The sequence below is a fragment of the Leucoraja erinacea genome, chromosome 2 (genome assembly GCF_028641065.1).
Source record: "Leucoraja erinacea ecotype New England chromosome 2, Leri_hhj_1, whole genome shotgun sequence".
NCBI lineage: Eukaryota > Metazoa > Chordata > Chondrichthyes > Rajiformes > Rajidae > Leucoraja > Leucoraja erinaceus.
Window position 1 is genome coordinate 136853899 of NC_073378.1, and position 107039 is coordinate 136960937.

The following is a 107039-nucleotide window of genomic DNA, read 5'->3' on the forward strand; positions in this document are numbered from 1 at the left end:
CGCCACCTACGGCCGTCATTTGTGGCCACCTTGCTCAGAGGGGTGGAGAGGTGTCCCGAGGATTTGTGCCGCCGTATGTGTGCCGAGGATATATCCCGTCGATTAAAAATGACAAAGATATTAATGTTTTTACAACATTCCCCATTCTCTCTGCTGCCCCTCCTGGCGGCAGGGCGGAGGGACGATAAAACAATGAAGTGGTGTGTCTCCCAATCTCTTCAAGATGGAGGAAGGCAGAGGATCACATTTATCTGAGCTGTGAATAACACTGAACACATGTCAACAAATGTCAAGTAAGTGCCTTAGTGGTTCTAAAATGCTTGCAGAATGTGTCTATTGCTTCTAAAACATTTGCAAAAAGTGTCAATTGGTTCTAAAATGTTTGCAAAAAGTGTCAATTGGTTCAAAAATGTTTGCAAAAAGTGTCTCTTTTGGTTCATAAATGCTGGCAGAATGTGTAGTTTGGTTCTAAAATGTTTTTTTAGGTTTTCCCGCCCCCCTTTCCTCCCCCCCTCCCCCCCCTCTCCACCCCCTTCTCCTCTCCCCCACTCTCCTCTCCCCCCGCTCTCCACTCCCCTCTCCTCTCCCCCTCTCTCCACCCCCTCTCCTCTCCCATCTCCCTCCTCCCATCTCTGTCCCCCTCTCCCCTCCCATCTCCCCCTCTCCCTCCCTCCCCCTCCCCCCCTCTCTCCCTCTCACTCTCCTCCCCCTCTCCCCCCCCTCCCCCCCTCTCTCTCTCCCCCGCTCTCTCCCCCTCCCCCCTCTCCCCCCTCCCCCTCTCTCCTCCCTCCCTTCCCCTCCCCCTCACTATGCCCCTCCCCCCTCTCTCCTCCCCTCTCCTCCCCCTACCCTCCCCCGCTCTCCTCCCCTCCCCTCTCTCTCTGTCTCCCGTCCTCCCCTACATACACTCCCCACCCTCCCTCCCTCCCTCCCCTAAACCCCCTCCCCTCCACACCCCCTACCCTCTTCCCTCAACCATCCCACCTACCCCCCCCTCCCCTGCTCCCCACCTCTCCCCCTCAACCCCCTTCAGCACCCCCTCTCTCTCTCCCCTCACTCTCACCCTCTCTCTCTCCTCTCACACCTTTCCACCCCTAACCCACCCTCCCCTCTTCTCCTCCTCTCCACCCCCTCTCCCTCTTGCCCCTCTCTCTGTGTCTCTGCCTCACTCTCTGTCTCCGCCCCTTCTCGCTCTGCCCTCACTCTCTACCCCCCCCCCCCTCTCTAGGTGTGGCTGCAAGTTGGGGCTATGCGTCAGTAAATAGGGTGTTTATGGGGTAAAAGGAGCAAATTAATAATATTAATATAATATCAAGGGTGTGTGTGCGTGTGTGTGCGTGTGTGTGTGTGTGTGTGTGTGTGTGTGTGTGTGTGTGTGTGTGTGTGTGTGTGTGTGTGTGTGTGCGCGCGCGCGCGCGCGTGCGTGCGTGCGTGCGCGTGCGCGTGTGCGTGTGTGTGTGTGTGTGTGTGTGTGTGTGCGTGCGTATTACTAAAAGTCTGTTCTTGGCCAGTTTTGTCCATCTGTGCTGCGATTTCCGAGAGACTGCCGCCACCTACGGCCATTATTTTAGGCCGCCTTGCTCAGAGCCCCCCTCCACCGTATGTGTGCCGAGGATGTTTTCCGTCGATGAAAATTAACGGATATATTAATGATTTTACAAAATTCCCCATTCTCTCTGCTGCCCCTGCTGGCGGCAGGGGGGAGGAACTATAAAACCAGGAAGTGATGTGCCTCAATCAGTGCCTGCAAGCTGGAGGAAGGCAGAGGGTCACGTTTCTCTGAGCTGTGAATAACACTGAACACATGTCAACTCAAATATCCACTCTCACCATCGACGGCACCACTGTCTCCCCATCTCCCCATCTCCCCAGGCCCGCAACCTTGGCGTGATCTTTGATTCCACCCTCTCCCTTGAGCCTCACATCCGCCATGTCATTAAAACCTCCTTCTTTCGCCTCCGCAACATCGCCAAAATCAGACACTCTCTCACACCTCCCGCTGCTGAAAGACTCATCCATGCCTTCATCTCCTCCCGACTGGACTACTGCAACTCACTTCTCCTTGGCATCAGCTCCACCTACATCAACCGACTCCAACTGGTCCCGAACTCAGCCGCCCGACTCATCACCCACACCAAATCCTGGCATCACATCACTCCATTCCTCAAACAACTTCACTGGCTTCCCATCTCCCACCGGATCACCTACAAAATCCTGGTCCTCACCTACAAAGCCCTCCACCATCTGGCCCCCCATATGTCACTGACCTTCTGTCCCCCTACCAACCCTCATGGTCTCTCAGATCCACATCAGCCGGTCTCCTCTCCATCCACAAGTCCAACCTCCGCAGTTTTGGGGACAGAGCCTTCTCCAGGGCAGCTCGCAGGCTCTGGAACTCCCTCCCCCAACTGATACGCAATTCCGTGTCCCTCACCATCGTCCAGTCCCGCCTCAAGACCCATCTCTTCACCTCTGCCTATCCTTAGCCCCACGTCCCCCTCCCTTTTCATCTGTGCTTGAATTGCCTCATATTGTGTTTTGAATTGAATTCTGTCTTTAATTTGTGTACTAGTCATGTCTCTCCTATTTATTTCATTCCGCTTACATGTTTTTCCTCTATTTGCTAAATTTTTGTAAGGTAGCCTTGAGACTCTTGAAAGGCGCCGATAAATAAAATGTATTATTATTATTATTATAATTAAGAGTCCTTAGTGGTTCTAAAACGCTTGCAGAATGTGTCTATTGGTTCTAAAATGTTTGCAAAAAGTGTCTCTTTTGGTTCTCCAATGCTTGCGGAATGTGTCTTTTTTGTTTCTAAAATGTTTTTTTAGATTTTCCCACCCTTTCCTCCCCCCTCTCCTCCTCTCTCCTCTCCTCCCTCTCCTCTGACCCTTTCCTCTCCCTCCTCTCCTCTCCCCCCTCTCCTCCCCCTTTTCCTCTCCTCCCCCTATCCTCTCCCCCCCTCCCCCCCCCTCCCTCTCCTCCTCTCTTCTCCCCTCACCCCTCCCCTCCATCCCCTCCCCACCATTCCTCCCCTAAACCCCCTCCCCTCCACACACCCCTACCCCTTTCACTCCTCCCCTCCCACCCACTCCCTCCCTCCACGCCTCTCCTCTCCCCTCTCAGCAACCCTCTCTCTCTCTCCCCCTCTTTCCCCTCTCTTCGCCCTCTTTCCCTTCTCTCCCCACTCTGTCCCCCCCCCCCTCTCTCTCCCTCTCCCCCCTCTCTCCCCCCTCTCTCTCCCCTCTCCCCCTCACTCGCCCCCTCCCCCCCTCTACCCCCCCCCTCTCCCCCCCTCTTCCCCCCCCTCCCCTCCCCCTCTCTCCCCTCTTCTCCCTCCGCCCTTCCCCCTCTCTCCCCTCCTCCCCCCCACCCTCCCTCCCTCCCCTAAATCCCCTCCCCACCACACCCCCCCCTACCCTCTTCCCCTCCACCCTCACCCTCCCTCCCCCTCCCTGCTCCCCACCTCACCCCCTCTCAGCACCCTCTCTCTCTCCCCATCACTCTCACCCTTTCTCGCTCCTCTCCCACCTTTCCACCCTCACCCATTCTCCCTCTTGTCCTCCTTTCCAACCCCCCTATCCCTCTTGCCCCTCTCTCTGTGTCTCTGTCTCTCTCTCTGCCTCTGCCCCTTCTCTCTCTGCCCTCACGCTCTACCCCCGCCCGCCTCCCCCCTCTCTAGATGTAACTGCAAGTTGGGGGCTATGCGTCAGTAGATAGGGTGGTTATGGGGTAAAAGGAGCAAATTAATAATATTATATAATATCAAGGGGGTGATTAGCGTGAGTGCGGGGGGTGGGGGAAAGTTAGTGTGTGTGACGCTGCATGCCGCCCCCCCCCCCCCCCCCCCCTCCACCCCACAACCGCACGTTGGGAGAACAGACCCAACGGGTCTGCACTCGGTCTAGTATATCTATATATATGTGTGTGTGTATATATATATATATAACTTTGAAGCCTACCACTGTCCTCTTGGCACGCTCAACAATGCCACCTATGTTCGTGAAATCTTCAAATTGACGGCCATGCTTCCTGGTTGCATATTCTAAAAATTATTTCAAAAGCTAACAACTCAGATGGCATTGCCGATCCGAATCGTGCCTAATTTCGCATCGATAAAACAGCCCTCTGGCTTCAGCCTCTGCTTCCTAATGCATATGAGGTATTGGAATCAAATTATTAGCGTATCAGGCACACCCAAGCACTATTATGAACGACGTGTTAGCACATCGGACCCAACATGAGCAGTGGCACCGCCGTGAACCACCCTGGACTACCGCCAAGCCTTCAAGTCCCCCCTCGGTGAGGCATCCGGGAGTGGATATAGAATACATTTGTTTCAAGTCGAGTTATATATCGTAGGTTTATAACCGTCTCCGGGAGTTAGCATGAGTATGTCTGTGCTTTGCGAGCCCATCCCATCATATTTATCGAATTCACAGGAAAATTTTCAGCTTCATCCGTTTTAATGCTACACTTGTTGCAAACACAGTTTCCGGTTTGTTCATCAATATGGAGCTTTGTTCGTTTTCGTTCTTATGAATTATTGCGTTTAGGATTTAAGGGAATCTGACGAAAAGTAATGATGTGAAAAAGTCGTCAAGCTAATCTCTAGTAGTGAACCAGTCAGAGCATGAGAATTCTGCTGGCCAGCATAATTGGCTGCTGGTCCACTTACAAATGTGTCGTCACTGGAAAATAATGAGCGACGGGAACCTGGGCGTAATGTTCTGATTAATGCCAATGGCGCGTATTGTACTTTTGCTTCTGCAACGTGTCTGTGAGATATCTCTCGGTTCTTCAGTGTCTGTGCATCTGCAACAAAATAGTCCACTCATCAACTATATTTTAGGCGGCTGCTTTTCTTGTACGGCTTATGCGAAACTTTCGAATACATTTATTGGTTGAATGCATTATAACAAATCATTTTACAACAAAGGGTTTCTGATTTCGAAGGAATAGTACTTTCCTTTCATAATAACGTTTGGAAATATGCTTTCACTCTGATATTTCAAATTCCTGTTTATTCCACTCCTGGCAGTAATCGTGGTGACGATCGTGGCCCTGTCCCGTGGAAGGTGCGGTCTCTCCGAAGGGGTCACTCATTATCTGGTGGCCATGTCGACGGCGGATCTACTGGTCGTCATTTTCGACCTGATACTGAGGCAGATACCAATTACCTTCCAGGGACTTATTGTTTTCCTATGGAACACCCGCTGGTGTAACATCCATGCCGTTCTGCTTTATGCAGTCACCGATTGTTCTGTTTGGTTCACTGTCGCGTTCACCTTTGATCGATTTGTTGCGATTTGCTATCAAATGCTCAAAACTAGCTATTGCACGCCGAGAATTTCGGTTGTGGTTGTGGGGACAATAACTGTGCTGAGCGGTTTAAAGAACATATTTTGGTATTTCATGCTCTCAGGGGAATATATATCCTTTAACATACCATGGTTTTGTAATCCAAGACGCGGTGTAAGCTCTTCACAAGTCTGGGGATCAATAGAACTCGTTCACCATCTCCTCACCCCCGTAGTCCCATTGATTCTGGTTCTCCTGCTCAATGTCCTAACAATCAGGCGTGTTTTAATCGCTAGCAAGGTTCGCAGGAGACTACGGGGACCCAGCAATGGGGAAAGTCCCAGAGACCAGGTGATGGAGAACCGCAGGCAATCTCTTATTTTACTATTGGTGGTATCAGGGAATTTCATACTGTTATGGGCACTTTTTACAGTATATAATTTGTGGAACCGGTTGTACTATTCTTTCCATATGCCTCTGCACCCACTCGATACTGTACGTGAACTGGGCACCATGCTGCAGCTCCTGAGCTGTTGCACAAACACTGCCATTTACGCCCTCACCCAGAGTAAGTTCAGGACTCAGGCAAAAGAGTTGGTGAAATTTCCACTCAGTCGAATTTTACTCCGCATTCGGCGCTGAGACGATCGGGGAAATCTGCAAATCTGCCACCTCCCTCCCTCCCATCCCACTCGTCATACTGCACCACTCAGTTCGCCGACGCATGTTCACCTCACCTGTTCACCAAGGCATCTGTTTCATATTCAGACCATTGCTCACATCTTCTGAAGTCTGGTCTCAACAAAAAACGTCACTCATTCCTTTTCTCCAAATTAACTGTCTATTCCATTGAGTTACTCAAGCACATATTGTGTGTCTGTAAACCAGCGTCTGCAGTTCCTTCCTAAACAGTTCTCTCTCTCTGCCCTAAATTGAACTGTAACTTGACACGGGTCGGCCAATAATTTGATGATCGAAAGTAATTTCCGTTCTAGGACCTAATATTCATTCAGGCAAGCTCTGCTCACCCGCTGCAGGTAGCAATCAGAGTAGCAAAGTAAATTAGACAAATAACGGAACCCAATGTCACAGAGTTACTCAGTGGCAACGGTGCTCTCAAACTAATACAGCAGTTTATTCTCCACGTAGCTCAGAAACGTCCGGCATGTTAAAACTCCGGCATGATGTCACCGGTCACAGCCATACAAAGAGCTCTAACCCATTTATATTTCCACGCACCCAATGGATGTATAACTAACCGTGCAACTTGGACACAGAGCAACACCGTAAGATCATCCTGAATCTCAGCCCTCAGAAGTGATGAAATGATCCAATCTTTGTCACAAGCTACATGTCAAGAAAGAGTCACCACGCACCTATCCTTACAAACTTACAAAATGCTTAGGGGGTTGGACAGGCTAGATGCAGGAAGATAATTCCCCATGTTGGGGAAGTCCAGAACAAGGGGTCACATTTTAAGGATAAGGGGGAAGTCTTTTAGGACCGAGATGAGAAAATCATTTTTTACACAGTGGTGAATCTGTGGAATTCTCTGCCACAGAAGGTAGTTGAGGCTAGTTCATTGGCTATATTTAAGAGGGAGTTAGATGTGGCCCTTGTGGCTAAAGGGATCAGGGGGTATGGAGAGAAGGCAGGTACAGGGTACTGAGTTGGATGATCAGCCATGATCATATTGAATGGCGGTGCTGGCTCGAAGGGCCGAATGGCCTACTCCTGCACCTATTGTCTATGTTTCTATGTTTCTATTCGACATCCCAAAATAGCACTGCTCTCCTTGTTGAAGACGGTGAGGGAATTAGAAGGAATGCAGTCAGAGCAAACATCGCGAACTGCGGGTCGCTGCCTTGCACGGAGCTGGGGTTGAAGGGGAATCGGGTCGGTGTGGTCGTTCGTGGTGGTATTGATGGTGGATGTAGGTCGGAAGAGAAAAGTCTAAGCGGTAATAAAGGCAGAAGCTCGAGGTCGGGCGGAGAAGTTAGGGAATTCTGCGGCCGTGGAAGGGTGCGTTGCGTCACTGGTTTCAGAATCAATCATGTGACAGAAAAAGTGGATTGCTTTCAAAAGTGATTGGGTGAACAATCATATGATACGGCTCGTATTAGTAATAAATACACAAGTACAAACAATAATGTTCTCCTCTAAAATTAATTGTGCAAAGCCGCAGATTAAAAATAGATTCTCCATTGTTGCAGTCCCTCCATATGTAATCCGCCATATGCCGTATGATAAAAAAACTATCACGATCAAATGATATTTCAGGTGGAACGGTAGATAAAGAGATGGAATCTAAACGAGATATTTCGATTTATGTCTCATTAGGCCATATTTTACAAGGATGGGGCCTAAATGACCGAACGGGTTGCTCCTGTACAAGAACAGCTCAGATTTTCTTGCAAAGGGCGGGGAACTTTCAACCTCACAAAAACAAACCTTATCCCCGCCGGCCCGCCCGAGAGTTAATCCCCACAGCTTCAGCACCATAGCGATATTTTCCTCAGACAATCCTACATCGTCGAATTTTAGCGTCTGCGTCATTTCACCACAATCGACAGCAGCCAAAGCCCTCATGAATTTGCCTAATTCTGCCAACCCTATTATTGCCCTTGAGATTCGTCCGCTCCAACAAATACAGACCCAACCTGTCCAGTCTGTTCTCGTAAGCAAATTATCCTTGTGAATCATCTCGGCACGCCGTCGATTGCAGTCACCTCTTTCCAAAAATGTGACGATCAATAATGCATACCATGATCCAACTGCTGCCTGATAAATGTTTTATAACGTTATGCCTCCCTTGTCTGTTGTTTATTCTACGGTCTGGCTCAGAATACGAGGATTCCATGCAACAAAGGGCAGTACAGCGGTGGAACAAATATTCGGCCCGAATTGTCTAAACATGATCGTGTTGACAGTGTCACTTCTCTCCCTCGCAGTTCTGCTGCACTTCCCTACTCATCTAACCCGAAAAATTATACCCTCGCTTGTATTCGCCACTCGTTCCCTGCCACACGCGTCTTTTTGTCTCTATGTGCACTTTGATATCCCTTAAAAGCCATCGTTTCCAGACTTTTCTGATTCATCATTCATCGTAACATGGTCACTTTGGCCACAAGTTCTCATTCCTCCATATTTCTTAAAGATTATGCATTATTGAATATAAATTCACAAGCAATTGTTTGCCCCCCAATGTACTTTGGCTGAAGATTTACATTATCAACTAAAGTCCAGAGGTCTTTAATGCAGCCTTTATCGAGGCGCCACAGTGTAGATGGAGCGGGAGGACAGGGTATCTGCAATACCCTGCGAGCAAGTATGAAGACCCTTAGCGAGGGGACACCCTTCTCCGCTCCCCTCTCCCCCCTCTCTCCTCTTCCCCCTCTCTCCTCTCCCCCTCTCTCCTCTCCTCTTCTCCTCTTCCCCCCTTCTCCTCTCCCCCCCTCTCTCTTCCCCCTCTCTCCTCCCCCTCCCCCCTCTTCTACCCCCCCCTTCTCCTCTCTCCCCCTCCTCTCTTCAGTAGATATGGTGTGCATGGACCTAGTAAGGCATTTGACAATGTCCCGAATGGTTGACTGATCCAAAGGAGCAAATTAATAATATTAATATAATAACACGGGGGTAATTAGCGTGAGGGGGGAGGGGGGGGCTAGTTAGAGTGTGTGACGCTTCATGCCGCCTCCCCCCCCCCCCCCCCCCCCCCACAGCCGCACGTTGGGGGAACAGACCCAACGGGTCTCCACTTGGTCTAGTAACAAATGTAAAGCACTTTGGCCAACGAGCGTTGTTTTTTTAATGTGCTATATAAATAAAAGTGACTTGACTTGACTTGACTATGCACAGACGATAAGAGGGGTTGATGCCAAAACCCCCACGATCGCTGGTAGAAGCCCGGGTCATGCGAAGTGGCCGACGGAGCCCGCGGCTGGGGACGGGTCGGCAGCACGGAGGCGTGAAGTGGGTCGTCGACAGTGGGGAAGCATGGCGATGATGGGGCCTCGGTGGTGGTGTAACCACGCGGCAGCGTCGCGTGGTCGACGGTCGAGGTGAGCGTACAGCACCACCGTGATGTAGGGGAAGAACAATGGAGGGCCGGCGTGGTGGGAGGTGGGGGGGGGCCGTAGTTAGCTGCTATTTGTTTCCATGGTGTGGCAATGTTACAACATTTTGAGATTTTTAAAATCAAGTCTGCAATTTATCCCATCAGATAAAGCATAAAAAGAAGTTTAATTTGACACCTAATTGACTTTCATATCTTCAGTAGTAAAATGGCTATGGCCATTTTCATACTCGGAAATTAGGATCTTGACATATGAAATTGCTTTTCCATTGGCTTAACACAAAAGCTGTGATCAAGGACAGGCAAAATCCCATAACTTTCTTAAAAATTAAGAGAACTGAAAGAAATGTTCAGTTATTATAGAGTGAAGCATTCTGAAACAAATATGAAACAATCTTACATGGATGGCCTGAAAGTAAAGCATATCATTAGTTAGTTACCCGATTGTAGCTAATTGCAAAATTCAATTACTAGATCCAAACATCTATCCAATACTTATGAAAAGATTAACATATTTAAATAGCCTAATTGTACAAATAACATTCACACAACAATTCACAATATAACATGATTTTTAACTCTGATTGTCATGAATTTATAGGCCAATTTGAAGGAATTTAGTGTTTCACTCCTGTAAATTAATGGCCATTTAAATCATCTTGCGAGTGGGATTTTGTGGAACGCGATCGTTTGGATCGTTGCGGCTGCGGCGAATTTAAACCCCATATCGACAGGAAAAACACTGCCGATTCGTATGGGGGCCTAAATCACCTTTTCGCAACGTAAAATGTGGATTCAGGTCATCCTAAGAAGCACGTCTATATGTAAAATATACGGCTTTCCTTTACCTGTCCCGTACCTGAAATCCGTCCCCGTTGTCGGCGTGCGAAGCGGCTTTTTAGTTTACTCCAGCGTTGAAAGGGTCCAGCGATTAAAAATAGAGAAAATGTCACAGACCGGCAGTCGGAATAAATCTTCAGCTTTACCTAGCTCCCCGAGAAAATGTATACTGGACAGGCGGTAGAGGACCACATTTTAACCCCCCCCCCCTCCCCCCCACACCCTTCAAAGGCGCCAAAGTCGCGCACACGGCCAGTGACAGATCTGCAGCGACGCTGAAGGTAAGTTTTGTAACATACCTACATGGTGTATGCTAGAAAAGAATCTCACCCTGCCATTCACATGTGACAATAAAGTATTCCTATTCCTTATCTGTGGTCCATTCGTATCCCTTTCCAAAGTACTTTGAAATATATAGCCAGCATATCTAAAATGGTCTACAAAGACACTACAAAAGGTCTGTGTTCCACGATATTTGGTCATATGTATCCACCTTCCTGTCTGCTGAAAACCAAAATTGTAGTCATGTGTAGAAGTTAAAAATGATGCCCTCAGTCCTCTACACGAGGTCATCTTGGTTAATGACGGGAAACACAATGATGCTAGTTAACTGTAACAAGCTATAAAACACACTACACTTTAATTTCAATGATATCTTGCAGGTTTAGTCAAACGTCGCATAGATTCTAAAACTCACAATCATTCCCAAATTACATTTATCAGTGATTCGTCAACAGTTAATGAAAGCATGTTCTTTTTCAATGAACCAAACTTTAAACATTGCAGTCTTCGGGGAGGAAGCGGCCGCTTCAGTCCAAGCCGCTGAAGAATGTTCACCCGACGCCGATGATCCAGCTTCGCGGCAAGAGGGCCTGAAAACACTGGGTTGGCTGAGGAGCCCACATATAGACCCCGACCTCGGGTGGACTATGAGGAGGAGAACTGGATATTTTTAGTGCCTTCCCTCACTGAATTCTGCTGTGGGGGGACGTTTCTTGTTGATTTCTATAGTGTACTGTTCTGTGTCTTTTTTCTTTTTTATTTTGTATGGATTTATTGACATTTAATCTATTCAATTAGTTTAATCAATCTCTGTAAAGCACTTTTGTTTAAAAGTGCTATATAAATAAAGTTATTGTTTAAAGAAATATTATAATTTTAAGTCCTGAAGAATGAGGGAACCAAAGTACAATGCAGACGTAATCATTCAACATGCTTCAAGTGTAATGTCACCAAATGTCCTACAGCTTACATCTTAGAATGATGTCTGAGTTTTAGAATGTTTCTGACATTATAAAGTCTGATCGATGAATGTATTTCGAGTCATAGAATCATAGTCATAGAGTGATGCAGTGTCGAAATGGGCCCTTGGGCCAACTTGCACGCGCCGGCCAACATGTCCCAGCTCCACTCGACCTACCTGCCTGCGTTTGGTACATATTCCTGCCGACATTATCTGTCTAACTGTTTCTTAAACGTTGGGATATTCCCAAACTCAACTACTTCCTTTGGCAGCGTGTTCCATACCCCTACCTCCCTTTGTGTGAAAAAGGTACACCTCAGATTCTAAGTTCAAGTTCAAGTTCTAGTTAAAGTTCACATTTATGGTCCCATGCACCGAATGGTACAGTGAAATTTAAGTTACCATACATCCATACTAAGTGGAAATCTACAGTGCCCAAAGTCACATAAAATGAAATTTTGCATAAACATCTACCGGAGCGGAATCCACATTCCTCACTGTGAGGGAAGGTAATACAGATCAGTCATCTTCATCCTTTGCTCACCCATGGTCGGGGCCTTGAACCCTCTGCACTAGATGCTGCCGACGGTACGATATCCAAAGCCCTCGCGTCGGGATGATGGAACATTCGGCGTCGGGCCAGATCGAAGTACTCCGCGGCATGGGGCACCCGAGTCAGCCCCTTCTTACCGGAGAGCGCGGGCTTCCCGGTGTTAAAGTCCAAAGGCCCCGAGGTCGGAGCTCTTCCTCTGGCGATTCTCGGCCAAGGATCCTAGATGATAAGCCCGCGCCGCACCCACGGCTTGAAGCTCCGGGCCGGTCTCCAAGAAAGGTTGCAATTTCCACGTTTTTAGGGAGGAGGGAAATGCGACACGGAGAAAATCGGTTCTCCGTGGAGGTAAGCAATATAAATAAGTTCCCCCTATTCCACACCCCCCCCCCCCTCCAGTATCATGAATGTATCCCTCTGTTCCCATTCCTCTTCTTCTATCACCATGCCTTTCCACTTTAATCCTTTTTTGGTACGCGTTTTTTCTTATTCTAAACCCAATTTCAGATATTGTAGCCTCCTTTGCAAATGAATTCATCTTACTTTTAAAATCCTCTACTGACTCCTCCTGTTGTGTTACTTTCACACCTGTAGTTTCCTACTTTTGTTGCCTCCTCACTGCCTCACTCTTCTTTCTCTCTAAACTGCTTTTTCCTTTTCATTTCCTCTTTTCCCACCTTTCCAACTCATCTGTGGGCATATAATTCATAATTAACACTTCCATCTTGTCACACATTTATCTTGAAAGTGCCTTCCTTGGACCACTTCCTCACAAATGTCCGTTCTTTCTACCTATTCCTCAGAGTGCTTTATAATATCCTGTTTAGATACATGGACCTTTTTTACTTAGCAATTCCAGTGCAGTTACCTTACTTATTGTATTATCTTGTGTTGTGCACTTTATTAATCCAGTCGTTGTCCGTACTGTTATACTTCCCCCCTTCTGTAGTTCCCGATAGCATCCTATACACTGTCTGTTTCTGAATACCTCCGCAAACAATGAGATCAATCCACTTCGAAAGACCTCAGTGTCTCCGTGAAATCTCAGCTGGATTGTCACATGTTACTGTTTGCATTTAAAAAAAACCGGTAAAATACAACAGATCAAAGTAAACCATACAAACTTTAACGTTTTCTGTCAAACGGGAGTGATCAAAGATATTACAATTCTGAAAAATCCAGTGGTTTAGCAAAATAGCACTTCAAGTACTCATGACTAACCATTGTCAGCCAGTACCATTTTTTCCGGGGCTCCATTGATTTATTACCCTTCTCGAACCAGAATGTTGTTCTAAACAAACTAAACAAGCTGGTCGTGTTTTGGCAATTAACTTATTTCCAATTATTTCAATCCATTCTCCCCACTATTCCCAATGTCCAATAGTAACAATTTTCCAAATTAACGTACTGAAAAGAAATATATAAGAAAACGTCAGAAAAACCAAACAACCTACATTTTCCAACTTTCCCCTTTTAAGTTGAGAGGAAACAAAGCATTAAGCGTTACCTTACACCAGAGGGTAGCCGCGCATAGCGTCCCCCACTGCTTACAGTTCCTTAAAGGGACACACACACCTACCCTTACAACATGTGGTTTACAAGATACAAAGGAGTTATCACATAACCATATAACCATATATGAACTTCTGAATTCATTCAAACCCGGTTTTTACACACATATCACATTCGTTCCATTCTTACTTCAAATAAATTATTCAATTTTCTACACATATTAAAGTTTCAAAACACATTTATACATTCTTATCTCCTTTTCTAAAAGTTAAAGTGGGAAGGTCTAATCCCCAATCAGACTGGCTCCTGAGCGCTGTGGTTGGACATTGATTCAGATCGTGACCGTCACTCAAATTCTTACCACACCCCACTAAGATCACTACCAATCAGACGCCTAGTCACTCAACATCTGACCACACACCACTCCCATCAATCTTCAGACAAAGGGGACACATTTCGTCTTGGTCTCTCTACAGAGAGAATGCAGGCAAGTTGTCTCCACAAACAGTTTCTATCTTTTAGCTATCGTGATGTTTACGCTCTTCCTTTCACTGCTCCTGCTGCATTATTTATCTGTTGTTCTGTGCCGTTTAACTCTACCTGACGGATTTAATATTGTTTATCTGTACTTTTCTGCCTCAAACCGCCTTATCTTTTCCATCTATTCTTTTCTCTCCAAAACTGGGAGCACTTCCAGTCCTTATTTCGCTACCGAATTCCTCTTCACTTCCCCATAATATGGTTGAGTTCGTCATTAGGATGGAGGGTGACATTGTTAATTCATAAACAGTGGTTCTGAACTTGAAGAAAGGTAACTTTGAGGGTATGAGACGTGAATTGGCCAAGATTAACTGGCAATTAATTCTAAAAGGGTTGACGGTGGATATGCAATGGAAGACATTTAAAGACTGCATGGATGAACTACAAAAATTGTTCATTCCAGTTTGGCAAAAGAATAAATCAGGGAAGGTAATACATCCGTGGATAACAAGGGAAATCAGGGATAGTATCAAAGCGAAGGATGATGCGTACAAATTAGCCAGAAAAAGCAGCATACCGGAGGACTGGGAGAAATCAGAGACCAACAGAGGAGGACAAGGGGCTTAATTAGGAAAGGAAAAATAGATTATGAAAGAAAACTGGCAGGTAACATAAAAACTGACTGCAAAAGTTTGTATAGATATGTGAAAAGAAAGAGATTAGTTAAAACAAATGTAGGTCCCTTGCAGTCAGAAACAGGTGAGTTGATCATGGGGAACAAGGATATGGCGGACCAATTGAATAACTACTTTGGTTCCGTCTTCACTAAGGAAGACATAAATAATCTGCCGGAAATAGCAGGGGACCGCGGGTCAAAGGAGTTGGAGGAATTGAGTGAAATCCAGGTTAGCCGGGAAGCGGTGTTGGGTAAATTGAATGGATTAAAGGCCGATAAATCCCCAGGGCCAGATAGGCTGCATCCCAGTGTACTCAAGGAAGTAGCTCCAGAAATAGTGGATGCATTAGTAATAATCTTTCAAAACTCTTTAGATTCTGGAGTCGTTCCTGAGGATTGGCGGGTAGCAAACGTAACCCCACTTTTTAAGAAGGGAGGGAGAGAGAAAACGGGGAATTACAGACCAGTTAGTCTAACATCGGTAGTGTGGAAACTGCTAGAGTCAGTTATTAAAGATGAGATAGCAGCACATTTGGAAAGTGGTGAAATCATTGGACAAAGTCAGCATATATTTACAAAACGTAAATCATGTCTGACGAATCTGATAGACTTTTTCGAGGATGTAACTAGTAGCGTCGATAGGGGAGAACCAGTGGATGTGGTGCATCTGGACTTCCAGAAGGCTTTCGACAAGGTCCCACATAAGAGATTAGTATACAAACTTAAAGCACACGGCATTGGGGATTCAGTATTGATGTGGATAGAGAACTGACTGGCACACAGGAAGCAAATATTAGGAGTAAACGAGTCCTTTTCACAATGGCAGGCAGTGACTAGTGGGGTACCGCAAGGCTCAGTGCTGGGACCCCAGCTATTTACAATATATATTAATGATCTGGGTGAGGGAATTGAAGGCAATATCTACAGGTTTGCGGATGACACTAAGCTGGGGGGCAGTGTTAGCTGTGAGGAGGATGCTAGGAGACTGCAAGGTGAATTGGATAGGCTGGGTGAGTGGGCACATGTTTGGCAGATGCAGTATGATGTGGATAAATGTGAGGATATCCATTTTGGTGGCAAAATCAGGAAAGCAGACTATTATCTAAATGGTGGCCGACTAGGAGAAGGGGAGATGCAGCGAGACCTGGGTGTCATGGTACACCGGTCATTGAAAGTAGGCATGCAGGTGCAGCAGGCAGTGAAGAAAGCGAATGGTATGTTAGCTTTCATAGCAAAATGATTTGAGTATAGGAGCCGGGAGGTTGTACTGCAGTTGTACAGGGTCTTGGTGTGACCACAACTGGAGTATTGCGTACTGTTTTGGCCTCCAAATCTGAGGAAGGACATTATTGCCATAGAGGGAGTGCAGAGAAGGTTCACCAGACTGATTCCTGGGATGTCAGGACTGTCTAATGAAGAACGACTGGATAGACTTGGTTTATACTCTCTAGAATTTAGGAGATTGAGAGGGGATCTTATAGAAACTTACAACATTCTTAAGGGGTTGGACAGGCTAGATGCAGGAAGATTGCTCCCGATGTTGGGGAAGTCCGGGGCAAGGGGTCACAGCTTAAGGATAAGGGGGGAAATCCTTTAAAACCGAGATGAGAAAAACTTTTTTCACACAGAGAGTGGTAAATCTCTGGAACTCTCTGCCACAGAGGGTAGTCGAGGCCAGTCCATTGGCTATATTTAAGAGGGAGTTAGATGTGGCCCTTGTGGCTAAGGGGATCAGAGGGTATGGAGATATGGCAGGAACGGGATACTGAGTTGGATGATCAGCCATGATCGTATTGAATGGCCTTGTAGGCTCGAAGGGCCGAATGGCCTACTCCTGCACCTAATTTCTATGTTTCTATGTTTCCCCCTTTCTTTCCTTTTTCACCTTCCTACTTTTTTTTAACAGTTCTTTATTCCATGGTCCTTTCCTTTGTTTCCATTTGCCCCCTACTGGTCAGTTCTACATTCCAAACATTAGGTTAGTTTATAACTTACTATTCTAGTTTAAACTACTCAATGCTTATTTTCTGAGCTCTTCTTATCAGTGCTTTCTTTCTCTGCCATAGCCATTAACATTTTACACTACCTAATTTTCCCCTAATTCCCCTGATTTTACATTATATACATTATATCCTGCCTGATCAGATTCCCTTCTCTTCGCGAAGAATGGTGGCCACAGGATAATACCTCCCATATGGGTACCCCGCACCCCACTCAACGGTCTAATCCACACATTTCTACACGGACCCCGTCCCCTTCTCAACTGTGTAATCCGCAAATGGCTGCACGGGCCCCGCTTCCATCTCAACGGTCTAATCCGCATGTTTTAGGATGCCTTGTCTAAGCAAACCCCGCCCTCTTGTCAACGGGTGGTATCCGCAAGGTCTCATATACATTCTGTACAAAATACTACTCAGCTTCAGTATGTTCTACTTACCCTACTGCGCAAGCTTCTCGAGCAATCCTCCACGTCAGCTAGACAGTTCAGTGTCAAATTCTTGGGTCGGAGAGATCTTCTAACTACCTAGGCACATCCGTGTCCCCACTGGCTTCCCATGTACAACAGGTTATTAGTCCAAATGAAGCGGAAAACCGCATATTTTATTTGGGTTTCCACTTTTTTCCTGTTGTCCCTAGGAGCCACAGAGGGGCTGGGAAGCGCCCTCGGCTGTTTGTCTATTAATTACCGGTCTCTTACCTACCCTGCTCGCTGCGCCAATTATGTCGTGGTTGTCAATGCTCAAAATTTACTCAGGACACGCGGAGAAGGCAATATCTCCAAGTTTGCGGATGGCACTAAGCTGGGGGGCAGTTTAAACTTGTATTTGCAACTAAAGGCTAGATCACCCCCACGTCATCAGTTCACGTGGGGTTATCTGAGTCACAAACAAGGGATCATCTCTTTATATACCATTTTCAACTCTGCATGCCCCACCCCTGTTACATTTCCATATCCAATCATTTGCCGACATTCCCTCATCATCAGCCATTCACTTTCTCCCACGTATCTCCACCTTCCCAGTACATTTCCATATGTGCAATTAATTTAGGTAGTCACGAGACTGCCCCTTGTGGCCCCTCGCCTGCCATGTGTTCTTAACTTCTTTGCGTAGAGTAGTTTCATTTTAACAAAATGAAATCCAAGAAAAGTGGTCAATTCCCAGAACCCACTTCTCAAAATATAACAAATACAGTGGTCACTCAATTTATATAAACAAGACATTGTTGCCATTAAACTCTATATGTCTTGGGGAAGAATGTTACCTCTTAAACTACAGATCTAAACACAGGGGTCTAATGTTTATAATCCTAATTAAAGCACAATATATTTCCCAGATGGTCTCATTATCAATCACATATTTAGACTAACATGACCTTGTATTATAAACCTTAAAAGTATGAATTTGTTCTATCTTTGCAAACACACACTTCCTTTCTCCAAGCACACAGGGGTCGTATAAATGTCACACTTGACAAATGGCAATTGCTTCTTGGCTAGCTCACACACCCTCCCCCTTTCTTGTTATCTCTAGGGGAAAAGGAGCTTCAATCTCAACCGGGGGCCTCATTTTATGGCTTTACTTTCACACTGACAGCATTACTCAAAGGAATGTATAAGCTGTCATCAATCATGACACATGTCTTTACAACACTTCATAAGAATGTGACATCGAGAAAGAGCAAATGACCTGTGACCAAATGGCATGAGAGGCCCACTGCCTAATCAGATTTTTTAAGATATAACTTATTTTCAATACAAGAATATATAAGATACATTTAATATAATATAATATATACTATAATATCTCATAACTATACCTTTTGTGGAATAGCAGGACATTGCATCAATCCACGCAATTTTAAATAATTCTACATCAAAATTCATAAAAAAGGATAATGCGTTTTATATCATTTATGGTAAGATTTACATAATCTATTAGAAACATAGAAACATAGAAATTAGGTGCAGGAGTAGGCCATTCGACCCTTCGAGCTTGCACCGCCATTCAAAATGATCATGGCTGATCATCCAACTCAGTATCCCGTACCTGCCTTCTCTCCATACCCCCTGATCCCCTTAGCCACAAGGGCCACATCTAACTCCCTCTTAAATATAGCCAATGAACTGGCCTCAACTACCCTCTGTGGCAGAGAGTTCCAGAGATTCACCACTCTCTGTGTGAAAAAAGTTTTATGTGTGAGATATACAGGGTGTTCAGAACAAAGGCGGCAGTTATTTGACCAGTAGTTCGGTGTCGGAGAACTTGTTAATGGATATTCTGGACCCACTGTCGACTTCTGAAATTACAGTAAAATATCATATAAGATTAACATAAGAACAAATCTGATTATAACTACATAACCGCAGAATGGATGATATTTCACATAAATTCAATTGTTTTCAGGGACGGGGAGAGACATGCATATTATGATGTATTTTCCCTCTAATAGGTCAATTTATCATAAATGTAGAAGAGCTTGCAATACCATGCATGCCTTACAAGAAGAACAAAACCAAAAATGTACAGCAGTGTAAAAATTGATACCTTTATTACTGTTTAAGAAGAAACTGCAGATGCTGGAAAATCGAAGGGAGACACAAATGCTGGAGAAATTGTGCTAAGTCTAGATCTATAAAAGAAGACTTTCTAATAACTTGCTCATGTACCAAAACATGTATTATATAATATAATACATTGGCGGGATCATAAGATAGAATTATATATGTTACAGTCATCGTACATTGGGAAGGAAATTGAGGCTTACATGCTTGCTCCTCATGGCTTGACGTTGTTCCCTATAACATCATTCATCATGTAATTTAAACACCATTGATCCGTGTACATTGTGTATATTTAATACCATTTATCATGTATTTTTAACACCACTGATCCGTGTACATTGTGTATATTTAACTCAAATTATCCTGTATTTTAAAAAACTATTTCAAACCGGCTTAAATACAAGCCGATTCGGGATCTCCGCGGCTTGGAGGTCCGGAATCGGCCGCCTACTACCGGAGACCGGGGCTTCATGATGTTATAGGCCGCGGGCCGGCGGTCGGAGTTCTACTCCGGCGAGGAATCCCAGACTCCACGAGGGAAAGTGCACGCTGCCCCCGCAACTAGAAGCTCCGCACACCGCGGCTTCAGGGTGTTATAGTCCGCAGGCCAGTGATCAGAGCAATTATTCTGGCGCCCCGGCTCCGCGATCTGAGCTATAGGAAAAGATCGGGCAGGTCACACGACAGAAAGATAATTTTTTCTTACCTTTCGTCTTTAGTGGGGAACCTGAAGACAGACTGTTAGAAAGTGCTCGAGTCGCTTACATTGGCGATTCGAGCACTGTAGCAGAACGGCTCGCTACGATGGTAGATATGCACGCCATGACAGAAGCCCATTCAATAAAACCCCTCATATATTTGAATTCCAAAATAGCGCGCGAAAAAACCCCATGAGCCCATGACCGTACTACGGCTATTTCGTCAAGTGGTCTATCTTGCTCCTCTAATATCTTTGTTCCGGTCTGCAAACCAATTTTTTCTCCATGTCAACACCCTACCCCCAATACCATGTGCTCTAATTTTAGTCACCAGTCTCTCGTGCGGGACCTTATCTGAAAGGCTTTCTGAAAGATGAGATATACCACGCCCACTGGCTCCCCTTCATCCATTTTACTTGTCACATCCTCAAAAAATTCCAGAAGATTACTCAAGCGTGATTTCCCTTTCATAAATCCATGTTGACTTGGACTAATACTTTTACTGCTATCCAAATGCCCCATAATTACGTCTTTAATAATTGACCCCAAGCATCGTTCCCATCACCGAAGTCAGCCTAACTGGTCTATAATTCCCAGTTTTCTCTCTCGCTCCTTTCTTCAAAAGGGGGATAACATTAGCTATCCTCCAATCTGCAGGAACTGATACTGAATCAATTGAACATTGGAAAATGATCACTAATGCGTCCACTATTTGTTGATCCACCTCCCTGAGGACCCTGTGATGCAGACCATCTGGCCCAGGGGATTTATCATTCTTCAGTCCCATTAGCCTACCCAATACTATTTATCGCCTTATGAAAATGTATTCCAGTTCCTCCACCTCCTTAGATCCTCTGTCCTCCAGTACATCTGGGAGATTGTTTGTGGCTTCCTTAGTGAAGACAGGTCCGTTCAAGTACCTGTTCAAGTCATAACAACATACATGAGGGTGTAGCTTTAAGGTGAGATTTGGAATGTTTACAGGGGATGTGTGCAGCAAGATATTTATACAGAGAGCAGTGGGCGCCTGCACTGCACTGTCAGGGGTGATAGTCAAAGCAGATGCGATGGTGGTATTTAAGAGGCTTTTGGATAAACATTTGAAGATGCAGAAATTGAGGGTTTAGGATCACATGCAGACAGAGGAGAATGGTTTAACTTGACATCATGTACGGTAGACATATTGTGGGCTGAAGGGCCTGTTTCTGTGTGGTACTGTTCCATGTCTCTATATTCTATCATGCAGACTGGGGTGTGAATACCACCGCAACCCTCAAACATTATTAATTATTCCATCAAGCTAATGTAGAGATTATTGTCAACACCACATTACAACGTTGTTCTCCTTTTTTCTTCGTTTCATCAATGTTTAAGATTCTGTTCAACAATGGCGTAATTTGCAAACATGTGACTAGAAGAACATAGAAACATTGAAACACAGACAAATAGTTGCAGGAGTGTTTAAGTTTTGGCCCTTGGAGCCAACACTGCCAGTCAATATGATCATCTAAGATCAGTATCCCGTTCCTGCTTCTTCCCCCATATCCCTTGATTCCTTTAGCCCTAAGAGCTAAGTCTAACGCCCTCTTGAAAACATCCAGTGAATTGGCCTTCACTGCCATCTGTGGCAGAATGTTCAATGATTCACAAATCTCAGGGTGAAAACGTTTTTCTTCGTCTGTCTGAAACTGTGGCAACTGGTTCTGGACTTCCCCAACATCGGGGCAAATTTCCTGCATCTAGCCTGTACAATCCCCTAAATGTTTATATAAGAGCGCCTCTCATAGACATAGAAACATAGAAACATAGAAATTAGGTGCAGGAGTAGGCCATTCGGCCCTTCGAGCCTGCACCGCCATTCAATATGATCATGGCTTATCATCCAACTCAGTATACCGTACCTGCCTTCTCTCCATACCCCCTGATCCCCTTAGCCACAAGGGCCACATCTAACTCCCTCTTAAATATAGCCAATTAACTGGCCTCAATTACCCTCTGTGGCAGAGAGTTCCAGAGATTCACCACTCTCTGTGTGAAAAAAGTTCTTCTCATCTCGGTTTTAAAGGATTTCCCCCTTATCCCTCTCATCCTTCTAAAGGTGCTCATCCCTACCTTGTTCCTCAGCTCCACCCATATAGCCTTACTAGACGAAGCATCCGGAATGTCACCTCTAAACACAGCCGTGACTTTTCTGTAAACAACAATACAACACCCCGTCCTCCTGTTCCCTCACCACTGTCTCTTCTGAAACTCCTGTATTGAGCCACCAGTCCTGTCTCTCCCTTAACCAGCTGTCAGTCATGGCGACAACGTCCCCGCCCCTCGTACCTGACTATGTCCTAATCACATCTGTCAGGCCCGTTGTATTAACATACATGCAGTTTAAGCCATCCCTCCTTCCTTGCTCTCCGTCTTTCACCTGCCTATTCTCTTCGCTAACCTTACCCTCACCCACCCCCCTGACCAACTGCTAACCTTTCACATGCCTCTGTCCTGTATCATGTGCGCCGTCATTGATCATGTTCGTACTGTCTGTGGCAGCTTGACATGTACATGGAGGCAATGGTGGGAAGTCTGGTCTGCATGATGAGTTGTGCTACATCTAAATCACGCTGCAATTCAATGTGGTTTTAGGCAGAGCAGTTCTCATATCAAGCTTTAATGCATCCTGACGGAATGTTCTCCATGTTGCATCTGTAGCCCTTTGTAAAAGTAATTGGAAACATGTAGAATTTCTCAACCTCCAAAATAAACAGTTTGTGGCTTCTTGGCTGTCACATCAATATAGTTAGTCCGAGATAAATTGTCGGTGACATTAATGTCAGAATCTTGAAGCTTTCAACCATTTCCACTTCAGTATCTTGATGTTGATTGGGACGTGTATTCCACAATGCTTTCTCAAGTCGGTAACAAGTTATTTCAGTTGCTGAGGAACATATAGATTATCCATTTGGGTTGTTATTCATTAACAAGGGGCATAAACAATAGTCAAGAGTGTTTTATTGTCGCACATCCCAAAGAGGAACAATTAACTTCCTACTTGCAGCAGCATGACAGATATGTAAACATAATACTGTATGAAATCTACAATAAACAATTAATACAAGTTCAGTATATATATGTTACCGACCCAGGACTCGGTGCCACCATTCAATATGCTCTCTATTTTATACCCGAAAGGTTTAAGAGAATATTCAATGAAATACCGGATCTCCTCAATCGTCTCAGGAAGTAGATGCATTGATGGGCTTCCTTTATGATTGCATCAATGTGCTGAGTCCCGGGCAGATCTTCAGAGATTTGCACGCCCAGGATTTGTTGCTTTTGATTCTCTCCTTCACCATCCCGTCGACGAAGAGAGCTTTGTGGATCCTCGTCCTTCCTCAGACCCTTGGGCTTCTTGATGTTGAGAGCAAGGTTATTTTTCTGGCATCATTTAGTCGTTCGATCCCCCTCCGACCCTCTGATTCGTCGTCATCTGTAATTCGTGCAACAGTAGTACTGTCGTCGGGAATCTTGAAAATTGAATTCTCACTGTGTCTGGCTGGCCATGGAAACTATGGTCTGACACAACCATTTCCCCAGTGTAGGAGAGCCTAACACTCGATGGCCTAAGTTTAGAATGAAGGGGACACATGGAGGCAGACATGACAGGCAGAAGGCGATGGGTGTATGGAAGTGCTGCCAAAGGAAGTGCTAGACGTGGGTAAAATGACAACAGGGCACGGACATTTTGAGAGTTTATTGTATAGGAAAGGCCCAATGCTGGCAAATAAAACCAGCTGAGCATGACACCTTTCCTTGCTGTATCGCACTATACCCCCCTCACAGTCCGAACAAGGTCTCGACTGCCCACTACCCTCCGCGGATGTTGCTCAACCTGCTTCAGTTCCACCAGGAGTTTGCTTGTGACAAACAATTGTTGCAATTGCTCCTTGTTGAAAATATGTCCTTATGTGCGTCACAAACTAAATGTCCATGATACTGTTGTCAGTCTCCTTCGACCAACAACACATGCAGATTAAAGTTGCCCATAGAGTCAGAGGGTCATGGGGTGATACAGTGTGGAAACAGGCCCAACTTGCCCACACCGGCCAACATGTCCCTGTTACATTAGTCCACCTGCCTATGTTGGGTCCACATCCCTCCAAGCCTGTCCTGTCCATGTACCTGCCTTACTGTTTCTTAAATGTTGGAATAGTCATTGCCTGAATTACCTCATTTTGCAGCTTGTTCGATACCCCCACCAACCTTTTTTTGAAAAAGATACCCCTCAGATTCCCTTTCATCTTAAATCTATGTTCTCTTGTCCTTGGTTCAATGCACCTCTATAAGGTCACCTTTCATCCTCATACGCTCCAAGGAACAGAGTCGCAGCCTACTCACATTATAGATCAGACCCTCTAGTCCTGGCAACATCTTCAGAAATCTTCGCTGCACCTCTTCCAGCTTGACAACATCTCTCATGTAGCATGGTCCCTAGAACTGAACACAATACTCCAAATGCAGCGTCACCAACATCTGACACAACTTCAACATGACCTCCCAACTATTAAACTCAATATACTGACTGATGAAGCACAATGTGCCAACAGCCTTTTTGACCTCCTTATCCACTTGCGACTCCGACCAAAACATTATGCACCTGGACCCCTCTGCGCTACAACACTCCCTAGAATCCTAACATTCACTGCCTATATCCTGCCCATATTAGGCTTCCCAAAATGTAACACATCACATTTCTCTGTATGAAATGTTATCAACCATTCCCCAGTCCATCCAGATCCTGCTACAATCTTTCACACCAATCTTCATTATCTGCAAAACCACCCATTTTTGTATCATCTTCAAGGTTGCTAATCGTGTCGTGTATGTTCTCATCCAAATCATTGATGAATGACAAACAGTAATGGGCTCAGCACCTAATCTTTAAGTCACTCCACTAGCTACAGGACTCCAGTCTCAGAAACAATATTTTACCAACGTCGTTTGCTTCCTTCCATGATGACAATTTTGAATCCATTGAGTTATCTTTCCTTGGATCTCATGCGATCTAATCTTCCAGAGCAGCCTACCATGCAGAACCTCGTTGAATGCTTTGCTGAAATCCATATGTACAACATCTATAGCCCTGTCCTCTTCAACCTTTTTGGTCACGTCTTCAAAAAACTCAATCAGATATGTGAGACACGACCTCCTACGTACAAAATCATACTGGCCATCCCAGATCAGCCCTTGTTCGGCCAAATGCCTGTATATACCATCCCTCAGGGTAATCCATAGAAACTTGCCAATTACAGATGTTTAGCACACAGGCCTATATTTCCCAGCATTTACCCCTGCAGCCCTTCTTGAATAGCGGCACAACATTTGCCATCTTCCAGTCTTCCGGCACCTATCCTGTACTTGAAGATGACTCGTAAATCGCAACCAGGGCACCCGCAATTTCCTCTCAGGTTTCCCACAATGTTTCCGGATATATCTGATCAGGTCCACCTTCACACACAAAAGTAATGACAATTGCTATTCCTCTGCAACACACCTTCGATATCATCCGTTTTCTACTTGGTCCCATGAAGAAGCTGGATCCTATGAGCCTGTAGGCTATTCCCAGCGGTGTGCAGCCATTTGTTTAGTGTACTCCGTGGTTGCCTTCTTGTTGTGGTGGAGTGCCTATGTGTACCAGAGATATTGCGAGTTGTCCTCTCTGCAGTTGTGCTCCTGGCAGGATATTCCATCGCCTTACGCGCGGGCGAGCTTTTTTGAAGGACCGAGTTGGTGCAATACACGCACAAGTCTCCCACGTTAAAACATGTCACGCACTGAAGTTCACCTTGAGGGACAATCGCTGTGGATCCATCTTCAGCGGTCTGAAGACCCACAGACAGGAGCCGCCATGAGGACAATCATACAAGACCAAGTGATAAATGATCATGGCGATGACAGCGCGGGATTTACCAACAAGTAGCGTGTCGCCTGTGGTATTGGCAAACGAGGCCAACCCCTGCAGCAGATCCGGCTCGCCGCCGCGGAAGAAGGACCCGGTCACCCGGTATTCCCTATTCGCCCGCCGTGCACACGGAATCTGGAGCCGGGCCACCGACGTTGGTGCCCACGGCCAACCGCCAACACACCGAGGAGGTATGTGTCAAGAGTGAGGTAGGTCGTCTAGGATCGATTGGGAAAGTGTCGCCTTTAAACCTTGTGGTCAACACCCTGCCATCAGTAAGTTTTTGATATACAAGATCTTTAATGATCATAATCTCATCCAGCTTGTAAAAAAGACTACCAGAGAGAATAATATTCTCTACTTATGCCTCACCAACACTCCTATTGCTGCAGACTTTGTTAAACTGGTATCAGCCATTACGAAATGGTTGTCGTTGGAGCGGTTGCGAATCCAAAGATCACCAGACCACCAAGACGCAAAGTTCACCAGCATGCAAAAGCCAACTTTGCAGAAGTTGATATTGACATGGAACAGTTTTGTGACAATTTGACTGATAACGATTAAGAGTAGCTCAATTGAAGAATGATATACATCTTTTAAAAGTGTCTCGTTAGTTCAAGCATATTCCTTCTAAGATGAGATCCAGTCGCTGGTCATACCCATGGGTCAACAGCTCCACAAAGAGAGATATTTTTATTAACAGAAAGAAAAGTCTACATAATAGGGCAAAAAAAAAAACATGAATCTGCTTCTTGCTGGGCTAGTTTCATACAACTTCGCAGGCACATTGACAGGAAGATTCGTATTGCTCATAAATCCTACATCAGAGATGGTATTGATGTTATCCTCAAGACCCGGCCATTCTGGATCTTCATAAAATCCAAGCGAAAGGAAGTCTCTGGAGTTTCATCTCTGCACATTAACAATACCATGTTTTCAGCTGCAAAAGATAACCGCGAATCTCTTGGTCGGCTGTTTTGCTCAGTTTGTACCAGAGGAAAAAAAAAAACATCTGATTTTCCTGATCTTGACCCTAGTAGTGTTTCGGATATTGGTGACTTGCTCATCCCCAAAGAGCAAGTTGAAAAGCTTTCGCCTGAAATGAATCCTCATAAAGCCTGTGGCTCAGACGACATGACTGCCAGAGCTTTGAAATCATGTTCTTCAAGCGGTACCCGGACGTGGCGCCGAAGCCGAGGCAAAGAAGTGGAAGCCAAATCACCGAGTGGAAACGAAGCCGAAACGTCAAATAACCGGATGGAAACGAAGCCGAAACGCCAACTAACCGAAAGAGCGGGACGCCTAAAAGCCATCTATCCGAAAGACTGCGCCGTCTAAAAGCAAACTCACCGAATGGCCGCTCTGCCGAAACGCCACCTAACTGAAAGGCGTCGTCGCCTACACGCCAACAAACGAATGTCGCTCAACAGAAAAGTCAAATAACGGATATGACGTTGCCGGGGGGCGGGACTTGTCAGGTTAAGTCCAGACCCCCGCGTCCATCACAACACTGTGGAGTGATGAACATTTCCCCACACCTCCCCTCCACCCGACCCACAGGTCGCCGGTGGAGACGGGAATGTGGGGGTCATTTTCCCACACAAGCGATAGGTCATTTTCCCACACAAGCCAATCTGAACCCGAGCACCATGTTGTAAGCGGCCGAAGGAGCGCAACCCTCAGGACAGCCCCCACTCTCCCGCGGCCGTGGCCGCTATCCGCCTCATTTCACCCGTGCGGCCGCACTGTGAAGGGCTGTAGGTCGGGTGGACAGAGCTGTGGGACAGTGGTCCCTCCGCCCACCCAGAGTCACTGACCACGATGCACCGCCATCGGACCCCAACCCCACACCAGGGCAACCCCACCCCCCGACACCCGGACCCTAGCAAATCGCATTTAAAAATGGGGGGGGGGGGGAGGGGGGCACAAATTCCCTGGCGGGCCGATGACAATTATGCATGACAACGAACGATTTTTATCTACTCCGTTTCTTGCACCCCCCCCCCCCCCCCCCCCCCCCCCCCCCACCCCCGGAGAGATGCGCTCCTTCGTCTGCTTGCCACTTGGTGCTCGGGTTCAGATTGCCCAGTCACCTAAGGGTTGTGTGGGCAAATGACCCCACATTCGTTCACCACCGGCAGGATTTGGGGGTCATTTTCCCACAAAGGCCATAGGTGACTGGGCAATCTGAACCCAAGTACCAAGTTGTAAGCGTCTGAAGGTGCGCATCACTCGTGACAGCCCCCCCCCCCCCCCCCCCCCCCCACTCTCCCACGGCCACCCTCCGCGGGCTGTGGGTCCGGTGGAGGAATGGAACAATGTTCATCCATCCATGGTGATGTGATGGACGCGGGGTTGGGACCAATCGCTGTCAAGTCCCGCCCCCCGGTAAGGTCATGTCCGTTATTTGAATTTTCTGTTGAGCAGCCTTCGGTTCGTTGGCTTGTATGCGACGCCGCCTGTCGGGTAGTTGGCGTTTCGGCAGCGGCCATTCGGTGAGTTTGCTTTTAAGCGGCGCAGCCTTTCGGTTATTTGGCGTTCAGGCGTCCCCCCTTTGGGTTAGTTTGCATTTAGGCGTACCACCCTTTCGGTGAGTTGGCGTTTCGGCTTCGTTTCCATTCGGTTATTTGTCGTTTCGGCTTCTGTTCCATTCGGTTATTTACCTTCCACTTCTTTGCTTCGGAGTGCCAAGTCCTCACACGCTTCAAGCATTGCTGCAATCCTCCAGATTTTATTCCAGAAATCAATTTCTACAGGAGAAGTGTCGAGTGACTGGCTAATGCAAACATCTCTCCAATTTACAAAAAGAACGACTGCCCAAATCTAGCCAACTATCGTCTGGTATCCTAGACTTCAATTGCCTGCAAACTCCTTGAACATTTAATCCATGGCCATGTCATGAAGCATTCTGAAATACACAATATACTAGCTGACCAGCAGCATGGATTCCGCAAAGGCAGGTCATGCGAGACCCATCTCTCTTCCCTGGTTAATGATCTGCACGCCATCCTGGAAAACAGAGGGCCGATCTTATTATAATGGACTTTAGCAAGGCCTTTGACACCGTTCCCCACCGTAGGTTGATGGTGAAGCTTCACCACGTTGGCATCGGTAATAACATCTACTCCTGGATTGATTAATTCCTCATCACACGTCATCAAAAGGTTTTAGTAGACAATGTTATCCCAACAATCTCCAGTCGAGTCCGGCATGCCATAGGGAATGGTGTTGGGGCCCTTGCTGTTCTGGATCAACATGAGCAATCGGCTTGACAACCTGTCTTCGGGAGTCATACTCTTTGCAGACTACTGTATTGTGTGTCGGGAAATCAAATCTGCTGAAGATACCAAGATGTTTTAAAATTAAATACACCATCTTTGCAATTGGGAAACTATTTGGCTAATGGGTTTCAATCACACCACATGTTTTCCCATGAGAGTTTAACTCATAAAACAAAGTTGATCATGAAACGGTACAAGATGGGGCAGCCTACTTAAATAAGTTGATACTCACCCATACCTGGGAGTTGAACTCACATCTGGCCTAGCCTGGAACAGACGCAGATTGCCACAAAAGCAAACAGAACTTTGGGCCTTCGCTGGTAAACCTATCCGGTTGTGACCAACCAATAAAGGAGGTAGCGTAAAAAACACGTCCGCCCATTGTTGGAATATTGCCAGACAATATGGGACTGTCAACAGAAAAATAACATTGACACCCTCAAGTGGCGGGACGGGACGGACTGCTGCCATGTGCGGTATGTATGGCATGTTCTGTAAACTTTTACAACATTGACAGCGTCAAAAAGTGGCGAAAATTATGTATTGTCCAGGTGAGGTCTGCGACATGACTTTACGGGTTGCATGCAAAGCAAATAATTTCACTTTAGTTAGGTACATGTGACAATAAGGATTCATTGAATCATTGACATATTTATTGCCTGTACCCGACCTGAGACCACATCACGATCTGCGACCACATTGATGTTCATTCTTTATTTACTACTACACTAATATGACATTTCCGGTTCTCGTTACAACAGAACGACCTTTCCACACGGAGACACATATTGTGGCAGGCCAGAATTGGAGCGAAATAAATTAAATGCTATTAGAACAACAATTTGAACAGCTTATGTGAAGACAGAGGTACGGACCACATTGCAGCTACAACTGCATCCCCGGATTTCCCTGGAAAAGCGTACTGGTGATAGACTGTTTAGTTAATTTGCCTCTCCTGTACGCATATGTTAAAGACATCCACCTCACATAAGGTCAGGGTTTTCTGAGATCCGGGGATGATAATGTTCACAAAATGTCCGCCCACTCAGTGACAAGCGACGTAGATTCTCTGTTCTGAAGTGTAGTTGTCATCGCCTTTCTGAAAAAGATCAAGTTAACGAGGTCAGAACCAGAGTCTGAAATGGGACCCGACTGAAAACATTGCCTGTCCATTTCCTTCACAGATGTTGCCTGACTCCAGTATTTTGTGTTTTGCTCAAGATTCCAGCACCTGCAGTTTCTTGTACCTCTGGGACTTGCATCTCCTTTGACACGTTGTCAGTTTGGACACTAGGCAGACGGATGTTTATGATCGTTGCTGTTCAGCACGTGCACCACAAACACAGGCACAGATTTATCGGTGACACAGGCGGCTGCAGAGACTGGAATCTTGAGCAGAAACAAAGTCCTGGAGTAATTCCTCTTCTCTCCGACAGGCATTCCGCGAGAGCCTCCCCCATTGCTCCCCCTCTGTGATTCCTGCTTGTCTTCGACCAAAAAGCTTACCGCAGGTTGTATTGCACCTTGTTATGGAAACAGCTCTGCCCAAGACCGCATAGTTGTGGATGTAACCCAACCCATCACACAGACCAGATAACGTACCATCGATTCCATCTACTGTTCAGGCTGTCTAGGAAAAGCAGCCGACATAATCAAATACTGTTTACATCCAGCTCATTCCTTCTTCTCCCTGCTCCCTCAGAAGATACAGACGATTGAAAGTGTGCAACACAAGATTCAGGAACAGCTTCTTTCCCCTCTGTTATCGGGCTTCTGTAGGTCCTTCCGTAAGCTAGAGCGCTGTCGTTTTACCTCAACTCCATTGAGAACATGGCACATTTTCTATGCAACTGATGGGCTTCAATGCCTAGAACTATATGCTGCACTGTACTTGAATTGACTTGATTGTATCGACATATAGTATCATATGATTTGTTTGGAAAGTAAGCAAAACAAAGCATTTCACTCGACCTTAGTTTACGATAAAATACGACAGAACATTAGTCATCTACATCGGTTGGGCGATCGCTTCGTCGAACACCTCCGCTCGGTCCGCAATAACCAAGCTGACCTCCCGGTGGCTCAGCACTTCAACTCCCCCTCCCGTTCCCCATCCGACCTCACTGTCCTGGGTCTCCTCCATGGTCACAGCGAGCAGCACCGGAAATTGGAGGAATAACACCTCACATTCCGCTTGGGGAGTCTGCATCCTGGGGGCATGAACATTGATTCCTCCCAATTTTGTTAGCCCTTGCTGTCTCCTCCCCTTCCCAAGCCCTCGGGCTGTCTCCTCCCATCCCTCAGCCCTCGGGTCCCTCATCCTCCTTGTTCCTTTCTTCTCCCTGCCACCCCCCAAAAGTCTGAAGAAGGGATTCGGCCCGAAACGTTGCCTATTTCCTTACCTCCATAGATGCTGCTGCACCCGCTGAGTTTCTTCAACATGTTTGTGTACCTTCGATTTTCCAGCATCTACAGTTCCTTCTTAAAGAACGTTAGTCATTTCCGGAGGGAGATTTGTCTGCCAACAATGTGCACAGCAACTTGAAATTAACATTAAATTAAAAGTGAAAAAAGTAATATAGATAAATTATAAGTAATATATACTACTTTAGCGGTAAAAACAAGGGGGAATATTATTATCTCAATGGGGTTAAATTAGTTAAGGGGGAGGTGCAGCGAGACCTGGGCATCCTTGTACACCGGTCACTGAAAGTTGGCGAGCAGGTACAGCAGGCAGTGAAGAAAGCTGATGGAATGTTGGCCTTCATAACAAGAGGATTTCAGTATGGGAGTTAAAAGGTTCTTCTGCAGTTGTATAGGGGTCTGGTGACACCACATCTGGAGTATTGTGTACAGTTTCGGTCTCCTACTTTGAGGAAGGACATCCTTGTGGTTTAGCCAGTGCAGCGTAGGTTCACGAGATTGATCCCTGGGATGGCGGGACTGTCAAATGAGGAAAGATTGTAATAACTAGGCTTGTATTCACTCGAGCTTAGAAGGATGATGGGGCTCTTATGGAAACATATAAACTTAAAAAAGAACAGGACAAGCTAAATGCAAGTAAAATGTTCCCAATGTTGGGCGAGTCCAGAACCAGGGGCCACAGTCTTAGAATAAAGGGGAGGTCATTAGAGACTGAGGTGAGAAAAAACGTTTTCACCCAGAGAGTTGTGAATTTATGGAATTCGCTGCCACAGAGGGCAGTGGAGGCCAAATCACTGGATGGATTTAAGAGATAGTTAGAGTTCTAGGGGCTAGTGGAGTCAAGGGATATGGGGAGAAGGCAGGCACTGGTTATTGATAAGGGACGATTGCTGGCTCTAAGGGCCGAAGGCCGAATGACCTCCTCCTGTACCTATTTTCTATGTTTCTATGTTCAATGTGTTTAATAGTAGAAGTGATTGTTCGCTGGCTACCGTGTGCCCAACGCCTTTACCGAAACGAAGAAACATACAAAGCGAAGGCATATCCCCTGGGCAGTGGATTCTAAACCTAGAGTAAACCCCCCCCCCCCCCCCCCCCCCCCCCCATCCACCACTCTTTGTTCTCCCACCGTCCCTCACCATTTTTTTAAATACAAAATGATCTTAATCGGACAGTTATCAAATTAATGTATAGGCAACATTATAATCATAATCATGCTCACAGTTGTAATTTATTAGCCAAGTATGTGTTGCTACATACGAGGAATTTGCGTTTCCCACCAGACATACCGAAAAAAGAAACAAGACACACGACCACATAAAATATTTGACTTGAACATCCACCACAGTGGCTCCTTTACATTCCCCACTATTATGGAAGGCAATAAAGTATTATCATCTTTCCTTCTTTCCTCATGTGGGAATCATGGGAGTCGAACCATCCGCAGCCGGCGAACGAGCTCCCACATCAGGGCGGTGGAACTCCTGCTTCTAGGAGTTGCCGAAGTCGGTCGCTAACCAGGGACCGTGAGTTACGTGATGTTAAAGTCCGCAGCTCCCGCAGGTTGGAGCAAAAAGGCCGACCCCTGGCAAAGGGAACGTCGCTCCCAGATTTTAAAGTCCACAGGCTCCACGGGTTTGGAGCTCCAGAAATCCCAACAAAAGACCGCCAACTCCTCGATGTTATGCCGCATTTCGGACGAGGATACGACATGGAAAAAGTCGCATCTCCGTCGAGGAAAAGTATAAGAATATCCCCCACCATCCCCCACTATAATAAATAAGACGAGGCAACCATGTGCAGCTCCCCCTGGTTATCAACAATACATTCAACCACCTGAGGCGACCAGCGTTTACGGAAGATCTCCAGAGTCCCCGTGGACACTGCGTGTTCCCTCTCCAGGCACGGACGTATGCTGCCTAGACCCGCGAATGGCCATCTTGGTCAGGCCTGGGAACAAACGGACAGGGAGAACTGCCCACCACTCCCGAACCTCCCCCTGCCCCCCCTCTGTACCGGATGACCAAATATCAGGAACGTGGGGCAAAAGTGCAGCCAGAAATTGAGGAACAGCCCCTTTAGATAGTTGAACAGGGGCTGCAACATCTCATACTCCATGTACATATGGAACACGGTCTCTTCCTTGCCGAAGAAGTGACAGGCGGCTGGCGAGTCCGTGAACCCACAATATTTTGCACGCCACAGCTCTGCGCAACACTCTCGACCCCAGGTCCCCGGTGTAGAGGAGGAGGGCTCATTTTATTGATAAACCTCCACTGCGGACCGCTCCCGCCGTCATGTGGTAACACGGATACATCCCTCGGGGTGGTCCCACCACGCCGGTTCCCATTGTTTTTCACGGCGGTCCTCTCACACTGAGCCTTCCTCTCCTTCTCACAATCATCGATCGCTGATCGCGGGTCGATCGCGGGGGATGATGGGGTGGCCTGACTGAAATTTCTTACCGAATTGTGAAAGGCTTGGATAGAGTGTATGTGGAGAGGATGTTTCCACTAGTGAGAGTGTCTGGGACCACAGGTCATACCCTCAGAACACAATGACGTTCCTTAAGGAAGGAGATGAGGGGAATTTATTGATTCAAGAATGGTGAACCTGTGGCATCCATTGCATCAAAAGGCTGCAGCGGCCGTCAGTGGATATTATTGAGCCAGAGAAAGATAGATAGATTCTTGATTTGTACGGGTGTTAGGGGTTATGGGGAGAAGACAAGAGAATGGGGTTGGGAGGGCGAGGTAGTCCAGCAATGATTGTATGGCGCTGTTGATTTGATGGGCCGAATTTCGCTCCTATCACATGAACATGAAGTGATACATGGATACAGGTGAGGCTGGTGACTGATTGACAGATGGCTGGTGTAAGTGACAAAAGGCTCAAGGTGAAAAGGAGAGAAACATATTTCAGATACGAAGAGGAGTGAAAGGTAAACAGAAGGGATATGGGTGGTGAGGGTCAGGCGGGGAAGAGGGCGGTAAAAGGGAAATACGGGATTAGTGCTGCAGACTAGTGCATGGAGGACGGGAAAGGAGCAGGATGACTGCGAAGTGGGAGATGTTGGGGGATTGGTTCATACTGCGTTGCGGTGGAGGCGGAGAAAATATGATATAGTTGTGATCACGGAGACATGGCTCCAGTGTGACCAAGGCTGGGAGCTGAACATCCAGGGATATTCAATATTCAGGAGGGATAGACAGAAAGGGAAAGGAGGAGGGGTAGAATTGCTGGTTAGAGAGCCGTTTAACGTAATAGAAAGGAAGGACATTAGCTTTGATGATGTGGAATCGATATGGGTAGAGCTGCGAAACACTAAGGGGCAGAAGACGCTAGTGGGAGTTGTGTAAAGGCCACCTAACAGTAGTAGTGGAGTTGGGGATGGCATCAAACAGGAAATTAGAAATGTGTGCACCAAAGGTAAAACAGTTATAATGGGTGACTTCAATCTACATATAGATTGGGTGAATCAAATTGGCAAGGGTGCTGAGGAAGAGGATTTATTGGAATGTATGCGGGATAGTTTTCTAAATCAACATGTAGAGGAACCAACGAGAGAGCAGGCTGTTCTAGACTGGGTATTGAGTAACGAGGAAGGGGTAGTTAGCAGTCTTGTTGTGCGTGGCGCCTTGGGCAAGAGTGACCATAATTTGGTTGAGATCTTCATTGAGATGGAGACTGACATCGTTAATTCAGAAACAAGGGTCCTGAACTTAAAGAAAGGTAACTTTGATGGTATGAAATGTGAATTGGCCAAGATAGACTGGCGATTGATTCTTAATGGGTTGACGGTGGATATGCAATGGAAGGCATTTAAAGACTGCATGGATGAACTACATCAATTGTTCATCCCCGTTTGACAAAAAATAAATCAGGGAAGGTAGTGCATACATGGATAACAAGGGGAATCAGGGATAGTATCAAAACAAAAGGTGAAGCGTACAAATTAGCCAGAAAAAGCAGCCTACCAGAGGACTGGGAGAAATTCAGAGACCAGCAGAGGAGGACAAAGGGCTTCATTAGGAAAGGGAAAATAGATTATGAAAGAAAACTGGCAGGGAACATAAAAACTGACTGCAAAAGCTTTTATAGATATGTGAAGAGAAAAAGATTAGTTAAAACAAATGTAGGTTCCTTGCTGTCAGAAACGGGTGACTTGATCATGGGGACCAAGGACATGGCAGACCAATTGAATAACTACTTTGGTTCTGCCTTCACTAAGGAAGACATACATAATCTGCCGGAAATAGCAGGGGACCGGGGGTGAAATGAGATGAAGGAACTGAGTGAAATCCAGGTTAGCCGGGAAGTGGTGTTAGGTAAATTGAATGTATTAAAGGCCGATAAATCCCCAGGGCCAGATAGGCTGCATCCCAGAGTATTTAAGGAAGTAGCCCCAGAAATAGTGGATGCATTAGTGATAATTTTTCAAAACTCTTTAGATTCTGGAGTAGTTCCTGAGGATTGGAGGGTAGCTAATGTTACACCACTTTTTAAAAAGGGAGGGAGAGAGAAAACAGGGAATTACAGACCAGTTAGTCTAACATCGGTAGTGGGGAAACTGCTAGAATCAGTTATTAAAGATGGAATAGCAGCACGTTTGGAAAGTGGTGACATCATTGGACAAAGTCAGCATGGATTTATGAAAGGTAGATCATGTCTGACGAATCTTCTAGAATTTTTCGAGGATGTAACTAGTAGAGTGGATAAGGAAGAACCAGTGGTTGTGTTATATCTGGACTTTCAGAAGGCTTTCGACAAGGTCCCACATAAGAGATTGGTATACAAACTTAAAGCACACGGTATTGGGGGTTCAGTATTGATGTGGATAGAGAACTGGCTGGCAGACAGGAAGCAAAGAGTAGGAGTAAACGGGTCATTTTCACAATGGCAGGGAGTGACTAGTGGGGTATTGCAAGGCTCAGTTCTGAGACCCCAGCTATTTACGATATACGATATATGGCTCAGTAAAACTATAAAGGATAGTATTCGGCTGAAGGCAAGGGCATATAAGGTAGCCAGAGATAGTGGGAGGGTAGAGGATTGGGAAGCATTTAAAGGTCAGCAAAAAATAACTAAGAGATTAATTAAGACGGGGAAAATAGACTATGAAAGGAATTTAGCGAACAACATAAAAACTAATAGTAAGAGTTTTATAGCTATATAAAAAGAAAAAGGGTGGCTAAGGTGAACGTTGGTCCATTGGAGGGTGAGACTGGAGAGTTGTTGGTGGGGAACATGGAAATGGCAAAGGCATTAAACGAGTATTTTGTATCAGTCTTCACCATAGAAGACACAAAAAATATTCCAACGCTGGATAAACAGGGGGCGGTAGGAATGGAGGAGCTAAATACTATTAAGATCACCAAGGAGGTGGTATTAGGGAAATTAATGAGACTGAAGGAGGATAAATCCCCTGGGCCTGATGGATTACATCCAAGGGTCTTGAGGGAGATAGCGGTGGGGATTGTGGATGCATTGGTGATAATTTTCCAAAACTCCCTGGAGGCAGGAACGGTCCCAGTGGATTGGAAAATGGCCAATGTAACACCTATATTTAAAAAGGAAGTAAACAGAAGGCGGGTAACTATAGACCGGTTAGTCTAACATCGGTGGTGGGTAAAATGTTAGAGACAATTATTAAAGAAACACTAACGGGGCACTTGGATAAACATGACTTCATCGGACAGAACCAACATGGTTTTGTGAAGGGGAAGTCCTGTTTAACGAATCTGCTCGAATTCTTTGAGGAAGTAACAACCCGGGTGGATAAAGGGGAACCGGTGGATGTGGTATACTTGGACTTCCAAAAGGCTTTTGACAAGGTGCCACATAAGAGACTATTGCTAAAAAATAAAAAATTATGGGATTGGGGGTAATATATTAGCATGGGTAGAGGATTGGCTAACAAATAGGAAGCAGAGAGTGGGGATAAATGGTTCATACTCGGGATGGCAACCGGTAACTAGCGGGGTTCCGCAAGGGTCGGTGCTGGGACCCCAGTTGTTCACAATTTATATAAATGATTTGGAGGAGGGAACCAAGTGTAATATATCAAAATTTGCGGACGATACAAAAATGGGAGGAAAAGTAGGGGATGAGGAGGATAGGAAGAGTCTGCAAAAGGATATAGATAAGCTAGGTGAGTGGGCAACAACTTGGCAGATGAAATTTAATACTAATAAATGTGAAGTCATTCACTTTGGGAAAAAAAATGATAGGGCAAGTTATTTTCTAAATGAGGAGGAGCTGCGTTGTAATGCAACGCAAAGGGATCTAGGGGTATTAGTACATGAATCACTGAAAGTTAGTATGCAGGTGCAGCAAGCAATCAGGAAGGCCAATGGAGTTTTGGCCTTTATTGCTAGGGGGATTGAGTATAAAAACACGGAGGTCTTGCTGCAGCTGTACACAGTATTAGTGAGACCACATTTGGAATACTGTGTACAGTTCTGGGGTCCATACTTAAGAAAGGATGTACTAGCCCTGGAGGCAGTGCAGCGAAGGTTTACAAGATTAATTCCTGCAATGAGGGGATTGACATATGAGGAAAGGTTAAGTAGGCTGGAACTCTACTCTTTGGAGTTTAGAAGAATGAGAGGCGAACTCATTGAAACATATAAGATCGTGAGGGGCCTTGATCGGGTGGATGCACCGAGGATGTTCCCAATGATCGGGGAAACTAGAACTAGGGGACATAGTTGCAGAATAAGGGGGGGCTCTTTTAAAACTGAGATGAGGAAGAACTTCTTCACCCAGAGGGTGGTTAATTTATGGAATTCACTGCCCCAGGGAGCAGTGGAAGCAGAAACTTTAAATATATTTAAGACTAAAATAGATGTTTTTTTAGCTGCCAAGGGGATAAGGGGCTACGGGGAGAGGGCAGGGATATGGACCTAGGTATGGTTAGTATAGTAAGACCTGAGTGATCTCCTGGACAAGTGTCGATCGCCTAGATTGGGGTCGGAGAGGAATTTCCCGGATTTTTTTCCCGAATTGGACCTGGGTTTTTATCCGGTTTTTTGCCTCCCCCAGGAGATCACGAGGTTCTTGGGGTGGAGAGGGGTGATAGCGGTATAAGGGGAGGGTAGTGTCTTGTGTTCTGTGTCTTGTGTCTACTGTTTGTGGGTAAGTGTGTCTGTTTAGTGTTCAGCCATGAGCGAATGGCGGTGCGGGCTCGATGGACCTGGTGGTCTGCTCTCGCACCTACTTTCTATGTTTCTATGTTTCTATATTAATGATTTGGACGAGGGAATTGAATGCAACATCTCCAAGTTTGCGGATGACACCAAGCTGGGGGGCAGTGTTAGCTGTGAGGAGGATGCTAGGAGGCTGCAAGGCGACTTGGATAGGCTGGGTGAGTGGGCAAATGCATGGCAGATGCAGTATAATGTGGATAAATGTGAGGTTATCCACTTTCGTGGCAAAATAGGAAAGTAGATTATTATCTGAATGGTGGCCGATTAGGAAAGGGGGAGATGCAACGAGACCTGAGTGTCATGGTACACCAGTCATTAAAAATAGGCATGCAGGTACAGCAGGCAGTGACGAAGGCGAATGGTATGTTAGCATTCATAGCAAAAGGATTTGAGTATAGGAGCAGGGAGATTCTACTACAGTTATAAAAATTCTTGATGAGACCACACCTGGAGTATTGCGTGCAGCTTTGGTCTCCTAATCTGAGGAAAGACATTCTTGCCATAGTACTGGGAAGGTTCACCAGACTGATTCCAGGGATGTCAGGACTTTCATATGAAGAAAGACTGGACACATTTGGTATGTACTCGCTAGAATTTAGAAGATTGAGGGGGGATCTTATAGAAACACACAATTCTTAAGGGGTTGGTCAGGCTAGATGCAGGAAGATTGTTCCAGATGTTGGGGAAGTCCAGAACCAGGGGTCACAATGTAAGGATAAGAGGGAAGTCTTTTAGGACCGAGGTGAGAAAATTATGTTTTACACAGTGAGTGGTGAATCTGGGGAATTCTCTGCCGCAGAAGGTAGTTGAGGCCAGTTCATTGGCTATATTTAAGAGGGAGCTGTGGCCCCTGTGGCTAAAGGGATCAGGGGGTATGGAGAGGAGGCAGGTACAGGATACTGAGTTGGTTGATCAGCCATGATCATATTGAATGGCGGTGCAGGTTCGAAGGGCCGAATGGCCTACTCCTGCACCTATTTTCTATGTTTCTATGTTTCTATGTAAAATGACAAGGGGTATGGGGTATTACATGAGTTTGAAGAATTTAATAGAATGTGTCAGTCAAATATATCCACCAGACTAAATGTGTCGTGTCGAGCGAGAGTGAGAACGGATTCCATCGTATCTACAATAGGCGTCTGATAATCCGAATAAAGAATGACTACCCCCAAACAACCAGCAGGGTCTTGAACATTATACAGCAAGAACCTCAACTGTGGATGTGAACTGTGGATAGTCCTATGTTGCACTAAGGCCTGGACTTTTTTTTAAAGTAGTGGGGTTACTGATTCACTGTTTTTGTTGTTTATTATATAATATCTGTGTCTGTTGTGCTTAGTTTAGTTTCAGTTTATTGTCACGTGAACTGAGGTACAGTGAAAAGCTTGTTGCGTCCCAAACATTTAGCAGAAAGACAATACCTGATTATAATCGACACAGTGGGATCCACAGTGTACAGATACATGACAAGGGAATAACGTGACTAGTAAAAAACAGAGCTAGTAAAGTCCGATCAATGATGGTCTGAGGGTCTCCAATGAGATAGTTCAATACTGCTCTCTGGTTGTGGTTATATGGTTCAGTTGCCTGATAACAGCGAGGAAGACACTCTCTCTTAATCTGGAGGTGTACCTTTTCACGCTTAATTCCCCTTTTTCCCCATGGTGGAGGGGTTATACGGCTGTAAATGAGAATTTGATTATTCTGTTATCGGTACACATGACAAAGAAATAACCTGGACACTTACCTGCCTAAACCAGGTGCGGTAACCTCTTTCCAAAGACCTCAACCTGACATAAACTCAGGACTTTTTGAACTCCTGGTACCATGATGTTCACATATCGGCCCGTGAATCCCTTGCAGAATATAGTGTACATATCGGTAACAGTCCGGATTCTCGCACAACTGGATGGAACATAAACATGTAGTTCAAGTTCAAGTTCAAGATCGCATCTATTGTCACATGCCCCAATTAACGTTCAGTGATATTTGAGTTACCATACAGCCATAAAAGTTAAAAAAAAAAGAACGCAATACACAATCATTTTAACATACAATTTAATCACAGTGGAATCAGCATTCCTCATTGTGAAGGAAGGCAATAAAGTTCAGTCCTCTTCCTCCATTGTACGCACGTGATAGTCGGGGCCTTGAGCCCTCAGCACTCCCTCTGCCGAAGGCCCGATGTTGAAGCCATCTCGTCAGGTGATAGAGACGTTGGCATCGGAACGGAACATAAACAGTCCGCGGCATGGTGATCCCTAGCCGGCCTTTTCTTAATGGAGAGTGCGGCTTCACGTTGTGAAAGTCCACAGGCCCCGCGGTCGGAGCACTTCCACAGCGATCCTCGGCAACGGACCGCAGCTCCGCGATGGTCCACGATTGTTTCCAGGAAAGGTCGCACCAATCCAGATGTTAGGCCCCGGGCAGGGGATCGAGACGGACATAGAGAAAGGTCACATCCCCGTCGAGGTAAGTGATTGGAAATAGTTTCCCCCTATTCCAACCCATACTCTCCACATCAAATCATACCGAGAAACATTAAAACATACATTTTAGACACACTGAAAGTAACACATATGTGGAAATAACACGTAGGCTGATGGCCATTTCGGCGCCACCCGATGTCGTTGACATGAAGGTATCGCGACGGATAGGGCACAAAGGCATCAACCAAGCTTCAAACATGTTGACAGGAATGTGGGCACCGACAAAGTGCCTCTCTCACCACGAACATAAGATATTAGTCACTAGGAACACTTGAGCAATGGAAGGCTTTTTTATCAGTCAGGATATTGAGTATGTAAATCGGGACAGATGGCTCAATTTTAATCATGTATTTTGGCGAGCTGAGACAGTGAATGAATTTAAATTGCTTTATTTTGCAATGGTAAAGCAATGAATTAACTCTGGTCGGTAAGACAGCCAACAGTACGGTACTACTTCCACAAGTGAGGCTCTAGACTGGTACAACCCGGTAAAAAGCACGCGAAACTCGCCCCCCGCGCCCACGTGATCTGAGCAGCCAATCCGAGGGTTTTGACTAACTAAAGCCACCACCAGGTGTCGCTACAGAACCACCCCCCCCCCCCCCCCCACACCCCCCGAAACCCGAGGCACGGAACCGAGCAGGTACCCGGACACGACCAGAACACGTGGTAAGAGGAGACGGGGCGGGCGTATCAAGGGTGAATCAAAAGGGGACAGGTCGGGGGAAACAGGCACACCAGGTGCAGCTGGGTCCACCGCTATGTCGGGGTTGCGCGACCACCAATGTCGACATGAGCAGGCTTGAGTCGGGCGATGGAGACGATCTCTTCCCGGAATCCCAAGAACTAGGTGAAGGTGACGACTCCGGAGCGGAACACCCGGAACGGCCCCTCATAGATGTGTTGTAACGGGGTTGCTATCTCCGGTCCAGTGTTGTTATCTCCGGTTTGCTTCCAGTTCCTCGTGCTGGCGAGAACAGGAACAGGGAGGTACGGGACCTGAATGTGTGGCTGAGGAACTGGACGCGGGGCAGGGATTTAGATTCTTAGATCACTGGGATCTTTTTTGGGGTAAGGGGGAACTGTACAAAAGGGACGGATTGCATCTTAACAGGTGGGGGGCCGGCATTCTGGCAGGCAGCCGGCTATGATATAGTTGGAATCACGGAGACATTGCTCCAGGGTGACCAAGGCTGGGAGCTGAACATCCCGGGGTATTCAATATTCAGGAGGGATAGACAGAATGGAAAAGGATGTGGGGTAGCGTTGCTGGTTAGACAGGAGATTAACGCAATAGAAAGGAAGGACATTAGCTTGGAAGTGGAATCGATATGGGTAGAGCTGCAAAACACTAAGGAGCAGAAAACACTAGTGGGAGTTGGGTACAGGCCACCTAACAGTAGTAGTGTAGTTGGGGATGGCATCAAACAGGAACTTAGAAATGCGTGCAACAAAGGTAAAGCAGTTATAATGGGTGACTTCAATCTACATATAGATTGGGTGAATCAAATTGGCAGGGGTGCTGAGGAAGAGGATGTCTTGGAATGTATACGGGATAGTTTTCTAAACCAACATGTAAAGGAACCAACGAGAGAGCAGGCTGTTCTAGATTGGGTATTGAGTAATTAGGAAGGGTTAGTTAGTAGTATTTAAGAGGGAACTGCAGATGCTGGAGAATCGAAGGTTACACAAAAAAGCTGGAGAAACTCAGCGGGTGCAGCAGCATCCATGGAGCGAAGGAAATAGGCAACGTTTCGGGCCGAAACCCTTCTTCAGACTGATCGGGGGCGGGGGTGGGTGGGGACAAGAAAGGGAAGAGGAGGAGTAGCCCGAAGGCTGGGGGATGGGAGGAGACAGCAGGGGCGCTGAGGAAGGGGAGAAGACAGCAAGGACTAACACAATTGGGAGAATTCGATGTTCATGCCCCCGGGATGCAAACTCCCCAAACGGAATATGAGGTGCTGTTCCTCCAATTTCCGGTGCTGCTCGCTGTGGCCATGGAGGAGACCAAGGACAGAGAGGTCGGAGACGGAGTGGGAAGGGGAGTTGAAGTGCTGAGCCACCGGAGGTCAGCTTGGTTATTGCGGACCGAGCGGATGTGTTCGGCGAAACGATCGCCCAACCTCCGCTTGGTCTCACCGATATAGATCTGCTGACATCTAGATGTCAGCAGATCTATATCGGTGAGACCAAGCGGAGGTTGGGCGATCGTTTCGCCGAACACCTCCGCTCGGTCCGCAATAACCAAGCTGACCTCCCGGTGGCTCAGCACTTCAACTCCCCCTCCCACTCCGTCTCCGACCTCTCTGTCCTGGGTCTCCTCCATGGCCACAGCGAGCAGCACCGGAAATTGGAGGAACAGCACCTCATATTCCGTTTGGGGAGTTTGCATCCCGGGGGCATGAACATCGAATTCTCCCAATTGTGTTAGTCCTTGCTGTCTCCTCCCCTTCCTCAGCGCCCCTGCTGTCTCCTCCCATCCCCCAGCCTTCGGGCTACTCCTCCTCTTCCCTTTCTTGTCCCCACCCACCCCCGCCCCCGATCAGTCTGAAGAAGGGTTTCGGCCCGAAACGTCGCCTATTTCCTTCGCTCCATGGATGCTGCTGCACCCGCTGAGTTTCTCCAGCTTTTTTGTGTAACCCTAGTTAGTAGTATTGTTGTGCGCGGCCCCTTGGGCAAGAGTGACCATAATATGGTTGAGTTCTTCATTAGGATGGAGAGTTACATAATTAATTCAGAAACAATGGTTCTGAACTTAAAGAAAGGTCACTTTGAGTGTATGAGACGCGAATTGGCCAAGATAGATAGGCAATTGATTCTTAAAGGGTTGACGGTGGGTATGCAATGGAAGATATTTAAAGACTGCATGGATGAACTTCAAAAATTGTTCATCCCAGTTTGGCAAAACAAATCAGGGAATGTAGTGCATACGTGGTAAACGAGGGAAATCAGGGACAATAACAAAACAAAAGATGATGCGTACAAATTAGCCAGATAAAGCAGCTTACCAGAGGAATGGGAGAAAGTCAGAGTCCAGCAGAGGAGGCCAAAGGGCTTAATTAGGAAAGGGAAAATAGATAATGAAAGAAAACTGGCAGCGAACATAAAAACTGACTGCAAACGTTTTTATAGATTTGTGAAGAGAAAAAGATTGATTAAAACAAATGTAGTTCCCTTGCAGTCAGAACCAGGTGAATTGATCATGGGGAACAAGGACATGACAGACCAATTGAATAACTACTGTGGTTCTGTCTTCACTAAGGAAGACATAAATAGTCTGCCGGAAAAAATCAGTTGTGGGGAAACTACTCGAGTCAGTTATTAAAGATGGGATAGCAGCATATTTGGAAAGTGTTGAAATCATTGCACAAGGTAGGCATAGATTTATGAAAGGTAAATCATGTCTGACGAATCTTATAGCATTTTTCGAGGATGTAACCAGTAGAGTGCATAAGAGAGCACCAGTGGATGTGTTATATCTGGACTTTCAGAAAGCTTTCGACAAGGTCCCACATAAGAGATTAGTATACAAACTTTAAGCACACGGTATTGGATGTTCAGTATTGATGTGGATAGAGAACTGGCTGGCAGACAGGAAGCAAAGAGTAGGAGTAAACGGGTCCTTTTCGTGGTAGGCAGTGACTAGTGGGGTACTGCAAGGCTCGGTGCTGGGACACCAGCTATTTACAATATATATTAATGATTTGGACGAGGGAACTGAATACAAGTTTGCAGATGACACGAAGCTGGGGGGCAGTGAGGAGGATACGAGGAGGCTGCAAGGTGACTTGGATAGGCTGGGTAAGTGGGCAAATGCATGGCAGATGCAGTATCATGTGGATAAAGTTGAGGTTATTCACTTTGGTGGCAAAAACAGGAAAGTGGACTATTATCCGAATGGTGGCCGATGCGGAAAAGGGGAGATGCAACGAGATGCAGGTGCAGCAGGCAGTGAAAACATCCAATGGTATGTTAGCATTCGTAGCAAAATGATTTGAGTATAGGAGCAGGGTGGTTCTAATGCAGTTGTACATGGTCTTGGTGAGACCACACCTGGAGTATTGCGTACAGGTATGGTCTCCTGCTCTGAGGAAATACATTCTTGCCATAGAGAGAGTACATAGAAGGTTCATCAGACTGATTCCTGTGATGTCAGGACGTTCATATGAAGAAAGACTGGATAGACTCGGCTTGTACTCGCTAGAATTTAGAAGATCTTATAGAAACTTACACAATTCTTAAGAGGTTGGATAGGCTAGATGCAGGAAGATTGTTCCCGATGTTGGAGAAGTCTTGAACAACGGGTCACAGCTTAAGGATAAGGGGTAAATCTTTTAGGACTGAGATGTGAAATACATTTTTCGCACAGGGAGAAAGTCCCCAGGCACCCGCATGACTGAGCCGTTCACGAGCTTGGCGGATGAAGTGGGTAGGTCGTCATTGGGGGCGGTGCGGATCCCGAGCAGCACCCACGACAACTGGTGCACCCAGGCCGAGTCCGTGAGTCGAGCCTTCAACGCCGACTAGAGGTGTCGGTGGAAGCGCTCAACGAACCCGTTGGCCTGCGGGTGTGATGAATACCACAGAGATAACATTGATGAAACAGCGTGACTTTAATGAATACTTTTGTATCTTTGTCGGCACCAGAAACCACAGACTCTTTCTGTTCCTGGTGTAATGTGTGCAAAACGGAGAATTGCATTGTACCCAGATACACGAGACAATAAAGCATGATTGAATCATTGAGCTTTAGTCACGGTGAAAGACACTGTTCCTGGATAGAATACAGAAAATATTAATGAGGATGTTGCCAGGGCTCCAAGTCTCTCAATTGAAATTTTGGGAAGGCTGTGGCTTTATTATGTGGCGTTCAGGAGACTGCACACCACAGCCATCTAATAGAAGTGTATGTAATAGATTGCGTGAATGCACACTCTTTTTGCCAAGATAGGGGAATCCAGAACCATGTTTAAGATGAGAGGAGCAAAATGTAATGGGATTTAACGAGGGTCAACAGTCATTAATGAATTTATGAGGGTCAACGTTTTCATACAAAGGGTGGTGTGAAAATTGAACTGGATGCCACAGGCAGTAGTTCAGGTGGGCATGATAATTTAAAAGATATTTGGACTACGTCGGTATGAAAGGTTTGAGGGGTATGGACCAAATGGGACCAGATGGGATATCTTTATCTGCATGGATGAATTGGGCTGAAGGACCTGTTTCCATGTTGTATGACAATATGAGTCTTGCTACCACATGCAGCAATGCAAACATTGTGCAGCATTGCCCTACATTTGGCATGGTTGCCTTCAATACATCAGACATACTGAACCGGGCATGGAATCGCCACAAGACCAGTGGGCAAAGAGGAAATGAAGCCAGTGTTGCCGCGTAATACTCACAGTCTGTTGGAGTTCCCGTCATCCTCCAGCGAGTTCCCAATGCGGACCTCTGCTCCCAGGATCCTTTGCTGGCAGCAGTCCAACCTGTTGCTGATTCTCACTGAAGATATGACATTGTTTCCGCCCAGATCAATCCTCCACCACGGATTAGCACTGTTACCTGTGTGGGTACAGAACCCCCCTTCCGCGTTCCAGCTATTGTGGCCGTCAATGGCATTGCTAGCTTTTCCTCCTCCATGCGTGCCGGATTGTGTTGGCGTTCCCCGCAAAGCCAAGTTTTCTGTTTAGTGAGAAAGTAATTCACGTATCAACAAAGACTCAACCTCACACCACTGCATCTCTCCCTTGCCCTAACATCTTCTTCAACTGGGAGTACAGCTGTGTCATATTGACCCAACTACTCGATACCCTTCCCAATTGAGCAAGGCCGCCAAACGGCGTCTTCATTACCCAGGCTACACAACTCACCACTTTATGCAACCATGCACCTGTACTCCCAGATCTCTCTGTTTTACACATCTCACCAAGTGCTCTAATATTTAGTGTGTAGGTCCTGCCCTCGTTTGACATAGCAAAGTGCAACACCTCACATATGTCAGTGTAAATTCCAATTTCTATACCTTGACCCACCTTATCACATGATGTAGATCTTGTTCTAAATATAGATAGTCATACAGAACAGAAAGAGGCCCTCCACCCCAACTCGCCCATTCCGCCTGAGATGCCCTATCTAAGCTCATCGTATTTGCCCACATTTGCCAAATCTGTCAGGTCTCACGGTTGATCTTGTTTCTGTTTCTTAGAGGTTTGGAATGGGGCTCGTCAAATGTGCTGTTGCGCAGTTCTGCGCGTTACAAGAGGATGGCTGACCGTGGAAGAACGCCGGCTCCAGTAGACTCGCCTGGGCAAAAGGTGTGACTCTCCACTCGAGAGTTACCTCGGAGGGTGGAATCCCGCAAGCTGGCTCCTCGTTTTGTTGGTCCTTCCCCATATCGAAGGTCATCAATCCTGTGGCGGTTCGTCTCCAACTCTCCCGTGGCATGAGGGTCCACCCTACTTTCCATGTCTCCCGACTGAAGCCATTTAAGGAGAGCCCCCTGGTCCCTGCCTCCAAACCCCCTCCGCCTCCCCGGCTCCTTGATGGGGGTCCCGTGTTTACGGTCAGCTGGTTGCTTGGTATGCGCCGGCATCGTCGTGGTCGTCAGTATCTTGTGGATTGGGAGGGTTATGGACCTGAGGAGCGGTCTTGTTGCCGGCTCGCAACATATGCGACCTTGAACTTATCAGGGAATATTGGCGCCAAAATCCTGAAGATCCTGGGCCGTCAGATGCCGGCCGTGGAGGGGGGGGGGGGGGGGGGGGGGGGGGGGGGGGGGGGTGGGTACTGTCAGGTCTCACGTTTGAACTAGTTTCTGTTTCTTATTGTTTTTATTACTATTGTTTGCATTCTTGTTTTATTTTGGTGTCTCACATCTCCTCTCGTTTCAGGTCCCATTTCCTGTCATGTCGTTTCCCCTCGTGTGATTGTTGACCCCGCCCTGATGTGTTTCACCTGTGTCTCGTTATCACCTGTTAGTCTGTGTGTTTAAGCCCTTTGTGTTTTAATTCTAATTGCCAGTTCGTTGTGTATGTTACTTCGTATCACCTCGTGCCAGCTCTAGAAATCGTTTGACCTTGTTATCTCGACCATTGCCTGTTTTCCGACCACTCTTTTTCCCTGCTCCTTGATTGTACTGTTGCCTCCGTTTTTGCTTACCTGTGTACCGACTTGGACCGATTAAATCTGAAAACTGATCTGCCCTGTGTCTGAGCCTGCATTTGAGTCCTTCTCCCCGTTAAGTTCTGATAAAATCTCCCTCTAAATAGAATAGAATAGAATAGAAAAGAATAGAATAGAATAGAATAGAATAGAATAGAATAGAATAGAATAGAATAGAATACCTTTATCGTCATTCAGACCTTACGGTCTGAACGAAATTTCGTGCCTGCAGTCATACATACAATAATACAATAATAAACAACAATAAACACAAATTAACATCCACCACAGTGAGTCCTCCAAGCACCTCCTCACTGTGGTGGAGGCAAATATTTTAGGGCTGCAGTCTCTTCCTTCCTCTTCTCCCTCTGCGCTGAGGCGATACTCCACCGGGCGATGGCACAAACAGTCCCGCGGCTCACCGAACCCCGCAAACGGGCCGGCTCAATCACCGCGGCCCAGAGTGGTTGAAGCTGCCGCCCTCCAGTCCAGCGGACGCAGCCGCCGGCACGCGGCTAAACCCCGGACTCAGGTCACCGCCACCAGAACGCCGTCCCAGCCACCGGAGCACCGTTCCAGCCCCGAGCCGGATCGCCCTCACGTGAGTGCCGTTCCTCCCTCGAGCTGGGCCGCCTTCACGGGAGCGCCATTCCACCTTGAGCTGGGCCACTCCGACGGGAGCGCCATTCCACCTTGAGCTGGGCCGCCCTCACGGGAGCGCCATTCCACCTTGAGTTGTGCCGCTCTCACGGGAGCGAGCCCAGGGCAAGTCCTGACTTGCTCTGCCTCCGGAGTCTCGAGGCCGCCAGCTCCGCCATTAGGCCTCAGCGCAGACGGAGGCAGAGAAGGGGGATACGACAAAAAGTAGTATTCCCCCGAAGGGAGAGACAGCAAGCCCCGTTTCAACACCCCCCCCCCCACCCCCCACCCCCCCCCCCCCCCCCCCCACCACACACACACACATATGCACAACATAAAAACAAAAACTACGTAGACAAAACGAAAAAATATATAAAAATGTAAAGACAAACGGACTGCAGGCGAGCCGCAGCCGTTTACCAGCGCCGCCACTCTCCATAAATCTTGCCGATCCATGCATCTGCCATTGCCTTTTGAATGTAATTATTTTACCTGCTTCAACTACCTCCTCTGACAGCTTATTCCATATATACGTAGCATCCACTCACTATGAGAGGAAGTTACCCCATAGTTTCTTCTTAAATTCTCCTTTCACCTATAAACCCGGATCCACTGGTTCGATTCCTCTACCCTGTGTAAAAATAGTATACATTCACTATTATCCACAGGATTTTATATGCCTGTTGCTGAAGTTGCTCCTCAGGTTAACCAGTACGTCATGGAGGGGATGTGATGCATTGTCCAAGATGCTCAGCAATTTCCCCTCCAAGACCACCTCCAATATGTCCAACTCCACTTCCAGGACTTAGCCAGCCTTAACGACGAGCTTGTTAAGACGTTGAAAGAGTCGAGCCGCCTCAAAAAGTACAGACGTCTCTGTCCCTTCTTATACAGCGCCTCGACGCTCCAAGATCAATGTACCAACTTTACCACTTTATATACCTGTAGTACCTATATATCTATATATCTGCCCACTAATCTCCTGTGTGGGACCTTATCAAAGGCTTTCTGAACGTCCAGATACGTAACATCCTCTGGCTCTCCTTCGTCCATTTTACTTGTCACATCCTCAAAAATTCCTGAAGATTTGTCAAGCAGGATTTCTCCTTCATAAATCCATACTGATTTGGACCAATCCTGTCACTGCTATCCAAATGTGCCGTTATTAATTATCTTTAATAATTGACTCCGCCATCTTCCCCACCACAGGTGTCAGGCTAAATGGTTAATAATTCCCCGGTTTTTCTCGCGCTCCTTTCTCGAAACGTGGGATAACATTAGATACGCTCCAATCCACAGGAACTGATCCAGAATCTATGTATTATTGGAAAATGATCACAAATGCGTCCACAATTTCTAGAGCCACTTCCTTGAGTACTGTGGGATGCTGTTCATCAGGCCCAGGGGATCTATCTGCCTTCAATCCCATTAGTCCACCCAATGCTATTTCTCGCCTGATGCAAATTTCTTTCAGTTCCTCTGTCTCCCCAGATCCACTGTCCTCAAGTACATCTGGAAGATTGTTTGTGTCTTCCTTAGTGAAGACAAAACCAAAGTACCTGTTCAACTCTTCTGCTATTTCCTTGTACCCCATCATATTTACACCTGTTTCTACCTTCAAGTGACCAACATTTGGGTTTACTAATCTTTTTCTCAACATACCGAAATAAGCTTTTACTACCCTTCGTCATATTCTTAGCCAGCTTCCCCTCCGCGTATTTAATCTTTTCACCCCGTATTGCCATTTTTGTTACATTCTTTTGTCCTTTGAAAGGAACCCAACCCCCTGACTTCCCGCAACTCCTTGACATGTTATACACATTTTCTATTAATTTTATTCCATCCCTATCTTCCCTTGACAGCCACGGTTGCCTCTTACTCCCCTTAAAATCTTTCTTCCTCTCTGGAATGAAATGATCCTGCATTCTCTGGATTTGCCCAACTCACGGTATTCAATCTGGAGGCCATCACCCCTTTCCCTACCTATGTAATTTGTGTCAAATTGTAGATAGCGAGGAAGATTTCCTTCCTAACAGTCCGCTATATATGTGTCAACTACAAGTTCATTTACAACATGAGCTGCAGCAATGGGCGGTGGAGTGGCAGATTAACGGCGGTTTAATCCAAACAAGTGTGAGGTGCTGTAACTTGGGAGTCGAACGCAAACGAAAAGTATACAGTTAAATAAATGCAGTAGCATTAATGTTTAGAGGGATCTTGGGGTCGTTATCCATAACCCCCTGAAAGAGCCAACACAAATAGATAGAGGGGTGAAGAAGGCATATGGTATATTAGGCTTCACTGGTTGGGGCACTGGGTATAACAGTCAATACGTTATAATGCAGCTTTATATGACTTTGTTTGTGCCAAATTTGGTATAATACATGTATACTGCACCGGGTGGCGCCAGAAATGGCTGCCTCGCCAATAGTCTGTCTGTCTATTCCTTCTTTGTTGTTTGTTTGTATCTGTTAGATGTATGTTTTAATGTTCTTTCACTTGTTTTATGTTTGGGGTGGGGGGCGCAGATTGGAGGAAACATTTTCTCATCTCTTACCTCATCTGAGATGCAATTTGGTTCTGTATCGTATCACAGTCCGCACTGCGGGCTAGCATCAAGTAGTGGGCGGCCTTTGCTGGAGACCGACTTCAGGAAATCCACCGCGGGAGCCTGCGGACTTACCATCGTGGAGCCCGCGATCCCTTTGCATGGGATCGACCTCTGAGCTCAACTGCGGGAGCCTGTGGACTTTAACACCGTGGAGCTCGCGGCTCTGGTCAGAGACCGACATCGGGAGCTCCAAGCCGCAGGAGCTTCGACCGCCCCAACGCGGGAGCTTCAATCGCCCCGACTGCGGATGGTTCGACTGCCCCTACTGCGGGAGAATGAAGAGGAAGAATATTGTACTTCATTGGCTTCCGTCACAGTGAGGAACGTGGGGAATCTTGCTGGATGTTTATGTTAACTTGTATGTAGCTTTGGAGAGGATGTACAAGAGGTTATCAGAATGATGCCTGGGTTAGTGGAAATTAGCTATAAGGGAAGTTGGACAAACTTGGATTGTGTACTCTGTAACTTCGAAGGTTGGGGGGTGACCAGAGGCAAATAAATGTTGGGCAGTTAGAATCTTTTTGCAGGGTGGAAATATCAAAGATATTCATAGATATGCATAGCTTCAAGGTGAAAGAGTCCAGTGCAAGTAGCCCGGATGTAGGGTGTACGTTGCAGCAGGAGTTAAAACCGGCATGTAACAAAGGCAGTGCCACTGTGATGATGGGGCTTTCAATATGCAGGTAGACTGGGAAAATCAGGTTGGTTCAAGACCCCAAGAAAGAGAGTTTGTAGAATATCTCCGAGATGGATTCTCGGAGCAGCTTGTAATGGAGCCGACCAGAGAAAAGGCAACTCAGGATTTAGTGTTGTCCAAAGAACCAAATTTGATAAGAAAACTCGAGGTAAAGGAACCGCTTCGAGGTAGTGATCATAATATGATTAGCTTTAATCAGCAATTTAAGAAGGAGAAGGTTAAATCGGAAGTGGCAGTGATGGAGTTGAACAAAACGGATTATGAAGGCATGAGAGAGGAGCTGGCCAAGGTAGGCTGGAAAGGGATCCTAGCAGGAATGACAGTGGAACAGCAATGACAAGAATTCCTGGGCATAATCCGGAAGATGCAGGATAATTTTTTTCCAAAAAAGAAGAAAGATGCTAAGGGCAGTAGGAGGCAAACGTGGTTAACAAGAGAAGTTAGGGATAGAATAAAACTGAAAGAAAAGATGTATAACGCAGTAAAGAGTAGCCGGAAACCAAAGGATTGTGAAACTTTCATAGAACAACAGAAGGAAACAAAACAGGCAATACGGGCTGAAAAGATGAATTACGAAGGGAAGCTGGCCAGTAATGTAAAGAATGACAGTAAAAGCTCCTTTAGATATGTTAAGGGAAATAAACACCAAAGTCAAATGTTTGTCCCGTGAAGTCAGACGCGGGTGAAATTATCATGTGGATCAAGGAAATTGCAGAAGAGTTGAACAGGCACTCGGATGGGTAGAGTGGATGTGATGAGGATGTTTCCACTAGTGGTAGAGTCCAGGACTAGCATTAAAGCCTCAGAAGGACATTCTTTCCACAATTCACAATCCTGTGGATTGGAGGATAGCTAATGTTATCCCACTTTTCAAGAAAAGAGCGAGAGAGAAAACGGAGAATAACAGACCAGTTAGCCTGACTTCGGTGGTGGGAAAGATGCTGATATCAATTATTTAAAAGGTAATAATGGGGCATTTGGATAGCAGTAAAATGATTAGTCGAAGTCAGCATGGATTTATGAATGGAAAATCATGCTTGACTAATCTTTTGGAATTTTTTCAGAATGTGACAAGTAAAATGGAAGAAAGGAAGCCAGTGGATATAGTGTATCTAGACTTTCAGAGCCGCGTTTATATGGTCCCGCACGGGAGACTGGTGATCAAAATAGGAGTACATCGTACTGGGGGTAGGGTGTTGACGTGGATAGAAAATTGGTTGACAGACAGGAAGCAAAGAGTAGGAGTGAGCGGGTCCTTTTCAGAATGGCAGGCAGTGGCGAGTGGAGTGCCGCGAGGCTCGGTGTTCGGGCCGCAACGTTTTACCATATATATTAAAGACTTGGAAGGGGGAATTGGGAGCAACACTAGCAAATTTGATAGTGGCATTTAACAGGCTCTTAGATGGACGCATGAATATGCAGGTATGGAGGGATATGGATCACATGTAGGCAGATGAGTTTAGTTTAGCTTGGCATGAGGTTCATCACATACATTGTGGTCAAAAGATAGACAAACATGCTGGAGAAACACAGCTGGCGAAGGAAATGGTCAACGTTTCGGGCCAAAACCCCTCTTCGGACTTATCTGGGGGGGGGGGGGGGGGGGGGGGGGGGGGGGGGGGGGGTAGAAGAAAAGAAGAGGAGGAGCCAGTGGGTTAAGGGAGAGCTGAGATGGGGGAGGAGAAAGTAAGGACTACCTGAAATTTGAGGTAAATGTTCAGACCGCTGAGGCGCTAACTGCCCAAGCGAAATTTCAGATGCTGCTCCTCCAATTTACGGCTGTCCTCACTCTGGCCATGGGAGGAGGCAAAGTAGTTAATCGGGTTGTGGAAAAGTTATTAGGAGGAACGGGAGGCCAGTAGAGAGGCTGCCAGAATGGCAAGTTGGAAGGAAGCAACTTTAAAGCGTGGAATAGAACTGGAGGACACTGAAGTGCACCAACCTCCAGGCACCTCCAGAGAGGGGCATGGATGTATCATAGATAAAGGGAAAAGGAAATCTTGCAAAGGGAAACTGGCACTAATCGGTCTCGATTCTGAGGACCCGATGCTTGGCATTAGTTTTGAAGGGGACGAAGATGAGTATTTAGAGGATTGGGAAAGTGTTGTAATTAGAAATCCACGGCTTCCGCCCTACTCCTCTGGCATTCCAGACACTTCAGACACACGCTGTTCAGCTTGTGAACGGAATAGACAATCAGAAAATCAGATTCTGCAGCACAAGATTCTTTAACCCCGATCGCTCCCTTGACAATAGGCAGTCCGGTAATTCACGCTACCTGAAGCCATACAAACAATACAATTCAAGTAGTTAAGGACAAGGAATGTAGGGGAAAGGTACAGCAACCAGAGTATTCATACAAGCCTAAACCTTGACGAGTTGGACGAGTAGCGAGAGAGGAAAGTGAGTCATTTAAAATGTACCGTGACACCCCTACGGAAGAGGAAGATATATCTGGGAGTGAGACAATAATTGAAGAAACCGAGATAGATCCCGATAAGGCAGAGAGTATAAACGCAAAACAGATAACTCATAGGCATCAGGGAATGACCTAATAATTATTTTGTTCCAGCCGGTGCAGTGGGTGCAAATGATCCCAGCACAATAAAAGTAGGTACCCCATGAAAGCCCAATGACTGAATTGCCTTCTCACTAATGTGGCTGAATACCAGGTTTGAGAAGACACCGAACATCAGGATAATGCCAGTGTTATACGAGTGGAGGAATGGGTCACTTGAGCAGGGAGTGGCCGACTAGAAGAAAGGAACGAAAAGAAGGGGCCGCAGAAGCGATTTTCAAGATCAGGGAGAATGGAGAGTTCCCAGAGATCAACGGGATCATAGAGAGCACGGAGGGAACTGGCAGGAAAACCAAGAACCAAGAGGGCAGATATATTTTCCCCAAACTAACACATTTATCACAATCTCCCCGAATCAAAAGATGTTCAGAACCTGTCCGGTTTTCAAGGACACGTCTGCTAGTATCCCATCTCTGAGCCGGTTTAAGCAGTATATGGATGAAAGGCAATAAAACACAGATTTGTGATAACAACCGGATTGGATTGCAATTTAATGGCTAGAGATTTGCTTTGCGATTTCGAATTGAAGATATAATGTGGCGCTAGAGAAATAGTAGTGACCCCCTGAGCTCCCTTAAGGCAACGTTCCTCCATAGTGACCCCTCAATGGTTGTCCTTAGATCTGGACAGAGAACCCCCACTCCATATTACACTGGCTTACGAAAGGAGTGGAAGAATAAAGAGCTAGAGACCTTCTTTAAACTACATGAGGACAGGACTGGGATGTAAATGTTTTGGTTGAAGGAAGGGGAGGGAGCTGTAGGATACACTGATGTACGAGTAAGAACCAGCAGAGGCTAGAGACCTAGGGCAATAGTGGAGAGAAGCAATTATTCTGGCAGACCCGAACAATTAGAGCAAATAAGTTTAACTGAAATGTTGTTGAGTTTTATCAGGCCTCCAGGACAGTGTTACCTATCTACGTCATAATCAAGAACGGGCAGAATACACAGCTCAAGTAGCATGTGTGGGCATCAATCCCATCCAAGTCGCTCCCCAGAAAGTGGATATACTTTCCAAGAAGAGCATAGGACAACAGCAACACTGATAAATTGATTCGGGATATGCCAGAATAAAACTAAAATAAAACCATCTATGAGACCTATAAGAATTGCTCCTTACTGTAACATTCTTACTCTTGCAGCTCTGAAACTGGAAGAAGAAAATCAACATACATTGATACGAAATTTAACAGCAATTAAACCAGTTGAAAAGTTCCTCCATATATACACTAGTGCCAAACCCTGCTAACATCTTAACTAACCCAACACTTCTTACCAGCAAGGAAGACAAATCGGGTCACAGTAAATTAATACGGTACAGGATACCTCCGGAGAGATCATCAAGGCCGGCTCCAATTTTGGAAAGATCATTGTACAACAATCCCTTCTAGCTCTACTGCACTATTTTGGCTGAACGGGCTATCTCTATAGACATTGCTCTGTAACCAGAGGACACCCACTCTGCACCCAAATATAACTACCCTCTGTCAGGAAATTATTGAAATGATTTTAAAATCTAACACTTAACAATGGCCTATCAAGATGGGATCTATTTCAGAGATAGTTGAACATTTTAATTTGGGAACAATGTATACACTAAACTCGTATTATTTGTTCTTGTCTCACCCCCAGAAGAGCAATAAGAAGCAGGACATGACTGTTTATTTGACATCGAGGAGGAAACATATGTTTCCTCCTCGATGTGGACTTGAGGGACGCACCAAAAGAGGACTCTGAGATAACAATGTACGTAGATGGGAGTGCATCTACTGGACTATGGGGAGAAAATTTGTCAAAATGGCGGCGCACACAGTTGCAGCGGCTCGATGTCCTCCAGGTCAGTGCTTCGTGTTTTTTTGTGTATGTGTGCGTATTGTTTTGTGCTCTGTGTACTTACTGTCGGGCGAACAACGTCTACGGCCGGCAGGGTCTTCTTAGGATCGGAGCCGGTAGCGAACGGGGAGGTACCGCCGAGTGTGTCGGCTCATACAAGATCCCGGCGGACATAGCGAGGAGCCCCGACTCTCCGTGGATCACCATCCCCGCGGGGAGGAAGCGAAGACGGCGCAGAGAGAGAAGGCAAAAGCGAGGCGGCAGGGCCGGCGCGCTAGCGAGGCTACGGGCGCAGGCACAGAACCCACCGCTTCCCAGCCTGTTGCTCACGAACGCCAGATCCCCCGCTAACAAGATGGATGAACTGAGGCTACAGACTGCAGCTAACAACGCCGTGAAGGACAGCTGTATCCTGTTGACCACGGAGACCTGGCTTCATTTTTCATTCCGCACTCTCTATCAAGCTAGCAGGCTACACAGCATAGCGTCATGACAGGACAAGAGACTCTGGTAAGGACAGAGGTGGAGGGCTCCGTGTGTACGTGAACACCAGGTGTACAAACACAGTGATTGTGGACAGTCACTGCTCCCCGAACCTGGAGTATGTGACTGTTAAATGCAGGCCCATTTATCTCCCTAGAGAGTTTACTGTTGTCATGATAACTGCTGTGTACATACCACCGGATGGTAATGCTACTCGGCTATCGGACATTTGTATGGTAGCACTAGCAGTCAACAGAGCATATACCCTGACGGCGTTACATCATAGCAGGGGACTTTAATCACGCGGACTTGAAGAAAATGCTCCCCAAATTCTACCAGCATGTCTACTATCTGAAACTGAAGGAATGTTTGGTTGTAAATTAATTTTATTTTGTGCTACAAGACGAGCTAACACACTGGACAAGGTCTACTCCAAAATTAAGCTGGGCTACAGGGCTAGACCACTACCACACATGGGTCAGTCGGACCATAGGTCCCTGCTTTTAATTCCTGCATATGCCCCCCTCAGGAAAACCGCGCCTACCTTCACAAAGACCATCACAACCTGGCCTGATGGTGCCTCTCAGCAGCTGCAGCACTGCTTCGACAGGGCCAACTGGGATGTGTTTGAACACCGGGACCTGGAGGTGTTCACAGACAGTGTACTATGTTACATTAAAAACTGCAGGGGCACGGTCACAGTGGACAAACGCATCCGGGTCTACCCCAAACAGAAGCCCTGGATGACCCGGGAGGTCCATCGTCTGTTAAAAGAGAGGAACACCGCTTTTAGGTCTGGCGATAGGGCTTTATACAGCACGGCCCGAGCTAACCTGAAGAGAGGCATCAGAGAGGCCAAATCAAACAACAGGAGGAAGATAGAGGACCATCTGGACAGTAACAACAGCAGGCAGGTGTGACAGGGGATCCAGTATCTCACCAACCTTGGAGCTGCTGAAGGTGACGCCTCGTTGGCAGAGGAGCTGAACCTATTCTTTGCTCGCTTTGAAGTGGAGCCACCCGAGACAGCCACATCACACCACATGGTCCACAGCAGCCTAACCCTCAAGATAGAGGAGCATGAGGTGAGGCGCACGCTGCGGGCCATCAATCCACGGAAGGCTACTGGACCCGACGGCGTCTCTGGACGCGTGTTGAAGGACTGCGCAGACCAGCTGGCTGGAGTCTGTACGAGGATTTTCAATCAGTCTCTGGCCCAGTCCACTGTTCCTCCCTGTCTGAAGTCCTCCACCATAGTCCCCTTGACCAAAAAACCTCACATTTCCAGCCTCAACGACTACCGGCCAGTCGCACTCACACCAGTGGTGATGAAGTGTTTTGAAAAACTGGTACGGGGTCATATCACATCACTCCTGCCTCGAAGCTTTGACCCTCACCAGTTTGCGTACAGAGCGAATAGATCTACAGAGGACGCTGTAGCCACAGCTCTCCATGCTGCACTGTCCCACCTGGAGCAGCGGGGGAGCTACCTGTGGATGCTCTTTGTGGACTACAGCTCTGCTTTTAATACCATCCTTCCCCACAAACTGGTGGACAAACTGGGGGACTTGGGACTTCCACACTCCACCTGCATGTGGATAAATAGCTTCCCGTCGGGTCGCAGCCAGAGAGTCAGAGTGGGCCATCATACATCCACGGCCCTCAGCCTCAGTACCGGCTCTCCACAGGGCTGCGTGCTGAGCCCCCTGCTCTACACCATCTACACACATGACTGCACCCCCGCCCACCACAGCAACACCATTCTCAAATTTGCGGATGACACTACGGTGGTGGGACTCATCTCCGGGGGAGACGCCTACGGGATGAGGCGGAGCAGCTGACAGTGTGGTGTGGAGAAAATAACCTGCTCCTCAACACCTTAAAGACAAGGGAAATAATAATAGACTTCAGGAAGACTAACACGGACATGGTACCATTAATTATCAGAGGGGACTGTGTGGAGAGGGTCGGGGATTTCCGTTTCCTGCGAATCCATATTGAGGGGGACCTGACGTGGAGCGTGAACACCTCTGCGTTGCTGAAAAAGGTCCAGCAGAGACTGCACTTCCTGAGGGTGCTCAGGAAGAATAACATCACTCAGAGACTGCAGCTGTCCTTTTATCGGTGCTCCATTGAGAGCATCCTAACATACTGTGTATGCGTATGGTACACCAGCTGCACAGCGGCTCAGAGGAAAGCGCTCCAGAGGGCCATTGACAACGCCCAGAGCATTGTCGGCTGCCCTCTCCTTACCTTGGAGGACTTACACAGTTCCCACTGCATCAAAAAATCCCAGTATTATAAAGAACATTTCCCACCCCGGACACTCCCTGTTTGAACTGTTGCCGTCAGGCAGACGGTACAGATCTACAAGGACAAACAGACTTAAAAACAGTTTTTACCCCACTGCTATAAAGGCACTAAATGTAGCCGCCAATGAACGCAGGGGCGATACATACTAAGGGACTGTGGTACACTGTGAAATCGACAGAAGGATGTAGGGTTGGGTGTTTATGCTTACTATTTTCATGATATTTATTTTAGTTGTTTATCTTTTTTTTAATATTTTACCTTGTATGTATCGTTAGCTTTTAGAAATGTTTGAATGGTGCACTGACTGGCTGACATTTTTTAAATGTCGTTGTACATGGTTAATGTTACAATGACAATAAAGAAACTATTCTATTCTATTATATTCTAATATATATCAATGATTTGGATGGAGGGATTCGAAGTAACATTAGCAAATTTGCAGATGGCACAATGCTGGGTGGCAGTGTGGACAATGAGGAGGATGCTATCAGAATGCAGGGTGACTTGGACAGGATGGATGAGTAGGCAGATGCTTGGCAGATGAAGTTTAATGCGGATAAATGTGAGGTTATCCACTTTGGTAGTAAACCAGGAAGGCTGATTACTATCTGAATGGCGTCAAGTTGGGAAAAGGGGAAGTACAGCGGGATCTGGGAGTCTTTATGTACATCAGTCTATGAAAGTAAGCATGCAGTTACAGCAGCCAGTGAAGAAAGCGAATGGCATGTTAGCCTTTATAACAAGAGGAATCGAATGTAGGAGCAAAGAGGTTTTTCTGTAGTTGTACAGAGCCCTAGTGTGACCACACCTGAAGTATTGTGTGCCGTTTAGGTCCCCTAATTTGAGGAAGGATATTCTTGCTATTGAGGGAGTGCAGCGTAGGTTTACAAGGTTAATTCCCTTGATGGCGGGACTGTCATATGCTGAGAGAATGGAGCAGCTGGGCTTGTACACTCTGGAGTTTAGAAGGATGAGAGGGTATCTCTTTGAAACATATAATTGTTAAAGGTTTGGAAACGCTAGAGGCAGGAAACATGTTCCCGATTTTGGAGGAGACCAGAACCAGGGGGCATTGTTTAAGAATGAGGAGTAAGCCATTTAGAATGGAGAGGAGGAACACTTTTTTTCACAGAGAGTGGTCAGTCTGTGGAATTCACTGCCTCAGAGGGCGGTGGAGGCAGGTTATCTGGATGCTTTCAAGAGGGCTAGATAGGGCTCTTAAGAATAGCGGAGTCAGGGGATATGCGGAGAAGGCAGGGACGGGGTACTGGTTGGGGATGATCAGCCACGATCACATTGAATGGCGGTGCTGGCTCGAAGGGCCGAATGACCTACTCCTGCACATATTGTCTATTGTCTATTGTCTATTGTTATAAATATGTACTTGTCATAGTCGATGTATTTAGCCGGTGAATCGAAGGTTACCCAACCCTTGATAACAAAGCGGCTATTGCTGTCAAGGTATTAATGAAAGAAATTGTCCCTAGATTTGGCATCTCTATTCGACTTAGTTCAGATAACGGTCCACACTCTATTGGACAAATCAATAAAGAATGTTGTGAACAGCTGGAGATCCAGCAGCAATTGAACTGTGCATATCGACCACATGCTGCTGGGCTTGTAGAAAGGAAAACATTATACCATTAAAGCTAAATTGGCTAAATGGAAGGCGGAGACTGGAATTGGTTGGATTAAATCACTTCCCATGGCTGTATTTCAGATGCGAGTCACGCCTGCAGGGAAATCGTGACTGAGCCCAGTTGAAATTGTTTATGGTAGACCCGTAGGAACACCTTGGCTCCAGAATGCAATGAAAGTTATACATTTCCATCATATGACTGCGAAAATGACCGACTACATTCCAGCTTTTACCAGAGCATTGAGGTACTCACACTGTAGAGTAAGAGCAGCCTACAACGAGATGCCTTTGTTGACAGCTTCAACTAAAGTTAAACCTGGAGAGTATGTCCTTATAAAGAATTGTGTAAGGAGAGGTTTAGACGTTCTCTGGGAGGGACCTTACCAGGTTCTCCTAACGACCTCAACAGCAGTGAAAGTAGAAGGACGGAATGAATCTCCACCACTGTAAGCGTATCAGTGGAAATAGTGACTGCTAACTTAATTTATTCCAGGTTCTCTTAGAATCTTCATACTCTACTATGGATCTAACACAGATGAATTATCAAGATGGATGGAGGGGATTTGCGCCCACGAAAACTCGGGAGGTGAAGAATCGTCAGACGGAAATTATGAAGCTACGACCATGAAAACTCAGGAAGCTTGATGACATTCTGGGAAAACACGTCATCACCTTCTTGTTAGAATATCTGTATTGTAAAGCAGCCACTATTATATTTTGGTTATCATTTATGATGGGTTATCATATGATAAAGTGGGGAATGTTAATATTGGCCAAAATGCAGCTATTATAAATGAAGGATCATTGCATTTGCAGGGCCTGCTCGGCCTCTTTCTGTGAAAGTTGCCAGTTGAGAGTCATGGCTCCAAGGAGTCTGGACCCCAGATGCAAGTTGATAATAAGGAAAGGTCCAGATGTCCTTACTCTGTTAAAATATATGACGGTTTTCTGAAAGAGATAAGAAGGTCTGCAAATGCTCAGTGGGGATTGGTTATAGAAGGGTGTGTGTAATAATGGTGCCAGGTGGTTGTACTGCTGCATTATGATTGGCTGAAGTGTGAAGCCTTGTTTGAATTGTTTATCCAACCTGGGAAAATGTTGCATTACTTGGTTAACTGACTTATTTCTAGAAACATCAGTAGAAGCATTGTAATGGGGTACTTTGTGATTGGGTTGAGGGAACTGTCCATAACTGTATCATGTGATCGATATGTGTGATTGGTTTCTAGGGATTGCCTCCCTCAAGTAATGTCACGCCCTTAGTTTGTAAGGGTATAAGAGGGTGGGTAATTCTTTGGGGCGAGTCGATTAAATGTGACTTCTGGACTTTTTGCACGAAATATTGTTGTCTTGCGTGAGTGGATCAGCAGCCGTCCCTGCAAGTTGTTCTTTAATAAAGTAAGGTTTTGGAACCATAGTTTGATTTAGTGTTTGACTAAACCTGACTAAGGGGGTAAGTCTAGATCCGGAATGCACACCGTGAGGCAGGTGTTCTACCAGCCATGCTACAAAAGCTTCTCACAGAGATTAAATTAGATGAGATTAAATTATATTCCTTTATTTTCATTCAGCCCTTTCAGTCTGAACGAAATTTCGTGCCTGCAGTCAGTATGAAATACTCCTGTAGCTGTATGTTAGCACTGCTCCCTCTGACCTGTGCTATCGGGGAATGTAGGTGAGGGTGTCTCCCCAACTGAGGGTGTGGTGTATACCAGAAGGGGCTGAGGACGAATGCTACTGACCTCCAAGTTTAGGGAATACTCCAGACAGGCAGGTCATTGCGAGCAGGAAAAGCAGACCATGCTGTGGGGGTAATAACGAAACGATCAAAATTTGGTTCTGCTGGGTCAGCAATACCTCCAGTCACCTCCAGTTGGAATGACGAGATTCACCAGTATATTACCTGGGCAGTGGGCTTTAGTTCTAGGGAGAGGTTGGAAAGGACGGGACTTTATCGTTTGGAGTGTAGGAGGCTGAGGTGTGACCTTGTTGAGGTGTACAATATCATGATGGGCATGGCTAAAATTAACCTCACATTCTTTCCCCAGGGTAGCGCATTTTAACACGAGAGAGCATAGGTTTAAGATGAGAAAGGAGAGAATTAAGTGGGACGTCAGGGGCAACATTTGCAGTCGATTCATTACTGACTGGATGTTCCCACCCCATATCCAGAAGACGTCCTGATGATGGGTCAATTGATCAATGTATGTTCCCCAGATCAGGGGGGGGGGGGGGATAACAAGTAGAGGAGTGGGAGAGGTGCTTGTTAATTTGTACACCAGAAACAAGAAAACAAACAATACGGGGAAAACCGAGAAGGAGCGGTTGGGTTGATTTTGGGATAGACCGAGTTGTTGGGCCAAATAATCTTGTTCTACTTGATAACATAGAAACGTAGAAATTAGGTGCAGGAGTAGGCCATTCGGCCCTTCGAGCCTGCACCGCCATTCAATATGATCATGGCTGATCATCCAACTCAGTATCCCGTACCTGCCTTCTCTCCATACCCCCTGATCCCCTTAGCCACAAGGGCCACATCTAACTCCCTCTTAAATATAGCCAATGAACTGGCCTCAACTACCCTCTGTGGCAGAGAGTTCCAGATATTCACCACTCTCTGTGTGAAAAAAGTTCTTCTCATCTCGGTTTTAAAGGATTTCCCCCTTATCCTTAAGCTGTGACCCCTTGTCCTGGACTTCCCTAACATCGGGAACAATCTTCCTGCATCTAACCTGTCCAACCCCTTAAGAATGTTGTAAGTTTCTATAAGATCCCCTCTCAATCTCCTAAATTCTAGAGAGTATAAACCAAGTCTATCCAGTCTTTCTTCATAAGACAGTCCTGACATCCCAGGAATCAGTTTGGTGAACCGTCTCTGCACTCCCTCTATGGCAATAATGTCCTTCCTCAGATTTGGAGACCAAAACTGTACGCAATACTCCAGGTGTGGTCTCACCAAGACTCTGTACAACTGCAGTAGAACCTCCCTGCACCTATACTCAAATCCTTTTGCAATGAAAGCTAACATACCATTCGCTTTCTTTACTGCCTGCTGCACCTGCATGCCTACCTTCAATGACTGGTGTACCATGACACCCAGGTCTCGCTGCATCTCCCCCTTTCCCAATCGTCCACCATTGAGATAATAGTCTGCTTTCCAGTTTTTGCCACAAAAATGGATAACCTCACATTTATCCACATTATACTGCATCTGCCAAACATTTGCCCACTCACCCAGCCTATCCAAGTCACCTTGCAGTCTCCTAGCATCCTCCTCTCATAAGTGTGAGGGCTAGAGAGAACTTGAGAATTGAGTGAGAACTCACCGCCATTTCATCGTCCTGGGCTTCGTAGTTCAATAGCAGTGGATGGTTTCACAGACACGTCTACATTTCCAAAGGACAGCACCTCAGCTTAAAAAGGCACCGGATCTGAATCAAGTCCAAATTGCTAACAACGTTTGCTAAAAGTAGACTGGGAATGTTGGGGCTTTATATGATGATTTGCTTAAAACATTCATCGCAATGCGCCTTAACGTCAACAAGTCTGGTACGGTATGTCTCAGAACACAAAATTATCCTCACATGTATGGGGCTTTTATGAGCACATTCATCACAATGGCCCGTGAAAGCCAACAAGGCTGGTACAGAATGTCTCAGAACATGAAAAGATTGCCACGTACGCTTCACATTATTGTAATTGAAGCATAGAGATGCATTTCTGAAACGATAGGAGCAAATACATATCTGTTCTCATGATGTGGCTTTCCGTTCCAACACCCATGATCACGTTTGTCAATGTGCTAATCTGCTGCATTTTCAACAGTCCCCAGTTCACCATTGTCAACGGACCCATGTTCACCATTGTCAATGCAAACATCTTTATCATTTTTAAAGCAAATGTCTTCACCATTGTCAATGGGCTCATCTTCACAACTGTCAAATGACACATCTTTATAATTATTAATTGACCCATGTTCACATTGTCAATGGACCCATGTTCACCATTGGCAATGGGCCTATGTTCATCATATTCAATGGAGCTATGTTTACCATTGTCAATTGATCTATGTTCACCATGGAACATTGAAATATTTTATGATTGGCCATTCCATCGTGGACATCACAGACTCTCACAACTCCCTAGCCATTACCTTCTCCCCTTGTTTATTCTGTGGTCATTCCGCACCACTTGGAGGAGACAATTTGACCTAAGGAAAATACTCCACCTTTGACAAAGATCATACTGGACTTTTATTTGAGCACTCCCAGCCTAAGATTTGAATCTTTTAATAGCCAAAAATCTCCCAAACTCTCTGTGGAATGACATCAGCGAACATCCATCAGGCGAGGATATGCCAAATGCGTCACCTACCCCCAGAGAAAAACATTTTCCATATCAGTCCGAAACAGCCAGCTTCCTAATCCAAAGTCCACCAATGTTGTGTCTGACCGCACCTCTCTCCTTTCAATCGACTTTCTCAGTCACCATTTCAAATCTTAACCATGACATCATAATAAACAAAATTAAGTAGTAAGTCGCCTTGGGGTGAGATCAGACATTTCAGAAACTTGGAAGTTGTAAGATGTTTCCAGTACAGTACACCATACCCTCAGATGTCTCCCCAACTGAGGGTGTGTTGTATACCAGAAGGGGCTGAGGACGAATGCTATTGACCTCCAAGTTTATTGAATACTACAGGCAGGCAGGTCAATGCAAGCAGGAAAAGCAGAGCCATGCTGTGGGGGTAATAACGACACGATCAAAATTTGGTTCTGCTGGGTCAGCAATACCTCCAGTCACCTCCAGTTGGAATGACGAGATTCACCAGTATATTACCTGGGCAGTGGGCCTTAGTTCTAGGGAGAGGTTGGAAAGGCCGGGACTTTATCGTTTGGAGTGTAGGAGGCTGAGGTGTGACCTTGTTGAGGTGTACAATATCATGATGGGCATGGCTAAAATTAACCTCACATTCTTTCCCCAGGGTAGCGCATTTTAACACGAGAGAGCATATGTTTAAGATGAGAAAGGAGATAATTAAGTGGGACGTCAGGGTCAACATTTGCAGTCGATTCATTACTGACTGGATGTTCCCGCCCCATATCCAGAAGACGTCCTGATGATGGGTCAATTGATCACTGTATATTCCCCAGATCAGAGGTGGGGGGGGGGGGGGGGGGGGGGGGGGGGGGGGGGGGGGGGGGGGGGGTGGGGGGGGGGGGGGGGTGGGGGGGGGGGGGGGGGGGGGGGGGGGGGTGGGGGATAACAGTAGAGGAGTGGGAGAGGTGCTTGTTAATTTGTACACCAGAAACAAGAAAACAATCAATACGGGGAAAACCGAGAAGGAGCGGTTGGGTTGATTTTGGGACAAACCGAGCTGTAGGGCCAAATAATCTTGTTCTACTTGATGAGGGCTAGAGAGAACTTGAGCATTGAGTGAGAACTCGCCACCATTTCATCGTCCTGGGCTTCGTAGTTCAATAGCAGTGGATGGTTTCACAGACACATCTACATTTCCAAGGGACAGATAAAATGTACCGGATCTGTACTCAGCTTAAAAATGTACCGGATCTGAATCAACTCCAAATTGCTAACAACGTTTGCTAAAAGTAGACTGGGAATAACATAGAAACATAGAAACATAGAAAGTAGGTGCGAGAGTAGACCACCAGGTCCGTCGAGCCCGCACCGCCATTCGCTCATGGCTGAACACTATACAGACACACTTACCACAAACAGTAGACACAAGACACAGAACACAAGACACTACCCTCCCCTTTATACCTCTATCACCCGTCTCCACCCCAAGAACCTCGTGATCTCCTGGGGGAGGCAAAAAACCGGATAAAAACCCAGGTCCAATTCGGGAAAAAAAAACGGGAAATTCCTCTCCGACCCCAATCCAGGCGATCGACACTTGTCCAGGAGATCACTCAGGTCTTACTATACTAACCATACCTAGGTCCATATCCCTGCCCTCTCCCCGTAGCCCCTTATCCCCTTGGCAGCTAAAAAAACATCTATTTTAGTCTTAAATATATTTAAAGTTTCTGCTTCCACTGCTCCCTGGGGCAGTGAATTCCATAAATTAACCACCCTCTGGGTGAAGAAGTTCTTCCTCATCTCAGTTTTAAAAGAGCCCCCCCTTATTCTGCAACTATGTCCCCTAGTTCTAGTTTCCCCGATCATTGGGAACATCCTCGGTGCATCCACCCGATCAAGGCCCCTCATGATCTTATATGTTTCAATGAGATTCGCCTCTCATTCTTCTAAACTCCAAAGAGTAGAGTTCCAGCCTACTTAACCTTTCCTCATATGTCAATCCCCTCATTGCAGGAATTAATCTTGTAAACCTTCGCTGCACTGCCTCCAGGGCTAGTACATCCTTTCTTAAGTATGGACCCCAGAACTGTACACAGTATTCCAAATGTGGTCTCACTAATACTGTGTACAGCTGCAGCAAGACCTCCGTGTTTTTATACTCAATCCCCCTAGCAATAAAGGCCAAAACTCCATTGGCCTTCCTAATTGCTTGCTGCACCTGCATACTAACTTTCAGTGATTCATGTACTAATACCCCTAGATCCCTTTGCGTTGCATTACAACGCAGCTCCTCCTCATTTAGAAAATAACTTGCCCTATCATTGTTTTTCCCAAAGTGAATGACTTCACATTTATTAGTATTAAATTTCATCTGCCAAGTTGTCGCCCACTCACCTAGCTTATCTATATCCTTTTGCAGACTCTTCCTATCCTCCTCATCCCCCTACTTTTCCTCCCATTTTTTGTATCGTCCGCAAATTTCGATATATTACACTTGGTTCCCTCCTCCAAATCATTTATATAAATTGTGAACAACTGGGGTCCCAGCACCGACCCTTGCGGAACCCCGCTAGTTACCGGTTGCCATCCCGAGTATGAACCATTTATCCCCACTCTCTGCTTCCTATTTGTTAGCCAATCCTCTACCCATGCTAATATATTACCCCCCCCAATCCCATAATTTTTTATTTTTAGCAATAGTCTCTTATGTGGCACCTTGTCAAAAGCCTTTTGGAAGTCCAAGTATACCACATCCACCGGTTCCCCTTTATCCACCCGGGTTGTTACTTCCTCAAAGAATTCGAGCAGATTCGTTAAACAGGACTTCCCCTTCACAAAACCATGCTGGTTCTGTCCGATGAAGTCATGTTTATCCAAGTGCCCCGTTAGTGTTTCTTTAATAATTGTCTCTAACATTTTACCCACCACCGATGTTAAACTAACCGGTCTATAGTTACCCGCCTTCTGTTTACTTCCTTTTTTAAATATAGGTGTTACATTGGCCATTTTCCAATCCACTGGGACCGTTCCTGCCTCCAGGGAGTTTTGGAAAATTATCACCAATGCATCCACAATCCCCACCGCTATCTCCCTCAAGACCCTTGGATGTAATCCATCAGGCCCAGGGGATTTATCCTCCTTCAGTCTCATTAATTTCCCTAATACCACCTCCTTGGTGATCTAATAGTATTTAGCTCCTCCATTCCTACCGCCCCCTGTTTATCCAGCGTTGGAATATTTTTTGTGTCTTCTATGGTGAAGACTGATACAAAATACTCGTTTAATGCCTTTGCCATTTCCATGTTCCCCACCAACAACTCTCCAGTCTCACCCTCCAATGGACCAACGTTCACCTTAGCCACCCTTTTTCTTTTTATATAGCTATAAAAACTCTTACTATTAGTTTTTATGTTGTTCGCTAAATTCCTTTCATAGTCTATTTTCCCCGTCTTAATTAATCTCTTAGTTATTTTTTGCTGACCTTTAAATGCTTCCCAATCCTCTACCCTCCCACTATCTCTGGCTACCTTATATGCCCTTGCCTTCAGCCGAATACTATCCTTTAACTATGCTTCCTGGTTTCATATTCTAAAAATTATTTCAAAAGCTAACAACTCAGATGGCATTGCCGATCCGAATCGTGCCTAATTTCGCATCGATAAAACAGCCCTCTGGCTTCAGCCTCTGCTTCCTAATGCATGTGAGGTATTGCAATCAAATTATTAGCGTATCAGGCACACCCAAGCACTATTATGAACGACGTGTTAGTACATCGGACCCCACATGAGCAGTGGCACCGCCGTGAACCACCCTGGACTACCGCCAAGCCTTCAATTTCCCCCTCGGTGAGGCATCCGGGAGTGGATATAGAATACATTTGTTTCAAGTCGAGTTATATATCGTAGGTTTATGACCGTCTCCGGGAGTTAGCATGAGTATGTCTGTGCTTTGCGAGCCCATCCCATCATATTTATCGAATTCACAGGAAAATTTAAGCTTCATCCGTTTTAATGATACAGTTGTTACAAACACAGTTTCCGGTTTGTTCATCAATATGGAGCTTTGTTCGTTTTCGTTCTTATGAATTATTGCGTTTAGGATTTAAGGGAATCTGACGAAAACTAATGATGTGAAAAAGTCGTCAAGCTAATCTCTAGCAGTGAACCAGTCGGAGTATGAGAATTCTGCTGGCCAGCATAATTGGCTGCTGGTCCACTTACAAATGTATCGTCACTGGAAAATAATGAGCGACAGGAACCTGGGCGTAATGTTCTGATTAATGCCAATGACGCGTATTGTACTTTTGCTTCTGCAACGCGTCTGTGAGATATCTCTCGGTTCTTCAGTGTCTGTGCATCTGCAACAAAATAGTCCACTCATCAACTATATTTTAGGCGGCTGCTTTTCTTGTACAGCTTATGCGAAACGTTCGAATACATTTATTGATTGAATGCATTATAACAAATCATTTTACAACAAAGGGTTTCTGATTTCGAAGGAATAGTACTTTCCTTCCATAATAACGTTTGGAAATATGGTTTCAATCTGATATTTCAAATTCCTGTTTATTCCACTCCTGGCAGTAATCGTGGTGACGATCGTGGCCCTGTCCCGTGGAAGGTGCGGTCTCTCCAGAGGGGTCACTCATTATCTGGTGGCCATGTCGACGGCGGATCTACTGGTCGTCATTTTGGACCTGATACTGAGGCAGATACCAATTACCTTCCAGGGACTTATTGTTTTCCTATGGAACACCCGCAGGTGTAACATCCATGCCGTTCTGCTTTATGCAGTCACCGATTGTTCTGTTTGGTTCACTGTCGCGTTCACCTTTGATCGATTTGTTGCGATTTGCTATCAAAGGCTCAAAACTAGCTATTGCACGCCGAGAATTTCGGTTGTGGTTGTGGGGACAATAACTGTGCTGAGCGGTTTAAAGAACATATTTTGGTATTTCATGCTCTCAGGGGAATATATGCCCTTTAACATACCATGGTTTTGTAATCCAAGACGCGCTGCATACTCTTCACAAGCCTGGAGATCAATAGAACTCGTTCATCATCTCCTCACCCCCGTAGTCCCATTGATTCTGGTTCTCCTGCTCAATGTCCTAACAATCAGGCGTGTTTTAATCGCTAGCAAGGTTCGCAGGAGACTACGGGGACCCAGCAATGGGGAAAGTCCCAGAGACCAGGTGATGGAGAACCGCAGGCAATCTCTTATTTTACTATTGGTGGTATCAGGGAATTTCATACTGTTATGGGCACTTTTTACAGTATATACTTTGTGGAACCGGTTGTACTATTCTTTCCATATGCCTCTGCGCCCACTCGATACTGTACGTGAACTGGGCACCATGCTGCAGCTCCTGAGCTGTTGCACAAACACTGCCCTTTACGCCCTCACCCAGAGTAAGTTCAGGACTCAGGCAAAGGAGTTGGTGAAATTTCCACTCAGTCGAATTTTACTCCGCATTCGGCGCTGAGACGATCGGGGAAATCTGCAAATCTGCCACCTCCCTCCCTCCCATCCCACTCGTCATACTGCACCACTGCGTTCGCCGACCCCTTTTCACCTCACCTGTTCACCAAGGCATCTGTTTCATATTCAGACCATTGCTCACATCTTCTGAAGTCTGGTCTCAACAAAAAACGTCACTCATTCCTTTTCTCCAAATTAACTGTCTATTCCATTGAGTTACTCAAGCACATATTGTGTGTCTGTAAACCAGCGTCTGCAGTTCCTTCCTAAACAGTTCTCTCTCTCTGCCCTAAATTGAACTGTAACTTGACACGGGTCGGTCAATAATTTGATGATCGAAAGTAATTTCCGTTCTAGGACCTAATATTCATTCAGGCAAGCTCTGCTCACCCGCTGCAGGTAGCAATCAGAGTAGCAAAGTAAATTAGACAAATAACGGAACCCAATGTCACAGAGTTACTCAGTGGCAACGGTTCTCTCAAACTAATACAGCAGTTTATTCTCCACGTAGCTCAGAAACGCCCGGCATGTTAAAACTCCGGCATGATGTCACCGGTCAGAGCCATACAAAGTGCTCTAACCCATTTATATTTCCACGCACCCAATGGATGTATAACTAACCGTGCAACTTGGACACAGAGCAACACCGTAAGATCATCCTGAATCTCAGCCCTCAGAAGTGGTGAAATGATCCAATCTTCGCCACAAGCTACATGTCAAGAAAGAGTCACCACGCACCTATCCTTACAAACTTACAAAATTCTTAGGGGGTTGGACAGGCTAGATGCAGGAAGATTATTCCCCATGTTGGGGAAGTCCAGAACAAGGGGCCACATTTTAAGGATAAGGGGGAAGTCTTTTAGGACCGAGATGAGAAAATCATTTTTTACACAGTGGTGAATCTGTGGAATTCTCTGCCACAGAAGGCAGTTGAGGCTAGTTCATTGGCTATATTTAAGAGGGACTTAGATGTGGCCCTTGTGGCTAAAGGGATCAGGGGGTATGGAGAGAAGGCATGTACAGGGTACTGAGTTGGATGATCAGCCATGATCATATTGAATGGCGGTGCTGGCTCGAAGGGCCGAATGGCCTACTCCTGCACCTATTTTTTATGTTTCTATGTTTCTATTCGACATCCCAAAATAACACTGCTCTCCTTGTTGAAGACGGTGAGGGAATTAGAAGGAATGCAGTCAGAGCAAACATCGCGAACTGCGGGTCGCTGCCTTGCACGGAGCTGGGGTTGAAGGGGAATCGGGTCGGTGTGGTCGTTCGTGGTGGTATTGATGGTGGATGTAGGTCGGAAGAGAAAAGTCTAAGCGGTAATAAAGGCAGAAACTCGAGGTCGGGCGGAAAAGTTAGGGAATTCTGCGGCCGTGGAAGGGTGCGTTGCGTCACTGGTTTCAGAATCAATCATGTGACAGAAAAAGTGGATTGCTTTCAAAAGTGATTGGGTAAACAATCATATGATACGGCTCGTATTAGTAATAAATACACAAGTACAAACAATAATGTTCTCCTCTAAAATTAATTGTGCAAAGCCGCAGATTAAAAATAGATTCTCCATTGTTGCAGTCCCTCCATATGTAATCCGCCATATGCCGTATGATAAAAAATATCACGATCAAATGATATTTCAGGTGGAACGGTAGATAAAGAGATGGAATCCAAACGAGATATTTCGATTTATGTCTCATTGGGCCATATTTTACAAGGATGGGGCCTAAATGACCGAACGGGTTGCTCCTGTACAAGAACAGCTCAGATTTTCTTGCAAAGGGCGGGGAACTTTCAACCTCACAAAAACAAACCTTATCTCCGCCCGCCCGCCCGCCCGCCCGAGAGTTAATCCCCACAGCTTCAGCACCATAGCTATATTTTCCTCAGACAATCCTACATCGTCGAATTTTAGCGTCTGCGTCATTTCACCACAATCGACAGCAGCCAAAGCCCTCATGAATTTACCTAATTCTGCCGACCCTATTATTTCCCTTGAGATTCGTCCGCTCCAACAAATACAGACCCAACCTGTCCAGTCTGTTCTCGTAAGCAAATTATCCTTGTGAATCATCTCGGCACGCCGTCGATTGCAGTCACCTCTTTCCAAAAATGTGACCATCAATAATGCACACCATGATCCAACTGTAGCCTGACAAATGTTTTATAACGTTATGCCTCCCTTGTCTGTTGTTTATTCTACGGTCTGGCTCAGAATACGAGGATTCCATGCAACAAAGGGCAGTACAGCGGTGGAACAAATATTCGGCCCAAATTGTCTAAACATGATCGTGTTGACAGTGTCACTTCTCTCCCTCGCAGTTCTGCTGCACTTCCCTATTCATCTAACCCGAAAAAGTATACCCTCGCTTGTATTCGCCACTCGTTCCCTGCCACACGCGTCTTTTTGTCTCTATGTGCACTTTGATATCCCTTAAAAGCCATCGTTTCCAGACTTTTCTGACTCATCATTCATCGTAACATGGTCACTTTGGCCACGTCCTCATTCCTCCATATTTCTTAAAGATTATGCATTATTGAATATAAATTCACAAGCAATTGTTTGTCCCCCAATGTACTTTTGGCTGAAGATTTACATTATCAACTAAAGTCCAGAGGTCTTTAATGCAGCCTTTATCGAGGCGCCACAGTGTAGATGGAGCGGGAGGACAGGGTATCTGCAATACCCTGCGAGTAAGTATGAAGACCCTTAGCGAGGGGACACCCTTCTCACATGACCTATTCGTCAGGAAGGTCTTGCTGGAGGCCTGCAAATTTGTGGCCGAGGACATTTCTGCTTGAAAGGGCCTCAGATTTTGAGCCTTTACAACAGATATTCTTGGTTTGGGGGCCTCTAAAATTAAAATTGGCCTGGGCCTCAGTTCATCGATAAGATGGCCTGGGTACGTGACATCCGCGGGCCAACCCAAGGTGTGCAACAAATGCAATGAACCTGGGCACGTGGTGGCGCTCTGCAGTGCAGTTGTCTGCAAGAACTGCAAGCTGGAGGGCCACGAAACAAACGATCGCCAGTTAACGAGAATTGCAAACCTGTGCGGGGAGGCAGGTTACCACTACAGGGCCTGCCCTAAAAGGGTCTGCACCTAAGAAACACCAGGTCACCTCCAGTTTGATGACCTGGAAAAGATCATCCGCACATTCATCTCCTCCCGCCTAGATTACTGCAACTCCCTTTACACTGGCATCAGCCAATCTTCCCTGTCCCGCCTGCAACTGGTCGAAAACACCGCAGCGAGACTCCTGACGGCCACCCGAAAAAGGGACCACATCACCTCGATCCTGGCCTCTCTCCACTGGCTCCCTGTGCGGTTCCGTATAAACTTCAAGATCCTCCTCCATGTCTACAAAGCCCTCAATGGGCTTGCCCCCACCTGCATAAAAAGTCTCCTCACCCACCACTCCACCTCCAGGCCCCTCAGATCGGCCGACTTGGGTTTGCTGAATATACCACGGTCTAGGCATAAGCTCAGCGGCGACCCCGCCTTTGCTGTTGCAGCCCCTAGACTGTTGAACAACATCCCATTTCCCATCAGAACTGCCCCCTCCATCGACTCTTTTAAGTCAAGACTAAAGACTTATCTACACTCCCAAGCCTTTCCTGACGTCCTCTGAGTGAGGGCCACATGTACATATGTGTGCAGTTTGTTTTGTTGTGCTATTCATATATATATATTACTAAAACTCTGTTCTTGACCGGTTTCGGCTTTCTGTGCTGCGGTTTCCGAGAGTACGCCGCCACCTACGGCCGTCATTTTTGGCCACCTCGCTCAGAGCCCCCCTCCGCCGCATGTGTGCCGTGGATTTTTCCCGTCGATTAAAATTGACAGATATTAATGTTTTTACACCATTCCCCACTCTCTCTGCTGCCCCCGCTGGAGGGAGGGGGTGGGACTATAAAACCAGGAAGTGGTGTGCCTCAATCATTGAGGCACGCCACTTCCACATTTTAGTTTTACTCATTAAATCTGAGTAAAACTAAAATAATGTTATTTGGTAATTGCAGAATAAATAAACTAGTAAGTATACAGATAAATGGGGTAGAAGTTGAACGAGTGCATGAAAATAAATTTCTTGGTGTTATAATTGACGATAAAATAAGCTGGAAATCACATATTAAACATGTAAAATTAAAATTGTCAAAAAGTATCTCTGTATTATACAAAGCCAAGCAGGCTCTGGATTACAAATCACTCCGCATTCTTTATTGTTCATTACTCTTACCCTACTTAAATTATTGTGCAGAAGTCTGGGGCAATAACTATAAAAATTCGATACACTCATTAACCATGATGCAAAAAAGAGCAATTCGTATTATACATAATGCCGAGTATCTGGGTCATACGAATCCATTATGTTTAGTCAAAATTATTAAAATTAGAAGATTTGGTTACATTCAAAACAGCTCAGGGCCAAAAATTTGCCTGGAAACATTCAAACATTAAAAAATGATTTAATGAGCGTTACAATTTAAGAGGAATATTTAATTTTAAGAAACAAAGAGTCCGTACGACTAGAAAAACCTTTTGTATTTCGGTTTGTGTAGGAGTGTGGAACAAATTGAACGAGGAATAAAAGCAATGTACAAACATGAATCATTTAAAAATGATATATAAAAAAATAATTTTCATGGGGTACCGGGATGGAGGGGATGGTTGACAAGTGGGGGTTAATGTTTATCTATTGCTTTACAATTGTTTACTTATGTTTGGTTACTTCATATATGAAGTTTGTATGTGTATAATAGTTGTATGTATATATATGTCTGTAGGTTTTATGGGAAATTGCCTGGGGTAGTATTATTAATTAATTGATTTTTAAATATGGTAGAAGTGTTGGGGAAAAGGGGTGAGATTTAATAAGTTATTCTTCTTCTCACTCCTTTTCGAGCTTGTACAGACACAAAGTTGGACATTGGAAAATTGCTTTTTGTTCTTTTCATTGCTTGTAAATATTGATTGTAATGTCCAATTGTTTGATAATTTCGATGTTGTTACTGTTAATGTCTTTAATGTCTTTACTTGTACGGAATAAATAAAATAAATAAATAAATACAAATAAATAAAATGAGTCTCTGCAAGTGATGTGCCTCACTCAGTCTCTGCAAGTGGTGTGCCTAAATCAGTGTCTGCAAGTGGTGTGCCCCAATCAGTCTCTACAAGATGGAGGCCTGAGCTCTGAAAGACTGAAAAAATGTCTACACAGCTGTGAGTAAGTACCCTTAATTTGGTTTGAAAATGAAAATATGGTTATGGTTAGTTTGAAGGAAAAAAGCACTGCCTGCAAATGGTTGTTTGGGGGGTCTGGGTTGAAGTAACCCCCCCCCCCCTCTCTCCTCTCCCCCCCTCTCTCCTCTCCCCCCCATTCTCATCCCCCCTTCTCCTCTCCCCGTTCTCCTCTCCCCCCTTCTCCTCTCCCCCGTTCTCACCCCCCCTTATCCTCTACCCCCTCTCATCTCTCCCCCTCCTCTCTTCATTCATGTCTGAGTTCAAAGACACTCTCTATCTCTCCCCCTCCCCCCCACTTCACCTCTCCCTGTTCTCCCCCTCTCCTCTCCCCCTTCTCCTCTCCCCCCTCTCCCCCCTCTCCTCTCCCCCCTTTCCCCTCTCCCTCCCCCCTCTCCTCTACGCCCTCCCCTCCCCACCTCTCCCTCCTCTCCTCTCTCCCCCCTTCCCCCCCCTCTCCCCCCTCCCTCCCCTCTCCCTCTCTTTCTCCTTTTCTCTTTTACTCTCTCTTTTTCACTCGCACTCTCTTTTCCTTTCTTTTTTCCTCTCTCTTCTCTTTGTTTCTCTCTCTCTTCTCACTCTCCCTCCCCCCCCCCCCCCCTCCCCCCCTCCCTCCCCCCCTCTCCCCCCCCCCCCCCTCCCCCCCCCCCCCTCCCCCCTCCCCCCCCCCCCCCCCCCCCCCCTCCCACCCCCCTCCCCCCACCTCCCCCCCTCCCTCCCCTCCCACTCCCCTCTCTCTCCCCCCCTCTCCCCCCCTCCCCTCCCTTTCCCCCACCCCCCCTCCCCTCTCTCTGCGCCCCCTCCTTCCCTTCTCTAGTTCCTCCTCTCCACGCCGCCCTCCCCCCTCCGCCTCCTTCTCCCTCTTTCCCTCTCACCGCCCCCCCCCGCGCTCTCCCTCCCCTCGCCCCCCTCTCCTCTCTCCCTCGCTCCCCCCCCCCTCTCCTCCTCTTCCCTCTCTCCCTCCCTCTCTCCCCTCTCTTTCCTCTCTTCCCCCCTCTCCTCTCTTCCCCCCCTCTCTGTCTCCCTCCTCCCCCCTCTTTCTCACCGCCTCCCTCTCCCCTCTCCTCTCCCCCCTTCGCCTCCCTTCTCCCCCTCTCCTCTCGCTTCCCTCCCTCCCCCCCTCTCTTTCTTCCCCCCTCCTCTCCTCTCCCCCCTCCTCGCTCCCCCCCTCCTCCTCTTCCCGCCCCCCCCGATCCCCTCGCTCCCCCCTCCCCCCTCTCCCTTCTCTTCCCGGCGCCCCTCTCGCCCTCCTCACTCCCCCTGCCCCCTCTCCCCTCCTCCCCCCCTCTCCTCCGCCCCCCCTCTTCCCCTCTCCATCTCTCCTCTCCCCCATCCTCCGCTCTCCCTCCCCCTCTCCCTCTCTGGCTCCCCCTCTCCCCTCCTCTTCTCCTCTCCCCTCCCCGCTTTCTCCTCCCCCCCTCTCCTCCCGCCCACCTCTCTCCTTTCCCCTCCTCCACCCCTTTCCTCCTCGCTCCCCCCCCTCCTCTCTTCAGTAGATATGGTGTGCATGGACCTAGTAAGGCATTTGACAATGTCCCGATGGTTGACTGATCCAAAGGAGCAAATTAATAATATTAATATAATAACACGGGGTAATTAGCGTGAGGGGGAAGGGGGGGGGGGCTAGTTAGAGTGTGTGACGCTTCATGCCGCATCCCCCCCCCCCCCCCCCCCCCCCCCCCCCCCCCCCACAGCCGCACGTTTGGGGGAACAGACCCAACGGGTCCTCCCTTGGTCTAGTAACAAATGTAAAGCACTTTGGCCAACGAGCGTTGTTTTTTTAAATGTGCTATATAAATAAAAGTGACTTGACTTGACTTGACTATGCACAGACGATAAGAGGGGTTGATGCCAAAACCCCCACGATCGCTGTGTAGAAGCCCGGGTCGGAGCCTGGCCGGGGCGTCGCTGGTAGAAGCCCGGGTCATGCGAAGTGGCGGACGGAGCCCGCGGCTGGGGACGGGTCGGCAGCACGGAGGCGTGAAGTGGGGCGTCGACAGAAATTAGGCCTTGGCGGCGTCAGTGGGGAAGCATGGCGATGATGGGCCCCTCGGTGGTGGTGTAACCACGCGGCAGCGTCGCGTGGTCGACGGTCGAGGTGAGCGTACAGCACCACCGTGATGTAGGGGAAAGAACAATGGAGGGCCGGCGTGGGTGGGAGGTTGGGGGTGGAGGGGGGGGGGGGGGGGGGGTGCCGTGGTGGTTAGCTGCTATTTGTTTCCATGGTGTGGCAATGTTACAACATTTTGAGATTTTAAAAATCAAGTCTGCAATTTATCCCATCAGATAAAGCATAAGAAGATGTTTAATTTGACACCTAATTGACTTTCATATCTTCAGTACTAAAAAGGTTATGGCCATTTTCATACTCGGAAATTAGGAACTTGAAATATGAAATTGCTTTTCCATTGGCTTAACACAAAAGCTGTGATCAAGGACAGGCAAAAGCCCATAACTTTCTTAAAAATTAAGAGAACTGAAAGAAATGTTCAGTTATTAAAGAGTGAAGCATTCTGAAACAAATATGAAACAATCTTACTTGGATGGCCTGAAAGTAAAGCATATCATTAGTTAGTTACCCGATTGTAGCTAATTACAACATTCAATTACTAGATCCAAACATCTATCCATTACTTATGAAAAGATTAACATATTTAAATAGCCTAAGTGTCCAAATAACATTCACACAACAATTCACAATATAACATGATTTTTAACTCTGATTGTCATGAATTTATAGGCCAATTTGAAGGAATTTAGTGTTTCACTCCTGTAAATTAATGGCCATTTAAATCATCTTGCGAGTGGGATTTTGTGGAACGCGATCGTTTGGATCGTTGCGGCTGCGGCGAATTTAAACCCCATATCGACAGGAAAAACACTGCCGATTCGTATGGGGGCCTAAATCACCCTTTCGCAACGTAAAATGTGGATTAAGGTTATCCTAAGAAGCACGTCTATATGTAAAATATACGGTTTTCCTTTACCTGTCCCGTACCTGAAATCCGTCCCCGTTGTCGGCGTGCGAAGCGGCTTTTTAGTTTACTCCAGCGTTGAAAGGGTCCAGCGATTAAAAAAACAGAAAATGTCACAGACCGGCAGTCGGAATAAATCTTCAGCTTTACCTAGCTCCCCGAGAAAATGTAAACTGGACAGGCGGTAGAGGACCACATTTTAACCCCCCCCCCCTCCCCCCCACACCCTTCAAAGGCGCCAAAGTCGCGCACACGGCCAGTGACAGATCTGCAGCGACGCTGAAGGTAAGTTTTGTAACATACCTACATGGTGTATGCTAGAAAGGAATCTCACCCTGCCATTCACATGTGACAATAAAGTATTCCTATTCCTTATCTGTGGTCCATTCGTATCCCTTTCCAACGTACTTTGAAATATATAGCCAGCATATGTAAAATGGTCTACAGAGACACTACAAAAGGTCTGTGTTCCACGATATTTGGTCATATGTATCCACCTCTCTGTCTGTTGAAAACCAAAATTGTAGTCATGCGTAGAAGTTAAAAATGATGCCCTCAGTCCTCTACACGAGGTCATCTTCGTTAATGACGGGAAACACAATGATGCTAGTTAACCGTAACAAGCTATAAAACACACTACACTTTAATTTCAATGATATCTTGCAGGTTTAGTCAAACGTCGCATAGATTCTAAAACTCACAATCATTCCCAAATTACATTTATCAGTGATTCGTCAACAGTTAATGAAAGCATGTTCTTTTTCAATCAACCAAACTTTAAACATTGCAGTCTTCGAGGAGGAAGCGGCCGCTTCAGTCCAAGCCGCTGAAGAATGTTCACCCGACGCCGATGATCCAGCTTCGCGGCAAGAGGGCCTGAAAACACTGGGTTGGCTGAGGAGGCCCCATATAGACCCTGACCCCGGGTGGACTATGAGGAGGAGAACTGGATATTTTTAGTGCCTTCCCTCACAGTGAATTCTGCTGTGAGGGGACGTTTCTTGTTGATTTCTATAGTGTACTGTTCTGTGTCTTTTTTCTTTTTTATTTTGTATGGATTTATTGACATTTAATCTATTCAATTAGTTTAATCAATCTCTGTAAAGCACTTTTGTTTAAAAGTGCTATATAAATAAAGTTATTATTTAAAGAAATATTATAATTTTAAGTCCTGAAGAATGAGGGAACCAAAGTAAAATGCAGACGTAATCATTCAACATGCTTCAAGTGTAATGTCACCAAATGTCCTACAGCTTACATCTTAGAATTATTTCTGAGTTTTAGAATGTTTCTGACATTATAAAGTCTGATCGATGAATGTATTTCGAGTCATAGAATCATAGAGTCATAGAGTGATGCAGTGTCGAAATGGGCCCTTGGGCCAACTTGCACGCTCCGGCCAACATGTCCCAGCTCCACTCGACCTACCTGCCTGCGTTTGGTACATATTCCTGCCGACATTATCTGTCTAACTGTTTCTTAAACGTTGGGATATTCCCAAACTCAACTACTTCCTTTGGCAGCGTGTTCCATTCCCCTACCTCCCTTTGGCTATAGTTCATTGGCTATATTTAGAGGGAGTTTAAGAGGGAGTTAGATGTGGCCCTTCTGGCTAAGGGGATCAGGGGGTATGGTGAGAAGGCAGGTACAGGATACTGAGTTGGATGATCAGCCATGATCATATTGAATGGCGGTGCAGGCTCCAAGGGACGAATGGCCTACTCCTGCACCTAATTTCTATGTTTCTATGTTTCTATGTTTGTGTGAAAAAGGTACACCTCAGATTCTAAGTTCAAGTTCAAGTTCTAGTTAAAGTTCATATTTATGGTCACATGCACCGAATGGTACAGTGGAATTTTAGTTACCATACATCCATACTAAGTGGAAATCTACAGTGCCCAAAGTCACAGAAAATAAAATTTTGCATAAACATCTACCGGAGCGGAATCCACATTCCTCACTGTGAGGGAAGGTAATAAAGATCAGTCATCTTCATCCTTTGCTCACCCATGGTCGGGGCCTTGAACCCTCTGCACTAGATGCTGCCGACGCTACGATATCCAAAGCCCTCGCGTCGGGATGGTGGGAAATTCGGCGTCGGGCCAGATCGAAGTACTCCGCGGCATGGAGCACCCGAGTTAGCCCCTTCTTACCGGAGAGCGCGGGTTTCCCGGTGTTAAAGTCCAAAGGCCCCGCGGTCGGAGCTCTTCCTCTGGCGATTCTCGGCCAAGGATCCCAGATGATAAGCCCGCGCCGCACCCGCGGCTTGAAGCTCCGGGCCGGTCTCCAAGAAAGGTTGCAATTTCCACGTTTTTAGGGAGGACGGAAATGCGACACGGAGAAAATCGGTTCTCCGTGGAGGTAAGCAATATAAATAAGTTTCCCCCTATTCCCCACCCCCACCCCCTTCTAGTATCATTAATGTATCCCTCTGTTCCCATTCCTCTTCTTCTATCACCATGCCTTTCCACTTTAATCCTTTTTTGGTATGCGTTCTTTCTTATTCTAAACTCAATTTCTTGCTTCTCAGATATTGTAGCCTCCTTTGCAAATGAATTCATCTTACTTTTAAAATCCTCTACTGACACCTCCTGATGTATTACTTTCACACCTGTAGTTTCCTACTTCTGTTGCTTCCTCACTGCCTCACTCTTCTTTCTCTCTAAACTGCTTTTTCCTTTTCCTTTCCTCTTTTCCCACCTTTCCAACTCATCTGTGGGCATATAATTCATAATTAACACTTCCATTTGTCACACATTTATCTTGAAAGTGCCTTCCTTGGACCACTTCCTCACAAATGTCCGTTATTTCTACTCATTCCTCAGAGTGCTTTATAATATCCTGTTTAGATACATGGACCTTTTTTGCTTAGCAATTCCAGTGCAGTTACCTTACTTATTGTATTATCTTGTATTGTGCACTTTATTAATCCAGTCGTTGTCCGTACTGTTATACTTCCCCCCTTCTGTAGTTCCCGATAGCATCCTATACACTGTCTGTTTCTGAATACCTCCGCAAACAATGAGATCAATCCACTTCGAAAGACCTCAGTGTCTCCGTGACATCTCAGCTGGATTGTCACATGTTACTGTTTGCATTTAAAAAAAACCCGGTAAAATACAACAGATCAAAGTAAACCATACAAACTTTAACGTTTTCTGTCAAACGGGAGTGACCAAAGATATTACAATTCTGAAAAATCCAGAGGTTCAGCAAAATAGCACTTCAAGTACTCATGACTAACCATTGTCAGCCAGTACCATTTTTTCCGGGGCTCCATTGATTTATTACCCTTCTCGAACCAGAATGTTGTTCTAAACAAACTAAACAAGCTGGTCGTGTTTTGGCAATTAACTTATTTCCAATTATTTCAATCCATTCTCCCCACTATTCCCAATGTCCAATAATAACAATTTTCCAAATTAACGTACTGAAAATAAATATATAAGAAAACGTCAGAAAAACCAAACAACCTACATTTTCCAACTTTCCCCTTTTAAGTTGAGAGGAAACAAAGCATTAAGCGTTACCTTACACCAGAGGGTAGCCGCGCATAGCGTCCCCCACTGCTTACAGTTCCTTAAAGGGACACACACACCTACCTTTACAACGTGTGGTTTACAAGATACAAACGACTTATCACATAACCATATAACCATATATGAACTTCTGAGTTCATTCAAACCCGGTTTTAACACACATATCACATTCGTTCCATTCTTACTTCAAATAAATTATTCAATTTTCTACACATATTAAAGTTTCAAAACACATTTATACATTCTTATCTCCTTTTCTAAAAGTTAAAGTGGGAAGGTCTAATCCCCAATCAGACTGGCTCCTGAGCGCTGTGATTGGACATTGATTCAGATCGTGACCGTCACTCAAATTCGTACCACACCCCACTAAGATCACTACCAATCAGACGCCTGGTTATTCAACATCTGACCACACACCACTCCCATCAATCTTCAGACAAAGGGGACACATTTCGTCTTGGTCTCTCTGCAGAGCGAATGCAGGCAAGTTGTGTCCACAAACAGTTTCTATCTTTTAGCTATCGTGATGTTTACGCTCTTCCTTTCACTGTTCCTGCTGCATTATTCATCTGTTGTTCTGTGCCGTTTAACTCTACCTGACGGATTTAATATTGTTTATCTGTACTTTTCTGCCTCAAACCGCCTTATCTTTTCCATCTATTCTTTCTCTCCAAAACTGGGAGCATTTCAAGTCCTTATTTCGCTACCGAATTCCTCTTCACTTCCCGATAATATGGTTGAGTTCTTCATTAGGATGGAGAGTGACATTGTTAATTCAGAAACAATGGTTCTGAACTTAAAGAAAGGTAACTTTGAGGGTATGATACGTGAATTGGCCAAGATTGACTGGCAATTAATTCTAAAAGGGTTGACGGTGGATATGCAATGGAAGACATTTAAAGGCTGCATGGATGAACTACAAAAATTGTTCATCCTAGTTTGGCAAAAGAATAAATCAGGGAAGGTAGTGCATCCGTGGATAACAAGGGACATCAGGGATAGTATCAAAGCGAAGGATGATGCGTACAAATTAGCCAGAAAAAGCAGCATACCGGAGGACTGGGAGAAATTCAGAGACCAACAGAGGAGGACAAATGGCTTAATTAGGAAAGGGAAAATAGATTATGAAAGAAAACTGGCAGGGAACATAAAAACTAACTGTAAAAGTTTTTACAGATATGTGAAAAGAAAGAGATTAGTTAAAACAAATGTAGGTCCCTTGCAGTCAGAAACAGGTGAGTTGATCATGGGGAACAAGGTTATGGCGGACCAATTGAATAACTACTTTGGTTCCGTCTTCACTAAGGAAGACATAAATAATTTTCCGGAAATAGCAGGGGACCGCGGGTCAAAGGAGTTGGAGGAATTGAGTGAAATCCAGGTTAGCTGGGAAGCGGTGTTGGGTAAATTGAATGGATTAAAGGCCGATAAATCCCCAGGGCCAGGTAGGCTGCATCCCAGAGTACTCAAGGAAGTAGCTCCAGAAATAGTGGATGCATTAGTAATAATCTTTCAAAACTCTTTAGATTCTGGAGTAGTTCCTGAGGATTGGCGGGTAGCAAACGTAACCCCACTTTTTAAGAAGGGAGCGAGAGAGAAAACGGGGAATTAAAGACCAGTTAGTCTAACATCGGTAGTGTGGAAACTGCTAGAGTCAGTTATTAAAGATGGGATAGCAGCACATTTGGAAAGTGGTGAAATCATTGGACAAAGTCAGTATATATTTACAAAAGGTAAATCATGTCTGCCGAATCTGATAGAATTTTTCGAGGATGTAACTAGTAGCGTGGATAGGGGAGAACCAGTGGATGTGGTGTATCTGGACTTCCAGAAGGCTTTCGACAAGGTCCCACATAAGAGATTAGTATACAAACTTAAAGCACACGGCATTGGGAGTTAAGTATTGATGTGGATAGACAACTGGCTGGCAGACAGGAAGCAAAGAGTAGGAGTAAACGGGTCATTTTCACAATGGCAGGCAGTGACTAGTGGGGTAGCGCAAGGCTCAGTGCTGGGACCCCAGCTATTTACAATATATATTAATGATCTGGATGAGGGAATTGAAGGCAATATCTCCAAGTTTGCGGATGACACTAAGCTGGGGGGCACTGTTAGCTGTGAGGAGGATGCTAGGAGACTGCGAGGTGACTTGGATAGGCTGGGTGAGTGGGCAAATGTTTAGCAGATGCAGTATAATGTGGATATATGTGAGGTTATCCATTTTGGTGGCAAAAACAGGAAAGCAGACTATTATCTAAATGGTGGCCGACTAGGAGAAGGGGAGATGCAGCGAGACCTGGGTGTCATGGTACACCAGTCATTGAAAGTAGGCATGCAGGTGCAGCAGGCAGTGAAGAAAGCGAATGGTATGTTAGCTTTCATCGCAAAATGATTTGAGTATAGGAGCCGGGAGGTTGTACTGCAGTTGTACAGGGTCTTGGTGAGACCACACCTGGAGTATTGCGTACAGTTTTGGCCTCCAAATCTGACAAAGGACATTATTGCCATAGAGGGAGTGCAGAGAAGGTTCACCAGTGATTCCTGGGATGTCAGGACTGTCTTATGAAGAAAGACTGGATAGACTTGGTTTATACTCTCTAGAATTTAGAAGATTGAGAGGGAATCTTATAGAAACTTACAAAATTCTTAAGGGGTTGGACAGGCTAGATGCAGGAAGATTGTTCCCGATGTTAGGGAAGTCCAGGACAAGGGGTCACAGCTTAAGGATAAAGGGGAAACCGAGATGAGAAGAACTTTTTTCACGCAGAAAGTGGTGAATCTCTGGAACTCTCTGCCACAGAGGGTAGTTGAGGCCACTTCATTGGCTATATTTAAGAGGGAGTTAGATGTTGCCCTTGTGGCTAAGGGGATCAGGGGGTATGGAGAGAAGGCAGGTACGGGATACTGAGTTGGATGATCAGCCATGATCATATTGAATGGCGGTGCAGGCTCGAAGGGCCGAATGGCCTACTCCTGCACCTAATTTCTATGTTTCTATGTTTCTATGAGAGAAGGCAGGTACGGGATACTGAGTTGGATGATCAGCTATGATCGCATTGAATGGCCTTGTAGGCTGGAAGGGCCGAATGGCCTACTCCTGCACCTAATTCTATGTTTCTATGTTTCCCCCTTTCTTTCCTTTTTCACCTTCCTACTTTTTTTTAACAGTTCTTTATTCCATGGTCCTTTCATTTGTTTCCATTTGCCCCCTACTGGTCAGTTCTACATTCCAAACAATAGGTTAGTTTATAACTTACTATTCTAGTTTAAACTACTCAATGTTTATTTTCTGATCTCTTCTTATCAGTGCTTTCTTTCTCTGCCATAGCCCTTAACGTTTTACACTACCTAATTTTTCCCTAATTCCCCTGATTTTACATTATATACATTATATCCTGCCTGATCAGATTCCCTTCTCTTCGCGAAGAATGGTGGCCGCAGGATAATACCTCCCATATGGTTACCCCGCACCCCCCTCAACGGTCTAATCCACACATTTCTACACGGACCCCGTCCGCTTCTCAACTGTGTAATCCGCAAATGGCTGCACGGGCCCCGCTTCCATCTCAACGGTCTAATCCGCATGTTTTACGATGCCTTGTCTAAGCAAACCCCGCCCTCTTCTCAACGGGTGGTATCCGCAAGGTCTCATATACATTCTGTACAAAATACTACTCAGCTTAAGTATGTTCTACTTACCCTACTGCGCAAGCTTCTCGAGCAATCCTCCACGTCAACTAGACAATTCACTACCAAATTCTTGGGTCGGAGAGATCTTCTAACTACCTAGGCACATCCGTGTCCCCAATGGCTTCCCATGTACAACAGGTTATTAGTCCAAATGAAGCGGAAAACCGCATATTTTATTTGGGTTGCCACCTTTTTTCCTGTTGTCACCAGGAACCACAGAGGGGCTGGGAAGCGCCCTCGGCTGTTTGTCTATTAATTAACGGTCTCTTACCGACCCTGCTCGCTGCGCCAATTATGTCGTGGTTGTCAATGCTCAAAATTTACTCAGGACACGCGGAGAAGGCAATATCTCCAAGTTTGCGGATGACACTAAGCTGGGGGGCAGTTTAAACTTGTATTTGCAACTAAAGGCTAGATCACGCACACGTCATCAGTTCACGTGGGGTTATCTGAGTCACAAACAAGGGATCATCTCTTTATATACCATTTTCAACTCTGCATGCCCACCCCTGTTACATTTCCATATCCAATCATTTGCCGACATTCCCTCATCATCAGCCATATACTTTCTCCCACGTATCTCCACCTTCCCAGTACATTTCCGTATGTGCAATTAATTTAGGTAGTCACGAGACTGCCCCTTGTGGCCCCTCGCCTGCCATGTGTTCTTATCTTCTTTGCGTAGAGTAGTTTCATTTTAACAAAATGAAATCCAAGAAAAGTGGTCAATTCCCAGAACCCACTTCTCAAAATATAACAAATACAGTGGTCACTCAATTTATATAAACAAGACATTGTTCCCATTAAACTCTATATGTCTTGGGGAAGAATGTTACCTCTTAAACTACAGATCTAAACACTGGGGTCTAATGTTTATAATCCTAATTAAAGCACAATATATTTCCCAGATGGTCTCATTATCAATCACATATTTAGACTGACATGACCTTGTATTATAAACCTTAAAAGTATGAATTTGTTCTATCTTTGCAAACACACCCTTCCTTTCTCCAAGCACACAGGGGTCGTATAAATGTCACACTTGACAAATGGCAATTGCTTCTTGGCTATCTCACACACCCTCCCCCTTTCTTGTTATCTCTAGGGGAAAAGGAGCTTCAATCTCAACCGGGGGCCTCATTTTATGGCTTTACTTTCACACTGACAGCATTACTCAAAGGAATGTATAAGCTGTCATCAATCATGACACATGTCTTTACAACACTTCATAAGAATGTGACATCGAGAAAGAGCAAATGACCTGTGACCAAATGGCCTGAGAGGCCCACTGCCTAATCAGATTTTTTAAGATATAACTTATTTTCAATACAAGAATATATAAGATACATTTAATATAATATAATATATACTATAATATCTCATAACTATACCTTTTGTGGAATAGCAGTACATTGCATCAATCCACGCAATTTAAAATAATTCTACATCAAAATTCATAAAAAAGGATAATGCGTTTTATATCATTTATGGTAAGATTTACATAATCTATTAGAAACATAGAAACATAGAAATTAAGTGCAGGAGTAGGCCATTCGACCCTTCGAGCCTGCGCCGCCATTTAAAATGATCATGGCTGATCATCCAAACTCAGTATCCCGTACCTGCCTTCTCTCCATACCCCCTGATCCCCTTAGCCACAAGGGCCACATCTAACTCCCTCTTAAATATAGCCAATGAACTGGCCTCACCTACCCTCTGTGGCAGAGAGTTCCAGAGATTCACCACTCTCTGTGTGAAAAATGTTTTATGTGTGAGATATACAGGGTGTTCAGAACAAAGGCGGCAGTTATTTGACCAGTAGTTCGGTGTCGGAGAACTTGTTAACGGATATTCTCGACCCACTGTCGACTTCTGAAATTACAGTAAAATATCATATAAGATTAACATAAGAACAAATCTGATTATAACTACATAACCGCAGAATGGATGATATTTCACATAAATTCATTTGTTTTCAGGGACGGGGAGAGACATGCATATTATGATGTATTTTCCCTCTTATAGGTCAATTTATCATAAATGTAGAAGAGCTTGCAATACCATGCATGCCTTACAAGAAGAACAAAACCAAAAATGTACAGCAGTGTAAAAATTGATACCTTTATTACTGTTTAAGAAGAAACTGCAGATGCTGGTAAATCGAAGGGAGACACAAATGCTGGATAAATTGTGCTAAGTCTAGATCTATAAAAGAAGACTTTCTAATAAGTTGCTCATGCACCAAAACATGTATTATATAATAAAATACATTGGCGGGATCATAAGATAGAATTATATATGTTACAGTCATCGTACATTGGGAAGGAAATTGAGGCTTACATGCTTGCTCCTCATGGCTTGACGTTGTTCCCTATAACATAATTCATCATGATCCGTGTACATTGTGTATATTTAATACCATTTATCATGTATTTTTAACACCACTGATCCGTGTACATTGTGTATATTTAACTCAAATTATCCTGTATTTTAAAAACTATTTCAAACCGGCTTAAATACAAGCCGATTCGGGATCTACGCGGCTTGGAGGTCCGGAATCGGTCGCCTCCTACCGGAGACCGGGGCTTCATGATGTTATAGGCCGCGGGCCGGCGGTCGGAGTTCTACTCCGCCGAGGAATCCCAGACTCCACGAGGGAAAGTGCACGCTGCCCCCGCAACTAGAAGCTCCGCACACCGCGGCTTCAGGGTGTTATAGTCCGCAGGCCAGTGATCAGAGCAATTATTCTGGCGCCCCGGCTCTGCGATCTGAGCTATAGGAAAAGATCGGGCAGGTCACACGACAGAAAGATAATTTTTTCTTACCTTTCGTCTTTAGTGGGGAACCTGACGAGTCTGTTAGAAAGTGCTTGAGTCGCTTACATTGGCGATTCGAGCACTGTAGCAGAACGGCCCGCTACGCTGGTAGATATGCACGCCTTGACAGAAGCCCATTCAATAAAACCCCTCATATATTTGAATTCCAAAATAGCGCGCGAAAAATCCCCATGAGCCCATGACCGTACTACGGCTATTTTGTCAAGTGGTCTATCTTGCTCCTCTAGTATCTTTGTTCCGGTCTGCAAACCAATTTTTTCTCCATGTCAACACCCTACCCCCAATACCATGTGCTCTAATTTTAGTCACCAGTCTCTCGTGCGGAACCTTATCTGAAAGGCTTTCTGAAAGATGAGATATACCACACCCACTGGCTCCCCTTCATCCATTTTACTTGTCACATCCTCAAAAAATTCCAGAAGATTACTCAAGCGTGATTTCCCTTTCATAAATCCATGTTGACTTGGACTAATACTTTTACTGCTATCCAAATGCCCCATAATAACGTCTTTAATAATTGACCCCAAGCATCGTTCCCATCACCGAAGTCAGCCTAACTGGTCTATAATTCCCAGTTTTCTCTCTCGCTCCTTTCTTCAAAAGGGGGATAACATTAGCTATCCTCCAATCTACAGGAACTGATACTGAATCATTTGAACATTGGAAAATTATCACTAATGCGTCCACTATTTGTTGATCCACCTCCCTGAGGACCCTGTGATGCAGACCATCTGGCCCAGGGGATTTATCATTCTTCAGTCCCATTAGCCTACCCAATATTATTTATCGCCTTATGAAAATGTATTTCAGTTCCTCCACCTCCTTAGATCCTCTGTCCTCCAGTACATCTGGGAGATTGTTTGTGGCTTCCTTAGTGAAGACAGATCCGTTCAAGTACCTGTTCAAGTCATAACAACATACATGAGGGTGTAGCTTTAAGGTGAGAGTTGGAATGTTTACATGGGATGTGTGCAGCAAGATATTTATACAGAGAGCAGTGGGTGCCTGGACTGCACTGCCAGGGGTGATAGTCAAAGCAGATGCGATGGTGGTATTTAAGAGGCTTTTGGATACACATTTGAAGATGCAGAAATTGAGGGTTTAGAATCACATGCAGACAGAGGAGAATGGTTTAACTTGACATCATGTTCGGTGCAGATATTGTGGGCTGAAGGGCCTGTTTCTGTGTGTGGTACTGTTCCATGTCTCTATATTCTATCATGCAGGCTGGGGTGTGAATACCACCGCAACCCTCAAACATTATTAATTATTCCATCAAGCTAATGTAGAGATTATTGTCAACACCACATTACAACGTTTTTCTCCTTTTTTCTTCGTTTCATCAATGTTTGAGATTCTGTTCAACAATGGCGTAATTTGCCAACATGTGACTAGAAGAACATAGAAACATTGAAACACAGACAAATAGTTGCAGGAGTGTTTACCTTTTTGCCCTTGGAGCCAACACTGCCAGTCAATATGATCATCTAAGATCAGTATCCCGTTCCTGCTTCTTCCCCCATATCCCTTGATTCCTTTAGCCCTAAGAGCTAAGTCTAACGCCCTCTTGAAAACATCCAGTGAATTGGCCTTCACTGCCATCTGTGCCAGAACGTTCAATGATTCACAAATCTCAGGGTGAAAACGTTTTTCTTCGTCTGTCTGAAACTGTGACAACTGGTTCTGGACTTCCCCAACATCGGGGCAAATTTCCTGCATCTAGCCTGTACAATCCCCTAAAATGTTTATATAAGAGCGCCTCTCATAGACATAGAAACATAGAAACATAGAAATTAGGTGCAGGAGTAGGCCATTCGGCCCTTCGAGCCTGCACCGCCATTCAATATGATCATGGCTGATCATCCAACTCAGTATCCCGTACCTGCCTTCTCTCCATACCCCCTGATCCCCTTAGCCTCAAGGGCCACATCTAACTCCCTCTTAAATATAGCCAGTGAACTGGCCTCAATTACCTTCTGTGGCAGAGAGTTCCAGAGATTCACCACTCTCTGTGTGAAAAAAAGTTCTTCTCATCTCGGTTTTAAAGGATTTCCCCCTTCCCCCTCTCATCCTTCTAAAGGTGCTCATGTCTACCTTGTTCCTCAGCTCCACCCATATAGCCTTACTAGACGAAGCATCCGGAATGTCACCTCTAAACACAGCCGTGACTTTTCTGTAAACAACAATACAACACCCCGTCCTCCTGTTCCCTCACCCCTGTCTCTTCTGAAACTCCTGTATTGAGCCACCAGTCCTGTCCCTGCCTTAACCAGCTGTCAGTCATGGCGACAACGTCCCGTCCCTCGTACCTGTCCATGTCCTAATCACATCTGTCAGGCCCGTTGCATTAACATACATGCAGTTTAAGCCATCCCTCCTTCCTTGCTCTCTGTCTTTCACCTGCCTATTCTCTTCGCTAACCTTACCCTCACCACCCCCCTGACCAACTGCTAACCTTTCACATGCCTCTGTCCTGTATCATGTGCGCCGTCATTGATCATGTTGGTACTGTCTGTGGCAGCATGACATGTACATGGAGGCAATGGTGGGAAGTCTGGTCTGCATGATGGGTTGTGCTACATCTAAATCACGCTGCAATTCAATGTGGTTTTGGGCAGAGCAGTTCTCAGATCAAGCTTTAATGCATCCTGACGGAATGTTCTCTATGTTGCATCTGTAGCCCTTTGTAAAAGTCATTGGAAACATGTAGAATTTATCAACCTCCAAAAGAAACAGTTTGTGGCTTCTTGGCTGTCACATCAATATAGTTAGTGCGAGATAAATTGTCGGTGACATTAATGTCAGAATCTTGAAGCTTTCAACCATTTCCACTTCAGCATCTTGATGCTGATTGGGACGTGTATTCCACAATGCTTTCTCAAGTCGGTAACAAGTTATTTCAGTTGCTGAGGAACATATAGATTATCCATTTGGGTTGTTATTCATTAACAAGGGGCATAGACAATAGTCAAGAGTGTTTTATTGTCGCACATCCCAAAGAGGAACGATTAACTTCTTACTTGCAGCAGCATGACAGATATGTAAACATAATACTGTATGAAATCTACAATAAACAATTAAAACAAGTTCAGTATATATATGTTACCGACCCAGGACTCGGTGCCACCATTCAATATGCTCTCTATTTTATACCCGAAAGGTTTAAGAGAATATTCAATGAAATACCGGATCTCCTCAATCGTCTCAGGAAGTAGATGTATTGATGGGCTTCCTTTATGATTGCATCAATGTGCTGAGTCCCGGGCAGATCTTCAGAGATTTACACGCCCAGGGTTTGTTGCTTTTGAGTATCTCCTTCACCATCCCGTCGACGAAGACAGCTTTGTGGATCCTCGTCCTTCCTCAGACCCTTGGGCTTCTTGATGTTGAGAGCAAGGTTATTTTTCTGGCATCATTTAGTCGTTCGATCCCCCTCCGACCCTCTGATTCGTCGTCATCTGTAATTCGTGCAACAGTAGTACTGTCGTCGGGAATCTTGAAAATTGAATTCTCACTGTGTCTGGCTGGTCATGGAAACTATGGTCTGACACAGCCACTTCCCCAGTGTAGTAGAGCCTAACACTCGATGGCCTAAGTTTAGAATGAAGGGGGCACATGGAGGCAGACATGACAGGCAGAAGGCGTTGGGTGTATGGAAGTGCTGCCAAAGGAAGTGCTAGAGGTGGGTAAAATGACAACAGGGCACGAACATTTTGAGAGTTTCTTGTATAGGAAAGCCCCAAGGCTGGCAAATAAAACCAGCTCAACAGGACACCTTTCCTTACAGTATCGCACTATACCCCCCTCACAGTCCGAACGAGGTCTCGACTGCCCACTACCCTCCGCGGATGTTGCTCAACCTGCTTCATTTCCACCAGGAGTTTACTTGTGACAAACAATTGTTGCAATTGCTCCTTGTTGAAAATATGTCCTTATGTGCGTCACAAACTAAATGTCCGTGATACTGTTGTCAGTCTCCTTCGACCAACAACACATGCAGATTAAAGTTTCCCATAGAGTCAGAGGGTCATGGGGTGATACAGTGTGGAAACGGGCCCAACTTGCCCACACCGGCCAACATGTCCCTGTTACATTAGTCCACCTGCCTATGTTGGGTCCACATCCCTCCAAGCCTGTCCTGTCCATGTACCTGTCTTACTGTTTCTTAAATGTTGGAATAGCCATTGCCTGAATTACCTCATTTTGCAGCTTGTTCGATACCCCCACCAACCTTTTTTTGAAAAAGATACCCCTCAGATTCCCTTTCATCTTAAATCTATGTTCTCTTCTCCTTGGTTTTATGCACCTCTATAAGGTCACCTTTCATCCTCCTACGCTCCAAGGAACAGAGTCGCAGCCTACTCACATTATAGATCAGACCCTCTAGTCCTGGCAACATCTTCAGAAATCTTCGCTGCACCTCTTCCAGCTTGACAACATCTCTCATGTAGCATGGTCCCTAGAACTGAACACAATACTCCAAATGCAGCGTCACCAACATCTGACACAACTTCAACATGACCTCCCAAACTATTAAACTCAATATACTGACTGATGAAGCACAATGTGCCAAAAGCCTTTTTGACCACCTTATCTACTTGTGACTCCGACTTCAAAAAATTATGCACCTGGACCCCTCTGCGCTACAACACTCCCTAGAGTCCTAACATTCACTGCCTATATCCTGCCCATATTAGACTTCCCAAAATGTAATACATCACATTTCTCTGTATGAAATGTTATCAACCATTCCCCAGCCCATCCAGATCCTGCTACGATCTTTCACAACAATCTTCATTATCTGCAATACCACCCATTTTTGTATCATCTTCAAGTTTGCTAATCTTGTCGTGTATGTTCTCATCCAAATCATTGATAAATGACAAACAGTAATGGGCTCAGCACCGAATCTTTAAGTCACTCCACTAGCTACAGGACTCCAGTCTCAGAAACAATCTTTTACCAACGCCGTTTGCTTCCTTCCATGATTACAATTTTGAATCCATTGAGTTATCTTTCCTTGGATCTCATGCGATCTAATCTTCCAGAGCAGCTTCCCATGCAGAACCTCGTTGAATGCTTTGCTGAAATCCATATGTACAACATCTACAGCCCTGTCCTCGTCAACCTTTTTGGTCACGTCTTCAAAAATCTCAATCAGATTTGTGAGACACGACCTCCAACGTACAAAATCATACTGGCCATCCCAGATCAGCCCTTGTTCGGCCAAATGCCTGTATATACCATCCCTCAGGATAATCCATAGTAACTTGCCAATTACAGATGTTTAGCACACAGGACTATATTTCCCCGCATTTTTCCCCTGCAGCCCCTCTTGATTAGCGGCATAACATTTGCCATCTTCCAGTCTTCCGGCACCTATCCTGTACTTGAAGATGACTCGTAAATCGCAACCAGGGCACCCGCAATTTCCTCTCAGGTTTCCCACAATGTTTTCGGATATATCTGATCAGGTCCACCTTCACACACAAAAGTAATGACAATTGCTATTCCTCTGCAACACACCTTCGATATCATCCGTTTTCTACTTGGTCCCATGAAGAAGCTGGATCCTATGAGCCTGTAGGCTATTCCCAGCAGTGTGCAACCATTCGTTTAGTGTACTCCGTGGTTGCCTTCTTGTTGTGGTGGAGTGCCTATGTGTGCCAGAGATATTGCGAGTTGTCCTCTCTGCAGTTGTGCTCCTGGCAGGATATTCCATCGCCTTACGCGCGGGCGAACTTTTTTGAAGGACCGAGTTGGTGCAATACACGCACAAGTCTCCCACGTTAAAACATGTCACGCACTGAAGTTCACCTGGAGGGACAATGGCTGTGGATCCATCTTCAGCGGTCTGAAGACCCACATAAAGGAGCCGCCATGAGGACAATCATACAAGACCTAGTGATAAATGATCATGGCGATGACAGCGCGGGATTTACCAACAAGCAGCGTGTCGCCTGTGGTATTGGCAAACGAGGCCAACCCCTGCAGCAGATCCGGCTCGCCGCCGCGGAAGAAGGACCCGGTCACCCGGTATTCCCTATTCGCCCGCCGTGCACTCGGAATCTGGACCCGGGCCACCGACGTTGGTGCCCACGGCCAACCACCAACACACCGAGGAGGTATGTGTCAAGAGTGAGGTACGTCGTCTAGGATCAATTGGGAAAGTGTCGCCTTTAAACCTTGTGGTCAACACCCTGCCATCAGTAAGTTTTTGATATACAAGATCTTTAATGATCATAATCTCATCCAGCTTGTAAAAAAGACTACCAGAGAGAATAATATTCTCTACTTATGCCTCACCAACACTCCTATTGCTGCAGACTTTGTTAAACTGGTATCAGCCATTACGAAATGGTTGCGTTGGAGCGGTTGCGAATCCAAAGATCACCAGACCACCAAGACGCAAAGTTCACCAGCATGCAAAAGCCAACTTTGCAGGAGTTGATATTGACATGGAACAGTTTTGTGACAATTTGACTGATAACGATTAAGAGTAGCTCAATTGAAGAATGATATACATCTTTCAAAAGTGTCTCGTTAGTTCAAGCATATTCCTTCTAAGATGAGATCCAGTCGCTGTTCATACCCATGGGTCAACAGCTCCACAAAGAGAGATATTTTTATTAACAGAAAGAAAAGTCTACATAATAAGGCAAAAAAAAAAAAAGATGAATCTGCTTCTTGCTGGGCTAGTTTCATACAACTTCGCAGGCACATTGACAGGAAGATTCGTATTGCTCATAAATCCTACATCAGAGATGGTATTGATGTTATCCTCAAGACCCGGCCATTCTGGATCTTCATAAAATCCAAGCGAAAGGAAGTCTCTGGAGTTTCATCTCTGCACATTAACAATACCATGTTTTCAGCTGCAAAAGATAACCGCGAATCTCTTGGTCGGCTGTTTTGCTCAGTTTGTACCAGAGGAAAAAAAACATCTGATTTTCCTGATCTTGACCCTAGTAGTGTTTCGGATATTGGTGACTTGCTCATCCCCAAAGAGCAAGTTGAAAAGCTTTCGCCTGAAATGAATCCTCATAAAGCCTGTGGCCCAGACGACATGACTGCCAGAGCTTTGAAATCATGTTCTTCAAGCGGTACCCGGACGTCGCGCCGAAGCCGAGGCAAAGAAGTGGAAGCCAAATAACCGAGTGGAAACGAAGCCGAAACGTCAAATAACCGGATGGAAACGAAGCCGAAACGTCAACTAACCGAAAGAGCGGGACGCCTAAAAGCCATCTAACCGAAAGACTGCGCCGTCTAAAAGCAAACTCACCGAATGGCCGCTCTGCCGAAACGCCACCTAACTGAAAGGCGTCGTCACCTACAAGCCAACAAACGAATGTCGCTCAACAGAAAAGTCAAATAACGGATATGACGTTGCCGGGGGGCGGGACTTGTCAGGTTTAGTCCAGACCCCCGCGTCCATCACAACACTGTGGAGTGATGAACATTTCCCCACACCTCCCCTCCACCCGACCCACAGGTCGCCGGTGGAGACGGGAATGTGGAGGTCATTTTCCCACACAAGCCATAGGTCATTTTCCCACACAAGCCAATCTGAACCCGAGCACCATGTTGTAAGCAGCCGAAGGAGCGCGACCCTCAGGACAGCCCCCACTCTCCCGCGGCCGTGGCCGCCATCCGCCTCATTTCACCCGTGCGGCCGCACTGTGAAGGGCTGTGGGTCGGGTGGACAGAGTTGTGAGACAGTGGTCCCTCCGCCCACCCAGAGTCACTGACCATGATGCACCGCCATCGGACTCCAACACCCACACCAGGACCTCAGCAAATCGCATTTAAACATGGTGGGGAGGGGGGCACAAATTCCCTGGAGGGCCGATGACAATTATGCATGACAACGAAAGATTTTATCTACTCCGTTTTCTCCCCCCCCCCCCCCCCCCCCCCCCCCCCACCCCGGAGCGATGCGCTCCTTCGGCTGCTTGCCACTTGGTGCTCGGGTTCAGATTGCCCAGTCACCTAAGGGTTGTGTGGGCAAATGACCCCCACATTCCCTTCACCACCGGCAGGATTTTGGGGGTCATTTCCCCACACAAGCCATAGGTGACTGGGCAATCTGAACCCAAGCACCAAGTTGTAAGCGTCTGAAGGTGCGCATCACTCGTGACAGACCCCCCCCCCCCCCCCCCCCCCCCCCCCCCCTCCTCTCCCACGGCCACCCTCCGCGGGCTGTGGGTCCGGTGGAGGTATGGAACAATGTCCACCCATCCATGGTGATGTGATGGACGCAGGGTCAGGACCAATCGCTGTCAAGTCCCGCCCCCCGGGTAAGGTCATGTCCGTTATTTGAATTTTCTGTTGAGCAGCCTTCGGTTCGTTGGCTTGTATGCGACGCCGCCTGTCGGGTAGGTGGCGTTTCGGCAGCGGCCATTCGGTGAGTTTGCTTTTAGGCGGCGCAGCCTTTCGGTTATTTGGCGTTCAGGCGTCCCGCCCTTTGGGTTAGTTTGCATTTAGGCGTACCACCCTTTCGGTGAGTTGGCGTTTCGGCTTCGTTTCCATTCGGTTATTTGTCGTTTCGGCTTCTGTTCCATTCGGTTATTTACCTTCCACTTCTTTGCTTCGGAGTGCCAAGTCCGCACACGCTTCAAGCATTGCTCTAATCCTCCAGATTTTATTCCAGAAATCAATTTCTACAGGAGAAGTGTCGAGTGACTGGCTAATGCAAACATCTCTCCAATTTACAAAAAGAACGACTGCCCAAATCTAGCCAACTATCGTCTGGTATCCTAGACTTCAATTGCCTGCAAACTCCTTGAACATTTAATCCATGGCCATGTCATGAAGCATTCTGAAATACACAATATACTAGCTGACCAGCAGCATGGATTCCGCAAAGGCAGGTCATGCGAGACCCATCTCTCTTCCCTGGTTAATGATCTGCACGCCATCCTGGAAAACAGAGGGCCGATCTTATTATAATGGACTTTAGCAAGGCCTTCGACACCGTTCCCCACCGTAGGTTGATGGTCAAGCTTCACCACGTTGGCATCGGTAATAACATCTACTCCTGGATTGATTAATTCCTCATCACACGTCATCAAAAGGTTGTAGTAGACAATGCTATCCCAACAATCTCCAGTCGAGTCCGGCATGCCATAGGGAATGGTGTTGGGGCCCTTGCTGTTCTGGATCAACATGAGCAATCGGCTTGACAACCTGTCTTCGGGAGTGATACTCTTTGCAGACTACTGTAGTGTGTGTCGGGAAATCAAATCTGCTGAAGATACCAAGATGTTTTAAAATTAAATACACCATCTTTGCAATTGGGAAACTATTTGGCTAATGGGTTTCAATCACACCACATGTTTTCCCATGAGAGTTTAACTCATAAAACAAAGTTGATCATGAAACGGTACAAGATGGGGCAGCCTGCTTAAATAAGTTGATACTCACCCATACCTGGGAGTTGAACTCACATCTGGCCTAGCCTGGAACAGACTCAGATTGCCACAAAAGCAAACAGAACTTTGGGCCTTCGCTGGGAAACCTATCCGGTTGTGACCAACCAATAAAGGAGGTAGCGTAAAAAACACGTCCGCCCACTGTTGGAATATTGCCAGACAATATGGGACCCTCAACAGAAAAATAACATTGACACCCTCAAGTGGCGGGACGGGACGGGACGGACTGCTGCCATGTGCGGTATGTATGGCATGTTCTGTAAACTTTTACAACATTGACAGCGTCAAAACGTGGCGAAAATTATGTATTGTCCAGGTGAGGTCTGCGACATGACTTTACCGGTTGCATGCAAAGCAAATAATTTCACTTTAGTTAGGTACATGTGACAATAAGGATTCATTGAATCATCGATATTGATTGCCTGTACCCGACCTGAGACCACATCACGATCTGCGACCACATTGATGTTCATTCTTTATTTACTACTACACTAATATGACATTTCCGGTTCTCGTTACAACAGAACGACCTTTCCACACGGAGACACATATTGCGGCAGGCCAGAATTAGAGCGAAATAAATTAAATGCTATTAGAACAACAATTTGAACAGCTTCTGTGAAGACAGAGGTACGGACCACATTGCAGCTACAATTGCATCCCCGGATTTCCCTGGAAAAGCGTACTGGTGATAGACTGTTTAGTTAATTTGCCTCTCCTGTACGCATATGTTAAAGACATCCACCTCACATAAGGTCAGGATTTTCTGAGATCCGGGGATGATAATGTTCACAAAATGTTCGCCCACTCAGTGACAAGCGATGTAGATTGTCTGTTCAGAAGTGTAGTTGCCATCGCCTTTCTGAAAAAAGATCAAGTTAACGAGGTCAGAACCAGAGTCTGAAATGGGACCCGACTGAAAACATTGCCTGTCCATTTCCTTCACAGATGTTGCCTGACTCCAGTATTTTGTGTTTTGCTCAAGATTCCAGCACCTGCAGTTTCTTCTACCTCTGGGACTTGCATCTCCTTTGACACGTTGTCAGTTTGGACACTAGGCAGACGGATGTTTATGATCGTTGCTGTTCAGCACGTGCACCACAAACACAGGCACAGATTTATCGGTGACACAGGCGGCTGCAGAGACTGGAATCTTGAGCAGAAACAAAGTCCTGGAGTAATTCCTCTTCTCTCCGACAGGCATTCCGCGAGAGCCTCCCCCATTGCTCCCCCTCTGTGATTCCTGCTTGTCTTCGACCAAAATGCTTACCGCAGGTTGTATTGCACCTTGTTATGGAAACAGCTCTGCCCAAGACCGCATAGTTGTAGATGTAACCCAACCCATCACACAGACCAGATAACGTACCATCGATTCCATCTACTGTTCAGGCTGTCTAGGAAAAGCAGCCGACATAATCAAATACTGTTTACATCCAGCTCATTCCTTCTTCTCCCTGCTCCCTCAGAAGATACAGACGATTGACAGTGTGCAACACAAGATTCAGGAACAGCTTCTTTCCCCTCTTTTATCAGGCTTCTGTAGGTCCTTCCGTAAGCTAGAGCGCTGTCGTTTTACCTCAACTCCATTGAGAACATGGCACATTTTCTATGCAACTGATGGGCTTCAATGCCTAGAACTATATGCTGCACTGTACTTGAATTGACTTGATTGTATCGACATATAGTATCATATGATTTGTTTGGAAAGTAAGCAAAACAAAGCATTTCACGACCTTAGTTTAATATAAAATACGACAGAACATTAGTCATCTACATCGGTTGGGCGATCGCTTCGCCGAACACCTCCGCTCGGTCCGCAATAACCAAGCTGACCTCCCGGTGGTTCAGCACTTCAACTCCCCCTCCCGTTCCCCATCCGACCTCTCTGTCCTGGGTCTCCTCCATGGCCAGAGCGAGCAACACCGGAAATTGGAGGAATAACACCTCACATTCCGCTTGGGGAGTCTGCATCCTGCGGGCATGAACATTGATTTCTCCCAATTTTGTTAGCCCTTGCTGTCTCCTCCCCTTCCCCAGCCCTCGGGCTGTCTCCTCTCATCCCTCAGCCCTCGGGTCCCTCCTCCTCCTTGTTCCTTTCTTCTCCCTGCCACCCCCCAAAAGTCTGAAGAAGGGATTCGGCCCGAAACGTTGCCTATTTCCTTACCTCCATAGATGCTGCTGCACCCGCTGAGTTTCTTCAACATTTTTGTGTACCTTCGATTTTCCAGCATCTACAGTTCCTTCTTATAGAACGTTAGTCATTTCCGGAGGGAGATTTGTCTGCCAACAATGTGCACAGCAACTTGAAATTAACATTAAATTAAAAGTGAAAAAAGTAATATAGATAAATTATAAGTAATATAGACTACTTTGGCGGTAAAAACAAGGGGGGAGATTATTATCTCAATGGGGTTAAATTAGTTAAGGGGGAGGCGCAGCGAGACCTGGGTGTCCTTGTACACCGGTCACTGAAAGTTGGCGAACAGGTACAGCAGGCAGTTAAGAAAGCTGATGGAATGTTGGCCTTCATAACAAGAGGATTTCAGTATGGGAGTTAAAAGGTTCTTCTGCAGTTGTATAGGGGTCTGGTGGCACCACATCTGGAGTATTGTGTACAGTTTCGGTCTCCTACTTTGAGGAAGGACATCCTTGTGGTTTAGCCAGTGCAGCGTAGGTTCACGAGATTGATCCCTGGGATGGCGGGACTGTCAAATGAAGAAAGATTGTAATAACTAGGCTTGTATTCACTCGAGTTTAGAAGGATGAGGGGGCTCTTATGGAAACATATAAACTTAAAAAAGGACAGGACGAGCTAAATGCAAGTAAAATGTTCCCAATGTTGGGCGAGTCCAGAACCAGGGGCCACAGTCTTAGAATAAAGGGGAGGCATTAGAGACTGAGGTAAGAAACAACTGTTTCACCCAGAGAGTTGTGAATTTATGGAATTCGCTGCCACAGAGGGCAGTGGAGGCCAAATCACTGGATGGATTTAAGAGATAGTTAGAGTTCTAGGGGCTAGTGGAGTCAAGGGATATGGAGAGAAGGCAGGCACGGGTTATTGATAAGGGACGATTGCTGGCTCTAAGGGCCGAAGGCCGAATGACCTCCTCCTGTACCTATTTTCTATGTTTCTATGTTCAATGTGTTTAATAGTAGAAGTGATTGTTCGCTGGCTACCGTGTGCCCAACGCCTTTACCGAAACGAAGAAACATACAAAGCGAAGGCATATCCCCTGGGCAGTGGATTCTAAAACTAGAGTAACCCCCCCCCCCCCCCCCCCCCCCCCATCCAGCACAAAGGGCCCCTCTTTGTTCTCCCACCGTCCCTCACTATTTTTAAAAAATACAAAATGATCTTAATCGGACAGTTATCAAATTAATGTATAGGCAACATTATAATCATAATCATGCTCACAGTTGTAATTTATTAGCCAAGTATGTGTTGCTACATACGAGGAATTTGCGTTTCCCACCAGACATACCGAAAAAAGAAACAAGACACACGACCACATAAAATATTTGACTTGAACATCCACCACAGTGGCTCCTTTACTTTCCCCACTATTATGGAAGGCAATAAAGTATTATCATCTTTCCTCCTTTCCTCATGTGGGAATCATGGGAGTCGAACCATCCGCAGCCGGCGAACGAGCTCCCACATCAGGGCGGTGGAACTCCTGCTTCTAGGAGTTGCCGAAGTCGGTCGCTAACCAGGGACCGTGAGTTACGTGATGTTAAAGTCCGCAGCTCCCGCAGGTTGGAGCAAAAAGGCCGACCCCTGGCAAAGGGAACGTCGCTCCCAGATTTTAAAGTCCACAGGCTCCACGGTTTTGGAGCTCCAGAAATCCCAACAAAAGACCGCCAACTCCTCGATGTTATGCCGCATTGCGGACGAGGATACGACATGGAAAAAGTCGCATCTCCGTCGAGGAAAAGTATAAGAATATCCCCCACCATCCCCCACTATAATACATAAGACGAGGCAACCATGTGCAGCTCCCCCTGGTTATCAACAATACATTCAACCACCTGAGGCGACCAGCGTTTACGGAAGATCTCCAGGGTCCCCGTGGACACTGCGTGTTCCCTCTCCAGGCACGGACGTATGCTGCCTAGACCCGCGAATGGCCATCTTGGTCAGGCCTGGGAACAAACGGACAGGAGAACTCCCCCCCCCCCCCCCCCCCCACCACTCCCGAACCTCCCCCCCCTCTGTACCGGATGACCAAATATCAGGAACGTGGGGCAAAAGTGCAGCCAGAAATTGAGGAACAGACCCTTTAGATAGTTGAACAGGGGCTGCTACATCTCATACTCCATGTACATTAAGAACACGGTCTCTTCCTCGCCGTAGAAGTGACAGGCGGCTGGCGAGTCCGTGAACCCACAATATTTTGCACGCCACAGCTCTGCGCAACACTCTCGACCCCAGGTCCCCGGTATAGAGGAGGAGGGCTCATTTTATTGATAAACCTCCACTGTGGACCGCTCCCGCCGTCATGTGGTAACACGGATACATCCCTCGGGGTGGTCCCACCACGCCGGTTCCCATTGTTTTTCACGGCGGTCCTCTCACACTGAGCCTTCCTCTCCTTCTCACAATCATCGATCGCTGATCGCGGGGCGATCGCGGGGGATGATGGGGTGGCCTGACTGAAATTTCTTACCGAATTGTGAAAGGCTTTAATAGAGTGTATGTGGAGAGGATGTTTCCACTAGTGAGAGTGTCTGGGACCACAGGTCATACCCTCAAAATACAATGACGTTCATTAAGGAAGGAGATGAGGGGAATTTATTGATTCAAGAATGGTGAACCTGTAGCATCCATTGCATCAAAAGGCTGCAGAGGCCGTCAGTGGATATTATTGAGCCAGAGAAAGATAGATAGATTCTTGATTTGTACGGGTGTTAGGGGTTATGGGGAGAAGACAAGAGAATGGGGTTGGGAGGGCGAGGTAGTCCAGCAATGATTGTATGGCGCTGTTGATTTGATGGGCCGAATTTCGCTCCTATCACATGAACATGAAGTGATAGATGGATACAGGTGAGGCTGGTGACTGATTGACAGATGGCTGGTGTAAGTGACAAAAGGCTCAAGGTGAAAAGGAGAGAAACATATTTCAGATACGAAGAGGAGTGAAAGGTAAACAGAACGGATATGGGTGGTGAGGGTCAGGCGGGGAAGAGGGCGGTAAAAGGGAAACACGGGATTAGTGCGGCAGACTAGTGCATGGAGGACGGGAAAGGAGCAGGATGACTGGGAAGTGGGAGATGTTGGGGGATTGGTTCATACTGAGTTGCGGTGGAGGCGGAGAAAATATGATATAGTTGTTATCACGGAGACATGGCTCCAGTGTGACCAAGGCTGGGAGCTGAACATCCAGGGATATTCAATATTCAGGAGGGATAGACAGAAAGGGAAAGGAGGTGGGGTAGAATTGCAGGTTAGAGAGCCGTTTAACGTAATAGACAGGAAGGACATTAGCTTTGAGGATGTGGAATCGATATGGGTAGAGCTGCGAAACACTAAGGGGCAGAAAACGCTATTGGGAGTTGTGTAAAGGCTACCTAACAGTAATAGTGGAGTTGGGGGATGGCATCAAACAGGAAATTAGAAATGCGTGCAACAAAGGTAAAACAGTTATAATGGGTGACTTCAATCTACATATAGATTGGGTGAATCAAATTGGCAAGGGTGCTGAGGAAGAGGATTTATTGGAATGTATGCGGGATAGTTTTCTAACCCAACATGTAGCGGAACCAACGAGAGAGCAGGCTGTTCTAGACTGGGTATTGAGTAATGAGGAAGGGGTAGTTAGCAGTCTTGTTGTGCGTGGCCCCTTGGGCAAGAGTGACCATAATATGGTTGAGATCTTCATTAGGATGGAGACTGACATCGTTAATTCAGAAACAAGGGTCCTGAACGTAAAGAAAGGTAACTTTGATGGTATGAAATGTGAATTGGCAAGATAGACTGGCGATTGATTCTTAATGGGTTGTTGGTGGATATGCAATGGAAGGCATTTAAAGACTTGCATGGATGAACTACATCAATCATTGTTCATCCCCGTTTGACAAAAAATAAATCAGGGAAGGTAGTGCATACATGGATAACAAGGGGAATCAGGGATAGTATCAAAGCGAAGGATGATGCGTACAAATTAGCCAGAAAAAGCAGCATACCGGAGGACTGGGAGAAATTCAGAGACCAGCAGAGGAGGACAAAGGGCTTAATTAGGAAAGGAAAAATAGAATATGAAAGAAAACTGGCAGGGAACATAAAAATTGACTGCAAATGCTTTTATAAATATGTGAAAAGAAAGAGATTAGTTAAAACAAATGTAGGTCCCTTGCTGTCAGAAACGGTGAATTTGACATGGGGCCAAGGACCTGGCGACCAATTGATAACTACTTTTGGTTCTGTCCTTCCTAAGGAAGACCTCAATAATCTTCCGGAAATAGCCGGGACCGGGGGCAATGAGATTAAGTAGACGGTCATGATTAAATCCAGTTTTCCGGGAATTGGTGTGAGATAAATTGGGAATGTATTAAAGGCCGATAATCCCCCAGGGCCAGATAGACGCATCCCAGATATTTAAGGAATTATCCCCAGAAGTGGATGCAAATTAGTGTAATGGTTTTCAACAACTCTTTTAGATCACTTCCATGGACGTAAGCTTTCACCATGGCGGTATTGGTCGGTGTGTCCACGCATGCACTACAAAAGTTTCACCACTTTTTTTACCAGAAAAGGGGTGGGGGGGGGCGAGAAAACTGGAATTACAACAGTGATCTAACATCGGTAGTGGGGCACTGCTAGCTCATTTAGTAAGATGCGTATAGCAGCACGTTTTGAAGTGTGTGATCAATTTTCCGACCAGTCAGCATGCGCTTTTGAAGGTACATCATGGCTCGCTGAGAGGCGAATCTTCTATAGAATTCTTCGGAGGATGTCAGACCTAGTAGCTGTGTTATAGTTATAGGACGAACCAAGGTGTTCTGTTAGGGGGGGACTGGGGTTCATACACGGTGCGTTGTCGACAAGGTCCCACCTTCTCCGACAATCTGCGTTTCTAGCAAGCGCTGCGCGGGGCACGCGAACGGACTGGAATTAGTACCACAAACTTACCATGTTAGAGCACGGTCGTCTCTTAGTGGGCCTGGTGGGTGTCAAGTATTGATGTGGATAGAGAACGGCTGGCAGAACAGGAAGCAAAGGTAGTAGTAAAACGGTCATTTTTCACTGGCTAATGGAGTGCTGACTAGTGGGTATTGCAAGACTCGTTTCTGGGACCCCAGCTATTAGATATATATTCATGATTTGGGACGAGGGAATTGAATGCAATAGTCCCAAAGTTTTGCGGCTGCCACGAGCCTGGGGGGAGGCGCGGATGGGGGCAGTGTTAACTGTGCGGAGGGTGCTAGAGTAGGCTGCACAGGCGAACATTGGCTAGGCTTGGTGAGTGTGGCAAAACGATGCATGCACATTGTCCAGTACATTATGTGCATAGAATGTGAGAGCTCCTATCGCCCCTTTCTTGCAAAAATAGGAAAGTAGCAGCAGTATTATCTGAATGGCCTGTCCAACGACACAGATGCCAGATTTAGAAAAGGAGAATGCAACGAGACCTGTGGTGTCATGGTGTATCACCATCATTAAAATAGGGCGGTACACAGACAGCTTGAGAAACTCATCGGGTGCGCACATCTATGGAGCAAGGAAATAGGCCACAGCGGTGTTCGGGGCCCGAAACCCTTCTTTCAGACTAGACAGGAAATCGACAGGCATGCAGGTACAGCAGGCGGGTATATTGACGCCAAGGCGAACTCGGGTAAGTGGCTATAGCATTCTTAGCCTCAGCAGCGGGCAGATTTGAGCTATAGGAAGCATGGGGAATTTCTACTACATTGCTTATAAGAACCCCTTCCTCTCTCGGAGTGACACCACACCGGAGGGTTGCGTTGATAGTTGACATTTGTCGGCGAGGGTCGCCGTCACCTGCTGTCGTACTCTGCTGAAGGTGGACACAATATACATTCCTTTGCCATGTAACTGAAGAGGTTCACCAGACTGAGTCCAGGGATTCCGGACTTTCATATAAAAAGACTTGACACACTTGGTATGTACCGCTAGAATTTAGAAGATTGATGAGGGGATCTTATAGACACACCCAATTTCTTGGGGTTTGGTCAGGCTAGATGCGGAAGATTGTTCCGAATGTTGGGGGAAGTCCAGACCCGGGCAACAAGTTAAGGATAAGATGGAAGTCGTTTTA

The 107039-nt window shown here is 46.1% G+C and overlaps 1 protein-coding gene across 1 annotated transcript; it reads right to left on the reverse strand.

Annotated features, from left to right (window-relative positions):
* Positions 1 to 46620: 46620 nt before the first annotated feature.
* Positions 46621 to 93779, reverse strand: LOC129706150 (fucolectin-5-like). The gene is made up of 3 exons (XM_055650176.1): positions 93699 to 93779; positions 81274 to 81301; positions 46621 to 46973 (listed from the first exon to the last, which is right to left on the reverse strand). Exons 1-3 carry the CDS (start codon positions 93777 to 93779, stop codon positions 46690 to 46692), a joined length of 393 nt encoding a protein of 130 aa, XP_055506151.1. The 3' UTR covers positions 46621 to 46689.
* Between the last annotated feature and the right edge of the window lie 13260 nt (positions 93780 to 107039).

What these genes read in the sequence shown, in the direction of transcription:
- LOC129706150 (XM_055650176.1), bottom strand. Translation starts at nt 93,779, where the DNA reads ATGAGAGATGTTGTCAAGCTGGAAGAGGTGCAGCGAAGATTTCTGAAG. An exon ending in TAGAGGGTCTGATCTATAAT is followed by an intron (nt 81,302 to 93,698) that starts GTGAGTAGGCTG and finishes GGCAGCATCTAG; the next exon opens with TGCAGAGGGTTCAAGGCCCC. An exon ending in GTTCAAGGCCCCGACCATGG is followed by an intron (nt 46,974 to 81,273) that starts GTGAGCAAAGGA and finishes CTCACTAAACAG; the next exon opens with AAAACTTGGCTTTGCGGGGA.